General features: G+C 38.0%; 8 protein-coding genes, 1 long non-coding RNA gene and 1 pseudogene across 21 annotated transcripts; 6 read left to right on the forward strand and 4 right to left on the reverse strand.

Annotated features, from left to right (window-relative positions):
• Positions 1–1,246: 1,246 nt before the first annotated feature.
• Positions 1,247–14,584, reverse strand: LOC131299970 (ABC transporter A family member 10-like). The gene is made up of 18 exons (XM_058325571.1): positions 14,321–14,584; positions 13,713–14,055; positions 13,376–13,455; positions 12,735–12,882; positions 11,534–11,653; positions 11,327–11,448; positions 9,397–9,564; positions 8,625–8,787; positions 8,422–8,547; positions 8,239–8,322; positions 7,005–7,321; positions 5,675–5,875; positions 3,294–3,403; positions 3,114–3,198; positions 2,477–2,605; positions 2,241–2,346; positions 2,070–2,158; positions 1,247–1,662 (listed from the first exon to the last, which is right to left on the reverse strand). Exons 1-18 carry the CDS (start codon positions 14,393–14,395, stop codon positions 1,366–1,368), a joined length of 2,763 nt encoding a protein of 920 aa, XP_058181554.1. The 5' UTR covers positions 14,396–14,584; the 3' UTR covers positions 1,247–1,365.
• Positions 14,585–16,377: 1,793 nt separating this feature from the next.
• LOC131299972 (ABC transporter A family member 11-like) lies at positions 16,378–22,226 on the forward strand. Its single transcript, XM_058325573.1, has 16 exons — positions 16,378–17,174; positions 17,348–17,579; positions 17,700–17,884; positions 17,979–18,164; positions 18,354–18,449; positions 18,560–18,772; positions 18,956–19,115; positions 19,207–19,433; positions 19,679–19,796; positions 19,908–19,984; positions 20,115–20,204; positions 20,324–20,467; positions 20,556–20,837; positions 20,965–21,045; positions 21,349–21,525; positions 21,887–22,226. The coding sequence occupies exons 1-16, from the start codon at positions 16,743–16,745 to the stop codon at positions 22,109–22,111; spliced, it is 2,925 nt and encodes a 974-aa protein (XP_058181556.1). The 5' UTR covers positions 16,378–16,742; the 3' UTR covers positions 22,112–22,226.
• A 3,942-nt stretch (positions 22,227–26,168) lies between these two features.
• Positions 26,169–27,382, forward strand: LOC131299973 (tetrapyrrole-binding protein, chloroplastic). Its single transcript, XM_058325574.1, has one exon. The coding sequence runs from the start codon at positions 26,381–26,383 to the stop codon at positions 27,140–27,142; it is 762 nt and encodes a 253-aa protein (XP_058181557.1). The 5' UTR covers positions 26,169–26,380; the 3' UTR covers positions 27,143–27,382.
• A 4,645-nt stretch (positions 27,383–32,027) lies between these two features.
• On the reverse strand, positions 32,028–49,286 carry LOC131299974 (uncharacterized). 3 transcript variants are annotated; one of them, XM_058325575.1, is made up of 12 exons: positions 49,044–49,286; positions 45,791–45,867; positions 44,775–44,850; positions 44,616–44,688; positions 44,458–44,509; positions 43,927–43,988; positions 42,389–42,452; positions 40,123–40,180; positions 39,936–40,022; positions 39,012–39,105; positions 37,181–37,285; positions 32,028–32,995 (listed from the first exon to the last, which is right to left on the reverse strand). In XM_058325575.1, the coding sequence occupies exons 1-11, from the start codon at positions 49,124–49,126 to the stop codon at positions 37,193–37,195; spliced, it is 819 nt and encodes a 272-aa protein (XP_058181558.1). In that variant the 5' UTR covers positions 49,127–49,286; the 3' UTR covers positions 32,028–32,995; positions 37,181–37,192. The 3 variants fall into 3 exon arrangements, with proteins under 3 accessions (XP_058181558.1, XP_058181560.1, XP_058181559.1); XM_058325577.1 differs by having other exon boundaries at positions 32,028–33,179; XM_058325576.1 differs by lacking the exon at positions 32,028–32,995 and having other exon boundaries at positions 36,113–37,285.
• Positions 49,287–56,667: 7,381 nt separating this feature from the next.
• On the forward strand, positions 56,668–60,822 carry LOC131299975 (2-oxoglutarate-dependent dioxygenase DAO-like). Its single transcript, XM_058325578.1, has 4 exons — positions 56,668–57,053; positions 57,573–57,683; positions 58,730–59,051; positions 60,454–60,822. The coding sequence occupies exons 1-4, from the start codon at positions 56,761–56,763 to the stop codon at positions 60,724–60,726; spliced, it is 999 nt and encodes a 332-aa protein (XP_058181561.1). The 5' UTR covers positions 56,668–56,760; the 3' UTR covers positions 60,727–60,822.
• A 2,476-nt stretch (positions 60,823–63,298) lies between these two features.
• LOC131299977 (uncharacterized) lies at positions 63,299–63,965 on the forward strand. The gene has a single exon (XM_058325580.1). The coding sequence runs from the start codon at positions 63,395–63,397 to the stop codon at positions 63,776–63,778; it is 384 nt and encodes a 127-aa protein (XP_058181563.1). The 5' UTR covers positions 63,299–63,394; the 3' UTR covers positions 63,779–63,965.
• Positions 63,966–66,763: 2,798 nt separating this feature from the next.
• Positions 66,764–80,470, reverse strand: LOC131299976 (protein MOS2-like; annotated as a pseudogene).
• A 2,779-nt stretch (positions 80,471–83,249) lies between these two features.
• Positions 83,250–86,464, reverse strand: LOC131299978 (uncharacterized). 4 transcript variants are annotated; one of them, XR_009190834.1, is made up of 5 exons: positions 86,129–86,464; positions 84,721–85,499; positions 84,424–84,481; positions 84,211–84,304; positions 83,250–83,515 (listed from the first exon to the last, which is right to left on the reverse strand). It is a non-coding gene; the product is annotated as an uncharacterized LOC131299978 (long non-coding RNA). The 4 variants fall into 4 exon arrangements; XR_009190833.1 differs by having other exon boundaries at positions 84,211–84,481; XR_009190832.1 differs by having other exon boundaries at positions 84,424–85,499.
• A 9,953-nt stretch (positions 86,465–96,417) lies between these two features.
• On the forward strand, positions 96,418–119,891 carry LOC131299979 (protein SEMI-ROLLED LEAF 2). 6 transcript variants are annotated; one of them, XR_009190835.1, is made up of 21 exons: positions 96,470–96,614; positions 97,143–97,307; positions 97,583–97,657; positions 98,078–98,193; positions 99,033–99,147; positions 100,707–100,838; positions 102,423–102,470; positions 102,659–102,810; positions 102,898–103,094; positions 104,409–104,701; positions 106,728–106,877; positions 106,973–107,335; positions 107,443–107,592; positions 108,347–108,422; positions 108,970–109,097; positions 109,437–109,628; positions 111,146–111,286; positions 111,386–111,514; positions 118,178–118,375; positions 119,152–119,256; positions 119,425–119,566. XR_009190835.1 is itself a non-coding variant. In XM_058325584.1 (20 exons), the coding sequence occupies exons 2-20, from the start codon at positions 97,173–97,175 to the stop codon at positions 119,563–119,565; spliced, it is 2,928 nt and encodes a 975-aa protein (XP_058181567.1). In that variant the 5' UTR covers positions 96,418–96,614; positions 97,143–97,172; the 3' UTR covers positions 119,566–119,891. The 6 variants fall into 6 exon arrangements, 4 of the variants coding, with proteins under 4 accessions (XP_058181567.1, XP_058181565.1, XP_058181566.1 ...); XR_009190836.1 differs by having other exon boundaries at positions 119,152–119,274; positions 119,425–119,554; XM_058325584.1 differs by lacking the exon at positions 119,152–119,256 and having other exon boundaries at positions 96,418–96,614; positions 100,710–100,838; positions 119,425–119,891.
• A 2,978-nt stretch (positions 119,892–122,869) lies between these two features.
• On the forward strand, positions 122,870–139,367 carry LOC131299980 (ATPase family AAA domain-containing protein At1g05910). Of its 3 annotated transcripts, none has more exons than XM_058325587.1 (11): positions 122,870–123,004; positions 125,105–125,378; positions 125,995–126,096; positions 126,244–128,097; positions 128,186–128,374; positions 128,563–128,708; positions 130,995–131,240; positions 134,310–134,496; positions 135,112–135,177; positions 135,299–135,548; positions 138,874–139,367. In XM_058325587.1, exons 2-11 carry the CDS (start codon positions 125,157–125,159, stop codon positions 139,233–139,235), a joined length of 3,624 nt encoding a protein of 1,207 aa, XP_058181570.1. In that variant the 5' UTR covers positions 122,870–123,004; positions 125,105–125,156; the 3' UTR covers positions 139,236–139,367. The 3 variants fall into 3 exon arrangements, with proteins under 3 accessions (XP_058181570.1, XP_058181571.1, XP_058181569.1); XM_058325588.1 differs by having other exon boundaries at positions 122,963–123,004; positions 124,987–125,378; XM_058325586.1 differs by having other exon boundaries at positions 122,965–123,004; positions 125,056–125,378.
• The last annotated feature ends 3,522 nt before the right edge of the window (positions 139,368–142,889 follow it).

Raw genomic sequence — 142,889 nt, forward strand, 5'->3', positions numbered from 1 at the left:
AATAAATTAGGTAAGTACCCTCACACTTTCTACAAGAGAGAGCAACTCTCCAAAATCAAGTGCAAACAACAACAGCAAACAGTAAACCAGAACATCATTTGAAACAAGAAAACAACACAGCAGCAGAAAAGGAGAAGAAACATTTTTAGGCCTTGAGCACTTGAATGGTAATCCCCCATGCTGCCAAGACCTGATGAACCATGTTGGTGGGTAATAGACCGAGGGAAAATGAAAGGATAGTTCCTGGTGATAGTAGTGGTTGGGCAAGGAGAAGGAGGTGGGTAGTGAGAAAAGAGGGACAGACTCAACTTGGGGAGTTACGTACTTTGGATAGCAATTGTGTGTTTCATGCTGGGGTGATTGAATCCCATAACCATCTCTTCTTCGACTGCTCTTATGCGTCACAGGTAGGAGTGAGGTTAAGTCTAGATGTGGATATGAGCAGATTTCTAGATGTCTTCCCTCTGAGATTAACTGGGGTGTCTTGCACTGCCGAAGGTTCTCTTTGAAAAAGTCTATGTATAAGCTGTGTCTTGCGGCGACTGAATGCCATATTTGGAGGGAGAGGAATGGGAGAGTTTTTCAAAACTGTGGTATCGACCCCAAAGGGTTGGCTAGCAGAATTGTGGGAAAAGTTACAGCTTGCCTTTGCTCCAGGAGAAGGATTCCTTTACCTGATGAGAATCAAGTCTTGTGTCTTGCTTGGGGCCTTCTGCCATACGTGCTTCAGCGGTCTTAGTTAGCTAATTGTTTTTGGGTAGTTCTGAGTTTGTCTAGGCCTTGTTGCTGATTGTTTTTGTTTCACGTTGTTAATAAAAATAAGGTGGGGGGGGGGGGGGGCGGGGGGCGGGGGGCGTGGTGCGGTGGGGTGCAAACATTATTCCCGATGAAATGTTACAAGCCACATGCAATTTTCCTTCCCAAACCCTAACAGAATCTAAATGGAAGGTGTACCTTGGCCATTTTTTAGTAGTTCAAGGTGGCTAAGTGAGAAAAACAATTGTTTAAGGTGGACAATGTGTAACCAATGCATAGTTTGAGGCAGTGTAATGTAATGTATCTCAAAAAAGAGCGTAATGTTTCATAAACGTACTTACCATGTAGTATAGATACATAGATATGGAGTTGACTATGTAACCATTAGCACCCGTGAATGAAGGCTATTCGGCATATTGTTAGTACTATAATTTCGAAGCTTCAATGCCTTGTTCAATTGTTCTTCATATTGTTCAGTAAACAGTTCTGCAACCAAATTACAATTTGTATAGTGTCGATTTTTCACCGGTCTATAAAAATTAAATTATGAAGTAGATCAGTTTTTTAGTAGCGTAGTAATGCAGAATCCTCAAACATGATATTCAGCAATCAAATGACGTTGAATGCCTCTGCCCCACGTGCCACCTTGATGAAGACATCCTCTAAGGTGGTATCAGCAATACCCCATGCCTGAACAGTGAATTTGCCCTTTGCAACCTCAACAATTTCTAACATATCTGCAATTTTGACGTCGTTTTTTGGAAGCTCAAACTTTTGAGTTCCTGATAGGTGGTATGTCTTGTTAGCGCTCGGTGAGAGACGACGAACCAACCTCTCCACTTCTTGCTCATGGTCGGGTGATGTAGTAATTGTGAAGACATAAAATCCCCCATATCGGGCCTTTAACTGGAATTCAACAACGAATAGCATTGAATATTACAATGGTGAAAAACATAATTCTGAATATTACCTATCAATGAATGCTTGGCATATGTAACACAAAAGGGGAAATTATATCATAAAGGGTCTACAATTGTCCGAGTCCGTTGGAGTTTGTTTTTATCCTCCACAGGGTTTTCTATCTTTGTATCTAGGAATTTCATCGTTCTGGTAAATTTATTTGCAAATCATAATTTTCTCCATTTTATGTTTCTCTACTCCAAATAGACAGTTCGCTTGGTAATAGTTGGTATATAGAGATAAACATCAACCTCTCGATCTATTAACAAGAACATGAAAATACTCATTATCAATAGCAGAACTTAACCTCCATCTCAAAGAATTAGACAAATTAAATTACCACAAAACATTACCTGTTTTGCATTTCCAATGCACTGCAAACTGCCGTCAACAAATATTCCTAAACGGTCGCAGAGATGTTCTGCTTCCTCCGTTGAATGTGCTGAAATCATTGAGCATGATTAGTAATATTGAACGATAATATGAGAGAGAGAGAGAGAGAGAGAGAGAGAGAGAGAATGTACTGGTTAATATAACCACTCTGTTCCTCTTTGCACGCATCACAACTTTCCATAATTCACTTCTGGAAGCTGGATCCAGCCCAGTACTCGGCTCATCCATGTAGACAACCTTATTATATGACAAATTAGCATGTATTATGTTAGCATGCTGGAAAAAGATATCCAGAAAATCATACAATTTTTTTTGAACGGCAGAAATGATACATCTACCAAGGTGAACATTACAATTCACTACATACTTTGGGATCTCCAATCAGCGAAATGGCAACACTAAGCCTCCTTTTCATGCCTCCACTGTATTTACCAGCTTGCTTGTCAGCAACTCCTCCATTAAGTAGATTGACACTGCTAAGAGATTCTTCCACCGCCTGCGCAGTAACACAATTATAAAGACAACCAAACTTTCAATTTTTTCCCTGTTGCAATGATTAACCATAAAGGAATGGATTGTTTGGTTGGGTTGGGTGGAATGTTTGTGGGAAGGAATAAAATTGTTTGCACTACACCTAAGTTACAAAAATTGATTCTATTTTTAGTTTACATTTTGTCATTTTCCCGCAAATCAAATGTTGGGATGAGCATTCCAAAGGTGATCGTTCCCTTCCAACATCACTTGAGCAAACTAAACATTTGTTTTAGTTCCACATGGCTTTTCTTATGGATCTTTAAATGCTGTAACATCTCATTCCACATCGAAAGTCTACATGAATGATCTTGGATATATAACAAATCATATGGGCTACTACTAAGACCTTGGGCTTAAACATTTTGGGCCATGTGATGTGGCTTATGAATTTATAATCAAGGTATTGGGCCGCTGGTCTGCATGGGGCATTACAAATGCTCTCATATAGAATGAATTTTAACATTACTTACTCGGTGTAAGGCCGGACCTTTGAGATTCTTGAGCCTACCATAAAAAAGCAGGTGCTCCCTTGCGGTAAGTGTTTCCCAAAGTAAGCTGCACGATTGTTCGGGAAAGTGAAAATGCTTTCTAATCTGTGGAACAAAGAAGTATAAGGTAAAAACAACTACAAGTAGACAATCCAAGCATACTCATGCTGCAGACAGACACCCATGCTGGTATATATTCTTTCCATCTCAGTCTGTATGTTCAGACGCTCAACGAATGCTGTCCCAGCACTAGGCTGTGTCAGCCCAATCATCTGTGAACAAGGATGGATGAACTTCTTAGAAAACAACAGCCGCCATAATCTATATTCCCAAAACTTCTAACATTAAGAAAAATGCTATGAGCACGATTGCCTAAAGTGTCAGAACTGAGTTCAATTTTGCACTTTAGCGTCCAGATGGCCCGGCAAGTTTTGTTATGCGGAAAGCTTCTTTTTTTCCCGCTTGGACGGGGCTCAAGTCCGTCCGAACATTCAGTGGACCAGGAGACTACGTGTTTTAAGTCGGTTGTGCTTATTTTTTTGGATTTTCTTATAAATAGGGACTTTGGATAACACTAAGTTTTGTACCTTTTGGGTCTATCATGGTGAGGCTCCTTTGAGGTCCGTAGGGAGAGTTTCTTTTGGTATCATTGAGTAGTTTGGAGTTCATTGGGTTTGATATTAGGGCTTTGAGTTTTTTTAGGTTCAACTACGGTTTTCCCACTAGAGTTTTGTCCCTAATATTGGGTGATTCTTTGACAGTGACATATATAGCCGACTCTTTGTAATTTATCATCGTTCATAGTGAATCATGTATCGCTCTTCACCCATCGAGTATGTTGTAGACATAAATTTTGAACTGTAGAATTTACCCACACTTCGAAATTTATATCTCAAATATCCACTGTTCAAGTGAACAGTGTTGATTGTTTATATGTAGGCTTCTATTTCCGATTTGGATTTCAAATCGTTAATTACATACTAAAAAAAAAGTAAAACCTCCGATTAATGAAGAATAAAGAACAAGAAACAGACTAGAATAATTTATTTTATTGATGATTGGGGTTTAAAACCCTTGTTTACATCAAAACAGAGAATATTCGATACATTTAGAGGGATTGGAACCCTTTACCTATCACTTGGTATGCTTACTCTTACTGATCTTCGAAGTTTGCTGAAGATTGCAGATGGTAGTGAGCGGATAGGTTGCTTGGTGCTTGTAGATTGTAGTGATTTTGCTTGAATGGAATATATCTTCTCTCTCTGTATATTTTCTACGTTGAGAGAGAAGAGGTGTGTATAGTTTGTATAGTTCGGGCGGAGAGTGTGATGGTGAAGAGTTGAGAGATGAGGTATGAGATCTGACGTCTTGAGGTAGATGAGAGAGATGTTAGGTCTAGATGAGAGATATAGATCAGGGGTCCCTTCCTTTGATGATGGATCTCATATTTATAGGGGCTTCCTTCATCAGATGCTTGGCCGCCAAATAATTCCTTTGATTTGAATAGTTGTTGCCAGAGGATAGGATGATATCATATCTTCTCAGTCTCTTTAAATTTTGAATGTTGGTTGCATTAGATGACATTCATCTTGTAACATTCTTCTGCTTCCACAGGAGTATTTCTTGGGCTCTACGTACTAATTTGAGACTACGTGAACCCATATTTGGTTTATAGGCCCTGCGAAATGCGAGCCTACATGGTTCAACTGAATATTTAATTTGTAGGCCTTACGAGATATGGGCTTACATGGTTCAACTAATTTGTAGTCCTGCTACTTTTTTCCGCAGGCTCATATATTCGTTAAGCTTGTCGGGCCAACACGTGTTTGTTGATTCGTGGGCTTGTCGGGCCAACATGTGTTCGTTGATTCGCGGGCTCGTCGGGCCAACATGTGTTCGTTGATTCGCAGGCTCGCTGGGTCAACATGCATTTAGGCTCTTTATATGCCTTTTAGTTCACAAGCCCAACATATGATATATTAATAATATTCATCAATCTTTGGTTGAAATTTATGTGCCAACATATGTATAAGCTTATACTTACACAGAACCACGGAAATCTTTGTTTCTTGGTTGATTGCTTGTTGGTTTGTTTTTTTCTGTACTTCATGATTGTCATAACACAAACTAATAGTATGGGATGTTGGTAAAGAAGGATATCAGTTTTAATAACAATACCAATAATAATAATAATGATGATAGTAATTTCGTATAAAGTTTGGTAAGAATGAAATCCCAAATGATGGTTGAACGTAATAGAGGAACTGACATAACCACCAATTTGGTGTATGACATTTCGCGGAAAGGGACCAGAATTGATGAGAAATAGACTTCTCTCTTGCACTAATTTTCCAAATTTGACGAGATTTGAGATCTTTTATGCCAGTTTCGTTTCTTGCAGAAAAAAATAATAATGAGATTAACTGGAACTATGAACTACCTTGATAACAAACGTAAGTTGATGATATGAAGAATTACAGATACAAGTTAGGGATGAAAACCTGTGTAAACATTAATTCAAGAGGTGGAACAATTATACTGACCATCTTGATAAAAGTGCTTTTCCCTGCACCATTTGGTCCGAGCATACCAAAACATTCTCCACTAGCCAATGCAAGAGACAACCCATGAACTGCCACTTTTTGAGGATTTTCATCCATTCCGGGATACACTTTCCTCAGATTGTCACAAATGACAGAGTAAGTTCTGTCTGGCCGGACACGCAACTCTTCAACCTTTTCCCTCTGCAAAAAACAACAGTGAACAAGAAAACACAAGGTGCGATATATTCTGTTAATGCACAACAGTGAGAAAATCCAATATACACAACAGTAGAATGCAGAGAACAGAAAAGGGTTCCCTAATCTTACCCATTGAGAAAGAACAGGGTTCGATAAGATTTCAGTCAAATCAGTTTCCAATTTTTTGGGGGGGTAAATACTCAGTTTCAAATTTTATGCAGAATCGGAAAATGAACTGGTTCATGTGATTCAGCTTGTGATTTAATGTGATGCAGAGTGATTTAGTTCTGTCTATTTTCTTTCAATACTGCATGAAACATGTCATCTCACCTATCTCTATCCAAAAACCGGAAGAGGAGAGAGAGAGATAGAGATACTAAATGAGACAGCCATCTATGTCAAAAAAGGGCTTCTGTATTCCGGATCCGGCTTCTCTACAAAAGGGCTTCTGTATTCTGGATCTGCAACTGCAGAGAAGGTTGCGCGGTTCAATTTGAACCGTTCATCTTGATAATCAATGGTTCAGATTTGCTGAATCTTTAACCAGTAAAAGTCTTTTATTACCGGTAATAGATTAAAAACAAATCTGGACTATTAAAAATATCATCCGATGGTTGCGATCACTTTGGACTGCACCTCTGCTGGACTGCAGACAAGGCAGATTCATTCCTTTCCGTCATAGGAGAGTTAAGAGAAGTCCAACATGCCCACTATTGATGTCTGGATCATAAATTTTACTAAAAGACACAACTTGAATGTGAAACTTCAAGTTCCGACTAAGGCTTAATATTGAACAAAATTAATGTTAAACTGTAATTGGTTTCCATCGTAACTACTAATAAAGTGGTTTGTATGTACATGTACACATACAATCACCATGTATAATCGCAACTCTGAAACACAATTAGTAAAATCAAATGTCCATGAGGAAAATTTGGTTTCTTTACGAGCTTCAAGTAAGTGATTTTTTTTTTTTTTTTGGAAAGCAAGTAAGTGATAATATTTACATATACATTTGTAAACACACACGCACACACATGGATATATATGCTAAAGGACTTTTCGGGGGTGTCTAGGATGCTGTCTTTAATTTTCTGAAATCAATAACAATAAGGATGATAAGTAGACTTACCTCTTGGGCGATGTCAGCATTCTCCGCAGAACTGAAATCGCTCGAAAAAGTCCTCTGGGAAAAAGGATTAGGCTTCCTTCGGAAGCAAAATATAGAACTCTTGTTGTCAAGATAGTAGGAGACAAAATGAAACCCAAACCATTCTACAACCATGATTATCAACACTTCTTTCATGCCATTGCTTCTATCATTCAGATCTTCCCATGTCATCCCACCAGTGTGTGAAAGCCTTGCCTCACGGGCTTTTACTGAAAACTCATGAAACACACGATAGAGAGCTAAGCCAGGATACAGCTCCAATACTGTAACCAAGTTTCCTACAACAATGAAATATCATTGATATGATGATTAGGGTCCACAAAAGGTATAAGCCTGGAAACGAAGAGTAGCCAAACATGAAAATCAGTTGATGTGTTAGCCAAAGAAGAAGAAAAAACTTGCAGGCACCAAAGTATCCGTACCAAAGAATACAACAATGTAATTGATTCTATGTTGCACGGACCATACTAGCTAGTTTGGAATACACTCAACGGTAAAAGATATGTGTGTGATATGTGTAGATGGATCCCTTGGCTAGCATATCTACTAGCAAGTCAAAGTTATTCTATAACCAACTACGCATAAAACAACAATATTATGCAGGAAAAATGCTCTATGAGTAGTTGTAAACTCCATTTTACCAATTAAAAAATTGTACATAAAAGAATGAAAATTCAATCGTCCTGTATCTTTTGATAAATGATAAGCAATTTAGAGCCATCAGTCAGCCGTACCCAAGTCTATGTAACATAGATGTGATGTACCGACGACTGATAAAGAAATCAGGATGAGTAACTCAGCTCCAACGAAACCAGAAATTCAACCTTAGGATTAAGTATTTCCTGAATCCAAGTTAAACGATGCAAGTACTGCTCCATATGGAAGGGGTATAACACAAAACAATGGCATCCTCTCTTTTTTATCAGCAAAATAGTGGGGGCATCCTTTCGAGCTTGCCACTGTTATTAATGCTTTCCAAACAAAAAAGAAAAGCACTACAGAACAAGTTTTGGCTGCATGATCCAACTGTTAAATTTTGGAAATAGGTACCCAGAAAAAAACTAACTACAACTGAACAACCCAAATTTTCCATCAAAAGTTCCTCTATCTTCAGGGGGAAAAGAAAATTGTAAACCAATACGAAGCATGGAAAAAACAACCAAACAACACATACTAAAGAATTTCTGTAACTTACTTGGGAATGATGGATCATCAACTTTGTCCTGAAAATAACGGACTCCTACCAGCCCAGTTGCAAAGACAATAAGATATGCTACAACTGAAATCATCAAACCATGTACATTAGTCAACTGCTTTTTCAGTCAAAATAGGAATTCTACTCATCACTCTAAACACATCAATTAGTTGAGACACAAACCTGAAGTAGTTTTAACTTTTGAGAGCATTCGAGCGACTAGAAAGGAAAATGCAATTTGCAAGTTGATATAGACATAAAAAAAGACAAATTGCAAACTGTAGTCGTGGGTCTTGAATGACCCTAATCCTGCAAAGGGAGCGACAGGCATAATGAGTCTTCTGCTAAATGAAAATAAGAAATAAGGAAGTTTTGTTTTTCATTACCCAGAAACGAGCAGTATGCAGCAAAACACAACACGTAAGCTGAAGATATGGGAAGGAAATAAATGTAAGAGATCAACCAATACGGTCCATCACCAAGCCCATGCATTTTCATCATAATTCGTATGTTCTCTTGCTTCTCGTAAACCGGATTTTTCAATATAACCTATGTCAAAAGGCAGTTAACAACGTACAATATAAGAAAAAGCAGAGAAAATAGTCAAAGACCACTTAAAAGGATAGCAGTTAATGTTATTATTTAATTCAATGTCTAACACAACTAGATGGTGGGAAATAGTTCAACTGTAACGACCCAACCCAACTAACCTGCTAACCCCTTTGCCTAACCACGGGCTGAAAAGATTAATCTCACGTTATACAGTAGCTGCTTGGATTAACCTTCACGTGATTAGGCGAAGGGTTAGCAGGGTTGGGTCGTTACATCAACGATGATTGATAACTGTTTTATATATAAAGGAGTCACATGCATGATAGTGATGGATCAATTTAAGTATTTGACTCAATAGTCCCACATATCGCCACTCCGCCAGTGTGAAGAAATTGCCATGGGATGCTTTGATTTCTACTTCCAGTACATAAATCAGCATAATCTCACCTACCCAATTTAATCTACTAATATAAGGGTGCTTTAGTCTTCCACTAGAAGATTTGGATCACTATTACTATGGATTAAGCAATCACTATAGAAAGACATGCATGCCATGAGTACTTTTACTGGAAAAAAATTCCTAGTATGGCTGGTTTTTGCACTCACTGGAATTAGCCGTAGAACAATCCATACAAAGAAGGTGGTGGAAAACATAGCAATGAGATCGTCCACCGACGCTGATGACGAATCTGGATGTTTGGGCATTTCTTTGACAAACTCAAAGAGAATCTTGAAATCAGTCCCACGAAGATACTCAAGATAGGCATTGGAGACCTGTATATTTAAGAATTGTGAAAGTCGGAGCCCATAGTTATTAAACACAATTCCCATAGTTTTTTTCCACTTGATACAGTTCAGTATATGCAAACAAAACCTTATACAATAACAAGCACAATAATGCAAAAGATGACATACAAATAATGCAAAAGGTGACATACAAATTACGAAAGTTTACAGTTCAATAAACTCAAAAGGATGTTATAGCTCAATAAACTGGAATTGTCAACATCTGTCATGAGTTTTTTGGTAGCCAAATTGGTAGGAATATTCACAAATATTAGGATGATTACACCCGACTAGATGAGACAAATATTAGGAGGATTACACCCGACTCGATGGGAAAATTAACAATGCAAGAAATTCCAATGAATAATCCACTAAAATCAAAACAAGAATCAAAGCGCCAACCACTTTCGATGGAATGCAACTCAAGAAGGAAACAGCATAGTTACAGTTTCTGAGTAGATCCTTCCAGATGCACAAAATGAAATCAATCTATGATTGAGGGACTTGGAAGGGATTACACAGAAACAAGAAATGAGAATGGCATTTTCTCTATGAGGTCTGCATGGAATACAATTAGGAGAGTCCTTCCCACTCAGGAATGGTGTAAGGTTGTGTGGTTCAAAGGGCATGTACCTAGATGGGCCTTCAATTTGTGGATGGCAATGCAAATTCGTTTAAACACAAAGGACAGATTGTCGTTGTGGGGAATAGTGTCTGGTACTTCTTATGTTTTGTGTGATTGTGATCCTGTGGAGTCCCACAATCATCTATTCTTTGAATGCTGTTACTCTAGTGTTGTTTGGACTGAAGTTTTAAGGCGAAATCATGTGGGCAGGGCTCCAATGAGATGGGATGATGAGGAGTGGTTTAATCTGCATTCTAAGGGGAATAGTATGAGGAAGTGTGTGCTGAAACTTTCCCTTACTGCTGCAATTTACTGTATTTGGCGAGAGCGCAATGCTAGAATCTTTCAACACAAAAGGTTGGACCCTAGATCTCTTGCTGCTACAGTTTGTAATTCCATTCTTGATGCTTTGCTGTCTTGGAGGAAGATGGATTCTTCTCAAAGAAACAAGGACATATGCAGGGACTGGAGTATTCTCTAGTGTTTCCTTTTGTTCGTATGTTTTGCTGTTAGTGCAGTGTTTTTTGTTCGCTCTTGTGCCTTTTTTTTTAGGTTGTTTTACTCTCTGGCTTGGTCTTGCGTGACCTGCTAGGAGTGGGTTGTTTTTTCATTTGTTGTACTATTTGTACATGTGTTTGGGCTTTATAATGCTAAAGATACCTTTACCGAAAAAAAGTTAAGCCCTGGTACACCGAAATGATACAGTCAGACTGCTCCACCAAAATGATAGTCATGGTGGCGTGGTATTTTACAGAAGGTATCTCTAAATTCCATATTCTCAAATCTCTATTCAACTATGTTTTTCTATCTACAACTTTGGTAATATCTTATTCTGCATTATATATATATTAACCCAAGCTCACAAATAGAAGAAGAATTCTAGTAGAAGGAATTCAGCCAAAAAAAACAAATAATCATCTTCCACCATCCCTCAGCACAACCAACCCTGCCCCACAATACAAAAAGCGACAAATCCGCAGGCATATAGGCAGTATACCTGAAAACATAATACGAATGGAATGCGCAACAACAAGAAGATAGAAATATAGGAACGTTTTGAGTTACAGCTCTATATCACAACAGTGCAACCACTCTTAGAAGGAGGGTAAAGGTTAGGAAAAATACCAAATTCACTGAGCGAGCAACCCTCATCATAGAGTTCTTCCCTTGATCGCCCTCATTCAAGGCAGACTTGTACCATACACTGGTGTTAAACTTCTTGTCATTTGAGTTCAAGAGATCGTAGGCTGTGCGAATAATTGAAAGCCAAATAAGGGTTTGGAAAACAGTTTTGAAGACAAAACAACATCAGTGATATCCAGTACACCTTACCTGCTATTATCTCATTGGCTATTCGTTCAGAATTCCCGTCCGGGTCACCCTTGAAAATCTCATCATTGATCTCAGAAGAACTATTGCGCCACAAACGTAAACCCTTGATGCATTTAATATCTAGAGAGAGAGAGAGAAGGATTAGTATAACTGCTCAGCAGTAATATTGTTACCAATGATCTTTAACAACAAAAGACACCCGCTTTTTGGAAAATTGTGAAATACCAAAAGTTCAATGAAACCTCTTATTTTCTAGAGACATGATCAGGACAAGCTGTCCGAATTGCCCTCTTGTGTGGAAGGCGTGAAGGGGCTGCTGATCATGCGAAGCCATTTTGGACACCAAAACTCACGGTTGTCTCCTGTATATCTGGGCATTTAATGGCCTTGAAGTTTTTTTATTACTCCTTTCTTAAACGCTTGTCATCAAAATTGGTCGAAGATAGAGATACAGAGAGAACCAGAGTCACAGAGAGAGAGAGAGAGAGACAGAGAGTTTTCTGTTGTTAACTCCTTTTCCCAGGGAAGTGAACAGTTCGGATTCAATTTGAGAACAGAAACTGGTTTAATCGTTTTAATTTTATTTTCTCTCGTATTCTCTCTCTACTTTTAATCGTTTTAATTTTATTTAGCTTTTAGTTTAGATATTAATTGAAATAACCTGTGTAATTCCCGAGGACTATACTCGGAACATCTGCCGCTATTCGAAAGAGTAGTAGTAATTGTTTCATTTATTTAAATATATATTTGATACAGTAACGACACGACAAGTCGATGACCAACAAAGCAAGTCTCTTTTTATCTTGATTTAATCAGTCACTCACAAGCATAGAAGTGATCTTCGCACGGCACCCTCATTCAAATCATTCGAGTTTCTTCCCTACTCCTCTCTATAAAAATGCTTGTAATTACTAGAATGGTAGGGGTAGAGAATTCAGAGAGAGCACAAAGAGTTTCACCGCGCAGCGAAAAAGTGCGATTGGATTCTCTCTGTGGAGTAGGCTGGAACCGCATATATTTGGCATCTTTGTGTGTGTTACCCTGATCCCGAATGTATAAACTCTTTAACTCGTGAGTTTTCCGAAGTTCAATGAATGTACATGACATAATTTTCCAGAGACATAACAAGAATCAAACAGAAAATCAACAATTACAAAACTAAAGAATTGAGTTAAGACCTCATATGGATGCATGGTGATACCTATTTTATTTCCCTCGGATCCCAAGGATGATGAAGAGTTCCGACGACACCGACGTTGAATGTTATAGATAGTGACTTCCGGCAAAAAAGCTGGATCGAAATACATTTTTGGTCTATAGTTTGCACGATCGACAAAAACCGACGACCCCTGAAACATTTTCAGAAGTGATATTAGGAGGAGAACAAGCATTAAAGATCATGAGATAACAGGAACCCTAAAGCTCAAACAGTTATACCGATGATGAATAGCAAAGAAAACCTGAAGCTCCATTTGGATGAAATCGAATGTGAGGTTGCACTCACGAAATTGAAGGAGGTTAAGTAAAGGAGGTAGCTTGATAACTATAACGTCTAGAGGACAGATTTAGGTGGCAAAGGCAATTTTGCGAAAATTCACTCAAATTTTGGATATAAGAAGTATCAAAGGATTTCAAATGATTACAATCAACAAGTTATTAACAATTAATCAATCGAAAACTATCATTCCATTTGCCCAAGTATACAAACTAAATCGAAGATTGTGTTTTTTCAAAAGGTTACCCCGATCCATTTGTTTGTTTCGGATTCTATATAATAACGTGATTATAAAGACCTAAGGGAAAAAAAATTAAAGGAGCATGAGTAATGGAAAGAAAACTTACAAACACACCATCAGCAAATCCATTCAAGATGTCAGAGGTATTCAAAATGGAAGACCTTGGAAAAAACCGTCCAGCCAAATCTAAAAGTAGTGAAACATCGAGATTAGGACATGTAATGAGGTTGATTATTGGTAACATCTCAGGTAGTTGATGAGAAAATGGCAATGCCGAGGGCATACTACAATGCAAAAACACTTTTATATTAAAATCCTGCAACTCTTTTGCCCTAAGGATTGAAAAACCAGACCAAAGCGCGCACACAAACGCAGGGAAGCGGATTTAGTAGAATAACAAAGAACAGAAGATGGTTTTAGTAGAGATTTTTAAAGAGAGCTACCTAGTACCAGGGACTTATTGCTCCCGGTAACAAGAACAGTTACAGGACATGAGTTGGTCTTCTTGCATGACCCATCAGGTAAATCTCCAAATGGTAGAAAAGCAGTTCTTACTGCACGATCCCTAGAGTCTGGTATTTGCAGTAACGGAGGGAATTCGTGCGGCCAAGGAATCAAACATTTAGTGAAGTTGTGGACCTGCTCAACATCCGAGCACACATACCCCGGAGGAAAGGCGTTGTCTAGTTTTACACCTTGTGACGAGAAGAACTTGGGCAGATAAAGCAACGTGCAAAGCATTACTGGGAATAAGAGGAGCTGACAAGTTTCCTTCTTTCTTCGTTTCTGCAAAAGAAATAGCAACGCGGAGCGAAACTCTCTGAAACTTATGACGAGAATCAGAAAGGGATCGTATTCAAACCCAATTTTTAATAGAGATGCGTCCGTCTAACACTTGTATTTTGTGCCAAACACTTGAGAAAAGGAAAAATGTGAAATTGTGAGAATGAAGAAAAATCGCGCCAGCTAGCTTCAATAAATTGAAGTTCACGTACGCCATTTTTTTTTGACAAATGGTTGATGTACCACAGCCGGTAGATTTTTGACAAACCTGGAGAACCAAATTTTTCCTGAACAGTGCATCTGTTTGCGTCCAGAAGCTAGCAGCACCATGTGGATTCTCCATTGATGTTGCCTTTCTCTCTCTTGAACGCTGGAGAAATGATCCCACAATAACAATGAAAACCTGGTTTGTTTGGGGTTTTTTTTCCCTCTTTTGATGTTTCTCAAAATCACAAGCAGATACTCCCCCTGGTCACCTTCCCCCGAATTTATAGAGGAGGCGCGAAATTTGACAAATGGTCGCCCTTATTCTTCGGTTATTTGACCCCTGTGACTCAGCAGCGTTTCTCTTTTTGCTTAATTTCAAAAACACACCCTCAACTGTCATATTTTTACCATATAACTCCCTTAACTTAAAAACCAGTCAACATGACCTCCTCAACTATTAAAACTAAGCAAAATCACTCCCAATCAACTTCCACTTTTGTTAATTTTGTGGACGAAAAAGAGACAAAATACAAATATACCCTTGTGTAAGTGGACGGAAAAATTAGATCACATCTCATCCTTTCATCTCTCACACACACACCTCCCTCTCTCCATGGCGGCCACAACATATGGCTCTCCAGCATCCTCAAAACCGGCAACTCATAACTTGCCTCCACCACTGCTCCAAACACGGCCCCCCCCACCAAACCCGTCCTCATCAAACCCACATGTTCCTCGTCATCACTGTCATCGTCCTCCTCACCTGCACCGACGACTACCTCTATGCCTACAGCATTGCCAAACTCTTCGTCTCAACCTCAACCCTCATCATCGCCTCTTAACTCGCCTTCACCGCGCTGTTCGCGTACCTGTTGGTGGGGTAGAAGTTCACGTTGTACTCGATCAACACGGTTTTCCTATTGACGGTGGGGGGGGAGGGGGGGGGGAATGTGGTAGATCTGGTGGTGGTGGGGTTGGGTAGAAAGAGAGAGAGAGGGTAAGGGGTAGGGGAGAAAGAGAGAGAGAGAGGGGTAAGGGCATTTTTAGGCCTAAAATATCATTTTCCATCCAACTTTTCCATTTTTCATTCAAAATTTTAACAGATTTGGACAAAAAGGGTGATATTGCTCAGTTTTGATAGTTTAGGAATGTTGGTTGATTTTTAGTTAAATGGGTGATGTTGCAAAAATATGATAATTGAGAGGGTGTTTTTGAAATTAAGCCTTGCTTTTCTCAGCTATTTAAGGACTTGAAATTAGGATTGTCCACGGTCCAGATTGGATCGGATTCCTGTGAATCCAATAATAATTTGTATCTCACGATTTTTAGAAAATGCAATCCATTTTAGAAAATGCAATCCAATCTTAATCTTAAAGTCTCATGGTTCGGTTCCAATCCAAACTGTGAGTTACGGTTCAGTCCCGGTTTTATCCATGAATTTTCTTCCATAAAAACTATAAAATGATGCTATTGCCAACTAAAAATGCAAAAAGCAAACACTTATTAATGTTATAGAATGTAATAACTATAACCTTGTTAGTCTCAAAGTTCATATAATATTACAACAAGTTAGTTCTACTGTTCCAGTCTAGAATCATCCAAAGCAGCAACCAAATAAACGCCAAGTATTGTCCAAATTGCACCAACAAAATATGTAAATTGTGGTCAAGCATTATCTACTCATTACATTTCATAAAACCAAACAAAAAACGCCAAATTGGTTTCTCAAAACAAACAACAAAGAAGATCTTCCATTTGTAGAGCATGGCAACCGGCAAGAGTAGTATTGAAACTTCACTGGATCGAATTGGCAACCACAAACACTTGCATACACAAACTTACACACACACATATATTTTTTAATTTTTTACTATTTTAAATATCTCACGGTCCGGTTCGGTTAATCCACGGTTTTGAAATGAAAATCTAATCCTAATTTGTATCTCACGATTTTTTAATTTTTGAATCCGTGTCCGGACCATTAATCTACAGACAAAATCCAAAAGGCATGGATCAATTCAGTCCAGACCGGTTTTTATTAGACAGCCCTACTTGAAATTAGAACTAGATTCTGTTAATGCATATATAGCCATGTCTGGGTTGGATCACTAGTTTGGCGCAAATTCGTTAGTGCCAGCTTAGGGAAGTCGCTCTTTTCCCGCCCCGTACTTTCTGTCAAATGAGTCGACAGAAATTTGAAATTGAAAGGACGCTTCAAAAAGATAAGCACTGAAAATGGCTAATTTCGTCCTCAACAACAACTGGCCTTTCAAAGCACAAAAACAGAATTACCTGTAACTTCTAAAACCCAATGGCTCATACCCAAGTTAGACACCTATTCTATGTTGTCAACGGTAAAAAGTGCTGGAAAACAACTGTCATCTCAAAGACTTTCCTGTTAATTTCAAACGCAAAGCTAAAACCCCGCGTTTATTTTTAGATAGATTGCATAAACTCTATATAAAAAAAACCCATCAGAACCAATGGCAATCTCCACCATTCCCTACCTTAACCTTGCCAGGCAGATATTCAAATTCATTCAGAGAGAGAGAGAGAGAGAGATGGATTTGCAGGGAGGGTTGCCTCTGTTGTTCCAACAATTCAAAGCTTTGTTCATGAAGAACTTCCTCCTCACATGGAGAAACAAGGGATTCGCGCTCGCACAACTTGTCTCGCCATTGATCTTCACGTTTCTGCTATTCACAACAGAAAAATCGGCTAAACCTTCGACAGGAAAGGCTTTGTATGATCCCGTGGCTCTGATTTCTCCCCCTATTCCCCAATGTGAGGACAAGTTTTACGTCACTTTGCCATGCTATGATTTCATTTGGAGCGGAAACGCTAGCTCCAAAATTGCATCCGTTGTTGGCCAAATCATGGCAAACAACCCCGGCCGTCCAATTCCTGCTAACAAGGTATGATATACGTTAAGTTTCAATTTTAGTGTTCCTGAAAATGAGATGCAAATTTTCTCAAAATCGGTTATTTTGCATGGTTTATATATAGTTACATGAGATTCAAATCTTCTGTTTTCCTTCATTTGTAGTAATGCATATGATTATAAAATACAATCATTTTAACTCTGCAGGTTAAATCATTTGAAACCAAGAAGGAAGTCGACGAATGGTTGCTTAATAATCCCATGCGTTGCCCCGGGGCATTGCACTTCGAGGAAAGAAGCGCGAATGTTATAAGCTACGGTATACAGACCAATTCCACTCAAGTTGACAAGCGAGGCCAATTTGAAGATGCCACGTTTAAATTTCAAATACCCTTGCAAATCGGAGCAGAGCGTGAAATCGCGAGGTGTTTACTTGGAGGTATTCTTCACACATAATCAATTATCATGTTGCATTTTCATGTTTCAATTTTGTGATTTCTCTGACTCACATCACATCCCACTAAATCCACCTATCGTACCATGGTTTATACATGCGCAGATCCAAACTTTATCTGGGTGGTTGGTCTAAAGCGATTCGCGCACCCTGCAAGTGCTATCCTCCCTTCTTTGACAGTGCTCTTGACAGCCATTACAGGACCACTCTTTCTACTAGCAATTGCCATGTTTCCTTTTGTCTTTCAGATTAGTTCGCTTGTCTCCGAAAAAGAACTCAAATTGCGCCAGGTCTAACTTTGTTTTTCAATATGTCCTTAAGAGGACTGCTTTCATTTGTTAATTTCAGTATGATTTCATTTTTGACATCGTATTTTGTTCACAGGCAATGACTACAATGTGTCTTTATGATACTGCCTACTGGTTGTCATGGCTTACGTGGGAGGCAATTTTTGCATTGCTCTTATCGCTCATCACGGTTCTTTGTGGAAGGATGTTTCGGTTTCCTCTGTTCTTGGAGAACAGTTTCCTAATCGTCTTTGCCGTGTTCTTTCTCTTCCAAACCAGTATGGTATATATGCTAGTATTTCATACTATCTACATTCCTTATATATTCAGTCTGAGCCGCGCAGTTAGGCCTAATTACAAGAGGCCAGCTTCGTTCCTTAATTTTTCTAGTCCTTTATATATATATATATATATATATATATATATATATATAGCTAATTAATCTTTTTAACCCTCACTCTTGGAATTACAGATTGGTTTTGCCTTCATGCTGTCAACTCTCATTAGAAAGGCATCTTCATCCGTAACTATGGGTTTCTTTATATATTTAGTGAGCTTTGTCACTAAGGTAACTCTCATTCGAAAGGCATCTTCGATCTACTAAATTGTGAAAAAGAGATACCATCTCAACTCAATGGTCATTCGGCGGTTATAACGTACATCTTTTTGATGTTGCAGTTAGCTTCGGCGGCCTACCAGGGTTTTCCGTACAATAAAGGAGATTCAATAAAATATAGAATTATGTGGTCACTATTTCCACCAAATCTTCTTTCCAAAAGCCTTGATATTCTCAAAGCAGCCGCTACAAGTGGTGGGATCAGCTGGAGTAAGAGATCCATGTGTTTTAATGGATTCACTTTCGACTCCACGGCCTCATGTGTGGTTACAATGGTACGTATGTTAGAAGACTGTGACTGATAATTTGCATGATGGAGCAATTAACGTGCATTCTCTCGAATTAACGTGCATTCTACCCACATATGTTACCATGGGTTTTCATGTCAATCTTTGTGTGCACTCTCTCAAATTAAGCTCACTTCAATGCCAATTAACCCGTTTCATTTTTTTTGACAGAACGATATTTTCAAAATCTACATAGCAGTATTCTTCCTTTGGTTTGTTCTGGCTATCTACTTGGACAACATAATTCCGAACTCATCTGGTGTGCGAAAGCCAATCTTCTACTTTCTGAATCCGGGGTATTGGACAGGAAAAGGCGAAAATAAGATTGAAGGTAACTGGTTTTGAAACAACTATATGGATTTTCCTTTGGTCCTCTTGGTTTAGTACTGGTTTAATTGACACCCTTTATATTGCTTCCTAAGAGGGAGGCATCTTTAGTTTCCTGCATTCAATTCCGCAAGTTCAACCTAAAACACCAGATGATGAGGATGTCTTGGAAGAGGAAAACATTGTCAAACATCAAGTAAGGGAAGATTTGGTTGATCCAAATGTCGTCGTTCAGATACGTGGTCTTACGAAGACATATCCTGGGAAGATTGAGATTGGTTGCTGCAAGTGCACTAGGAAATCACATTTCCATGCTGTTAAGGTAATTATCTTCTTTTTCATTCTTCCTTCAGTACCTAGGTACGTATAGCGTTTTTAAGACCACACAAATTTTTTGTTTAGCATTGTCGGTTATGAGGGTAGAGGAAAATGTATTTAACAGTCTCTTAATTTTTGTACCCTGATGATGAGTCACGACAGTGATCATGTAGTTGATGTATTCTCGTGTTTGATTGTTAGCAGCAAGACTAATTGATAGATTGTCTAACACTTATATTTAATCTTCAGGGATTGTGGATGAACATCCGCAAGGGTCAATTGTTCTGCCTCCTCGGACCCAACGGAGCAGGAAAAACGACTACGATAAGTTGCCTGACCGGTATTTCCCCAGCAACGGGTGGTGATGGTAATACGTGGATCTCGTTTCTTAATTTTATGTTCATGAACTGAAAATTAGCTTTCTATAAGGCGAGCAGGAACCAAATTCCTAACCACCAAGCATCTTAATTGTTAACAGCACTAGTTTATGGGCATTCTATTCGAAGCTCTGTCGGCATGTCAAGTATCCGAAAACTAATCGGAGTCTGTCCTCAGGTAACTCTTCCCCCTTGGCTATTGGGCTGGTGTAGTATTCTAAGTCGGCGTTCGTTATGTTCTGCTCTCTCATGTGTTTGCCGTTCCTTCAAAAAGTAACAAAAAGTCTAATTATGTTCTATTTGCATAGTTTGATGTCTTTTGGGATGTGTTGTCTGCTGAGGAGCACCTCTACCTCTTTGCCAGTATCAAAGGCATAGCGGCTGCCTCGATTAAATTGGTCTGTGCTAAACTAATTCAAATCTGTGTTTGATTTCAACAAGTACTTTCAACCGCCACATTTGGTGAGAGCATTTATTATCAACTGTGATTAACATGAACGCTTTTACACATACACAGGCTGTAGAGAAATCATTAGCAGAAGTTAAGCTTACTTATGCGGCCAAAGGAAGAGCCAGTGGCTACAGTGGGGGGATGAAACGCCGCCTTAGCGTTGCGATAGCCCTAATCGGTGACCCTAAGTTGGTCATCTTAGATGAACCGGTACGGATATTGAAAGCTTCTTTTTTTTTTTTAAATAAATGTTCCTTTACTTGATCTAGTTATTGATAGTTCCAACTTTTATGTGCAGACAACCGGCATGGATCCCATAACTCGAAGGCACGTATGGGATATAATTGACAATGCAAAAAAAGGGAGAGCCATTATACTAACAACTCATTCGATGGAAGAAGCCGATATCTTAAGCGATCGTATAGGAATTGTGGCAAAGGGTACGCTTCGCTGCATTGGGAATTCCATCCGATTAAAGTCGAAGTTTGGGTCCGGTTTAATTGCTAATGTAAGCTTCTCTGAGACCAATACGGATGCTGCTGAATCATGTCGTCTGGCTTTGAGGAAATTCTTTAAGCATGTAAGTAACGTTAGAGCTTGTTTATTTTATTATCTTTTGATCTTTGAAAATTAGCATGAATTCATCCATAGCGTTGATGTTTTTCTTGACCCTTCATCGGCTTTAACTTCTAAAACTACTTCGACAGCATTTGAATGTGATGCCGAAGGAGGAGACCAAGTACTTCATCAGCTATGTAATTCCCCACAAGGAGGAGAGCAACTTGAGGGTAAGCATATGCGTCTCTCAGTACGTAAATTGTGCGAATTACTTACCAACAAAAATTGTGTGAATTATTACAACGTTTTTTTGTTGAAAAGTAGTGCACAAACATAATCATTTTATGAAATTCCATTCAAAACAAATTCTCATTTTTTTTGCCCGTGCAAATATCGAAAGATGTAATCAATTGAACCGTTGGTAGTAGTTCTGATGCCATAAGTTAGATTTTTTGGTTCCCTTGCCTTGAGTTTGAAAGGGGTTTTCTGATTCAATTTGTTTCTTTCCCTTTTTCGCACCGTATTTGCATTAGAAATTCTTCACGGAGCTTCAGGAGAGGGAAACAGAATTCGGCATTTCAGACATGCAGTTGAATTTAACTACTCTAGAAGATGTTTTCCTCAACGTTGCGACGAAAGCAGCACTAGAGAATGCTGCAGATGAGAACAACATGACAACTCTGGTGTTGGAGTCAGGAAAATCATTGATCGTACGTACTTGCCCCAAACTTCTCCAATTTCAAAATTTTTAAATAGTTCTAGTTATTTTGGTAAACCGTAGATTTTAGCTGTTCTTTGAACTAAACCGTAGACCCGTATTATTAAAGGAAAAGAGAAAAATAAATCCAGTGGGATTTATTTTTGTGAATTTACAATGGTAACCTTGAAATAGAGAATCCAAGGATTTGGCAAACCTATTTTTACCATGGCTGACTATTAAGAAACCATCTCTATAAATCTAGCTTGCAAGGTACTCAGCAAAAAAATTCTGGAAGCTAGATCAGATTTTCATTAGCGAGCCTCATTGGCATATGTTCTTTAACTTGTCATTCTGAATGATTGATTATACAGATACCGGTTGGTGTGGAGAAGATAGGCATTCCAGGATCGGTAACGCCACAGAACCTCAGCGGCCTAATGGTTGAGGTGTACTGGGGACAGGACTCCGACGGGAACCTCTGCATCACCGGCCACTCAGCTGAGATGCCGATCCCGGTCTGTGATGACCTCGGCTCGAGTTTGCCTCCATCTCTTCTCAAGGGAAATCCCGATCATGGAATTGTGCTGGATTTTTAACAATTTGGAAATCTTCTTACGAGTAGCCTGTCTCTTTGTACAACATTCAATTTTTTTTTTTTTTTATGACCGGATGTCTGGTACAACATTGAGTATTAAAATTGTATGAAACAATATCTGAATATACAATTGGTGAAACTCTGAGTAAGAGAAGTTTGATGTAAGGTTTGTTTCAGGTTTATGCCATCTTCAACTTGAAGTTATTGTTAGTCCACCTTGTCTTTTGGTCGTTTTAATTCTTGTCCTTGCGATTTTGTTTCTTGTGACTCTAATAGGGTAACTAAATGCTATAGCCAAATATGTCCTATCTGTAGAGTTCCCTCTAACCTAGCTATGGAATCTCCCGAGCTGGGTTCACAGGGAAGCTTCCCTTGATGTTTCATTGTTGCAGTGATCGATAAAACCCATTACTGATTGGGAAAAAAAAAACTTGAACTCTCTTTTTTTGCTCTATTTCCTATTTTGGAGGGAAATCAAACTCCAGCCGATATTTCACCTCCTCCCCTAGATGAGAGGATGGAGTAGTATCTAAAAATAGAGAACTTTTCAACTTCATTTTCTAGAAACCAATAATCAGATTCGGAGTGAAAGTAGTGACAATAATTAGATACAGATTACAGACTCAGAAAGTATTTGAACTGAAGGCTCCGTTTGTTTGGACGTAGAATATTTTTTAGTAAAATATTTGACCCATTTTCCGTTGTTTGGTTCGAAGAGGAGGAAAATATTTTCAAGGTAAAACATTTTGCACCAACGGGGTGAAATTGGTTTCCTCGAAATTTTGGCCATAAGTTGTTTTTGCATTTCATCCCCCAATCTGACATTTCCCAAAACCAAGTATTCCATACCCTTCTTCTCCCAAATAATATTAGATCCAAAACGAGAGAGAGAGAGAGAGAGAGAGAGAGAGAGAGAGAGAGAGAGAATCAAATGCCTTTGTTTTGCTAGTGCCAACCAAATACCGAAAAATAAAAGTTTAAAATTTATTTTTTGAAAAAACGTTTCACATGACATCAAAACAAACAGAGCCGAAGATGAAAATTTTTGGGAAAGTGTGGGGTTGGAATTAACAAAACAAGTGAAATCCTATTTAACTCACTTTTCAATAAGAATTGTTTTGATCTTCTCTCAATAATTAGGTTCAAGTTTTCATATCGCTTACGCTTAGTGGAGCTAACCATATTACTTTACGCTCCTAGAACGCGCTAGGATTTTAACTTCAATCTCGACATAAGTGCGTTAGAGTTTCCTCCCGATGGTGTTATGATTAGAAAAAAATTGGAATAAATCATGTATTAATTGAGCTGCACTTTCTATTTTATAGCTGTAATTCAATGGTTAATTCAATGGTGTCAGTGGTTTGAGAAAACCCATTGTGTGGTTAATTGGGTTTCGTTTAAGCAAGAAATTATCTCTAGGTTTGGGCCTGATGTGTCGTAAGCAGTTCTTCGCGGATAATACGAACCTACAGTGTGATGAAAGATTACATGCCTTCTCCCTCACCGTTATCCCTCTTATAGTCCCTACTAACAAACTAACAAACAAAACAGAAAAGTGTATTGAATTTAATCTCATACAAACCCAACAAATCAAACCAAGCTTTATGTCCGAATAAATTGGGGTCAGCTACATTAATCATTTTTCTTTATTGAGCTCCGTCAAGGACCACTTGTTCACTCAAACTCATTAGACTTATATCTTTGCGCACAATAGAATTTAATGTCAATTTAGGTCTTCCCCCGTAGCGTTACTACCCAAAGCTATCATATTTGCTCTCTTAACTACTGCATCTCCAGGTCTACGATAGACATGCCCAAACCACCTTAGCCTATTTTCCCTCAACTTCTCCTCTATAAGTGCTACACCTACCATCTCACGAACCGTTTCATTTCTACTACTGTCTCGTCTTGTTTTACCACACATTTACCTCAACATTCTCATTTTCGCTACACTCATTTTGCTCGTTTTCTTACCGAACCCATAATTACATAACCAAAAAAACGTTGCTGTTGTACCTCCTTTGATCATTGCGATTTACGCAAGAAATAGTACTTCAACTGAAACCCCGTGAATCAATTACGTGACAGTTTCAGTAATAATTGTTGGATCTTTTCCATTGTCAAAAAACTGGATCTCTGTTATTTTAATGGGAGCTCGTTATAAACGCTGCGAAAACCGACGATGCGTCGGGTAGAGCTGCAGTCATGTTCTCTGCTGATTCTGCTCTGTTTATCTTCACTTGTCTCGCCCAGCCGGGCCTCCATAATGGGTTACGTCCACAGGGCACTCAAGCACGCCCTCAGTTGTTTCAGAATGCATCCCAAGTTTGGTAGCCATTGTGCGAAAGTGCACATATTAAGATGGGGGCACGGCTGCGCAGAGAGTTACGTGGACCGTGAATGCTGCCAAGCACTCGCGGATTTCAACAGAGGTTGCAATGAATTGCCCAATGACGAAGTATGGTCGAGGTGTGCGGAGTTAGGTGTGAAGTACTGAGTTGGCGAGACCGGAAATTTTGACATTCCATAAAACGTCTAACCATATCAGAGGTCTCAAATCTCGTTACGTGACGGATCTGGGGAAGATAAATCCCCGAGTACCATGATAATGTAATTTATACCCATAGAAGACTTGTGATATTCAACAACTGTAGACGGGGAGGATACAAACCATAGTAGTATCCCTCTTCTGTTTTAGAGGAAATAAAGCAATGCCTAGACAAATGCATATATCGTAGTAGGGATAGACTTCTTCAAGGGGGCCGTGAATAAGCTCTTTAGTACAGTAGGTAACTCTTCTTTGAAAATTTTTTATTAAAATCCCGCACCGTGCTGAACACTTTTGCACGGGTACCGTAAAGAAGTTTTTCTCATTATAGTATAGTGAAGATTGGATTTTAATGTCCTTCGGCGTTTCATCCTTATGGGGTCGTGTTTCTCCAATCCTACCGTTTATGGTTATATTCTTAACTTCTTATCATTACAAGAGTTCTTGTCACGCTTCAAGATGATCGAAGTCGTTCAATGGAAAAAAAATCATACTCCCACCGTGGGAGCACCTTTTCTTGTTTTTTTTAGATATTTTTTATTGCTGTTGATTTTGAAAGGAGTGGCAAAATCATTTTCCTTTTTTAACTTGAAATACATAAGTTCCTAACCAGTACATCAATACATATTTTAGTAAAAAGCAGTTCTAAAAACCGCGATCATACGCCAATTAACATAATTATTGGTATGATTAATTTTCTCATGGAGCTCAATCAAAGGAATAATTTCGATCTTTGAAGTGGACCCGAAATACACCTACAAAAATCCTAACTGGAATCTGGTCCGATTTAAAATGTGGCAGTGCTTAAAACTCAAAGTAAAAACATGACAATGGAAAATGAAAAGTCGAGAGAGAAGGTAAATAAAAGCTCAAAATTAAAGAAAAAACTCAACTAGGCATACCGATGGCCGGGGATGGCTTGGGTACCAGGTGGGTGCCGACTCGTGTGGGGAGCACTTTGGATCCCACACAAATAATCCGAACCGTTCCTTAATTTTTTTAGATAATTTTTTTAGAAAAAATCAACTCAACTTAATTGTTTGATCCAATAGTCCACTTATTCATTCAGAAATCAGGATCCTAAATTTTAAATTATCATGAACGAAATCTATACGGTTAGATCAAGTATTTACAATCTAAGTTGATTTTTTTCAAACCAAGTGAAGTTTTATATTTGCTAAATGACTGGAATTATTTGTGTGAAACTTTAAACAAGACCCACATATGAATCGGTACCCAATCCACAAGAAATTTTTGCGTGCCGGGTGATACCTCGTGGTGCCCATTCGGTGCATTTTGGTCGTCCATTTCGGTTTTGGACGGCTTAGATTTGGAGAGAAAAAGAGGAGAGAGAGTGGTGGGATGAGAGAAGAAAGAGGGTTTCAATCTGAACTGTCCAATCACACTTTTAAACATCCCGGATAGACTGCTCAGGCACCACGTGAGCCGAGCCCACCTAGTATCCATCCGCCACCCAAAAATTTCCCACACATTGAGTTTTTCTGCAGAGACAGTGAGTGAGAGAGAGTATCTAGCCTCACCCACATCTAGCCAATCAAATTCCTCCAATCCATTTGTCCATGATTCCCCTCCAATCCTCCCTTCACTCATTCCTTATCTCTTTTATTAATTTCTTACTTCTCCCTCCCTCCCTTTCCTGATGGCCTCCTAATCCACACAACCCCACAACACTCTCTCTCTCTCTCCTCCCCCTCTCTCCTCATGGCCACCAACTCCCTCCAATCCCACCACCACTCTCTCCTCAGGCTCCACCCCATAGACTCCCCTCCCACCACCCTCCCCACCTCCTCCCTCTTCCTCAAACCAACCACCACCACCACTCCTCTCTCCCACTCTCTCTCCTCCACCGCCTTCTCTCTCATCTCCCCCACAACGCCATCCACCACCCAAACCGACCCCCTCTCCTTCGACCTCCTCCACCACCACCTCTCCGCACAGGACTTCCGGCAGGCCGACGAGGAGACCCGGCGCCTCCTCATCGCCCTCGCCGGCGACCAAGCCCGGAAGCGCGGCTACATCTTCTTCTCCGAGGTCCAGTTCATCTCCCCGACCGACCTCCAGTCCATCGACGGCCTCTGGAGAGCCCACAGCGACGACCGGTTCGGGTACAGCGTGCAGCGAAAGATCTGGAAGAGAGTGAACAAAGACTTCACGAGATTCTTCATGAAGGTCGGGTGGATGAAGAAGCTCGATACAGAAATGGAGCAGTACAACTACAGGGCTTTTCCGAACGAGTTCATCTGGGAGCTGAACGAGGAAACTCCCGAGGGGCACTTGCCGTTGACGAATGCCCTGAGAGGGACCCAGCTTCTGAACAGCGTTCTGAGCCACCCCGCTTTTGATGGTGCCAAGGAGGATGAAGAGGGAGAAGAAGAGGTTTTTGAGGAGAAAGGGAGTGGAAATAGTAGTGGAGGGTTGAAAACATTGGGCAAGGGAGTGTTCAAATCAGACTATAGTTTTTGAGCTGATTTTATTTTAATTTTTGGATTTTTGGAAAGTAATGATATATGAGAATAAATTCCTTAGGTCTCAATCAATAAAATATGGCGACATGGCGCAATATAATTGATTTAGAAGAAACAAATATTTACACCGACGATGTAAAGAATTTAATCTCATGATATATATATAAAGTTGGGACTTGTACGTGTTTACATTGTGAGGAGATTGGAAAAGGGTTGAGTGATTTTTCTACTAAAGAAATTGTTGATCACTTAATTGATGGGAACTTTATTGCTTGTTTTTTCCTTTGATGTTGTATTACAAGTGCTTTATTGTTACTTTATCCATCTCTGAATAAATATTCGGACCATAAATCTAAACCTCTAAAAAGATGCATTTTTTTGTTAAAAAATTCACAAGTCAATAAATATCAATAAGTTCTTTAAGTTGTGAAAAAAGTTTGAATTTTCTAACAAAAAAAGTAAATATTTTCAAAGGTCTATATTTGCGGGCCGGACATTTATTTAAGGATAGATTGAGGGAGTACGTTTTTTCTATCAACGGGAGACGTCATGTACTATTAAAAAAGGAAGTAAAGCTACAAAGACAACTTTAAAACACAACTCTGGACACAACTTTGTCCAAAATCGTTTGATGCACATAGATTTATATGTATCGTGCAGTTCCGAACACAATTATGTTTTAAAGGTATGTGAGTAGACTTTTTTATAATAAAAAAGAGTTCTATAGCCACACACAAGATGCACATATACTTACACACTCGTGAGTGTTTTTTCTTGATTCCATATTTTTTGCAGCTATATATATATATAGGTTCCGGTGAGGGATCCCTCATTTTATTAAAATGAGGGACTCCCCTTCCCGATTGAATTTCGATGATCCGAGCCGCTCAAAGTGATCAGAACGTGATTTTAAGGGTCCCTACAAGAAATCAGCAAAAAAAATGACCGGGAAGGGCTTCATCCGAGCAGTTTTCATTGAACGGTTCAAAAAAAACTGCTCGGATGACGCCCTTCCCGGTCATTTTTTTTGCTAATTTCTCGCGGGGACCCTTAAAATTACGTTCTGCACACATTGAACGGTTCGGATTTTCAAATTTTGATCGGGAAATGAAAGTCCCTCATTTTAACAAAATGAGGGATCCCTCACTTGAAAATTCCTCTCTCTCTCTCTCTCTCTCTCTCTCTCTCTCTCTCTCTCTCTCTCTCTATATATATATATATATATATATATATATATATATATATTGTAGTACATATTTTTCTTGGAACATTATTGATTGATTTTTCTACAAAGTCCAGATATATCAGGAGTTTATACTTAAACCTTTCAGTTTACACTTTCAGTACAAGGTGTAACGACACAATTTTAGTACTCCTACGAATAGTGACACTCCAAATCCGCCATTAATTTTTATCATCTTATAAGGAAAAAGACAGATGAAGGTGGTTTTAATTTCGGAATATGTTACATATTGTTTAATTGGTCTTTTTTTACCAATTGAATCGTGACAGAAACATGAATCACCAATGTATTTTCCTTTTCTAAAAGTTACATGTGGGTCACAAATTTCCGTGCATTTTTTTTATGGGTGATGTAGGGTGACTCAGGTCAATTTGTGCGCATCTCGAACTAATTCCTACAATCTCCATCCCACAGCCGTTTCACACGCTTACGTGTGGAGGTGAGATAGCCCAAGAGTTGTTGACAAGGAAAATCAAACCTGAAACTTTAAGATGGAGCAAACATCTAAATTTCAGATCAAGACCACTCGGCCAACCCGTTCGGGTTAAATTTTCGTGCATTGCATGTCCAGTCAATAAGGATTTGACAATTTTCTTGATGTTATCATAAGTTGTTTTGGCCACAATTGGAAGCGAACACTTTTTTCTGTAGTTAGCTTGTCTATTCTCAGCGAACTTATGCACTTTGGCATGTTGGGAATGGATCGTGCTTTTGACTAATTGCATTGTCCATTTTAATAGGGCGAAACTGACGTAAATTGTTATTAAATCCTATTGTCGTTTTCCATGTGGGTGAACAAGTTTTTGTTACCCAACGGGTGTTTGGATCAGTGAGCGGCATGAGAGCTAGGGAGCTAAGAGTCCATCGGTGAGGTCTCAGGTTCGAATAGATAGATCTATGATTAGCCTGCATTGCAACTTATATACCTACTAACCGTTAAAGCTACCTATGGGGAAAAGGAAAAAAAAAATGTTGATGTGCTTGGGTTATCTGGGTTATCCAGGTGACTGCATATAATTTTGTAGCTCTAACATATATTGGGATGGATAAATCTCCAGATGATCTCAAAACAAATTTAAGTGGGAGTCAACTCTACGAGCTCAAAATTTTAACCCATCTTGGATTCCAATAGTAATATCTCATTAGTTGACCCCACTAAAATATTGGAGTAGTAGATATTAGCAGGGGCGGAGCGTAGAAGAGGTGGTGGCACGGGCCGTCCCCGGTCAGGATTAGACATAAAAAAATAAAATTACTTCTAAGTAAAAAGAAATCATATATTTTGGGGTATTACTCTTATTTTGCACTTATTATTGCGGTATTTGTTTTGAATGCATTATGTATTTGATGGATGATTAATCTATCAAAACATGTACATTTTGGGGTATTATGAATACTTAACTAGAACACATTTATTTATTTTAAGATAGTAAGTATTTTGATGAATGATTAACCTATGTATTTTTCCAATTAATCTAGACCACGTATACATTTCTATATCAACTACGTCAAATATCTTTTGAGTGCCCTCTCTGACTTTTAAAAACCTGACTCTTCCGCTGGATATTAGTGTCTTGGAAGCATTATACTCCGTACTTTGGAACCCAATATTTCAACATATTATACTTTGGAACCCAATATTTCACCATTTTCAAGACATGGGGCATGGTGCAAGCACCAAGTGCAACATCTCCCTAAATATGTTTTGACGCACGAATATTCAAGGGTTAAGAATAAACATATTCATTTCGGTTCTATGTACCAATTTCAATTGGGTAGAAATCTAATTTCTGTTCTAGATTTGGCACTAAAAGCATCTCTAGGGGAGGTAGCAAAATCAAAACCAAATTACATTTGATGAGTCACATAAGCAAAGCACTTTCCAAGGGAGAAAGCAAACTTGCTACACTATTTTGGCGGAATGGGAGGGGTTGTAGTGCACCCGCACCGTGTAGTGCAGTCGATCCGGCCGTACATCTTAGCACGGACGGCTCAGATTTAATCCGAGCTCCTACAAATTCTAGCCTTCCATTGTTTAGATAAAAATCCAAACCGTCCACTACCGAGATGGACAAACGGATTAGCCGCACTACACGTGTAGTGTTGGGGGTGCACTACAGCACCCACGGGTATTTTGGCGTGGCTCACTTTCCAAATTGAACTTTTACATGAGAGAAAGCACTATTCAAATTGCCACCTCAGCATATTTAATGCTTATTATTGGAGAATTGTCGATTTCTTTAGCAAAGAAAGTCCTTTAGAGTTTAAAAAGTGATTTAAAAAAAATGAAAAATTGAATAGTCTTTTGAAGTGCATAATTCTCCAACTTGTCACTAAGTCACCAAGTACATATTTAATGTAAAAATATTATTCCCTTGAAGATGCTCTAAATAAACTTAACCTTTCGTTTCCTCTCCGCTCAAATTATTAATTGCCCAAACAAAAATAGCTTATTATGTATAGGTATAGATTCCATAAATCAAATTCTTATTAAAGCCAAAAATAGCATTGCAATTTGCACGGAGAGTTAAGGTTATAAAAACCGCATCAGGACACGCATCGGTAACAGTCGACGTGTAACGATATCAGAAGTATCAATCGAATAATTTGAAACGGGAATCGGTTGTCGTGAATTTTTAAAAATTATTTTTGAGAAAAAAAATTATTAAGTGTCAAAATCACCCATAACGATCGAGAATCGCCACAATGTCAGAGAGAGAGAGAGAGAGAGAGAGAGAGAGAGGGAAATGCCGAGGCTCTGCTGTGCCATGAGGCACAGTACCCTCTACCCACACCCCAAACGGTACCGTTTTGGAGGAAAAAAAATCCTCAGGCTTCCTATTTGCAATTCTATAGAACAGAAAAGTGATTATAATAGCCCTAAAGATAAAATTTAATTATGTCTCTTTAGAATAATATGATCAGAATAATAAGATCTTCACACTTAGTTCAAACAGATTGAAATTTTTTTAACTATATTTTTAATATATAAACAGTCTAAAAAAATTAAGTGTTCTAATTTTTAATCCATTTGAACAAGTGTGAATATCTTATTATTCTGAACATATTATTCTAAAGGATCATAATTAACTTTCGTCTCTAGAACTCTCATAATTAAGTATTTGTTCTTTATTTAGGATCATGTGGAGCAAAAACATGATTATTAGAGCCTTAAGGACAAAAGCTAATTATGTGTTTTTAGAATAATATGTTCAGAATAATAAGATCTTCACACTTATTCAAACGGATTAAAAATTGGAGCACTTAATTTTTTAGACTGTTTATATATTAAAAATACAGTTAAAAAATTAATTGCTCCAATTTTCGATCCGCTTGAACTAGTGTGAAAATCTTATTATTCTGATCAAATTTTTTTAAAGAGACATAATAAAATTTTATCCCTAGAGCTCTTATAATCATGTTTCTGCTCCATATGATTGCAAATAGGAAGCCTTTAGATTTTTTTTCCTTCAAAACAGTACCGTTTGGGGTGTGAATAGGGGATACTATGCCTCATGGCACGGCAAAGCCCCCGTGTCCCACAGAGAGAGAGAGAGAGAGGTGGAGGTTGGTTATTAAAAATTAATTAAAAAAAAAAAAGAAATCTTTCCTTAACGCTCCATTCTTCCTCTAACTTTTTCATTTTTATTTTCAATTTGTATGGATTATTCTTCTTTTTAAAAATTTTATTAAATTCGTTTTAATTTTTTTTAATTAATCATCTGTCTCAATAACTTTTTTTTGGTCTAAAGTGTCATCTTTTCCAAACTTTTTAGTCTTTCAACATTGATCCACATTTTTATACTTTGATGAAATAGATGGTATTCTCTTTTTAGGGAAAACCTCTTAGGGCATTTAGGCTATGTGAATACCAATTAATCATGCGTCCTCTCTGTACGATTTCCAATAAGCATTCCATTTACTACTGTTATCTCTCTGTCTATCTTTTTCCACTTTTATTACCCCCAAAATCTCCCTCAAAATATTTACCAAACAACCCCAACAATTTTCTTCTCTTGAATTCACTGATACTACCGACCTTGACAAATTGAACAAGTATCACCTTGAGATAAGTCTAAACTACTACAGTACTATGTTTTTAAACACAAAAGGGGCGGCTACACAATGCTTAGGGTTGAAAGAACAAAAAAAGTTACTTTTTTGCTCAATTAGAAACTCCCAAGGACAAATTAGCTAAAAACCTAGGTAGAAAAAATGGTAAACAAAGAAAAGATGAGCAAAATACCCAAAGGGAATCACTTATTGAACAACATTTAGCCCCTATACTTGCCTTGCCAACTCCCGTTTTTTAAGATTTTTCTTCCAATACGGAATAGGTCCTCCTCATATATTTACGCAAATTATATAAAAAGCGCCAAAAAGAATACAAATTTCTGCAAGACCAAAAAAATACACAACACACCTTTTCAAATGTGTCTAACTAGTAAAATCTCTTCTCTTGAATCATTTCAAGCATGCTTTTACCAACATTGCAAGACATACGAAACTAAATCGACCAATATCCAAGATGTACACAGTATTCTCCGCAAAAATAAGTCAAAACAGCTTCTAGCACGTATCCCTCAGACCCAGAGGCTTATTCTCCAACTGCAGCTCAAAATAATTTTACTCATCCTTTTTTGCATTCAAAATGAGAGTTCTACAAGCTGTCAATATTTTCTTCTATGCTACATTCCTCTTCTACAGTGATTAAATCCAATTATGTGTTGTCTCAAGCTTGAACCTCATACTCATGCTTAGCAGCCTATTTCCGGTGGTGCAAGCAGTAGAGCTACAAAAGGCACAAGCAGAAGCTAGAAAGACCCTGGTGTTTTACAATTTCTAGGTTCTTTTCTCACTTTTGGGGTGATTCCTTTGTTACAGTGAGAAACAAAAACAAAAAAAACGGGGGATGATTCCACTGATTTTAAATCTTGTATCGAGGCTAATTTCCATGTAATATTAGTTGCTAAAGGAAAAAAATCATATTAGGATCAACCTCATGGAAGAGTTAAGACTCCGACATACTATTATAGTTATGATCATAGATCGACAAACCTACCCCAAAAGAAAAACCAAAAAATTGAAAAAGAAAAACTAAGCCTTGTCATGCATCTTTCATGAAGTAGCTAGAAAGCAGCTTCCAGTGAATTTAGGTTTCATCTTTCTTCTTTTTCGATATAGGGATGGTTATTGATGGAGAATGAAAATATGAAGAATATAAATTAATTACGCAATATTTGATTTTATTGTTTTGTTAGGAATTTTATAATTTAGGATAGGTAGCATAGAATAATTAGTTTCCTGATTTGTGTTGATTTGTTATTTCCTATTTTCATTAGTTTCTTATTCTGCAAGAATTAGATTGCCTTGTAATATTTTTATTTCCTTTTTAGTTCTAGGGTTGTTGCTACTATCCATCTGGCAAAGGAGTTGTTTTATGATTTGATTAATGAAAATTTGAAAAGTTTTTTCATAATTGTGTGTTCATAGAGGGAATACCTCTAATTCATACTTATTCGTGATTGTCCTTGTTGCGCGTTCTTCTTTTTCAACACACCTCCCTGCATTAGTCGGTATCAGAGCCTGCACTCGATTCCGGATCATGGTGCAACAAGACGTTTGTTATGGTCGTTATACTGTTGCCGAAGATGTGTATGAACGAAGAAAAGATGCACAAGAAGCACGAATGGAAGAGAGGTTTCAACAACTTGAGCATTGGATGGAGGAGGCGTTTGGAGCGCTGACTGAACAGATTGCGGCCTTATCTGTTGGGGGAAACCTATCTCGCCGTCATCCAATCCAACTTCGGTTTCCGAAAGAGGAGAAGGTGTCGGATGATATTTCTATCACCAAGCATCTGGCTGGTAACTATCAGTCGAGGAGGAGGACAATTAGGGGTGTTATTCGGTCGGGGTCGGTCGGTTCGGTCCAAAAATGTTGGAGACCGAATCGGTTCGGGGATGAAAATGCCAGGACCGATCCCGACCGTTCTTAAGTTCGGTTCAATTCGGTTCGGGGTGGATTCGGTCCGGTCGGGGAATTCGGGGAATTCGGTCTGACCGAATTGGGCCTAGTTGGGCCAAACATAAAAATTTGAAAGTGGGCCAATTAAAAAAAACTTGATAGTGGGCCAGGAGAGTTTTCGGTCCAATACACTTGTTTTTTTTTTATCAAACACCGATTCAAAATTTTGACAGTGGGCCACCTGTTGAGGATTTTTTATTTTTTTTAGTGAAAACCTGTTGAGGATTTGATTCTCTCCATTTCTCTAACATATACAAAGCTCAATTCAAAAAAAAAAAGATATACATCACTACCAAATTTTCACTATCAATTCTCTACCAAATTTTCACCGATCCAATACATATATACACCTGTTGAGGAATTTTTCACTACCAAATTTTTCACTATCAATTCTCTCCATTTCAATTGAAAACCTGCATTCCAGTAAGTGATAGCATACAAAAAAAAAAAGCAAGTGATAGCATAAAAAAAAAGTAGTTCAAGACTAGCAGTTCAAGCCTCCAACAGCTTCGGTCCGTTTGCGGTTAAGATTTATGCAAATTATATAATTATATAAATTATTTATACTCGGTTCGGTTCGGTCCATTTCGGTTCGGTCCGTTTCGGTTCGGTTCGGTTCGGTTCGGTCTTGTTCGGTTCGGTTCGGTCCAATCGGTCTACAATTTCAGAAAACCGAGACTGAACCGAACTAAGTTCGGTTCGGTTCGGTCCACCCCGAACGGAAAAATCCCGCCAGCACCCCGACCGAAAACCGAACCGAATGATCGGTTTTTTCGGTTTTTTTCGGTCCGGTCGGTTTTGTATCAGCCCTAAGGACAATGTAGGATGAAGTTACTATTGAGTGGTCATTCACATCAAATATTATTCCAGATCCAGTAGTGGATTGGAGTAAGCCACCATTTTTTTACGAAGAGCCGGTAGAGAAAATTACTAAAGGAAAAAATCAAAAAATATTGCAAAAATAAGTTGTGGCCATGCTCGAAGGTGGTGAAATTGGTTGGGATAATCAATGCGTGGATCCTTTTTGGGAATATATTGGAGTTATTATGAAGAAGAATATTTGGGTTGTGTACTTGGAGAAAATTGGGAAGGCAATTGTTACTTTTATTTTTCAAAACTCTTCTTTACAGTTTGGGTTCAAAAAAATTAATTTGAGGTGCAAGACTGATGCGGATAAGTTACGACGAATCCAACTTTATAAACTCGAGGAAGAGTTACTTCAAGCTAGGGAGAATGATGTAGAATGAAAATATGAAGGATATAAATTACGCAATATTTCGATTTTATTGTTTTGTTAGGAATTTTATAATTTAGGATAAGTAGCATAGAATAATTAGTTTTCTGATTTATGTTGATTTGTTCTTTCCTATTTTCATTAGTTTCTTATTCTGCAAGAATTAGATTGCCTGGTAATATTTTTATTTCCTTTATAGTACCAGGGTTGCTGCTACTATAAATTAAGATGTAAGTCTTCTAGCAAAGGAGTTGTTTTATGATTTGATTAATGAAAATTCTCACAATTGTGTGTTTATAGAGGGAGTACCTCTAGTTCATACTTGTTCGTGATTGTCCTTGTTGCACGTTCTTCTTTTTCAACACGCCTCCCTGCATCAGTTATCTATTTGCTTATACTATAATAGAGGTTGAGGCACAAGCGATGTGTGTCCAAGCCGGATTTTGATAGTGGTTCGTGTGGAATTTTTTTTTTTTTTCCTTTTTTATATTTTACTTTTCCATGTCTTCCTGAAACACCATCAAAATTCGTCTCGTCCATACATCTCATGTGCCCGGCCTCCAGAATATTTTTGGGAAAATGTATAGAAACCAAAGTAGAAGCACATGTGTTTTTCATTCCCCTCCCATCCTAAATTCTCAAGAAAAGTTCTAATGGGTATGTGCAATTCTTATCGCCACAAACCTACTCATCTTCATTTGCATGTGATTCAATCACTAACTGACTTGCTGTTTTGTAAATATGCAGTTTTTTTATTTTTCCTAAGTGAGCACACTTAAAGCAAAGGAAACATATGAAGGGTAGAGTACGATACAAATGGGGAAACACATTGCCTAAATATGTTTTCAAAATTGATTACAAGTCACGCCATGAACTCATGATATGGGGAATTTTAATCTTATGTGAAACTACTGTTTCAGTTTAGTATTTTTGGATACATCAAATTTCATTGACCAGTTTTTTTTTCAAATTGTACCCATAAAGCAAGCAATGCAAAACGTAGTTAAAGCAAATAGAGAAAGAGAAAAGAAAAGAAAAGGAACCTCCTAGAAGACTGGGGCACTGTGTATTACGTCTTCTTGTTAAGAGTTCACAATTCGTACAGGTTATCATCAATTAACACAAAGAGGGGAGGTAGTTGTCTGGTTCGACAGTGACTCGTCCAAACAGATTACTTGAAGGAAAACGTGGGTGCGGCAGTTGTAGTGAGAAGGATTTTACATTTGTGTCCCTGGCAGTTAATTCATGAAGGGGTTTAAGAGCAGTTGGATTTTTTTGGTGCGGGTAATTCTGGAAAACACTTTTGTGACGGGACTTCAAAATTGGGAGACACCAAAATGGTGCTCTCACTTTATATATTAGAATAGATGGTGTCTTTATAACTCGAAGGAAAAATGTTTGATGTAAACTCCATGCCTTGCAAAAAAAAATCGGTAATTCAATACATGAAAGCATTATTATGTCCACGGGTGATATATCTGAGGGTTTTATTAGGTGCATAAATGTTGAAAGTATTAGGAGAGAATACTTACCAAACTAAGGAACTATGCACAGGGACAAAGCCTCTTTGTATGTTGATGCAATCCATCACACGCAAGCATTGAGGGTGTTCGTGTATACAAGCATGCTCCTGGATTCTAAATACCAAAACGCAAAATGTTCACAATCAGGTTTTTAATCCAACATGCACGCTTCTTTTTTGTCATGGGCTCATTAAAATCTATTAAACGATTGGGCATCAAAATAGCTAAACATAACATTTCATTAAAAAGTTTCATAAACACAACATCGCCCTAATATAAACACACCACTTATCTCCTAATTACAATAGATCTTATGTGCCTCCATTCTCGAAACAAAAGTCACACTATGATAATACAACCTATCTTCAGTTTAGTGTCAAATATGTTTCCTAGGACCTTTGTTTTCTTAGATTGCTGGATGCTGCAGATACTTCTAAATAGCAAAACTGGACAATTCTGCAAGTGAAATTCTCGTAAAACTAAGAATAATATGTATATAGCATATAACCACCCAATCTCTACCGCTTATCAAGGTTTCCCAATGCTGTTTCTACAAAGTAGGAGAATTTAATACTGATAGGAAATCTACTTTTCTAACTTCATCCATGGATCCTTCCCCAAATACTTAATTCATTGAAAGTACTAGTTCAATACAATAGTTAAGTTTCACAATTTCCAAATCCAATTTATCAAAATCCTAATTGACCTTTTGGTGCAAAATCATGGGACCAAGAGCAAGCTCAGCAATAGCCAAAAAAAAAACCTTGTTTGAAGGTAAGCTGTAACTAAGGTATACAGAATAGTTTCCCAGCAGACTGTTCAGAAAAGGGGGGGGGGGGGGGGTGACAAATAGTTTCCCTGCAGACTGCACAATTGTTCCAGATCCCCGATACCATCAGATTTCGTTATCGTAAACAAGCAACTCAATTGAATGGATTGATTTGTCTAGTCCAGATTTTTTGTTCCAAATACTAACAAAGAAGTCTAAAAGAGGCCTCTCTCTTCATAGGAAGATAGCCATATAGATGGAAGACTACTCAACAAAGGGCTCCCTTCCCTTCTGTGGAATCATGTACTTAAGACTTCCCCAGTTGAGAGTCTCAGAGGGATTCTGCCTAGCCTCTCCCAAGACAACAAATTCCGAGATTACAAACCAAATCCCTAGCGTAAAAGTCTAGGACCATCGTACATGCTAATACAAAGCAAAAGGGGTTCCCAATCCCACACGAGGATGTTCAAGAAAAAAACATCCTGCACAAGAGTAATTTTCCTTTGCAAGGGCTTACAGAGCAAAGCAATTCTCTTCTTTTTGTTCTGAACAGAGCATAAATTATTACACTTGTCGCAGTTCTGCAGAAAAAAATTCCTGACAGTCTTTTAGATGCATCTATTAGCACGCTATGTTCTAGTTTTTACCATTTGATGGATAACTACTTCAAGCATCAATATCAGTAAGAAACCGATAACTTGTGTTGATTAAGACCGTAAAGTCAAACATTCTGATTTTGTATCCAATTGTGATGTATAATGAACTTTTAATCTAAGATTAATAGTACCCTAGCCAAAACCAAAACTATCATCTACAAACCCACTTCCAAAGTAGTGCAAAATTAACACGTCTCACTGATTTTGCTATTTTTCCTAATAAAAACAACATTTTCTTGGATATGGGGGGGTCATCCTAAAAGAGAAAATGAAAAAACCAAAACTCGCGCTTATAGATTATATATATAAAGCAGGTATCAATACATGGAACTTCTCCAATGAATATTAGTACCCGACACAATATAAGAACGGTGTTACGACAATACTTCCCCGTAAAAAGAGCACAAGTATGTACCAGATGTCTAGGGGCATCATCCACAACTTCAGCAGGCTGGTCTGCTCCAATGCTTGCCAAACATGTTCCTTTGCAGCGCATATATTTCTGTATACTGTATGCGACAAGAATGTTATATATAGATAGCATAGCAGCAATAAGAATATGATTACACTGCAAACAAATCATACAAACAACACTGCAGGAAGAAGCAGCAGAAGTTGGAATCACCACAAAATTGCTCAAAGCAAGTCGTATTTCAATACTTCATGATTGTTCAGGATGAATCTTCAACTTTTTTGGTGCTAAAAATGGATATGCTAATAGGATACTTAAATTATCCGCCTATTGCCCTCGGCACCACATAAGCATGAGCAGGGACACCATTGCACCTATGTTGTGGCCGAAGCTAAGTTCCCCCAGCATGCTACGGAGTCTTGAACCCAATCATTGAGCAAGGAACTCCAAATACTTGGTTCACCACTAGGTGGTGAATCTTCTATTGGCTACAGCTCGAGGATCAACCGGTTCTAGGGGATCTCATCATTGCAATTCTAGACTATAATGTGGTATGGAATCATTTCGATACAGACTTCCACATGCCCGTTAAATTTGGCATTTGTACAAAGACAATCAAACACAACAATAAAAGAAATTGCATGCACAAGCCAGTCATATAAAGTCTAGAATTATCTTCCTAATTCAATCACAAAGAAGAAAGGGAAAGCAGGCAAAAAATACAATTCAGATAATATAACCCAACGTGACAGTTCTCACTCAAGTTGCTCAACATTATGCCAACATAGAAGAGCCCCAAGAAGCTAGGGTAATAGCGTAGCCACATAGAACACTTTCCCTGACCAGTCATACCGAAGTATGCATACACATAACAAAATAAAAAGCTAAGGCAAAAAAAATAGAAAACGCATCAAAGATAATGCTTACATTTCACATTGGTTAAGAGCTAAAAGTTTGTTTGGAACGCATGACTGCCCATTTAACTTGCAAACAGAATCGCATGACTCCCCTTGCCTTTTCCCCGTGTAATTCAAAGCACAAACAAAAGAACAACAATAAGAAGAAGAAGATTGGTCAAGTAGTAACCAGAAAACAGAATAACTGCTAGGATCACCTTCCAACGATAACATTAATGCCGGCAAGTCTAGCCTCTACATGATCACCAGTTGTCCCTGTTGTACTGTAAGCATTTAGAATATATGAATAATAAAACTCTTCACAGCAGGATTTTAAATTGTTACACATAGTAAGCCTCAACAAATAAGCTAACAAAGAGCACCAGGCAAGGAGAACATCCTACAGATATATGTTTGGGAACTTTCTCATCACATGCATGATGATGCAACATAATCAGTGGATTCCCTCCTCTCTCTTTTTCTTTTCGTTTGATAGGTTGGGTTTCCTCTAATAATGAGGATAGCTTAATGCAAGATTAAAGGCAACAATGAAATGGCAATATGGCATGGTACTCTCAACTCCCCATACCGGTCATCCAATCCGAGGATAGCATAAAGCAAGGAGTTCCATCCCCTGAAGTCCAAGGTTTATGAAGAAAGAGCTAAGGCAAAGTGTTTCTTTCCCATAGAAGATGCTTTACATTTCCTTTTCCTTTTTCTTATCTTTTCTAATACTGAGAAGTTTGGTAATATGAATAATAAAAAAGCCAAAAGTGTCAAGACAAAAGTGTGAGGTAACTTACTCTCACAAAAAGGTGCAATATAATCCAAAGGAAGATGACATACAATTTTAGACATCCCAAAATAGAAAGAAGGACCAACAATAAGGGATGGAGAGGATAAGTTAAACAAAACTTCGTTTAAAACACCAAAAAAGAGTCCAGTAGACAAGCTTCATCATAATACAGCCAAGGTGGTAGGTAAACATCTAAAAGTTCTAGACAGGATACTACTATAAGCAGCAAACTACTCCCTCTGTCCATGTTTGTTAGTCCCTTTTGGGAGCCTGTGCCATTTTCAATTGTTTATATCTTTCAATATGTACTCCAAAAAAGGTGCAATGTGGATTTTGTTTGATAGATTTCAATTAGTTTTATTATTCTATGTTTTCAAAATTATGAAAAATATTATAAATTGAAAGAAAATGATTTAAAAATGGCACGAATCTTCAAAATGTACCAACAAAGGCGGAAGTAGGGAGTAGTGCTTTAACTGAAAAAAAGTTGTTACTCAGTAAAAACCCTAAAGCTTGCCTACATGAGTAAGGAGTCATCATTAGGGGCATAAACAAGATATGGCTGGTCATAGAAAACCGACAAAATCCAGGACTAAAAGTAAGTACATACCAATTTGATTACTAAAAATACACACCAATCAGGCTTGAAAGTTGTAAAAGTTGCCCAGTGTCTATGCATTGGCCTATGAGTGACAAACTTAAACATAGTATTTTAAACTTCGCATTATAGGAATGCACTCGATTGAGGCGAACCATAAAGAAGCCACATAAAGGTGATTGTAAACTTTGGACCTAAAGGTAGTTGATATTGAAAAGATCAACAAAGAGGCTTTTTGTTCAAGTTTTTTACTGCCAGACAATTAAGGGGTTTCACCATGAAACACGGATTGCGGTAATAATGACTTAAACAAGAAAATGGCAGAGCTAGATGTCGGAAAAGAAATCGTTATGCCTGAGTCTAGTAGGTGGTATCCAAAACTTTTCTGAGTAAACTTTGAGAGTACTACTTCTGTTACAGTACTCGTCCAAGATCAGGTTGGATTTCTTCAACGGATTGCTTCAACTTGCTGCCCCTGTGTCTATTGTCCGCAGTATCGTAGAAGTAATGCAAAACTGGAATTTTGTCCTTCACAGTGAGGGGCATGCCAATTATTTCCGTGGAACTGAATAAAGCAATGGAATAGCATGTTTGTAACTTTCATTTGTGGAGTAAAACTAAAATCTTTCACACACCAGGGACATCCTTTTATCAAAGCCCATTATAACAGGTAACAACTACTGAATCCTACAGATCTCCACAATAGCTTCAATTAGCCAATAAGCCAAATACGAGTTATCCACTATAATCATGACCATATATATTATCTCAAGTAGGGCACTAAATCGTGAAAGCTATACCATGAATTCAAAACCACATAATCAGGATCTAACAACAAAGTAAATCTGAATCGATTAAAAACAAGATTCTAAAGGGGACAAAATTTTCTGTTTCTGGTTTTAAGAGGGGGGGGGGGGGGGATAAGGATTGGGAAAGATATATCGAAAAGTGAACTTTCCAGTAATCGTTGAAATTATGCTAGCCATGTAATACATATCTCTATTACCAAAGGAAAAGCGGGTAAAATGATTATCTTTTATAGCAAATCTTCAAATATATTTCCTCATTACCACAACTTCTGCCCACTCACCTGAAGAATTTGATGGAATAGAAAAGCAGTGATGGAAATCGCTAAGGTAAGCATTTTCATGAACCTGAAATATTCAAAGAGACAACAGTAAATAACAATAATAATTATTATTATGAGGATATTCCATATAGTTGTTGTATTTAATGAGTGTATTTCAAAGAACAAAGGAATGGAGTTTGATGCTAAACAAATTCCTTCCTTAAATGTGTGCTTCACTACAGTAACCAAAGGAGCTTTACCTCAAAATATTCATAGTTAGAAGTGACTTCCCTACATTTTTTCATCGTTGTCTGAGATAATTCATGAATAAGTCAGGGATAGAAGGCAACAGTTATTTAAGGAAATGGGATCTTCTTGTAGCAGATACACACTATGAATTTGGAATCACTAATGATCTCAGATCAGCATGCCGTGGTGAATATGTAACCGGGCCAATATACAAATCGCCCGTCGCACCCTAGGAATTGGTTTCGACCGACGCATTGGACCAGTGTTCACGGTCACCTTGGTACATACACGATGCGGTCTTCGACAAGGGCGAAGTCGTAACAAGGTAGCCATAGGGGAATCAGAGGCTGGATTGAAGCCTTCGAGATGGAAATGACCTCTTACCCAACCAACATACGGGGGCTGCTTCTACTTGGTGACAGGCGGGCAAAATGTCCAAAGGACACATAGCCCCGGCAAGTCACAAAACCAAATAGTATTGTTTTCCTTCTTGTTCATCAAGAAAAACCAGGCTACAGTGAGACGTGAAAAAACCCCGATCCCATTCCGACCTCAATAAGTGGAATCGTCTTGCGCCATATGTATGATTATTCAGGAGACATGGACCCATGAATACAGATCAAGCGGATGCTTCAACAGGAATTAAAGTTTCTTTTTTTGATCGGCGAAAGTAAATTTTTGTTAGAATAGTTAGATTAGCACTTTGGAAAAGGAGTTGAACTTCTAACCTCCTTCCGTTGGGCCAAAGGCCTCATGGCAATAGGAATTAAAGTTGTTGAGGATAAGATGAGTACCCACTTATTTAAATTTTAAAGACACAGCCCACAGGATTCTTAGACTTGAAAACTCAACATGTATCTTGATGGGGCATCTTCACGGGAAAGAAAAAAATCATGTTTAGTGTACAACAGAATGATGACTATACTGGCTTTGTTTGGTTTTCATCTTTGAGTATTTTAGTTTTGGTAGTGGGCGGAGAGAGAAATAGAGTAATGAGTAATGACTGAAAAAAGGGGTAATGAGTAGAGAGAGATAGAGAGAGAAATGAAAGTAATGATTGAAGAGAAAAATAAGGTAATTATTAGAAAACAAAAACAAAACAAAGTTGAAATGGAAAACGAACAAAGGCACTAGAATTAACGTTTAAGTTGCAAGACCGTCCATTACTTCAACATCATTCTCCAACAGCATTCGAAAACACTAAAAATTGGAATTTATTACTTAAATTTCATAATGAACAACTAAAACAAAGTCAATAAGCAACTTGAAGAAGAAACAGGATGAACTGGAACCAAAAGATGATCACTTACCACACTCTCAGAATTATGGCGACACCTCCCAGCACAAAAATCAAAAACACTTGAATAGGTCCCTGCAAATGAGAAAACGAATATATATCACTCAGCGAAATGGTATGCATTTTGAGGATACATAATCACAAATGCCCCCCTCCCTTTCCCATCTCACTTTCAGAAAGCTAGTCACAAAGAAAACAATACAACATTTTTACGTCCAGCTCTCCATATTACTAGAAAAACTCCCATACTTGCTAGGCCACAATTTAATTCGGTCAATATACCTTGCAAAATAATAAAAAATATATAAAAACTTAATAGGATCCACAAAGAGGTAGCCAACCATACTAATCAGTGGAAAAAAATAACCTTTTTAAGAGAGAGAGTGTGTGTGTGCACATATACACACACACACACACACACACACACAGAGAGGGAGAGAGGGAGAGAGAGAGAGAGAGAGTATGCCCCTTTACATATGAATCTATATGCAAATCAAGCTCACATCTTCCTCAAAAATAAAAAGGAAACGTCAGTAGACTTCACCTGCAGTTGATGGCTTAGCTATCTTCACACTCAGTGCTAGTTCCTTGTGTGTCTGAGAAAGTATTTGAATAATTGACATTAGAGAATTTCATCAAAGGAAACGGCGATGCTACAAATTATAAAAGCAAACTAACTAAATTTATATTTTTATACTATACATGTGCAGGGTCTTGGCAGCATGAAACACAAAATTCATACGAGTTGCAGCACTGCGAATCAAGGTTGCATCCACTGCAAGCATGAAAAAAGGGCATTACCTATCTGTATAACATTTTGGATCCAAGTGAAATTGAAATGCCAAATCAAAGATAACTCACTGACAATCGAATTGCGCTCCTTTTCCAGAGCAGCAGCGAGACACAGGATCCACAGATAGTGCATCACATACATGACCTACAATTGTAAAAAGTGATAAAGGAATGTAACCATCCAGTAGATACTCACTTTACTGCTACGATAGAGTTGAGGGCAGTACATGCTCATTGCTGAAAGTTTCTGAGCAGTGGATAAGGCGTACATATTGATGAAGAAGGAAGGAGGACGGGAAAGCCAGACATTTGAAATCAGGGGAAAATTAATTAAAAGCTCTTGTCCTATTTTTTCTTCTCCTTAACCTTGGACCTATCAAAGTTTACACAAAAATGAAAAGGTTGAAAATCCACGCATATAGGTAGTTTCCACACAATTCTGACCGTGATCTTTATTTTTTTCAAGAGTCTATACTTAACTTAAATCTGAAAATTTTGTCCTCAATTGAATTTTTTTTGCATTTGTTAGTTTTGCGCCAAACTTTTGTGGGTTCTCAACGAGACGAATCGGAAAAGTAAAAAAATTTCACTTTTACCCAAGTATTTTGAGAAATAACCACTTTTTAGCGCAAATAGTTATTTCTCAAAATACTTGGATAAAAGTAAAGAAATTTTACTTTTCCGATTCCTCTCGTAGAGACAAATCAATAGCCGTCAAAATTTTGGCGCAAAACTAACAAATACGGAAAAAATTCAAATAAAGACAATTCTCATATTTAAGTTAAGTTTAAGTTAAGTTCATAAGAACGCAACCTTAATTACCACTTGATATATATGATACTTTAAGGGTTAACACTATACAGCATTGCTTTTCCCATACCATCTTCAACAAACTCAATTGATGTCCACCATGTTAAATAGCAACCCACAAAGAGGGAATATATCAACACATTGCTGATATTTAAGCTTGATGAATGCCGTAAATTTGAACATGCCTAAAAATGCACATTTTCTGTTTAGAAAAAACACATGTAAACATGACAGAAGGCAATATAAACCATGGCTTGTAAAAGCAAATAATATACCCCAATCATCAGATAGCAAGTATCTTCCTTGAACTGTTGTTTTACAAATGTGTTTGTCTTTAAGGCCCACATCCTTCCTGTAACACAGAAGACCAATCAAAAACAGAAAACAAAGAGAAGAAAGAAGAAAAGGACTGAGACAAAGCTTTTTGTATCCCCATAGAGGAGTACAATAATGTGCAAAGGAAACAAGCAAAAGCCCAAAGAAAATTACGAAAAAGCATTTATCCAAAGAAAGAGTTAACTTTGGTTATTTCAAAGGACAATTTCACCTGCCAAAAATGGTAAGAGAGTAATCACAAAAGATTTTGACAAACCCAGTAAGTTCTTAGCCACCTGAATATCTCTACCGGTTCTACAACCAACAATCACTAGTATAACTAACCAGCTACGCCAACTCATGCCCCTTAACCTTTCGCTCCTTTCTTTCAATACCAAAGTGTCAAGCAAAGGTTATACAAATAAAAGCAGCTAGTCGCCTATCTCATACATGAGATTCTTTATAATATTCAGTTTGCTCCAAAACCAATTCCCAGGATGGACCCTCTGATTAATTTTCAGAAGTACTTCTTCACTTCTTCTCTCTTGGTATAAAATCAAGTGGCCGTATGACAGAACACGAGAATTCCATTCCTTCCTCTACCAATGTAACATGCAATTTTTTTTGTTTTTTCTTCATCTATTTGAAGACTAACAGAGGAAGTAATTAAAGAAATTATCGACAAAGGTTCCAATAAAGTAGTCATGTGATACTTGCCTTCACAGGAAAATATGCCAGGTACTCATTCAACAATTTGGCTACAGAAAAGGTTTGCAAGCCCAAACTTATCTCGCTATTGAGCTTCACATATTGTTAATATAAACAAGGAGAACTAGCCGTATTTAACATGTTTTTCAGTAAATAAGAGTTCGGTTCGTATTCAATGAGTCATGAATATATAAGCTTCTGAGGAGAGGAAAGCTAGCTAGCGGAGTGGTCAACCAGATGTGAATGTATGCTCTGTGTCTTGAATGAATCTTGATTCTAGGTGCCCTGCTTATATATGAGCTTTGGAGGAGGGGAAAGTTAGTTGGCGGACTTCCTCATTCGTGAGCAGAAATACAGGTTGACAAAGCTTACTCTATGATTTCTTGGACCAGACGTTGAAGTTTGTATAGAGGACTCACAAAGGTCATTTAGGCGATTATGTAGAGGCTGGTTTAGGTCGTAGGTACGATACAGGCTCCGAGGTGCCAGATGGTATGTCTCATATATCTTCCAAAATGTAAAGGTGAGATGCTGGTCAAAGCCTGCTTTCTTTCTTTTTTTTCTTTTTTCTTTTTTTTTTTGATAAGTAATTATATTAGAAACATGGCATTAAGGGAATGCTACCCAAATGCAAAAAAGTCCACCAACACAAGAAGGCCCTATACACCACCCCTATTTGACAAAAAAAGCTCAAACCAATCTAAAAATTGATCAATGGACTCTACATTGATCAATTTTTAGATTGGTTTGAGCTTTTTTTGTCAAATAGGGGTGGTCTATGGGGCCTTCTTTCTCTCTCTCTATCTCTCTGACCAATAAAGGAAGAGCTCATGGAGGGTGGCTTTAACCTTCTTGACAAATCTTTTCTCTAGCCTCCAATCTGCATGCCTACTTTGACCCCAAGTAAGATACCCATGCCTTGCTCTTGACCTAGGGTGTTGTTTATAGTTGCCTTTGATAATCTGTTTTGAACTTGTGGAGCTCTAAGAGCACCGTAGGCATCAATCTCTAGAAGGCCACCTGATTGCACTTAGTTACATAAACCTGTTCGATAGATGAAACCCAACATAGTAGTGTAGGCGCCGCACATTGGCAAATCAACCTGAAAAGCCAATGGTTGACTGAAAACAGCCCACATGCAGTACCCTCATGTCTGCAATGAGGCAAGGCCTCTGACACTTCGTTTATGCATCCGAATAACTTTCATTTTACAACATATTAGTTTGTTAATTCCCTAGTCCATATGATTCCAATCTTGTTTTTATGTTTAGCTAAATTTCATAATTTGTTTATTTTAGTCTTCATCGTCAAACCATTGCCTTCTCTTAGTTACAAGTATGACTATATCTAGAAATATAAACAAGGGTTCAAGCACCTTGGTTAAGGGTTGACTAATAAGAAAAGCAGACTGTTTCTTCACATTGTGTGTTTGTGAGTTTTCTCTCTGTGTTTCCTCTTCTTTTTTTACATGCTTTCTACATCAAGTGGACAAAGCCTATAGGAGCAGTGCTCGCTTGTTCGAAGAAGAAGTACCCGGAGACAAGCTCGCTCGTTGATGAGGCCTCGCTCATTCATTCAGAGATGGACTGCCCCAGGTGCAAGCTCATTAAGAGATAGAAGTCCATGTGGCGAGCCTACCAGATATACCCATATGTAGCTAGACTTAATTACAATCGCATTGTGGCTCTGGATCAATACCGAACCTGCAAGTAATCTTCTCAATTCTACGTGCCACTGGGATACCAGTAATTTATGTTCCTAGGAAAAGGTATGGCTTACGATCGAAGAGGTGGATGCCTATCTCCTTTGTTCTCGAGCTCTATTTTAAAGAATCCGAAGGGAAAGAACTTAGTAGAATTTAGCCAACAATGAGGATACACAAGGAAAATAAAACTTAATTGGGCAATTCCAAGGCGTTCGTAAAAAAATGCTTTGGGCAGCAAAATTACAAAGGAAAAGACATCAGCATCTCCAGCCATTATCCTAAATTCACTCCACTCCTTGACTCAAACTTGCACCAAATTATTGAGTTCTACTAACTTTTACAAAACAAGGGAGACTCAAATTTTTACTCAAACTTTGCAAGGCTATTTCTCACTTCCCGAATTTACAACAATGCCATTAACGAAGCTTCTACTCAAATTTGTGCTGACATTTGAGTTTGCCCATTGAAGTGTTTAATACCAAATGAACCTTTTACTCAAATTTGCGTAAAAGTTTTGAGAAGGGTTGGAGATGCTCTGAGCTAGTCCATTGGATCGCTTCATGCCAAATGAAGCTTTTACTCGGATTAGAGTAAAAATACGAGTAAGTCGTTGTGGGTTCAACAGCGTTTCCAAGAACGGAAAGAAATAATCGCAACTAATTAATTCGTTTCCCGACGAGGTTCTCGATTTGGGTCCTCCAAAAACTCAAGGACCACAAGTTTTTTTCTTCTTCTTTTTCTTTTGTATTTGCAGCAATTTTCTTGGAACCAAAACGGAGTGGGGGGGGGAGAGAAGTTACCTGATTCCTGATATTGTGAATGCCAGCTGAAGGATGAACATATGACATAGGAGAAGGATGAAACTTGTACGAGGCTTAGGCATTTTCCAGATTCGGATTTGGACGATGAAAATTGGAAGCGAAACTAGGGCTACATTGTTCGAACCCCACTGTTCAGATTTTGGTCATTGGGATTTCGACGATTGAAATCTCTCTCCCTCTCTCTCTCTCTCTCTCTCTCTCTCTCTGTGTGTTAAATTACGTGTATTTTTTTCTTTTTTGTTTTGGGTGATTCGTTCGTAATTTTTGAATTTTTTTAGATTTGCTTCACATTTTTTATCCCTTTGTTCCAATATAAGAGCATTTACAGTGAAATAAGCAAAATAAAAAATTTTTAAAGTTAGTAATATTGAATAAAAAAATGCTTATATTGGAATAACCAAATTTAGCAATCTTTTAACAACTCATCAAATTTTGGCTCTTCAATAATCAAAGCTAACAATATTTTGTCAATAACCAAATTTTATCTCTCAATCAAGTACACCAACATTACACAAAAACCTTCTCTCTCTCAAAACAATGTTTTGAAAAAATCATTTAAAAAAACTGTAACTTTCATATTTTTTTTATGTTTTTTTCAGAAACATTTTTTTTACAAAAATTTTAAAAACTATAAGTAAATAAAGTGTGTTTTTCAAAAATCTGTTTTTGAAATTTCCAAACTCTTTTTATAGAAAATTTTTTTTTTACACAAAATCTGTTTTTAAAAAACTGTATTTATAGTTTTTAAAATTTCAAAACTATTTGTGTAAATATAATTCTTTCAAAATTTCTCAAAATTGTATTTACAGTTTTGAAGTGAACAAAGTGTGTTTTTTGAAAAACTGTTTCTAACATAAACTGTTTTTTTTTTTCTCTTCAAAAATTGCTTTTTCAAAAAATATGCGTGAAATGAAGGAAAAAAAGTTTGGAGGGCCTATTGGTTTTGATTATGGGCAAGAAATAACCAATGTAGAATTTGACATTGCTAACTTTAGCAACCTCAAAATGGATAATCAAAATTTGATGTAGCATATATTTGATTATTCACATTTATTTATTCCACTGCTGATGCTCTAAGTGTCTAGTCTATAAAACGATAACTTAAAAATAATATAAACTTTTTTCAACAATTTATTAGATATCATGAGTTCTTGTAATTGATGAAAAATTAGAATTTTTTTGTATAAAACGTATTATTTTTAAATCTTTATTTTACGGACCGAACACTTATTTTGGGACAGAATTAATAACAAATATGACCAAAACCAAAAAAAAAACAATAAACATAAAAAATATAAAACAGCTATCTTTTTTATAAAATGTCATCTTATTATAACTTTTTTTTAACATCAATTCATATTTTTTTATACTTTTTTTATTTTGGTTACTTTCAAAAATTACTACAAAAAAACTCAATAAAAAGTTAAGAAAAATAAAATATACCAAACAAAATTTAAACAAAAAAGTTATAAAAAAAAATGAAGCTAATTATTTCTCTCATTTGTCTTTATTTCTCTACTCATTAGTCATTACCCAAAAAAATCTTTTTCAAAATCCAAACCAAACAAAATAAGTATGTCATTGAGTAAGGTTAAACACAAATCTGAACCACAAACGTTAATCTTAGATACTTGATTGGATCGCGTTAAAAGCAATAACATGTTTTTTTACCTTTTCTCGTCCCAACGAACCATAAGAATCTCCGGTGGGAAGACGGGTGTTTTCTCCCAAAATAATCTTTTAGTATTTTTTGTCTTTTGCCAAAATATCCACCATATTCTCCCTGACTCATCCTTCTAGAATTAGGATTCGCAATCCTTTATTTACTCCATGCAGCCCTTTTAAATTTTGAAGTACTTGAGACAAAATGCCCTAATGTGTAAAAGACTAATTTACCCCTTACTCTTCTTCCTTAACCATCATTTCCATCTTCCGAGGCATCACCACTATTATTGTGACCCCCGCCACCGCCGTTGGCATATTTGTAGGTAACTCTTGACCAACATTTTCCTAGATCGACAATGAACGACAGCAGTGCTTCGATGTGATGGAGGGTCTAATCTTCCTCCACTGTGATCTCCATCTTCCTTCTCGAGCAACACAAACAATCGCAACTTTTGGTAGGTTACTCTAGAGCAACAGCAATTAGTTCAGAAGTTAATTATCAAATACAACCATATAATTCAGAATTTAAATTATAAACAAGATTCAAAAAATCAACTTTCATAATTTTTCGAAATCCAACTTCTGATAAACGTATCTAAAATCGGATTTTAACTTCCGATTTTAGTCCCTCCGTCCCTTATTTATAGTCCGGTATTCTATTTTGGGTTGTCCCTTAATAAGTGTCCATTTTGTAAAGTTAGTGGGTAAAAGTTGGTGAATTGTCTATTTTGTCCCTAAAAGTAAATTCCATTTTAAAAAATAAATGAGTAAAAGTGTAATGATAATGGGTAAGTAGGGAAAGTGGAGGAAAAAATTGATGTGAAAGGTATAATGATGATGTCTTTTTAATAAGTTGAAATTACGAAACAGGACACTTAAAAGGGGACGGAGAGAGTAGTAGTTTTCGGGACTTAAGTTCTGAACAAGATTCATTACTCAACTTTCGAATTCTTTTGATTATTTCGAAAGTTAAGTTCCAATTTGGGTAGCAGGTTTCGTTTCAGAAATTAAGTTTTGAATTGGTTACATATCAAGATTATTGATTTGGCTACAATCAATAATTTTTCCACATAGTAAAATTGTCCCTTCCCTACCAATAGCAATGGCAACAGAATACACAACATTTTGAGACACAATAGAAAATGTCACCAACACAACTACAGTACTATTGGTGATTGTGGTGGAGGAGGTGGTGATGGTGGCAGAGGTCGTGGAGAACGTGGCGGTGGAGGAGGATGTCGTGGTGGTGGTTATGGAGGCCGCCGCTGGTGGTGGGGATTTAGGAGAGGAGGGGTTTGTTGAGAAGTTTTGGAAAATTTATTGGGTTGTGTGGAGTAAATTGTGTTTTTAAAATGGGCATGGATTGTATGAAAAAATTGGATTGTGTAGAGTAAAAATAGTGGGTTGCGAATAGCACCTCCTAAAATTTTGCTTTGCTATTTGTTTCATCTTTTTGTGATTTTTTTTCGATATTCACCTTACTTTTTAATTATTAATTTATGTCAACGAGATAAGTCCAAAAGGTATTAAATTACAACAAAAAACATAAAAAGTTCATTTGATATGAAGCATTTCAACAGGCGAATCAAAATCTTAGCATAAATTTGAATACAAATTTCATTAATGGTTTTGTTATAAACTTGAAAAGGGAGAAAAAGGCTTGCAAAATTTGAATAAGGATTTGAGTAAAACTTAATTATAATTTGATATAGGTTTTGAGTCTAACTTGAATTGAGTGGAGTTAGGTGGTTTTCATTTTCTTTTTTCTTTTTTTTTTTTTGGGGGGGGGGGGGGAGGGGGGGGGAGGGGAGGGGAGGGGAGGGGGAGAGAGAGAGTGGGTGGGGGATTGTGTGTTTCTCCAATTTTGGACATTTATAGTAGAAAAAATATAAAGGAATAGAGATGCTCTTACTGCACTTATGGGCTTAGTCAAATAATCTTACAAACCTTCCTTTGTACACGTATTCTTAATTCTCGCATTCATAAATTTTAATTATTTTAGAGATTTTCGAGAGATGTGTTCACGCTTATATCGCGCTCCTGCACTCGTGTGTCCTTTACGTGACTTAGAGCCCGTTCCAGAAACCTTCTTATTTTATAAGTACTTATTTTGAAGCTTTGTTCTACAAAATTCAAATAAGCAGCTTATTTTCACATTTTTAAACTAAAATATAATGTAAATGAAAAATAATTTTTCAATTTTTTTTTGCACCGTATTAAAGATCTCAATGAGATCTATCAAACAAGATCCATAGTGATAAAAAAATTATTTGCGTAAGCACATGATTTTTGAACTTGAAATTATCTTTTTAAAAAATAAGTACTTATTCACCTTTTTGTGAAACACACCTTATTATTAGACAAAAAATAAGTTTTTATTCCGATTCTGAAACGGGCCCTTAGCTCCACCTAAAGCTAGACTAATCAATTAACCACACATTTTGGTTTTATATCTCGTCATGGGACTCGTGTCTGCCCTTTTGAATCAGGCCGAGATCACCAGTGAGACCCCGGTCGGGCACCTCTAAGCTGGACCAATCAATGAGTATCTAGTTGGGACTTGTGGGATCGCATAGCTTGTGTCAGAGAAGAGAGAGAAGGAAGAAAAAGACAGCGCATTAATTTGGATAGGATCTACACAATATCTACATGTATTAATTTGGGGGTATTTTCCTATATCTTTTTTCATTTTTATTTATTTAATATTATTTAAGTGTTTCAATTTTTAATCCGATTGAATCGATACAAAGATCTTATTTTTTTAATCATTTTGTCTTCAGTGATCATAATGAATTTTTTGCTCGAAGGTCTTTCAACAAGTACCCTAAGACTTATTATTTAGTTTCAGGTCTTTCTTAGGGTGCTCATTGAAAGGCTTTAAAGCCAAAAATTCATTACGACCATTTAGGATGAAATGATAAGAAAAATAAGATCTTCGCACCGGTTCAAACGAATTAAAAATCGGAACACTTATTTTTTTACTCTTTATATGTATTTTTAAATTATTTAATATTATACCCGCCAATAATTCAACCCACGGCATTTTCTTATTTTATTTCTTATTTATTTACTTAATAACTTTTATATCTTTTTTCATTTTTATTTATTTAATATTATTTAAGTGTTTCAATTTTCAATCTGGTTGAATCGGTGCAAAGATCTTATTTTTTTTATCATTTTATCTTCAATAGTCATAATGAATTTTTAGCTCTAAGACCGTTCAACAAGTATCCTAAGGTTCTTTATTTACTTTCAGGCCTTTCTTACGGTGCTCATTGAAAAGGCTTAGAGCCAAAAATTTATTACAACCATTTATGATGAAATGATAAGAAAAATAAGATCCTTGCACCGGTTCAAACGAATTAAAAATCAAAACACTTATTTTTTTACTCTCTATATGTATTTTTAAATTATTTAATATTATATACGTAAGTAATCAACCAATTTTTTATTTCTCATTTATTTACTTAATAACTTTTATATCTTTTTTCATTTTTATTTATTTAATATTATTTAAGTGTTCCAATTTTTAATCCGGTTGAATCGGTGCAAAGATCTTATTTTTTTTATCATTTTATCTTCAATAGTTATAATAAATTTTTAGCTCTAAGACCGTTCAACAAGTATCTTAAGGTTTCTTATTTAGTTACAGGTCTCTCTTAGGGTGCTCATTGAAATGCCTTAGAGTCAAAAATTTATTACGACCATTTAGGATGAAATGATAAGAAAAATACGATTTTCGCACCGGTTCAAATGAATTAAAAATCGGAACACTTATTTTTTTTACTCTTTATATGTATTTTCAAATTATTTAATATTATATACGTGAATAAATTTTTTTATGTTATTGAAATTTTACTCTTATTTTTTTACTCTTATTAAAATTTTATAATTCTTTTATGTTATTGAATTCATTAATTTTGTTTTTATTTATATCTTTTATCTATTTTATTTCAAACCACTTGTTCAGATTTCTTTTTATCTTCAACTATAACCACTCATTTAAATTTTCTTTTTATCTTCAATTACAACCACACATTCAGTAAAACAAAAAACTAGTAAAAGTAAAACAAAAAAAATAGTAAAAGTTAAAAGTTAAAAAAAAACAAAAACAGTAATTAAAGTCTTTGAAAAGAAAAAAAACTAGTAAAATTTAAAAAAAAAACTAAACCGGTAATTAAAGTATTTTAAAAGTATAAAAAAATTAGTAAAAGTAAAAAAAAAATAGTAATTATTTACTTTTAAAAAACAAAAAAAAACTAATCAAAGTAAAAAGAAAAAAAATCAAAAAAGGAGGGGAGGAGGGGCAAAGGGGGGAAAGGTGGTGGGGCCGGGGGGAGGGGGTGTGTCGGGGGGTGCGAGAAGAGGCTCTCTTCCCAACTTGTGTAAGACTCGCCAATACCTCCTACGGAGATATTATTTATGGATGTATTTTGGGTATTATTAGTTAATACCCCGTATAAGGGATATTATTTATGGATGAGTTTTTGAGTGTTATTAGTTAATACCCCGTATAAGGCAGATAAGCGAACACTAGTCATGATTCGGGCATGATAAGCTTTCTTTTGTTGTAATGAGAGGGATACACGCTAGGTACATAACTGAAGTGCAATCCGCGACAACAAAAGAAAGTGAGCTCATGGGACAGGGCATAGCTAGTGGTTGGGGAGGAAAGATCTCGCGGAGAGATCTTAGATTTCACATTAGGTTATGGATAGTAATGAACTGGCTTATGTGGAGAATATTTGTTTGGCTTCTTCGATTCAATATTATCTTGTTACCTGCTAATTGTAAAGTAAGATGGGTGGTTGGGTTGGATTATTCTACTGGGTGATTTATCACTCACGGATACGTCTGTATCCTGGCAAATCGTTTGCTTCGGCGATCAATTTGCCAGTGGGCACAGGATTCAATGGAGATGATTCAAAGATGGTGCAGTTCAACACGGAAAGAATATCAAGAACGAAGATCTAGTATGCTTCGGATTTGTATCAAGCCTAGAATCAGCTCTGAAGTTAATGTATTTTGAATCAGTAAATTTATCTTGTGACTGTAATAGCTAAACTTTATTTTGAAAAATTATATTTATTTATCAAATTTTCTTAAGATTTTATTTTATATTGCTTCCGAAAAGTCGGGGCGTTACACAAACTCCCAAAAAGAACGATTAAATTGGGACGGAGGGAGTATAAAAAAAATCCAGCCAAGGACATTGTCGCCGGAAAATGAAACTATATTAAATATAGTATATAGTATAGATAGATTCTACACTTTTTACAAAATATTAAATATATACTTTATTTTGTTTGAAAATGAAACTAAGTTCCATAAAAAATAACATAATAAATACTACTTGAAATCTAGTACTCCTCTTTTTTATATTTTTTTGTTTTTTTTTTAGAATTTTCTTAAGTATTTTACGAGAAAAATAGAGTAAATACCAAGAGCCGTACGCAGCGATTCACTAATGTACAGAACAACAAAAAAAGTTCTCCTTTATATATATATATACACACACAGTCCGTCTCCCGTAAGGACCACCGCATTTTAATAAAATGCGGACCTTCCTTTTCCGATTGAATTTCGATGATCCGAGCCGCTCAATGTGTTCAGAACGTGATTTTAAGGATACACTTCAGAAATCAGCAAAAAAAAATGACCGGGAAAGGCTTCATCCGAGAAGTTTTTGTTTATTTTTTATCGAACGGTTCAAACAAAAACTGCTCGGATGAAGCCCTTTCCGGTCATTTTTTTTGCTGATTTCTCACGGGTACCCTTAAAATCTCGTTCTGAACACATTGAGAGGCTCGGATCATCGAAATTCAATTGGAAAATGGGAGAAATGAGGAGATCTGCATTTTAACTAAAATAAGGACTCTCTCATTTGAAACTGACTGTGCGTGTGTATATATATATAATGCTCATTGGCATTCTCCATTAAACCATAGCTGTTTTGGGTTTTGCAATATTCAACTGAGTAGTGCAAAAACTAGGAATTGGGTGGTAGGAGACCTCAGAGTCATCAGACTATATGACTAATAGTATCCCAGTAATCGACGTGCAAGATTTTCCAGCGCAATCTGGGAAACTAGTAGCCGCGTGCGAGGAGTGGGGATGCTTCAGGATCATCAACCACGGCATATCAACGGCTTTGATGTCTGATATGCACACGGTGGGTAACGCACTCTTCGACCGTCCCATGGAGATCAAACAACGGACTACCAATCCCGACATTCCAGACCGAGGTTACATAGCTAACGACGGAGGATCCTCCTCCGCCGTTCTGACTTCTTCTGCTCCTCTCCCTATCCCTCGTCAACAAAGGTATCCCTGTCCCCCTACTAAGTATATATCTCCTTCTCTCTATAGAGTTTAAGTTGTGGGCCAGGCCCATGTAATTTGTTGCGTTCTTGTAAACTTGTGAGTTTGAAATTTATTTCATATTTTTTTATTTTTCGTAACTAACAATGGAGAATCCTCCTCCTACTCTTCTGCCGTTCTGACTTCTTTTGCTCCACTCCCTAGCCCTCGTCAACAAAGGTCTCCCTATTTCCCTACGAAGTGGTATCGATCTCCATCTCTCTCTAGAGTTTAATTTTTGCTGCTTATGTGTAGTTACAGCTGACCTAAAACCATCGTGAGCCATCCCGACTCACATGCGCGGACATAAGTAGTGTGTTCTTGTAAATTTATAAGTCTGAAAATTAAGCTATTTCGCTTTAGACATGCCAAACACAACCTTACACCCATTGTCTATGTTTATATAGTTTTTGTGCTTTCTCGGTGGAGTTGTTTTTTTTTTTGTTTTTTTTGTTTTAAATTTGGGTTTGTTTTCGTTTTAAGGGAAACCAAACAGCGGGAGTTCCTTTATGAGAGCTTGGGTCTGTATGATCCTGCCTCTCATGGCGCTATTGATGCTTTCTATGATCAACTTGAGCTCTTTCCTAAACAAAGGTGTGTTTATTCTGCATTCATTTGCACTCCATATCGATACACAACTACAAAAAAATTATTATCGAAGGACAAGTAGAGACAAAAAAATATTAATAATCAATGAACACGTAAGTTGGTCCAGACATTCTATTGTAAAAAAAAAAAAAGGACAAAAGGGAGGGATCGATAGAAGGAGAGAGATCAGTATGCTGTGATTGAGTGTGTACCCGATGCTTCCGTTGAATGACCTTAAATATTTACATTATCCATTCAAAATTGATAACATTTACCTTGGGCTTGAAGTCATAATGTTTTTGGTCATGATTTTTTTTTTAAAGGAAATATATGAACTTTTTAAGGAAATGAGGTGAAACTTTTTGCAAATTTCTGTGGCTTATTTTACATTACAGGGTCACAAAAGTACATCGTTTTTTTTTTTTTAATAAGTTAAAAGTACATCGTTTTTGTTCTTCATATCTTCCTTTATTTTCGAGGGGAATTTTTTTTTAAACCAAACAAAGCTTTCGAGATGTCCGTGTCAGTTTCTACACACCTCAACTGCTTTTGAAGCCCTGAAGTTGATGACTGGGCAAAACCGCCAATAGCTCCGAAGTTCGTGAAATTTGAAATTGAGACCTCTTGGAGGCAAGTTTTTTCATTATTTTCTCACGTCCACTAGGCCAAACTCTGTAGGATTACCATCCAAATAATTAACTCCAATGTCAAAAATTTAAAACTTCTTTTTGAAGAGTTAATCCTTGTATTCCCTTCAAGAGTTAGAATTTGAAAAAAAAAAAAACCAACGAATCGGAACGGAGGGAGTATGTGGGTCCGGGGATCTTGCAGTGCACCCTACAGGGTAGATTCGGACCGTTCATCTCAGCAATCAACAATTCAGATATGTTTGTTATGTTTTGCCTGTAATAATTAACTTTGACCGGTAAAAGATAACACACATTTCTAATGATTTCCCCTGCAAGGTACACCGTAGGATTTCCAATTCCGGGGTTACGTACCCTTCTTTTTCTTGTTTTACTAATTAGGTTTAATGATTTTGAGACTTGCAGGGAGACGATAATGAGGTACATCAATGCCACCCATGGACTTGCAATGAGTATTGGGTGCAAATTGGCAGAGAGCATGGGTTTGGTGGAGAGTGATTTGTTCAAGGGATGGGCGTGCCAATACAGACTGAACAAATACAACTTCAATCCTCATACTCTGGGGCGCACTGGTGTCCCCATCCACACAGACTCTGGTTTTCTCACCATAGTACAAGATGATGGAGGCGTTGGTGGCCTTGAAGTTGTCGATAAGATAACTGGCAATCTTGTGCCCATTGATCCCATGCCCGGAACACTCCTTGTCAACCTTGGAGACATTGCTAAGGTAAGACAAAATCTTTTGTCAGACTGAAAGTTTTCTGTATCGGGCCAGACACGCAACAGTAAGTCACACGCAGACAATGTTCTGAAAGTCGCTAGGCGCTAGTCGGGTGGTCAGACACCTTCGAGCGATTAATCGGCCCATATTGATTAAATAATCAGTGATTAATCGTTAGTTAGACCTAGTCGGATAGACTCCGCCGGGGATCACTTCCTTGTTTGGGGCTAGCCGACTCCATGAAAAATAAATTATTTTGCTTCCTATCCATCGCACTCGCTTGTAAAACTAAAGGCAAAGCGAGTAGAATAAGGCAACCTTCGCGGAATCGCCTTCTTTATCATCCACATATCTGCTCCTTCTCACAACTTGTTTCAAGTCATTGAGATAACTATGTTTGTAACCTGGACCATTTATCCTTTAAATTTCCATTTTCTCATCGTTTGTGTAAAAATTCAAATTATTCGTATACCGTAAAGTACTTAATTGACTTCTCTTAGAGTATAATAATCTCTCTCTTTTTTCAAAACTGGAGGTGGCATGTGCCATGCTCCTCCCTATACCTCCGCCCACAGCCCACTCATAAGTTCATAGAGTCGCCATTGATCACACAATGTCACAATATCAAACGTATCAATCAATGCACATCACGAATTGGCTGGGTGTAGCAGTGTTCCAATCAAGAGTGCATTGATTCGTACGACTTTTTGGTCTCTTTTAACTTATATTTTCTATCCATACGTTTTACCGGCGTGAATCGTGTGGCTCAATCCATTCGAGGTGGACCGCCCACAGCAACGGGTGAAGCCGAAGACTGAGGGAGATCAAAGAGCAGACCCGTACAGCTAGGTTGCGCGCGCTCAATTTCTGATTTTAGCTAAGTAGGCTTAAGTGAGTAAAGAACATATATGACTTCATAGAAAATCTCAAAATCCTTTACTTATAGGATGTCCCCTTAATAGGCAAGCGTTCAACGAAGATTTCTTAAGATTATTTTTAACTTGAAATAACCTTCAGAGTATCCAAATTATTCGCCGATTATAGGTTGTTCGTAGGGCTGTAAATGAACCGAGCAGTTTGCGAGGTCGATTTTGCTTGTTAACGCTCGGCTCGTTTACTGCTAAGTGGAGCTCGACAAGTTCAACGAAAGCTCAACTTATTAAGCGAGACTCAGCTTGATTAAAGAGATTCGTTGAGCCGAGCTTGAACTCAAGTTTTTAGCTCGTTTGGTAAACGAGCCGAGCTTGAGCTCGGCTCAGCTCGTTTATAGCCCTAGCTAGCTATACCGCCTGTACTAGGCAGGACTAGGTGTGATGTGGCAATCGTATTCTTTTCAACTTGTAATTAACGAATCTTTAATAAGCCATTTGTTCACTAATTTTGTCTAACGATCACCTGATCACAACAGGCATGGAGCAACGGGAGATTTTACAACGTGACGCACAGGGTCGTGAACAAAGCTAGCGGGGAAGAGCGCTTGTCGATTGTTTTGTTCGTGTTAGGTCCAAAGGAAGCGGCGGTGGAAGCCCCGGCGGAGATAGTGGATTCAGACGACCCGAACAGCTGCCGCCGCGGCCTCTACGTTCCTTTCACTTTCGAACAATACAGAATGCTCCGCAACTCGACCAGATCTAAAGCTGGTGAAGCTCTTCACCTCCTACGCACCACCAACGAGTACTAGTGAGTGATTATTGGATCGGCTGATCAAGACATATTGGCCAGTTAGTTATGTGTTTGTATTCTTAATTTGGTGTTTTTGTATAAGGATGAGTTCTTGTAAACTTATAAGTATGAAACTTATTTTGGTATTTTTTTTCTTAACTTTTTATTTATCTTTTTATCGTAATTTTTGAGATAATCGTTCGTCTTTGACGAGATGAATCGAAAAAGTATAGTGAATTAATTATTGGATCGGCTGATCAAGACATATTGGCCAATTATCTATGTGTTTGAAGCCCTGAACCACTGTTGCATCTTTGTCATCACCTGTGTTTGTAATCTTAATTTGGTGTTTTTGTTTATTTAAGTTTAAAATTGTCGGTAATTAAGTATCCAATCTAAACTATTTCAAATCAATATTTACAAGTCGATAAAGCTGAAGGGACCGACGAGTGGAAACCGATGGGATACCAACGGGCATGCGGGGTCCACTCTGGATTCAGAACGGATGATCCGAGTCGTTCAATAATTAGTAAAAAGAAAAAAGACGAGCGGGACCGCGTAAAATCATCTCAATGCAGATTGGATATCACAACGTCATACACCTTGGAAAAACTTTGTTGTGGAGTCCGATATCACTTACCAGTTTTATTCGATGCTGCGGAATATTCAATTCTTCGACAACTATACGCTCTAACATAAACACTTTCACACATACACATTCACGTAGAGACATGCAGAATCAGATGGGGTGCCCGCACAGGAATTGAAGTTGGTGTGTAAAGAGCTTCCATAAATGCGTGTAGTGGTAGATTTTTTCCAACAAAAATTATAAGGAGTCTTTATGTCGTGTTACTGAGGACCTCGTTTCAAAAAAATATGCCGTCTAAGAGCTTTACCAGGATTAATTAATCAAAGAGCTAAATCCAGAAATGCTCGTAGAGCCCAATCGCGTTTCGTGAAAAAGAAAAAATCTCAATATTGTATTCGTCTACAAGAAAAACAAAAATTGTGTTTTCATTATAGTCTTATATTATAAAACAGAACGATTTTCTACCAAAATGTCTACACATACAAACATAGATACATCTACAGCCGTCCGAATCCGATCGTATTTAGTGATAAGGTTATAGCCGTTGGATCAAATAAATGAAGGTTTTCTAATGTATAAACCAACACTGCTCTCTCTCTCTCTCTCTCTCTCTCTCTCTCCCCTAATGTATTAATCAACACTGCGCTCTCTCTCTCCATAAATTACTCCCATTAAGACATTGTATTCAAAACCACCCACTAAGGCATTATTCAAATGAAAACCAATGATGTTTATCAATGAATATGTTTTTTTGGAAACGGTATCAATGGACATGTTGCATTATTGTTTATCGCATAATTGAATTTGTTGGACATGGGTTGATATATTGCACCCAAGTTCAGTATTAATTTACGTGTGGTGATTATTTGAGCCGTATATTGCACGCAAGTTAAGTATTTGTTTCTTTGTGTTGATTTTTTGAACCGTACCTTTAAGCAAGAGCATACGCTAGTGGTTATAACCTGAAACATTTAAAACGATAGTCGCTTTGAATATAGTACCTAAATGTATGTGTAGCAAAAAATAAGAAAAATGAGGTTTGAAGTTTGACATAGTTAAGATCTCACTTTCACCAAAAAATTGTGGGGAAAATGACGGTCCAGGATGTGTTTTGATATTTAATACCTGTCAAGAATATGCTTAGAACATTTGTTAATACTGAAAATGTCCTTTGCGGGTATTAATTATCAAAACACGTCATTGACTGTCATTTTCCCGAAATTGTGATTGTTTTGGACTGGACACGATAATCCGAATCTCCACCACGCATCTTAGCAATCAATGGTCAAAACTTTGTTATAGTATCTTACCAATAAGAGATTAATCATATTGGGTAAAACACTATCAAAACATCTTAGCAATCAAATGGCTTTTTTAATTTTTTATCTTTATTCATTTTTTTCATTTGTTAGTTTTGCATCAAATTTTTTTAGATTATTGGTTCATTTCGACAAAAGCAATTTATAAAGTAAAAAATTGTGATCGAAACTCAATTTTTATAAAAATAAGCCGAAAAAAATCCTATTTTTTGAATTTATTCAATAAAATTAGAGTTTTGGTCATAATTTTTTTTCCCGATTCCTTAGGTTGGGACGAACCAATATTCTTTGTTAAGCTTAAGCTCGGCTCGTTTACTAAACAAGTCAAAAACTTAAACTCAAATTGAGCCTTAACGAGTCGAACTTAATTACTCCCTCCGCCCCAATTTACTTGTCTCAGTTCTATTCTAACTGTATTAAAAAACTAGTTATATCTTTAAAGTGGTAATGAATTTTATATCCAATATGGATCTTGTTTGATAGATCTCGATTTGTTCTATAATTTAATATTTTCAAAATTACCTAAAATATTATAAATTACCAGATATAATTAATTAAAAAGAGGCACGAACTTCCAAAAATAACAAGTAAATTGGGACGGAATAAGTATTTACTAAACAAATCTTTCTTAACAAACCGAGCTTTTTTCGAACAAGACGATGTGGGTATTAACGAGACCCTATGATAATGCCTAGTTCCTAGAGGAGGGTTGCTATACCGATCCTCTCCTCCATCCTTTTGGCTTAGTTTCACCACTTCTCTCTCTCTCTCTCTCTCAAATGCCAACCCCAACTCCTCCCCACCTCCTCCGGCTAATCCTATCCTGCCGCAAAATCACGGCTCAAGTAACCCACACCACAACCGAATCCATCGTGGCCATGGCGTCATCTTCCGAGAAAGAATTCTTACCCCAGTACCGATCCAAGCTGAACCGGTTCCCTCGCTCCCACCACCTATGGGACGCCAGGGTCGCGTCCCGAGTCGGCGAGAAGCTAGGGCTTCGGCTAACGGAAATCGGCGTCTCGTTCGTCGAGATCGATTTCAGCGAGGAGATGTCGAGGCCGGTTCACTATCGGAGAATGGTGGGTCCGTTGGTGGATTCCGTTAAGCGCGCCGGGGTTACGGTCTCCGGCGCCGAGAAGTTGCAGTTCGAGGGTTACTGAGTCAACGGCGGGCTGACTCGATAAACTACTTGACGATGGGGATACTGATTGTTTGTTCTATATGAATTCTTTGGGGTTACTGAGATGTACAAGAAAATTGAGACGTGAGAAGTTTTGCTTAAACATTTGTTGAATTGTTGAGTTCTTTTAAGAGGAATGCAGGCAGAAAGAAAACTTACTCCGAAAATATTCTAAAAAAAGCAATTCGTGATTGAAAATCATTTTGATGATTGCGTTATAAATATCAAAGTGAATCTCAACCACTAATTATTCTTTTATGGATACTTTCGGGATAAATTTTATTTGTTCTTAATATTTTCCTTCTTTTAATGTGATTCTGACTGGGATGGCAATTCCGTCATGTCCGAACCCTTGATTACCTAAGGTAACCAACAGGAACTGTACTGAACCAATTTGTGCGGTTTTCAACCGAATTTTTAACCGTGGTTGTGGGTTTTTTTGTTTTGGTTACTTATTTTGGAAAACCGGCCAGTTCAGTTTCTGTTTTAGTTTCATTTGTTTCTTTTTTTTCATGGAAATTTTGGTTTCGTTTGTTAACCGCACCGAAAATCGAATCGAACTCTAACCGTAACTAAACCGTATGATAATTACACAAATACTCTTATCTATATGTATATGTATATGTACATGTACATGCCCTTGACATTGGTGTTGATTATGTAGCTACTGCTGCTATCGGGAATTAGGTATTATTTGTTCTAACTTGTTATTTTATTTGTTTGTGTTAGCTTCTTGACACCGGTTTTAGTGAAAAATCAAATAGAACCAGTAACTCTTGTTTTGGTTAGGGTTTAGATAAAATGAGAACCGCTGATTTTGTTTTAGTTTTTTTTTTTTTTTTGGTTACAAACACTACACTTTATTTATACCAAAACTACAGATGTACAAATATCTACGTATGTCACAATCCTGGCTATTGCCACCCCCAAACTATCAAACAACAAAAAGACAGTCAAAAAGTCAGAAGTCACAAAGTAGTCAATTTTGGTTTTGGTTTTATGTATACGTTTTGATTTTGCTTTTGCTAATAAAGGAACCGAATCGCACCGTTGCCATCCCTGGTGATTCATTCTTTCAAGCATTCTTTAATTAATTGAGGCATTCTTTGATCATCCATTAGTCTTCTCTAGGAGTCCTGTGTAAAGTCGTTCATTCCGGAATTCTTGTTGTGGCAATCTGGCTAGGCTTGTCACATTTCTAACCCACATAAAATGGACGATACTTCGTTGAGGTGACCTCCAAAAGGGGAAAAGGGGGTTGTTTCTTCTTTGGATCTTACAACCCCTTTGGCAACATCGGTAAGAAAAGAAAAGAAAGGAGGTGGTCTTCCTTATTAGTAAGAGAGAGAAATGAAAAGAAAGAAGTGTGATTTTTCACCATCTCATTTGAATGGACAAAATATAGGTGAAAAAAGAAAAAAGAGTTTCATGTGTATTTTTACCAATCTCTCTCTCCCTCTAGTAACACACACAACCTTCCCCTTCCCCACGTCACACCCCCGCCATTTCCCTTCCCCACTCCGGTCAGCGCCTCCATCTCCGGCAAGGCCCATTTTCAGTGACCCATTTTTTGGCGATTCATCTGTTTCGGACCCTAATTGAAGCAACAAGAACCATTTTCAAACCTATTTGAAGCCAAATCAAACCTGTTGAGCCTCGCATCTGTGAATCGAACTCCAAAAACCTTCGAATCATGACTGTAACGTCCCAAACAAACCACTGGCCTGGTACCTTGATTTAAATCAACAGACCACACCATATGGCCCAAAAGCTTAAGCCCAAGATAGTAGTAATAACTCACAAGGTTTGTTATATGCTCAAGATCATTCATGTAAACTTCCGATGTGAAAAGAGGTGTTACAATCTCTCCACCTTTGTAGCCTCGCAAGAGGTTGAGCACTATAATCACCAATACAAATCAAACCAACAACTAAATCCAACCATACTCCAAGGCCCACATGGTCGTGTATGTGGATTGTTATGATACAACCTATAACGCCTCATGCAGACTATTAGCTCAATACCTTGATTTTAATTAACAAGCCACACCACATGGCCCAAGTGGTATCAGAGCAACAAATTTTAAGTGTACACTATAACAAACAAATTTTAACGGTAGCACTAGAGATGCTTTTAGTGTTAATCGGGTCTTGAGTCTATAAATAGGTGACCTGGGCCTTTTCATTTGGTAGATTTTTTATTATTTAACATTTTAAAATCGATTGATTGAGGCATAATTTCTCTCTCTACCCTTTGAGGTTCATCTCTTGAATGGAATTTTGCTTCTTCCTTTTGAATCTTGATTCTTCTTGATTCCCCTTTGATATTTTAATTGCATCACATTTCTCTCTTCAAACAGATCTCTGTCACAACTTCCCCCTTTTTCAAAAGCCCCTACTCAAAACATGTGATTAGCAACAAAACACTTTTCATTAGCTAATCCTGACTCTAAATCATACTTTTCTCCACTCCACATCGTGCCTTTATGCTGGGCTGGTAAAAACGAGAATCCGACCCGAGCCCAGTTTTCCGGGCTCGTGACACTTTTGAGCTCATGTTGGACGGGACATTTTTCAAACCCAGGACTAGGACCAACCAACAACCTGCAGGTATACAGGCTATGGGCCAGATGAGTATTGCCCTGTCATACCACACCACATCTGTAAAGGACCCCAATGCACCTATGTCGGAACCGAACCTAAGTTCCACCACGTGTGGATGATGCAAGGATTTTGTTTAGCTCCAATAGGGGACTATGGGGACTTGAACTTGGACCTTGCCCATCCAAGTCCTGTGAGAGGGTTCAAGGCTTTGGAAGTAACCTCTTTCCAAAAAGAAGAGAGAGATTTGTGTAGCTACTCCCCCAAACTCTAGAATATAGAGTAGAACCATAGCTCAAACACATTTTTGCCGTTTCAGAGCAATTTATGCCTATGAAAACCAGAGATTGCCCAAAATTGCAGCAGAAGAACAAGAGAGGAAGACTTCCATCGATTTATAACCTTTCTGTGATTCACAAATTAGTATTACAGCAAAGGAACCTGTGGGAGACAAATAACAATGAATTATCATAAGTCCCAATTGCAACGCTACAATTGTTCAAAGTTTGAATTATAACAATAGGACGCAATTCAGTCAGTACCATTTATGCTGTAACTTGTTTCCTTACTCATTGCAAACCCCTTCTGTTAACGGTACCTACAAGGAGAATTTTACCCTACGTAAAAAGTTCTCAATTTGTACAAATTATACAAATAAGAAATCTATGAAATTACATTCACTAATCCCATCAATAAATTTTTATGCATTTAGATAAGGTTAATTAAAAATCTATATTATAAAACAGAACAATTTTTGTTGAAAATGTCTAGGCATATAAATGAGAGTAACCTCTACAACCGTGTGATCACTTCATGTTTAATTTATATAGCCATCGGATCATTTCTTTTTTGAAGGATACAGAGAATTTTCTCCTAATAAATCCATCTCTCTTTATCCTCACTTCTTTAGGCAATGCATATCTCTATGTAAAATAATATTGCCTTATATGATTAAATAGGAAAATATCTCAAAATGGTAACCGATGCTTTGTGGAGATTCACAACTATCTCGTCGAGCAGTGTGGTAGTACGAGTAATTTATTTAAGTTGATTCTATAATACATTCTGACATGCCTTTAGGCACGAGCAACCGCTAGTGCTCAAATGAATTTGAACAGTTTGTGTACTTGCAATGCAGGGGCGAGGTGACGCGAAAAGAACCGTCTCTAGGATAAAGAAGTTGGGGATCCCAATGCCTCTGAGACAAAACTTTGATATTTGCTCAAAGTATTTGATATTTTTGTTTCTTCCAACATTCAGTTAAGTTGTAAAATCTCTATTCATGCAGAATTTGCTTGAAAAGTCAAGAAGAAATCTAGGATGTACCAGACCCAGAGCTTCTGCCATACTTCTATGGCTCCCTTTGCCACAAACCCCAACAAGTGTGTCCATCAAAAATTCCCTTTTGTTGTGGCCTCGAGCCACCATCTCCATCTCAGGCTGCACAAAAGGATTTACCCACCAAAGATAAGAGAATTTCATAGCAACGGGAAAACGCCAACTACACTACTATATTAAACTGCCATATAGAATGTGAAGGTGCTGTAACTTCAAGCAGGGGCCATGGCACCACCAAGTTCATCAAAATCCCTACTATCCAGGCAGCATCTAGGTTTAAAATTCTTGCACCCTCCCTCACATGCAAATCCGTCTAGCATAGAGAGATCTATAAAGCCATGCACATAGAGAAGAATACAAAACGACTAATCAACACAGACAGAAAGACTTGAACACAAAACTCCCAAACACAAAAGGTATAATATCATGTTAGATCACTAATAGCTGAAGCTTTTTGAGATGTATTCCACAGGGTATGTCAAGCTATCCACAGAACAAACAGCTGAGCTGAAGAACATTATGGTGCAGTGTAAAGGGCCTAAAAAAAAACAAGTCGAAGGAGGAAGGTAGATTGTACTACAGGATGAAATTCGAGTTAATACAAGAGCAGGGGAACTGTGGAGTCGTCAAATTGGATTAAAAGGAATGGATATAGGCAGGGACATGGATTAAGCCCAATACAGAGAACCAGATGTGAACTCTGAACAGTTTCAGGTTTGGACACTACCAGAACATAACATAGGTGCGAGTAATTTTTTCACTTCCACTTTCCATCAATGCTAAGATCCAAACAAATAGGGAGAATTATTCTAATAAGCCACATTTTTCTAAAATTTTCTATCTTCAAAAAGGGATTCCAGTTCCACCATATCATTTTCTAAAGTTGACTTTTCTGAAAGAATCAAATTAATGACAATGCCTACATAGGATACAATGTCATAATCAGAGATGATTTTGTAGCACTGTTTGCATTAGGAGTAGCTGGTTATATTCTTAATATATTTCTAGTAGTTAATTTTTGCCATACTTTGCAGTTGGGTTAATCAATCTTAATAACAGACAAAATGGGTGATAACTAGATGTCGATCGAACAGCCGTCAAGCTGGGTGACAAAACCTCAGGCTCAAACCCCTTCCCAACACATACCTTGGCACTTGAACAAATTTATTTGGTAATAACGGGCTAGGCCTATGCATAGAATCATTGAGGATAAGACTCCTAGATACCACAAGAAATCATACTATTACTAACCCTTTGGTCCATCTCCTAAACCAACAGACAACACCATTAATTAGCCTTTGGTCCATCATCGATGAACGACAGCCCACGAGGACATTGAATATGCTGATATAATTTGCGTCATCGGTTTATTCCGACAAGGGGACGTTAATTTGAGTGGACTTCTTCAATTTGAGTATTGCGCTGTATGGGTTTGGCAAGAACAAGCCATCAAGAGCCACATCGACCTGTGAGCTTGTAACACTCCAAGATTTAATATCAGGCATCTTAGGCCTAGTGATTAAGGCCTTGAGTGGTTGGAGCTAAGCTTGTAGTGTGCTCTTGTCAGTAAACATGTTACGTACAAATATCCCCATATAGGTGCTAGAGCATGATAAATTAGAGTTGATAGATGATCAATTTAGCCCAATCCAAGGTTAAGCCATAGTAGAGACCTTAACAAATAACCAAAGACTTGAATGCATAAATTGGGTTACATGTAGATGTGGAGACCAAGTCTTCATTTTCCATATCTTGAGAGAGAGAGAGAGAGAGAGAGAGAGAGAGAGAGAGAGATTGCTCTACACAATGAAAACTTATGTGATTTTTGTATCCAAATAAATGCTGTTCCTCTATGTTTCTCATGCAGTAGTGCCTTCATCTCACTTCCATTTAGATCTCATTAACAATCATGTATGAAGATAAACTATAGTGAAGTTTCATAGATCATTCTGCGTATACGGCAGAAACTTATGTCTATATTTATGTGTGAAGACTTTTGGCTTGTCGTGATATCTCTTAAAAGGGAAATCAGCTACTCTGAGTCTCTGACCTTTACTTCAGAATGTTGCATATAACTAAACATGCATTCAAATTTTGTTGTACAACCTCTAGTTGAAAATGTAAAATGATGTTATATGAACCTGAAATGTTATGACTATAACTTCGGCGCTTCCTCTGACAAAACATTACTATTTACGAATTTACCTTAAGCTCCATCATAAATTTTCACCAGCTACGGGCTGGGGTCCAGATCATCTACATGTCAAATACAGCAAGCTAAGAGTAGAATGCTTCCTTGAAACTAGGATGGGCAGGGTTGTTAAATGTGAGTCACGTCGTCAAAAGAAAAAGGGGAGCACTGGTGCATATTCATTTGGCAAACAAGGGTTTTGAAACCATGCATTTGCTTTTGCATTGTGAAAGCCAAAAAATAACTGAAGAAGGATTGAATGTCCAACCAAAATAAGGACCATTTTCTGTAGAAATATTCGAAAGAAAACAGAAGGAAAATAAAGTAAACAGCACATACAGAGCACTCTTCTGGAGGAAATATCCGGTGAATGAGACATATCTTTGACTGTTCCAATGCTGCTTCAGAATGTTTACCTTGCATTTCCAAAGCCTGAAGACCCAATAACATTTCTTTAGCTATTTAAGCATCCCAATTATGAGCATTGAGCTTCACAATTCAAGTTGGTAGAATTGATCATGTCTTTTGATACATAGGGGTTCAAGTCCGTCACATTTTTGTTCTAGATAGACAACAGAAGTAAAAGTCACCCAAGTAGAATGTTGACGTGCTTATCATTCTGGCCGCGCAAAGAAAATGTCTAGTTGGAACCTATGCCTGGGCAAGGCTATTCCGGAGAGTTGTGAGCCAAGCTACCAGGTATGCAGTGCACCTCTAGCAAAGATGCAATTCTCAGAAACCTTGCAGCATGGGCATAAAATGCTTAATGGATCTTGTCTTAACTAGTACTTCTTTACAACTGTTGATTTATCTTCACCAAGTGACCACTACATGCTGTAATAGACCTTTATAACTGAACCAGACTGAATCTCAAAAAAAAAAAACAGACCTTCTCCTGCGGGATGAAATGAGAAACCTTGAGGCCCTATATGTTTGTCCAGACTAACAGTGAAGGGCCCAATGATGAGTGATCTCATTGGACTAGCAGTGAGGGGGAATTAAGTATTAAGCAATACCACACACACTATGGTACTGTATAACCCTTTTTTGTAGGGATATAGTATTTGCCAGATGTGTAAACCTGATGGCATAAGTTCCAACCAAACGCAGGATATGCAGTCCCCTTGCATTGTTAGTCAATAATCCAGACAAACAAACAGGGCCATAGAAAATTGTCCGAACATACCTCTTGAAGGTTTCTTTTTTTTTTGATCGGCAAAAATATATTATTATGGGTAGGGAAAGGGAGTCCAACCAAAAGTTGGAATACAGCCAGAGGGGACGAAGCCCCAAACACCTAAGGGCAAAAAGTCCAACTACAGCAATGAAAGCACAAACACCCAAAGGCACTTTCCGTTTGACCAAAAAAAAAAACAAACACCCAAAGGCCAAACAAGCCCAAATAAGAAAATAAAGCCCAAATCCAAGAATTCCCAAAACCTATAACCCTAATTGGCTCCGTTCACCACCGTCCATCCGCCGCCGCCACCGCCAACAGAAAAACAACCACCACCGATGGAGCATCCAACCAGCATCCATCTTGCCACCATTGGCACCCACCACTGAAGAAGACAACACCGAGAACCCAAGCCAAAACCACTGCCGCGGAAGCTCAACCGAAGCCGTTAGGTGAAACAGGAGACACCCAACAGTGAAAACCCCAGCGGGAGACCAAATGCCGACCGACTCCTCTCACGCTGTTAGGCAAAGAACGTCGGTTAACCCAGGAGAAAACCGACCGGTGGAGCTCACCGCAGAAGGACCTCTTGAAGGTTTCTTTGTATAACAAAACCCAGCTTGGTTATGTAAAGCATCCCCAAATCGCGGTTAAAACGAAAAGCAACTCATATGAAGGGTTAACACCAACCGTGAATCATAAATTTGGGAAGAGTATAAAAAGGGGAATTCCAAGGGCTCAATCGGCCTCAAAGGGCAACAAGCACACTTCAAATTGATGAACCCCAAGTCAGTTAGCAAGAGTCAAAATTTTCTCAGTCCTCTCAACCACTACTATGATTTTGCTTTCCCTAGTGCTTTGGTCCAAGGAAGGGATTGTTGGCTAAAGAATTCATAGTCATCTCCGATGACAAGCCAAGTAACTCAAAATATTCTCCATTGGCAACGAAATTGGTCATTCTATCAACTCTCACTCTGGCTCCTCATCACTTCAAATGGACTTGATGATCACTAGTGGCAAGGTTTTACCTCCTTCGACAAAAGCATAACACTGCACAACTCCTCCTCCATCAGCAAGTTAATCTCCGAACATATATACATATAGTCATATAGATAAGCACATACAGAAATATAGACATATGCCCCATTGTGTGAGTGCCATACTCTACATTTCTCCCTCTAAGTAAAAGTTTGTCTACATGAGGAACTAGTGAGTAGAAATATATATCGGTCCCATGTAGTCGTACATAGTCATTCATACATAGTCATATCTATCTCTCTTAAACTACAATTCTTCTCTCTCCCCCTCTCTCTCATATTCATTACAATACAGGTATGTTTGGTTCGATGGAATCAACGTTGGAGTAGAATGGTCATTCCAATGGCATACTTATTCCTATCTTTGGTTCACCATCAAATGATGGAATGATCATTCTAAATGGAAGTACTTTTCACCTTATTAAAGGAATTATCATTCCACTAAAAAAAATAAAGGAATTGCCATTCCATTTCTTTTGTCACATCAAAATTACTAGTGCCACACCACAATTATGATTGCCAATCCAATATCCACTATTGCCACACCATTCCATTGTGGATGAGAATGACTATTCCTAAGCACAACCAAACTTGGGAATGGGAATGGATATTCCAATTTCATTTCATCCAATTCCATTCCATTTAACATACCCTACAATTCCCCCCCTTCTCTCTCATATTCATTAAACTACAATTCAGTACAAAAAGTGGGACACAAATAGTTGTGTTTATGCAAAAACAATGTTAAGTTAATTTAGTGTGTAAATGAATGTTGCAATAGTGTTGTTAAGGTACTTATTAAGTTGAATAATAGGAGTAATATATATACACAAAGTTGGCCCTACTTTTCCCTCTCTCTTCTATTCTCCCTTTCTATCTCTCTCCTCCTCCTGCCAAATCTGACGCAACTAGAGGGCTTCCCTCTTTTTCTTTTTCTATTTCTTCCATTCTCTCTCCTCCCATGTGTTGTTAAAAGGACTAGTTCATGTTTTGGACTAATTCTGAATCAAATTTTTCTGACTTTAACCTCAAGGTCCTCAACTTAACCTCACTATTGGAGCATAATTAAACACTAAGGTTTGTTAACTAAGCTAATACTGACCTTAGTTTTATCTTTAATTCAGTTTTTGGAGATGGCCTAACATTCTATGATTTTGGATGGGTAAAATTCCCATTTACTTCGATCCTCAATTGTTATGTACTACTCTACTTTTTAATCTTAGTGGTTGTGATACACAATTACATTTGCTAAGCACCAACATCCCCTTTCAAAGTTACATCATAATGTGATATATCTGCTTGTTCTGTACTATAAGTGCCACAACTTTCTCGAACTTCCAAGGTCTTGGTAGCCAATAAGCACCAAGCAATGTCCAAAAAGTCAACAGGCGCTAGTCGGACGGTCGGCCACCTTCGAGCTATTAATCGGATTAATCGAGCAATTAATCAATGCATATTCATTAGTAATCGGCGATTAATGGTTAGTTGGACCTAATCGGATAGGTCCTACCAGCGATTAATCGCCAACTAATCGCCGATTAATTCCTTGTTTTTTAACACTGGCATCAAGTACTCTCATGCATTTGGAAGGGGTTCAAAACTCACTAACTACAACTAACAACGCTAACTTTCGCCGAGATTTTTTTTTTTCCTCGAACTTGAGCCTATGATTCTGCCCCACTTGGGCCTAAAGATGTTGGATAGCCCGATATAGATCGGTGTGCACAATTCCCTCACAACTTAAACTTTTGAGTCAATTGGCATTCTAACATGATATTGGAGTTTTGGTTTCCCAAAAAGTCTTAGGTTCAAGGCTCACCGTCTGCATTTTTCTTGTTTGTACCATCTTCTGCATGGATGATCACATTTCCACATCCAAAACAAAGTTTTAGATGAGGGAGGGTGTTGAACATGTTCACATATTGTTGGGCTTGCATCCAAACAGCTTAAGCTTTGATACAATAGGCATTCTAGCACACTAATATGACATGTCTAAAACTCCAGCAGGGGTAAAACACCTTGCCTTTAGGCCCTTTACTACTTTTGGTTACAGTAAATGCAGTAGAGTAATGATGCTGTTGATAAGCCATTAGCCAGTTCCACCAAAGAGAGGGAGAAGACTTACCCAAGCCGGTAAAAAGCATGACCGTGTGCAAGCAGCAACAGCTGCAGATACTATTCTCGCAACACGAGTGTTCTCAAGACCAATGTTATCAGCAAGCCCAGCAACGAATTGCCGAGCATCCTCTCCATCTATCTGAACAGAACTAGAGTGATTTTGCACTCTGGGAAAAACAGAATCGCATTACAAGTACACAAAAGTACGCTTTCCTGAAGCATAATAAGCAACAACCATATTAAGAAGTACCTGCCATCGAAAACAAAATGAACAGATGCACAGTAAAAAGAATCTTGTCCATTGGTTGTGTCAAACGAAACCCTCGCTCCAGATGTCCTTCATAACCGACGGAACTGCTCACCAACAAGTATACAGAAAACAGTGCATTAGCAAAGAGTGACCTGTTCCGCAAATAAGGTACTCTTGAATAATTGTGATGTCGAGCAATGAACTTGATCTCCAATATATTGTACAATCTCAATGGAGAAATGTAAAATTTAACATTTTCAAATACTACATTTTTGTTTGTTTGATTAGGGCAAAATAGGAATTTTATACCATTGTACTCTATCCACCCCTAATATCCACTACTAAACAAACTAAGTAACTTTCAATTCCCCCTTCGAAAATAATCTCTCCTCATATCATATCATATCCCCCTCTTATTGTATCCCCCTTCTCCCCTCCAAAACTTTAACCTCTACCAAACGAGCCGTTATGTTCTAGCTTCAACTGTACCTCAGCTTCTTGCTATTTTCTCGCATTTCACTGCTGATTTGTTGTGTTATAGTGCAGTTTGACGCTGCTGTAGCAGTCAAGCAACAACTGCAGGTTTTCTTGCTGCATCAATGTGTCTGGCACAAACTTCCAAAGGACACGCAGACAATTTTCAGACTCTTGCGCTCCCGGACATCCAACAAATGACTTTTTTTTATCAGTCCAATCAGTGACTTAGGTCTAGGGAACCATCCATATTACTACCACAGCATACAAAATGAGAAATCAAAATCAAATCACCTTAAACTTACAAACCCCACCATCTCCAGAGAAGAATCTTATTACAGAATAACAAACGAAGACAAAAAAAAAAAAAAAAAAGCTAAATGAACATGTACAGGTTAAGTTAGAGCACCAGTGACTTCATACCTAGGCCTAGGATCAACCCACAACCTGCAGGTATACGGGCTATGGGCCTGAAGTTGGGCTTGGGCTCTAGGCCATTTCTCGAAGAATAAACTTGCTAACGCTTGCAGCATATAACTTCCACCAAAACATAGGGAAAAAATGAAAGAACAGAACTAAACCTTTTACCAAAGCTGCACCTCTAATTCTGAACACTACCAGCAAACCAAATACATGGAATATGCACCAGAAAATGTATTAAGTTTCACAACATAAATGCTGTTCAAAAAAAAAAAAGGTTTCATAACATAAATTAAGTTTCACATGAGTATGAAGCTTAACTAAACTCATGGATCAAATATTCTTAAAATGAAAGAAAGAGCATTTGTTTTTGTTTTTGTTTTTTCGTATCCAGCCTATTACACGAAGGGCGGACCTGGCACAACGGTAAAGTTGCTCTATTGTGACCTGGAGGTCACGGGTTCTTGTCGCGAAAATAGCCTCTCTGCTTGTAGGGGTAAGGCTGCGTACATCAACCCTTTCCCAAACCCCGCAATTGCGGGAGCCTCGTACACTGGGTTTGCCCTTTTATACGGCCTATTACACACAGAATGGCATAAAAACAGACCTTTCCGTGGTTCAACATTGCCTTTGTTTCTTCAGCTCTGAGAAGTTGGCAATCTCCTCAAATGGATAACATTCTGTTTCTGAAGTCAGCTATGCTAAAGCTAAAATAAAAGCGGGTTAATTAACCGGGGGGGGGGGGACATATGCTTCCCCATGAATATAACCATTAGATCTATAACCAAAACCCACCATCAACAGAAAGATAACTATCAATTCATCCAATCTCCTGAAAAGATTTTGCATCTCTATCTAGACACAGTACAGAATGCACTCACAAATCTCAAAAGAACAACGCATTTGGCTTGTCAGTGAGATTATGAAAAATATGACTTACAAGCAAACAAACCGGATGAATGGAGACTCCCCACCCTTGTTATCAATAGAAGCGCTACAAAAAATGTTCCCATGAATTGCCACTGAATAAACAAGTTCATTGGTTTCACAGTCATGTAGGTATCTACGAAATTTGAAGCCTCGAGAAATTGCTAGGGTAATGAATAAAGTCATCAAAGCACTTGAACCTAAGAAGCACTGATACAGACACAACACAAACACACATGGCAAACACGTTGGGTACGATTTAACATCAACATACATACCATAAATTCCTCAAAGCAAAAAGATGATTCCTATCAATTTGGGTTAAAGCAAAGTTGTGAATCCCGTACCAGCTGGTACGTAGCTGGTACGTACCAGATTTGTGTGAAACCGGTATCTTGCGACTCAAATACCATCCTGGCTCTAATACCGGCCCTTACCGGCAAGTGCCGGAAATTCCGGCCAATTTCAGGAGAGATGGCGGTAATGATCATTCCGTCCGGTACCGTTTTGCACGACTATGACCAATTTTACAAATGCATCTCTGTCAGATCGCAACCAGTGGGCATTTACGGACGCATCTCGCACAGATCGCAACCAGAGAGAGAGAGAGAGACTGGTCAGTCTTAACACATGTTAAAATCTAATGGCCATCTCCCTTGACATGAACTCAGATCATATGTGGGCTATAGAAGTCATAGCTTAATTCATGTACTCTAATGTAGCCACCATAGAGATCTCCCGCCACTCAAAAGACTGCCTCATAGGGTAGATGGCTAATCCCGTAAGCTGGGCCCATACCTCCTTTGGATTGCGCTCAGTTCTATAACATCTACCAACTAGGAGCATTGGAGCAACAAGGGTAGGTATGGGTGGGGCTAGAGCAATAGATTGAGGGTGAAGAGAAAGACAAAATCTGGGATGGTGGCACCTCAATGCAGCATGTGGTGGTGCATGTGGAGAAAGGAATATGTGCACAGAGTTATGATTCGCAAACTTAAGCTCAATAGACTGCATGGTTTTGGGTTTGTGTGTAAAAGGTTTATTATGAATCCTCTTTTATGCTGATAGATTTCATAGTCCAGCTCAATTTTAGTTGAGCCCTTCCAAACACACACTCTTTGTATAAACGTTATGGTTGTTCTGGCTTTCTTTTCGTTTTATTACAAACACCACTCATGTGACAGTTGTTTGATGTTTGGATTAACACACAATGTATTGCATTTTCAAGGAAGTTTCCATGGATGTGGTTTCTCCAACAAGGGGCACTTATATCTAACTCTAATGTTCGGATAATATTCCAATTTCACCTCCTTCAATACTGCATGCTTAGTCCGATAGAGCTAAAATTGTCATAGCAGCATGACTAACTACAACTCACATAATAACCAATTTGACCTCTAAAAATGGTAATAACTACAACTCACTTAGAAAGTATCAACTCACATAATAACCTATCCCACAAACAAGAAGATTAAGTTTAATAGCCTTAAACTCAAAAGACATTTCTTTTCTTTTTTTGTGAAAACAGGTCCAAAGTAATACACTACATGAGGGCAAAGATAAGGCAATGGTTGTTTGAATAGTGTTCCAGACATGTCTTACCTGCATGGGTAATTTTTAAAGTTTTTTAGTCAGTAAATCATAAGACTTTCTTGGTCCAATCATATGTTCACTGTCAAATAGGAAATTTTACCAATTAATTTCATCATTATATACATGTTTTATTTACCTCTGTTGTTTTTCGTAACCTATAATGCATGAAACATCAAGTTAAATGTCATTTAAAGCACGTACTCGATGACTGTTTTCACTTACAGGGAACAGAAGAAACAGGTAAATGACATTAAATAGCTGCAGTTGTAGTCATTATATATGTACTTGTTGACCTCAATCTAAAACATCATCTGAGATGCCGGGAAGGGCCCCGAATTTCCAATCTAGCACCCTCTTGGCACGGGGATGGAAAGCTCCCCCCGTACGAACTACGAGATTGCCCTAACGGATCCATGCCTTCGGCTTGATTCAGGAATTCTAACGAATTGCCGAAAGGCTCTCACTATGTACTTCTCCAAACATTGCTTATGACAGCTTCTAGCAGCACCATCCCTTAGATTAGGTCAAAACAAGGGAATTGGTACAATCCTACAAATGTAATGGTAATGTAGTAGTCCCTTGAATTATATGCTATAAGGTCCCATATTGAGCTCCCTTATTATACTAAAAGGTTGACTTCAATTTCCATTCAATTGACAAGCAATCTAGCTAAGACCTCGTCAGTTCAGACTTCATAAGAGTCACACACAGAAAGAATAACGACATGTTCAATTCTTGCAACATTAAATAATTTTGCCGGGTTTCAAGGCATAACAGTAAGTAAGAAAACAGCCCAACTAACAATGTTTACGATGAAAACATTCAATAATTATTGGAAATACACAAACAAGCACACACTAGCATATGAAGGGTAGACCAACTAACAATGGTTACGATGAAAACATTCAATCATTAAAGATATGGGTAATTACACTATGTAGTTTAAAGCACCTCGAACTCAAAGAAAAGTGCCCATCATAGATGCTGGCAGTTGCTGTGTAAAAATTAATACCCTATATAGCTCGGGTCTCCAATATATTCAGCAATTTGTTCCAGACACACATTAAGCAGTTCATGAGTGTCGGCATCCCTGACAATGCCTGTTTCCTTGTCCACGTCCCTCTTCACTAGGCTTCCATAGGCACCTTTGTGCTTGCCATACAAAACAACAACTGCACCCCCCACAATGGGGTATCACAGTCTCAAGAATGTCTTGGTTCACACCTTGGATCAGCTCCCTACTGTCATCCATAGATATGTCACAGCTAGTCGGTCCAACCATATCCACAACCTCACCGTTTTTCAAATACAATCTCCCTCCTTTCAACTCTTTGCTAATGATCCTAACCCGAATATGACTAGTAAGCCAAGGCAAGTGAGTAGTAGTCCCGGTCATTTCTTCTCTTTTTTCACTTCTTCCTCCTCGACCACGTTTCTCATCTTTTCTTCTATCCTCAACTCCCTCACCCTTACTCTCTCTAAGACTGTCTTTGAACTTAGTCCTTCCCCCATCACCACTAACCACCTGACCTTTCGACCCTTGAATCTTCAATTCCTTCAACTTCCTCAAACATGTCTCTTCTTCAACAGAACCCAGCTCCGCCACATCGCCAATTCTCACCTTCACGTCCTCCTCACTCCTCAAAAGCTTCACGACTAGAAAACCACCACCGGGTACTACCTCCACAACCCTACCCTTCAACCCAACATCCCTCCCACCAACTATCCTCACAACATTCCCCACAGAAAACCCTAACCCTAACCCTTCTTCTCCTCCTCTCTTCTTCCTATCACTATTATTATTATTAGTGGGCAGCATGTCACTAGTAAACCCTAACCCTTCCTTAGCAGTCCTCCTCTCATACTCGACAACTTTAACATCCCCCTTGGCGTTCCTGCCAATACCCCTCCCCTCGTACCACCCGTACCCGGCTAGCAATGCCACGCCGAATCCCTCCACTGGCATGTTGGCGTATTCATCGAGCCCATTATCGTCGGGCAACCTGCTCAGATTCTCCTTTAGCTTCTCCAACATCAGCCTCTCAACGGATTCCGGTTTCTTGGCATCATTACCCGCGCTCGAGTCGCGGAGGTTGAGGCCGTAGGACACGTGGGGGCCACCGTCAGCGACGTCGGGAGCGGAGGGGCTTTCGAGCTCGAAGCGGAGGTCGGGGCGGAGGGGGAGTTCGAGATTCTTCATCTTCTTACGGGGACGGTATTCGTTTGGGATGGGGGGGATCACGAGCTTGTTGGGTTTGTGTTGGGCGGAGGATGGGGTTTTGGAGGCGTCGAATTCTGTGAGGTACTCTTTGTTGGTGGGTTTCGATGGGTCTTCATCGGCGGTAGTGAAGGTAGGGGAAGGCTTGGAGTTTGTCTGCTGTTTGGAAGAAGAAGGTTTCAGTGTGAGAGAGAAGGAGAATTTCATGCTTAGAGAGAGAGAGAGAGACCTGAATATGAAAGAGCAGCAGCAGCAGGAGCAGCGACGGGGAGGTGGATCAACGGCAGACGAAGGATAGGTTACTAGGAGAGATCAACAAAGAGACACTGGACCGGGCTCGGGTAAAAAAACCAGGACCAAACTGGACGGATCCTTCCCCGCGGTTTGGACTGGGTCTAGGGTTTATTTTTTCTCCCAGTCCAAACTGAGAAAGCTAAGGAAACCGACCAGGCACACTAACCGTACCGACAGTCACGCGGGATTTATTTCGGGTATGATCAGAGTCGTTGAATAATATTTTTTTTTAAAATTGAGTGGAATTGTAAAAATCAGCTCAATCCGATATGTGTAATTTCTCGATCCAATTATCTAATTTTTTATGGATTTGAGCACCTACACATATCGGATTAAGCTAATTTTTCACAAACCCATTCGGGGTTTTTTTTTTTTAAATATTGAACAGCTCTTTTTGTCCGTGCGATGTTCAGAATGGGACCCACGTGGCCGTCGGTGTGCCCGATCGGTTTTCGTAGCAAGATTGAGTCCAAACTACATCGTTTGGGACTGGGATGGTAATTTCGTATGTTGGCCTGACGGGGAAGAAGGCTGGGATGGAGAAAGCCAGGGGTGGGCATGCCTGACACGAAAAACAAAATAAATTCATATAATTGAGCTGAAAATAAATATTTTTATGGGTAATTCTACACATTGGACATTAGTTTGATGAACTGTCAACTAAAAAAAATATTTAGCGAAAAATAGGACTTTTTGACATGACAACATAACCCGAAAATAACACGACCCGAACATGACACGAAAGATTTGATAAGTTGAAAAATGTTGTGGGATTTTATAAATAAGATTTTGATATATAACACGAAAATGACACGAAATTACCTATTACCCACCCCTCAGAAAGGAGAAAATCATTGAGTTTTTTTTTTTTCCTAAAAAACGTCAGATTTATAGTATTACTAATTTGTTTGCGCTAACGTTGTAACACTCTGACTTTAAAAAAAAAAAACAAATAAGACAATGAAAAGGATAAAAATAAAAATAATAATGGGTTAACATTTTGCAGGTCGTTTACCATTAGGATTAGGGGAGCATATTTGTTAGTGACTTAAGATATATAAAAAAAATTAGAGTATTTTTTTCCATATGTGTCAATTTTTAATAAACTTTACAAATATAGCCTCAATCCTATTAACAGTATCGCCGCATAAGAATGAGACACGAGTCCCCGCAAGGTAGAGAATCGTAGGTTCAAATAAAATAATCCGAAAAGAGTTGGCATCTTATAATCGGATTAGATTCTGTTAGGATATCCCCAGATTTTATGGGATATACTTAGATTTTATATAGATTATTCTAGATAATACACGATATGATTGGATTTGATTTTCTGATTCGTCCTCGTTAAGACGAATCGAAAAAGTAAAAAATTATGATTTTTTCACAAATATTTTAAAAAATAATCACTTTTCAACAGAAAAAAGTCAAAAAAATGGCTTTTTGACTTAAAATATTTTCAAAAATATTTGGGTAAAAGTTAAAAAATTACTTTTCTGATTCCTCTCATCGCGAAGAATCAATAATCTACAAAAATTAGGAGCAAAACTAACAAAAGCAATTTTTTTCCCAAATGAAGACAAATTTTTCAAAAAGTGCTAAAAGTTCTACTCCCTAATATTGCTAAGGAGGACAAGGTGGCGTGGAATTTGAATAAATTTTCTGTTAAATTTGCTTTGGCATTTTGTTAGAATCTCTAATCCTGTGATTCCTGGGGTTAGTTGGCACAAAGCTGTTTGGTTTTAAGACCCAGGTGGTCCAGAATTCTAGTTTAGTTGCTGAGAAGAATGTGGAAAGGAGACCTGATACGGTACATGAATTTGATCCATCAAAGATAAATGGACGGCTAAGATTTAATATTTTTCATGTGGAAAGTTAACGAATTTACATATTTAACTCCAAGGAGTTTGGCTAAGTGATTGTGAAAAAGCAATAAGTTCATTCATGAGGTCACAAGTTTTGTTCCCACAGAGGCCAAACATTCCAAAATTTGGGGCCACTGGGGGTTTACCTTCAAGACTCCGGAATAAGTGGAGGTATACGTAAGCTGGCTCGGATATCCAGTTATAAAAAAGGAAAACGAATTTACATATTTGTGCTATATTCGTGTTACCAACTGACAAACTTGAGTGAATGTTTGGGATAAGTTATTTGCACGAATGCAGATGGAGATAAGTTATTTTGCACGAATGCAGATGGAGATTCTTCCCCCCCTCCCTCGGGAATATTTCCGGAATTGGAGCATCCTATGTATGTAGATGGCGGTATCCATGAATGCGCCACCCCCGTATGCCAATCCTGACTTCGCCGGCCCTGCCACCCACCAACACGAATACCACTTGGGTCTTGGGGCTTGTACTTCTACTAGTGGATGAGCCCATGCCTGAAGGCACGGCGCAACACGTTTTGAAAACAATTAAATTGAATTACCATTATATGCTTCTAACCAACCCAATAGCGAACCTGTCTTTCAAGAAAAGATTTTTTAAATAAGCTTCAAACAGAGTACATCTAATCAATTCCAAATAAGTGAATTTCAAAGATGTCAACAACAAAAAAAGAGCTGTCTAAGTTTCACACAAAAAGCGGCTCAAAAAAAAAAAAAAAAAAGTTTCACACAAAAAAAAATGATCATAACCTAAGCAAATTAAATCACTGCATAACGATCTGTTCTTTCAACCTCCCTAATCTCCGCAAAATATGCATAGAGCAGTTCGAACAATTCATCAATTAAGTTAAATACAAAAAACTTACACATTCATCAAACCCCTCCAGAGAATGCTAACTAAAATATAATTCTAATAGCAAATGGGCCTATGCCTGAAGACACTAATTCAAATGCATTGACCAACAACCCTGGCTCATTCAATTCTCAAAAATTCTACATAGGATCATCAAAATTTAGTGCATTGAATTCCAATTCAATCAAGCAATTTTTTTTAAGTTAGGAAATACAAATCAAAGAAACTATACAATTGCATGTGCTATGGCTCGTACCAATCTAAACCAACTACTCTATTTTACTATTGACCTCATCTTTCTAACAAAGGACCCAATAGCTCCATCTCCAAAATCATTGACATCTGAAAAAATAAAATAAAAATCATATTTATGTCAGTAAGAAGGGTTACCCAATACAAGCTTAAGATGAGAGGCAAAATATGATTTTTTTTTTTTTTATACTTCATAGAAGAATTGCCAGAGTCAAAGAATGCAAATCAATCTTGTGTATTTGATGTGTATTATAGAAAGCCAATGGGGCCATTATACTTTTGAGGCTAATGCTTGTGTTTTTTTACAGAAAAATCATACAATCTGTAGCGGTTCGAATGCACATCAAGTCTTAGCATAGGTACGCTTTCCATGTTAACAAAAAAAATGCTAAACTAACAAATGTCACGTGTTGGACACTCCGGAGACGTGCACCATGTTGACGACACATATGGGCATGCCCATTAAATTTAAAAGAATGTTGAATTTTTTATTAAAAAGGACCACAGTGTTGGATTTCTCGTCGGACCTCCCTGAATGGACTAAAGAGATCATACAACACCCCCTTTTGAATCCACTACAACTAAAGCATAGAATGCTCTACATTTTGTCAGGCACTTCGAACATACAAAAGGTTGAAGTTTTGTGAAGTATTACTTGGTGGAGCTTAGACGTGCTTTAAATGAATAACAATGGATGGTTAACGTACTATTCAGAAATCTTGTTTCAAGAGCGACTACATACATGTCCAAATAAAAAACTTTTGTATTCAAAACCGAAACCATACCTATTTTCGACTTGCATATTCGATCTCTCGCAAGTGCAATGCCTCCTCAACATGCACGGGTAGATATTGCTGAAGACCACGGCAATCGGCAATACTAACCGTAAACAGAAAAAAGGAAAAAATTGAAATAAACAAAGCAAGGAAATGGAAAGACAACAAAAGAGAACGTCTATGGAGACGGCGAGGGGGAGGATGAGAACGTAGATGGCTTACTGCTTCAGATTTGGGGATGAAGCAGACTCTCTTTTGGTAGCCTTTTGTAGCCCTTCGTCTACAGTTTACAGTGAAAAGTGCTTCCGTGTTTTAGTCATGCCAGTGTATAAAGTCTAAAACAAATTAAAAGCCAAGGGCAGAAAGCTCATTAAGCACGATATGCAATAATTGAAGTGCATATTAATATGCCAATCTACTGTACAAAAGCGAGGACACATAAATTGAACAAAGAACATAGCTAGGAATCTTAAAGACGACCGTGTTGGAAAATATAAATTGAAGGATTCAAAAAATTACCTTCTTGAAGGCACCCACAGCTCCTCATGCTCACACTTTCTTTTTTCTTTTCTTCATCCTTCTTCAATCTACCTTCCTCTTTTGATATCTGCAGAATATCCAAAAGACAAAAAGTCATTCATTAAAAATGGTAAAAGCACAGTAGCTAAGACCATAAGGAAAAAATGCAAGGCTGAGCTTCAAGCTTGATTTGTCAAGAACTGAAGATCCACGATACAACACAAAAGAAAATTTTCCATACACCCAATTCATACATCCAATTAATTCCAAATCCCAAAATCTGTAAAACGAACTCAACAGTAAATGTTGCAGTTTGGGCAGTGTAGGTATGGTGGTGTCCGTAAAAGATTAGGAGAAGAAGTAGATATGGAGAAAAAGAGGAGATAGAAGAGTGTTCTGCTAGTCCTTCCTTGACCTCGCTCCCATGCCGATGGGAGACAAAGGAGAAGGGGAAATGGACCAGATGCACTCTGCACTCAAAGTTTAAAAAAAATTGAAGTAATGATTGATTGCATATGAAAGTCAATGTGGCACTCGATTTTCCATCCACAGCTTTGGGAATTATATTCAATGGTGTCAATATGTACTTTTGAGTAATAAGGCCAATGATAAAAGAAACCAAAGCAAACTACCAAAATTAAAAGTAAACTTCACATCTAAAATCTCTCAAACAAATGAACCAACTGACTTACCTATTCAATGGTGTCCACACCATTTCTTTCTCCATTTCCTAAAGCGTGAGGATTCAAATTCCCATTGTCCTTGCTAAGAGAAGAAAACTGTATGCACAAACTGGTTAGAATAACCTAACCAAAATACACAAACGAAGAAACTTGTAGCCAACGAACTAATATTAATACTCAAGGACAATACTCTAGTTTACAGCTTACTAATCATAGTAGATTGTAGAAAGCAAAATAGAATGACTATAGCTTCTCACAGCCAGTCCTACTTAGGCTCCAAGTAACATTCTACCTACCTACATGAGAGTATTGGTACAGTTATGGATTTTCTAAGGAAATTTTTTTTTAATTGGTAGTTTTCTAAGAGTATATGTATGGGTTCAAATTGGCCCTTGACTGAAAGCCACAATCCAGATTGCCTTCGATTTCAAAATTTTCGAGTGAAAGAAAATATAACCACCATGTGCTCATCAACTATCTCTCTGTATCTATCCACCATGTGGTCAATTTCAGGAATTGCTTCCATTGTGGACTTTTACCGAACATGTGGTGAGCAAGTAACAATAAAAATTTTGACCATGCACTTTAGCACAACCACGAACTACACAACTCCGAAGCCAAAAATTTCGACCATGCACTTTAGCACAACCACAAACTACAGAACTCCAAAGCCTGAGTAACAATAAAAATCACAAAACTTGAGAAAATAATTTCGTAGAACTTACCAAGAATGATTTCCGGAGTCTCCGGAGGTGGCGAACGGGATGAGCTTGGAATCGAGCAGCTCGTAGATCGAGGAGAGCTAGAGGCGGCAACATGGACGGCGTTGCCGCAGGACTCCTCCTTCTGGTCGATGGAGGAAATGATGCGCCAGGAGGCGCGGCGGGCGCCCATGATATTCTTGTAGGCGACGGAGAGGAGGTTGCGCTCCACCACGGTGAGCTCCTCGTTCGTTCAGACCGGAGACCTTCTCCATGAACTCTGTTCCTCAGAGGGAGAGAGAGAGAGAGAGAGAGAGAGAGAGAGAGAGAAGGTAGAAAGGGGAAAGTAAAAGCAATTTTACGAACATGCGTGTTTTTCAAATTTTGAAAACAAAATCAGAGTTTTTACCAAAATGCCATTTGCCACTTTTATAGAATTGCCCTAAATCTTATTGATATTTACTGAAATGCCATCTTTGTTCTTAGCCCCAGTATGACACACTATTTACGGAAATGCCATCCAAAAGTTAGTTTGTGAGAGGGATAAAATTAGACCATTGGATTTTTAAGAATGGAGGGTTGAGATTTGTTTGGGAGAAAATATTATATTAAAAAAAATCCCTCCCTTGTTATATGGATATGGATATGGATTACTCTACTCCCTAATATTGCTAATTAAGGAGGGACAAGGTGGTGTGGTATGTAAATAAATTTTCTGTTAAATTTGCTTGGCATTTTGTTAGAAGCTAGCTCTATTAATCCGGTGGTTTGTTGGCATGCACAAAGCTTTTTGGTTTAAGCGGGGCCGGCTCAAGATATTTGGATGCCTTAGACAAAGTGGTAAAATAGTACCCTACATAAATTTTATAATTTAAAAACAATAAACAAAAATACTTATCTATATATCATTTTCATTATACTATTCAACGTGGTAAATATTTCGGCCTTAATGGCTTGTGCGGTTACAATAATATTCAGTGGACTCAAGTATGAATCACAGCAGCCCCAATTTGTGTGATAGGGGAATTTTTTTTTTGGCAAAAAGACACTTCAAAAAAGTACCTTACTAGGATTTGAGGGCATTTTATGTGAAAGATCAAACACTTTACCACTGAACCACCAAAAGAGTTTGCATTATAGTTGCATACAGAAAATATATATAGGTGCCCCATTTTTTACCCAAAATGTGGAGGTCCAAAGCGGTAGCCTCTTGGGCCTTCCCACTGGGCCAGCCCTGGGTTTAAGCACCCTGCACCCGCCACCCAGGTGATCCAGAATTAGTTTGTGGAAAGTTGACGAGTTTACATATTTTTGTATCTACATTCGAGTAACCAACGGACGAACTTGATGAGTGAATTGGGCATGATTTTTTGTAGTAATTGTTTATTTGGGACAAGTTATTTGCACGAATGCAGATGAAGATTCTTTTTTCCCCCCCTTTCAGGAATATTTTCCAGGATCGGAGAATCCTATGTATGTTCTACATTTGACTTATTAGATTGTCTTCTGATATATTCGATTTTCCTTTCATTACAGCTTCGTTCTGTGAACCTAGTAGTATTCTATTTTGAGATTATTATCGTTAGGTACATAAAATGAAAAATATTTTTCATTAAGGTAAGATAAAATATTTAATTATCACTAGGTCCACTTTTTACAAAATACATTTATCATTAATGGAAGTGTCACCCTAGGGTTTTAGGATACCTTAAAACCTTAGGGTATCTTGGGTTTTAGGATACCATAGAATTTTAGGGTACCCTAGAGTTTTAGGGTGCCCTAGGATTTTAGAGTTTAGGGTACCTAAGGGTTTAAGTTTAGGCGCTTTCATATATCCCCAGGATTTAGGTATAAGCACTTTTATAAGGATTTTAGGGTGTACTTTTCTATTATAGGATTTTAATGAATATTAATTTTTGTAATTGTAAACGTACAGATTAAATTGATTAATTTGCACCCCACTTTTACATATTTCTAGGTCTGCCACTGCTCATTTGTAAACTTGTCTTGTAATACCTTATATTTAAGTTAGTGAATGATGCCCCGATCTATCTAAGTTTTGCAGAATGGCCACAAAGCTTACAAAAGGATCAATTGGACCAGCTATCGTTAGTTAAACAAGGAGAGAGAATATAATTACAAATACTTCCTATTAATTGGCTTGGTGGTCTCTGTTTGAGGCTTAAGGGTTTGCTATCTCCTAATTTTTTGGGAGAACGATGGTTCAGGATGTGTTTTGATAATTAATACCTGCCAAGGACAAGCTAAGAATATTTGTTAATATTGAAAATGTTTTTGACGGGTATTAATTATCAAACACGCCGTTGACCGTCATTTTTCCTAATTTTTTAGGTCCGAGTACCCTTGCTAAAAACTCTAAGGATCATCTCATCCCTCCGTATAAGTGTGTGAAATGACTGTGATTGTAGGAATTTATCCGAGGTGCGACTAAGCTGGCCCGAGACACCTTGCATTACCCAGAAAAAAAACTTATTAAAGCCTCACCTAATATTTTCATCTTCATACAATATTAGGTACGATGTTGATATGCGTCCTTTTCAAAATGAATTCAGCACCATGAATATTCAGCACCCTTCATGCTGACCATTTGAAAGGTACTGCTGCTAAATTAATGCACCTCAAATTTTAGATGCCCCTTTGTTTATGTTTTTAATTTGTTCTTCGTAAATGGTCCCAATGTTTAGTTACTGCATTTAATTGGCTAAACTTTTGGTGTACATTATTTGTCCTTAAAAGTTTCATTTTGCACGAAGGCTCAGTTCAATTGTCGGGAATTAATGGTGGGTGAAAAATGATTCTCAAGAAAGTGAAGTGAAGTGAAAATAAATAAATAAATTTATGTTTGTCTTCTCTTGACAAAAAAAGGTTGCATGAAACTGAATCCTTTCTTTGAGCTTTGTTCAGCTTGCGGAAATATTGCGCGGTCCCATGAAAAATGAAGTGAGGTGAAATAAAGACAAATGAAATTTATTTTTTCAAGTGCGTTCTGTAGACAAGAAATTTCTTGGAAAAACTAAAGTTCCTTTCTTGGTTACCGAATACTATGGAAGTTATAGGAAAATTGATATTACCATCATTTTTGTACAATACACCTTTCTATCAATCCATATTTTTGGTTTTTTCTAGGTATATGTGATCATAGGAAACCAAGTTACAATATAGCTTTCTAAACTATGCATGTCTTCATTGACGGGCGCATGATTCAAACTGCGGGGACCAAATCAAAGTACATGTAAATTAACAACCGAAAAAATATATATCATCCTTCTATACTAGTGGAAAATTTTTGACGAGACCTTTTTCATAATTTTTTTTGGGTAATTACCTTTTTTCCACAATTTTTCAAACGAAACCGACAATATAAAATAATGGGATAATTAAGAATAAGAGATCGAAAAGGAAGGTTAGAAAGAAGAAAGCTTTATTCGAGTTTGGGTTAAAGGAGGCTATGATGTTAAAGAAGTTTAAGAAGGTTCCCTCTTCTTCTCTTTCTTCTCAAGACATTCGCAATAGAAATTCCCTCTTAATCAAGCAAGCTCGCAAGTTTATGGAAGTAGGCAATACTTTGGGCATTATATATCATGGTGGGGAAAGAGAAAATATTAAAAATTATATTGAGATGGAAATGGAGAATGGTGAGATTTCGGATAAGGGGAGCTTGAGGCTATTGTTGATGGTTATGATGATTTGGAAGAAGGTGCTTCCATCTCCATAGAGTTTTGATGCCGTTTTCTTTTGTTCCTTTTGGTCTTGCTGCTCTTTCTACTGTTGGTTGGCTGTTTTGTTTTTGGTGTTTTGGGTTCTATGTTGCGGTTGTTGGGATGATTTTTCGGCTATTTTCTCGTTTTCTATGGCTTTCAGGTTTTTCTTGGCTTTGTTGGTCATGGGTCGTTTGGTGTTTGCTATTGTTTCGTTGGCCATGGGTTGCTTGTTGTTTGTTGTTGCTGTTGTCTGGTTTTGTCGGTCTTGTTGGCTGTTTTTTTGTTGGAGTGGCAGTTTTTTTATGGTCTTGTCTTTTCCTTGTTGGTTTTTGCCAACGTTTTGAATCTCGAGTTGCTTTTGTTTGTCCTTACGTAACCTTCAATCTTTGTATTCCTTTCAAAAATTAGTAATAAATTTCTTTTGCCGAGGGGAAAAAAAAAATTGTGCAGAGGCTCGGGCCCTCGTTTGCACCCTATAACCGCCCCCGCATGCCTTCAATGATGTTGTCTAAACGTTTTATCGATCTTCAGTGATTTTCTCGTCTAAAAGGTGGATGCAAGCATGATGCATGGACAGTGTGAGCCTATATGAATCAAACCTTCCCAAGTCACTTTTGATGGCATGACTTCTTTTCTCATTCAATCATCAATGCTATAGACACGCTTACTGGCCACTCTTCAACATCCATTCCTCTTTTACATATGCGTGGAGCCTATCTTACAATTAAATATGTGGGACCAACACATATATGAGAGAGGAGTGATCAGGGGTGGTCGGTAGAGGTGTACATATTATTATTGTTTTTCCATGGCGTGGTATATTGCAATGAAAATCAATGATTGATTGCAATAAAAATCAATGACCAATTCAATCATCACACTCACGGAAGGTGAGTAGCTAGAGAGGAATTTAATTTTCCAATAGTTTTTTTCATTTCAAATTTTCAAGTAATCCAATACATTCATAACTTATCACCGTAATATCGTATTAATATCAACAAAAATTGTAGTTAAAAAATATGCATTATATTTAAACTTGTTAGGCCCCATTCCGTTAAGGAAGATAAGTGCGTACTTATCTGATACTTATTTTTTGAATTAAATGTGATGTATTGTGAAAGAATGACATGTCACGTGAAATGGGTACTTAAAAAATAATAACTTTAGCGAAACAGGACCTTAATGATCCCATACATGCATAGCACAAACTCATTGCTGGTAACAAGTAACAATATTTAAAAGAAGGAAAATTAGCAAATAAGCAATAATAGTTACTAAAAATATGGAGTTAGACCTAGGTGTTCCACTCAATCATGAAAAGTTGGTCAGCTATCAGATTTTGCAGATGAGCATTAATTGTTTGGCTTATAATTAGTATTTTGTGATCTATGAAATCTAAATTAACTTCTATATTACACACTAATAAGTATGTCCAATTCACGCGACACTTCTCTTGCATTCTTCATTTGTCCTTTTAAAAAGAGATGAAAAAATCCAAAAAAATCTAAAGGAAATATATACATGATTCGGGCTCCCCTAAAGAAATGAATAACCATCTATGCCAACCTTAAGGCCTACTCTCTCCATATATGTTTTTGCACAAATCTTTTTTTGATTTACTAAAAAAAAAAAATGCTAGTGATAATACTTAATTAGAAATTGGATAATATATTGCGTTACATATGGTCCTAAAAGAAAGAAAAAGAGATATCCCAATAACTAAAAGAAAGAGGGAAAGCCATTGATCATGACCATTATTTTTTAAATGCATACCTTGAGCTAAAACTAAATGGTCAACTCGTAAGTTAAACTTGAGTTACGGTTGCTTTAGGTCAAAATTTTTACAAATATTAAGGATTTCTCCTATTTTGGTACCTTTTAAAATAGTCCCAAAAAAAGGACTAATCTTTCACATTCATTTTAGATTTTTAGGCAACCGAAAAATGAGGGGCGGCTCTCTGTAGGTTGTCTTTTCCTCTTGGGTCAGTTTTTATGGTTGCGAATCCAGACACTTGGTAATGCATAGTCAACGAAAATCAAAAAAGATCTGTTGACTAATACTACCTAATACTACTAGTCAAATCTATATTGTCATATCGAGCCAAAGTAATGTGGTTTGGTCTTCGAGTTTGAAAAACGCTTTACCATTGATTTTACAGTTTTGACTTTCGAAAATCAGGGCGGTTTCGGAAACAACTAATTAGACACCTAAAAAAATGCCTCATAGTTTTCGATCAAATTTTAATGATCCAAGCCGCTCAATGTGATCAGAACGTAATTTTAAGGGTATCGCGCGAGAAATTACCAAAAAAAAAAAAACGGAAAGGGATTTATCTGAGCAGTTTTTAGCTTAGATTTGATGAACGGTTCAATTCAAAACTGCTCAAAACAAGCACTTCTCGGTCATATTTTTTGTAATTTCTTGCTGCACCCTTAAAATCACATTCTGCATACATTGAACAATTCGGATCATAAAAATTTGATCGGAAACTATGAGATTGAGATTTTGGGTGTTTTTTTAGGTGTTTAATTGATTATTTGCGGAACCATCCCATTCAAAAATAGTAAGAAAATGCGCAATTCGGGGACTTGCAATGTGCAGTTTCAGCAATCCAAAAGTATTTTGAACGGTCTAAATTAAAAAAAAAAAAAAAAACTCTTCCACAAAAGAGAATAACTCTTCCTTAGAAGAATTTTAAAAAATCCAGACCGTTAATTGTTGAGATGGACGGTTGAGATACTCACTGCAACTCTGTAGTCCTCAGGTCTGAAAATGTGTCATACTATCATTTGTGGTTTTTATTAGTTTTGTTGACAGAGGTGGTCGACAAAATGGATAGAGAGAATTGAGATAACACGGAGGTTGCGTTTTTTCGGGTTGAATAAGTCATATATAAAAGAAGCAAATAGGACTCACCCTGCATGTTGCTAGATATTGATGAGTTCTTTCAATTTATGCAAATAATTCAATTTTTTTTTATAAAAATATATTACTATTCTTCAGTTCTTGTTTTGCGGACCCTTTAATCTTTTGGGACGAAGGAGTATATCCCAAGTATATACTATATAATCTAGGCCATCGACTTCCATTGGTGGTTTCTATTACTAATTTTTAATGTTTCGTGACATCTTGTTTAGTTAATTCCGTCTAATCAATTTTAGTCTCCGCCCTGACTCCTGAGTACATGGCTTCATTCAAATTCATTAATCCTGTCAATTTGTCGAAGTTGATAATTTAGTCCATTTTTTGAGGAGTAAGTATGACATAAAAATTGATCGTCTTATAGTGATATACAGTAGGGGTACTTAAATATTAGTCGTCTATCCCGGTGTAGCTTATGTCAATTCAAGATTATGTTTTCATCCTAACATTTAAATAATTTTAGAACTACCCTTTTTATTATTTTCGCGATAAGTCATTCCATATATATGAGATGAATTTTGGGAGGATATCATAGTCGGCGTCCTTACGTTATGAATGAGATGCAGTTTAGGAAACCAAATCCCATCATTTACTCTTTCCTATGTATACCACATACCACTCAAAACAAAACACTAGGCATCCCCGTCACCTTCTGTCCCCCATCCCCGTCGCACATGCATGTTCGGCAACTTCCTCCATCGCCAAGCTATAGCTTGTCTGAAAAAACCCTAACTGGCTACAGACGACGGTCTTTCATGGCTCGAGTTCGTAAGTAGTTTTATAGACACCGAATCATTTTTCTTCATCTTATTCTATTGAGGTTTTGATAAATCTATTGGTGAATGCGAAATATTGGAAGGCAATTCACATTCCTACTCATACTCATACTTGATCAAATACTACAGTGGTCGAATCCAACTAGCATTTATGGTTAATTCGAAAATCATCCAAACAGGTTTCATGGTCAATTTTCTTATTTTCCATGATAAGTTTATATATGATTGGTTTCTTTAGAATTAAATCAAACTAGCACTTATGATAAATTCGAAGATGAATCAAACCATCAAGCATGCTATATTGAGACAAAGCGTATATATTTCATGATAAATATAAAGAAGTCTGCATGATAAATATAACATGATTATTCCTTTCAAATTGAATCAAACCAATGGACCAATGGTCATAGTAACTTGGTTCAACATTCATACTGTAGTAAATTCCAAATTGATTCATGATAAAAATACGTACCCATGACTTTCAAAAAAAAAAATTGATAAAAATACCCATCATTCTTTTGAAATTGAATCAAATCAGCGGTCATGGTAAATTGGTTCAGCATTCAAGGTAAAATTTGGAGAAGGATGAAGAGGAAGAGAAATGAAAACATTTCACGTTTGAAACCTTCTTAGTTGCTATCAACTTTTTTAGGAATAATTCATATGGAGCTTTGCTCCGTTTTCATTCGACTTCCTATAAATGGACGGTGGAATTGGACCTCCAAGATTAATCGAGGTGCGCGTAATCTAGCTCGCTTACTTGAGTAATAAAAAAATATAAGTTAGAAAATTTGAAGTTAGGTTATCTTATTTGACTCATTTCTATTAGTAATAGAGAAAAAGCACATAGCAGGAGATACTAGCAGTGGTCACATCTTTTAAAACTATACCCCATCCTCGGAATCTCACATTTTTAAGATTAAAGAGATATTTGATCCCTAACTTTTTTCTCCATTTTCATTCTTTGCACTTTTTCTGGGTACAAAAAGGGTGAAAAGTGTAAAAATTGTTTAAATAATGTTAAATTTTATTGGAGAACGGACTTCTAATAACATTAGAATATTATCTCTAAAAAGTAAAAAGTAACCTGTTACTTAAAAGTAAGTTATGTAACTAACTAAAATTCAATGACGAGCGTAGCTGGTGATGGATTCTCGCCGCAATGGAATGAAAAGAAAAAGGAATCAACGAAAAATAACAAATTGTAAGGTGGGATTGTGACTGAGTAATTATTTTTAATCAAACAAATTTATTTTTGTTGCTAGTGATTTTTTTTAAGATTTTGATCAAAATATTAACTTTTCGTATTGGTGTCAACGAGAAGAATTAGAAAGGCGAGAGAATATATGGACCGGAATTTTAAAAAATCCAAAGTAATAATTAAATAATCTCAGAGATTATTCATTGGATGATTTTTGTTTGTTTCTACTCTTTTAATATTGGCTCACAATTATTTATCTTTTAGCTTACTCTAGTCAAGAAAATTCCTGATTCGAAAAGTCGAAACAAAAGTAACAAAAATTCTAAAAAACAATATACAGTAAAAAATAATTTTTAAAAAACCTAATTAACCTCAATAACCATTTCCTTTTGCAAATAAAAACGAAGTAATTATTTGATTGGGGATAAAAGTCAAAAGACAGGAAGAGGTTAGGGATGCTTTTGCCAATTGCCATGTAATGAATAAAAAGAGCCCTTAATTCCCGGAGCCGTTTGAGTTTATCATAATTCCCCAAAACACCGTGAATATTAACAACTACTAATATAAAAACCCCCACCACTTTCTCTCTCTCCTTTTTTTTTTTCTCTCTCTCAAATCCGGACTGTCCAAATCACGTTTGGACGGTCTGATAACCGATAAGGTACCATGCACATATGCGGTACTCTACCAGCACCCAAAATTTTCTTCAAAGTTTGAGACTTGGAACATCCGCAATGGTAATAATCAAAACTAATAATTAAAATGTGCCACATCGGCATTTTATTATCCATTTAGTCCATAATCAAACTTAACAACCTCTATCTCCACATTGGTTATTTTTGCATTCATAACCCAAAAAACCCCCCACAATACACAATGCACATTTGTCTAATCACGCCTCCGATCACACTAAATTATTCGTCTCGGTGAGACGATTCCAATGTGGGGGTGTTTTTGAGTTTTGGAGTTTTGAGTTTTGTTATTGGTAAAAGTTGTTAAGTTTGGTTTATGGAATGGGTGAAATTTGGTTATTTGCTAAAAGACTTATAATTTTGCTTATTATAATGTAGGGTATTTTTTGAATATTGTTGTTAAATTTACTTATTCACACTCATTTGCTCATTACAATATAGATGCTCTAAGGAGGTTTGTTCCCTCTAGTGTCTAACTGTCTATATTGGGCATTTGCTCTTGTTTTAATTGGGTCTCTGCTACAGTGAGATTTGTCCAAAAAAAATTATTACTGCTATTAAAGACTTCTTTGGCCTAACTTTAGGACGGTATTTTTTTTTTAATTCTTATTATTTTTGAGTAAATTTTTTACATTACAGTATTTTGCTCGACGAGAGAATCAGAAAAATATAAACAGAGAGAGAGACAGAGCGCTTCAAACAATTATAGGAAAAAAAAAAATTCTTTGCCGTTCAAAAAAACAAAAGAAGAAAAAGCAAGGCAAGGAGGCCTAATATAAAAACAAACAAGCCGTTGCATACATGCAATGTTGCCCATTTTCAATGAAACTTTCGGTGAGCCCCATCTGTAACGATCAATTAAATTAAATGTAGTGGGCTAGACCGAAATACAGAGAGAGAGAGAGAGGAAGGGAACGCCAGTTGGAGATTTCAGGCTTCAAGCCTCTGCTCCCCAATTGGCTATTATTCATTCAACAGGTAATTCCCTTGAATCATTGATCCTCTGAAATTCTTGACAATTAGAATTGGGTTTTTTGGATTTTATTTGGGTTTAGATTTATCCTTTAACTTCGTTTTTTTTTGTTTGATGATGTAGATTTATCACCATTGAGCCCGTTGTTGGCTTGGCCAGATCGCGATCTTTGATAGCTGGATTGTGTAGAAGTTTAATTTTTTCCTATTGCTTAGATTGGTGGGTATTTCATAATCTTGTATTGAGATTTTGCAAAATTGATCTATGCAAAATTGATCTATTCATCGACTTATTCTTGGCGATTTTTATTGGACCCGATTCTTGGGGATTATCGCGAATTATTATTCGTTTCATGAATTGGGTCATGGTGGTTTCGATAAATTCTTGTCTGGAACAAGGTTCTGAATACTGTTTTCGGGGTTTATCTCCATTAGTGTTATTTTCCCTCAATGAAAAGTTTAGCATAAACATATTTTGATTTTAAAAAAAATGGTATTGGCTGGAATCGGCCGGTACCAACTGGTATTTGAGCCGGAACGGAATTACAGCTCTAGGGTAACGGATTCAACCAAAAACAGTACATCCGGCATGAGATTCAAAACCTTGGTCTGGGTGCCATTTGGGTTTTATGGGGAAGGGTTTGAGCTTGAATTTCCTTAAGAGAAGGGGGTCATGAATGCTTATTCTTTTGATCAATTGGATTCTCTTGCCTTCTATCATTTCCGTTTTGACTTGTGATTTGGCACTGCAGGAGAAGAGGTTGAATATCCTTGAATAAATAATGGGGGTTATGTCTAGGCGGGTTTTGCCCGTCTGTGGTACCCTCTGCTGCTTCTGTCCTGCTATGCGAGCCAGTTCAAGACAGCCTGTGAAGCGGTACAAAAAGCTTCTTTCTGAAATCTTCCCTCGGTCTCAGGTGAATATTGTATTTTGACCTCAGTGCTTATCTTTCTTTTCTTTTTTTCTTTTCTCTAGGCTAGATTTTTCAGTGTCTTGATCGTGGTTGTAACGATTGTTGATGATGGCCGTAGTTTTATTAGGAAATATTTTACTCTCTTCCTCTAAAGATTTTATCAGTTAAATTCTTTTTATGCAAAATGAAAGAGGAGATTTGTAGTCTTTGCAACCCCCTATGGTCTTTGGAAAGCCACTTAGAATCTATACGTTCGTGTATCTGATCACTGTTTGCAGAATGCTGAGCCAAATGATCGTAAAATTGGGAAGCTCTGTGAGTATGCTGCCAAAAATCCATTACGAATACCAAAGGTAAGTCATCATCTTCCTGTTCTTGAGAGGCCGGTCCTTTGCAATTCAGTTCTGTATTTTTGTATTTTTACTTTGTTACGTGCTAAATTTTTAGTCAAACAGTTAGGCACTGTGAATTTGCTCTCTTCTATTTTTGTATGTTATTTCATATAGCAAGGGGGAAATAAAAGTTAGCTCGAGAAAGTTCCTTTCACTTTGTTCGATTTAATTAAAATGTTTTACTTTTGAAAAGGTTGCTTTTGTTGCTGTTTCAAATTAGAATCCATCGCCTAAGTGTATTGTTTCGTGCATTAAGGAATAAGGAAGTCAGGTTTCCAAAACTGCCTTTCCATTTTTGTCAATAAACGCTCCTTTTGAATCACAGTTCTTTATATCGGTTTATTCTTCTTGGAATTAACAACTAATAAGTTTCTGCTACAGATCACAACTTACCTCGAACAGAGATTTTACAAGGATTTGCGGAATGGGAACTTTGGCTCTGTAAAGGTTGTGCTGTGCATATATAGGAAATTGTTATCTTCGTGTAAGGAGCAAATGTAAGTTACTCTTAACATTTGTATTTTGCTTTCAAGCCATCTTAAGCGTTTATAACTTTATTTATTTATTTTATTTGGCTTGTCCATTAAATTGGCTAAATCAAATGTATTGTGCGTTCATATACTCTCTTCCTTGTCATTAACAAAAGTATGATGGGCACATCTCTACACTCTAAAATTGTGTCTAGACTATCAACAAGTTCCTTTAAAAAAACCTTGTACTTTCTGTGCTTATCCTTGTAGTTTATACTAGCTAGTTATCGTCATTGTTAATTTAGCCTGATCTAAAAAATCTTAGGGAATTTGTGGACATTCTCTAATGTCTTACCTTTTATGAATGTGCTTATGGATGGCTTTGATTACATAAGAAGTGATTTGGCAACCTCCATGGAGTGTGCATAAAGTGGGGTTGTCTGAAGATACCGAACCACCTTTCTATTACCGTAAAAGTGTTATTAAGTTTGATGGATAAAGTTTAGGAAGATAAACTTGCAAACGGTGGAAGTACCACTCATGGGTTTAAGGTTAGATATGTCTCTTCTGGAAAAGAAGGCATTGAAACGAACTTATTTTTTCCCAGTTTTTTTAAACTCTAGATGATGACATGAACATGACCAAAATTTCTCAGACCTGGACACTATTACTTCTAAAGTTCAAATAAAGATTGGTTTAAGGCCTGGATAAATCTCAATGTTAGGACAAAGAGATAAATCTCTCGTGTTCATTTTTGATTTTGCCATTGGATTGCAACTGTTCAGTTTCCAATTTGTTGCTCAATTTGGAGATGCAATCTACTCCTATTAATCCTATTGATCGTTTGATTCCATGAATTTTTGCAGGCCGCTCTTTGCTAGTAGCTTATTAGGGATCGTCCGCACTCTTTTTGATCAGACAGGACAAGATGAGATGCGAATTCTGGGTTGCACTACTCTTGTTGATTTTATAAATAGCCAGGTAAAGCATTCTAGATGGTAGAACAACTCAATATACCTACAGATGAATAAACACAGAGACAAAAAGAGGGAACAAGTTTGACGTTGTATGTCCGTGATGACTTTTGTTCATGGGAGGAACCTTTTCCTCACAGTTGCGTACAAGGAACTTACCCTCAACCTAAAGCTTATCCTTATTAACGGACCTCGAAAGATGAGATAATATATGTCTTATGTTTGGATCTGCCACTTGGGTGAAGCACCTGTTTGAGACAATACAACACGGCTATGGGTGTGGGAAATGTACTGGATATGCCATTTAAAAGTCGCTCATGTCTTTTTAATGCATGTATCACCTATGGGCTATATGGCTGGTATGGCGCACATTTATTGTTTCTTTTTATTGCTTGGCCACTGGCTTGGGCAGTTATGACTTGCATTACGTGCTATGATTTACTATTTTCTAGTCTGAATCATCAAACAAGAAAAGTTGAATAAGGCTCCTGGGCTGATAATTTATTGAAATGTTGGACTTCTGAGCCTAAATTGGCATATCCATATTTTTACTGTAATAAATTCCATACAAAAAGAGTTCTTGGCCACTTTTCTACCATAGTTTTATGTGGAAGAATATATTGTTAAATAATATTTTAATGTATCTCTGTACCCGTATTCAAATTCGGATGAATACCTACATATGCTAAATTTCTAGGCTTGTCCTGTTTGACTCGTAGACATACACTGGCACCCGATACCCATGCCCATGCCCAAGTCCATGTAACATAGGTCATGCACGTAAAATTCTCCCTTGACATTACCATGGATCATGAGTACTGCTCATCTTTATTCCTCTTCCAATTATTATTATTATTTTTGTGTGTGTAGTGAGCCCTCACTTTCTCTTCTTTTTATTCTTGTATGCTCATCGTATTGAATATTAAAGAACAAACAAGAAGAAATAAAGTGGCAACCAGATCTTGAACTTTTGTTTGCAATCCCAATAGTGGGGATTGTAAATGGTGCCAAATTTGTTGCTCTCTTTGGGTGTGCAACAGAAGAAACTGTGACAGTTCAAGAAGAATACAAACGTTGCCACATCCACGTCGCTCTTGGGCATTCCATGAACAAAGTTCACAAAATGGCATAGAAGCCCACAACGTGCATTATGGCACAAACAAGTAAATGGGCATTGACAAATGGCAATAACTATGGGTTGAGATAGAAGTTGGTAATACGTTTTCAATAGACGGTGAATTTGTTGGCCTGCTAGATGGAGCTAGTAAGTGGTTGCAAACGAATCCACCTGCTCTAATACAAATAGATAAATAAGTGAAATTAGCTAATCCAGATAACAAATTTCTATGATATTGAGGAAAGGAATTTGTTAAGAAACATGGATCCTCACATATCAGATGGTATGATGTTGATTCTTGCTATGTTGGGGATTCCTTGAGCGCTTGGTCTTCAAGGAGGCCAGTATCTTATTTCCATAATTGTTGGAAGTTCATTTTTGTGAAAACTTAAATTACGACTGGTTGTCTTGTTAATGGACAGTAATATACCTTCTGTTTTTCATATTAGCAGACAGATTGTACGTACATGTTCAACTTAGAAGGCCTCATTCCTAAACTTTGTCAACTGGCTCAAGAATTTGGAGATGATGAAAAAGCTTTGCGTTTAAGGTCAGCGGGATTAGAAGCATTGGCTTTCATGGTACAGTCTGTTTCCTGCCTTTAATTTTTCTTCGTTATCTATAACAACCACTTGTGTATATGTGTCAATTAGTATACAATTTTAAGAAGTTATTAGTCTATGTATGGTATTTATGTTGATACCACACAGAAGAAAAAATGGTATTTATGTCTTGAACTTTGGATGCTAATCAGAAAAATACTTCTTACAACCTAGGGTTTTATTAGTTTCTAAATCCTGCATTGAAGTTTCCCATTGTTCCCAGGCTATGGTTTCTAAAAGCCATACTAAAAGGGTTAAGAAGCAAAAAAAGGGCTTATGAATGTATTTGTGCCCATTTTGTGTTTCCAGAACGATGAAGATTGTGTAAGCCCAAGGTGGCCATCGTAACTTTGACTTTAGAAGGCCTGTGAATAGCAGTTTTTTTTTTTTTTTTTGATCACCAATAGCAGTGGTTACTCTCGTTTAACTTTGCCAAGTGGTAAGGATAAACGACTGCCAATTTTCATGGCTATTTGTAGAAAAATGCCAAATTTTGACAAATTCACTAATTCCTCATATCTGCCCCAAGTGCATTATGGTTGATTGTTATTGCAAAATGTTACGAGGGAATGAATGGACTTACTTATATTACAAGGAGATTGTAGATTGTCAGGGAACGAAAGGGCTGCTACCAGTGTACATAGCCAATTATATCTAGACTATGTATGTACCAATCATTGGCCCTCAAATTTTCTCTGTAAAATCCAAAAATTCTTGGGGGTTGATGGTTTAAAAACTTGGGAGCTGTACAAAAGTTCTAAAAACATGATTCACCCTAGGGAAAAGACAATATTTCATGTATAATTCTCATTGTATCTAATTAGATTACATGTAGATGGTCTCGAATAATGCTTGTAACATCGATATTTCAGTTTCAGTATTTGTAACTCTTTCAAATATTCACTTGGTTCTATTAATACAGTAGTGTTCCATATCTTTGAGCTTAGTTCTTCAAATACTAAGTAGGGTTATATTCACTGTTTTGGGTTTCTTTGGTCCAAGCATTTCTGGGGAAAGGACCACAACTTCCTGAATTTTACATATTAGAATACTCCATTCAAGGGAGCTATCATCTCCCTTAGCAAAACAATCAGTTTGATGTAAATGACATGGAATTAGAAGGCCAAAAGGGTGTCCATATCTTTACTCATCTACAGATTATTTGCTAAAATTGGAAGAATACAAGTTGATAGGATTAAAATGCATGGAAGGTGTTTTCCAACCGTGACGGGGAATAGTAGAACTGCTTGGATTCCACTGCAACTCTTCCTTGTTCACTTTGAAGTACTGGCACTATTTTTGGGTTGCTGAATGTTTTCGTTGACCGGTTTCCGGCGAGATCAGATATTTATTGTTGCTTGTATTTTCTCCTCTTGTTGCTTGAGAGTTTCTTGAATGTTGAGATATTTATTTGATACTGTTGTTTAGTTTTCATCCCTTTCTAATGCTTATTTTATTTATATTTGCTCTTTCGAGCTTACCTTTTGTTCTTCTCTTTCCGGATTTTCTCGATTTCTCTTTTGTTACTTAGCTTCCGTCTTCTGTTATATCTGATGTACCTAGGTGTGTTTGATGGGTGAGCACTCCCATATCTCGATGGACTTCGACAATGTAAGTTTGCTTTCTCTGTATTTGTATCCTTTTATCATCTGTAGACAAGCAAACATCATATTAGGAGCTTGCAACAATTGTTGCAAGACTCCTGCCAGTTTGTTGCAAAAATAGATCAAGAAGTTCACAAATAATTTGAATTTATTGGATTTGGTTTACATTTAAGTAATGCTTTGATTCTCAATTAGATTATATTGGTGACTTTGGAGAACTATATGGATCACCCAGTAAACTCAGGAAAGTACGAGCAAGAAGTTCTCAAAGAAGAGGATCTTGGCTCATCATTCAAAGAGAATGGCAAGAACAATATCAATTCGAAACCTGAATTGGATCCGGCAGTGTAAGGCTTCATAATGTATATTGGGTCTCAAATTTATATGCACTTCTGTGTGCTTGACATCCATCAATCCTTTTGTCATTTGAACAGGGATGCATCTAAAAGTCCCTCTTATTGGTCTAGGATTTGCTTGTATAATATGGCCAGATTGGCAAAGGAAGCTACAACAGTGCGGCGTGTACTTGAACCTTTTTTTCATAGTTTTGATGCTGAAAACTATTGGTGTTCTGAGAAAGGACTGGCCCGGTCTGTTTTGACATATATGCAGCTGCTGTTGGAGGAATCAGGTTTAACTTTGAACCATTTCACCCTAAGAAGCATGGATAAGGACTTGGACATGGATATAGACAAGCGACACGGCAATTCTAAAATAATGGGACATGGACATGGCGGGGGAGCATGACAGAAAGTATACAGATTAGTTGTTAGTTATATTTATGTGTTGGGTGTGGGTGTGTAAATATATATATTGGTTCCGGGGACCCCTAAAAAACCTCTAAAGTTCCCAATGAAATTTTGATGATCCGAGCCACTCAATGTGTTCAGAACGTTATTTTTAAGGGTGGTTGTGAGAAATTGGCAAAAAAAAATAACCGGGAAGGGCTTGATTTGAGCAGTTTTTTATTGAACCGTTCAATAAAGTTCAATAAAAAAACTGTTAGGATGAAGCCCTTCCTGGTCATTTTTTTTGTTGATTTCTCGCGGGTACCCTTAAAATCACGTTCTGATTACATTGAGCGGCTCAGATCATCAAAGTTCGATCGGAAACTTTGGGGGGTTTTTTTAGAGGTCCCTGGAACCGCCCCGTGTGTGTGTTTGTATACACTCTCTTTATTATTTCAGGGGGTGTTTTTTCGAAAAGTCCCTTAGTGCGACAAGTGGCCTAAACTAAAATTTCTAAATACATTTGTGTGTTTATTTTAAAATCCAATTGGTCCAAACAATAAGATAACTTAGAATTTGAAAAAACCCTATTAGCCAGGGATGAATCAAATCTATTTTCCTATACATATATTGCAATAAGAAAATACATTCTTGGAATCTTGTTCATTTCATATTTTCCTTTCAAATGTCGTGCATAGCACAGGTTCATTCTAGTATGGATATACTTATACTCACCCATACATCTGAAATAAACAAAGCTACATACATTTGTGTATACGTAAATATGTATGTAGTGTATCAAAAAGAACTAAAGCTAGTATTATAATGACTCTTACCTTTTACGTTTTAAAAGTTATACTTGGTTTATACGATGGTCTTTTCATTTGGAGATTTTACCTTTTATTTAAGTATTGTACTTGATCTCTGCAGTATGTTTTTAAAATTATAATATTGCCCTTTCCGTTTCCCCACCAGTATTAACTTGAGACTCGTGCCCCTGGCGTGTCCATGGTGTGTTCCCTGCTTAAGATTAATAAAATAATTAGAAAGACCACATAGTGTGTCCCATTTGTATCCCACCGTGTTCCCTGTGGGTCCGATATAGAAAGGGCGACTAGTTGGTGCTTCTTGGACCTTTGCCCCCTTTCCCTTACTCCATAAAAGTTCTTCATAATTACTTTTTCCCTTTTTTTTGTTGTTGTTGTTGTTAACCTCAGGGTTGAATTCCCATCTTTTGTTATCTATTTTGGTCAAGCACTTGGATCACAAGAACATTGTCAAACAGCCCGTTAAGCAGATTGATATTGTTAATGTCGCCACACAACTTGCACAAAATGCAAAGCAGGAGGCCTCAGTTGCGATCATTGGTGCGATAAGTGACCTGATGAAACATTTACGCAGATGCATGCAATATTCAGCTGAAGCATCAAGCCCTAGCGATAGTTTGGACAAGTGTAACACAGAGCTTCCGTCAGCCTTGGAAAAATGCATCTTGCAACTCTCAAATAAGGTTTGTAAAGGGAATTTTGGTACCTTACAAAATGATCCTGAAAATGTGGGATGTCAAAATTATCTAATACTTTGATACACATGAGAAAACCTGGTAAATGAAAACCAGATGAAAGGAAAAAAAAAAGAAAAGAAAAGAAAAACCTATGGAGATCATAGATTAGAACTCCATTTAGACAGATTTAATTACTTAATATACCAAGCTGGCCATTAGATGAATGAAGAAATTATTTATGTACTCTATTGAAGTAATGAGAAAAACATAACTGATAAAATATTTGGCAACAAGTAGTCTGGATTTGTCCTGGCATTTGGAGAGAGAATGAATATGACTCCTTGGCCCTATTATTACATGCGGTGATATGCAAGTCCTCATCAGATAGCCTCATTTGTGGTTGTGGTGCGTGTATCAAATTGTTTAAGGTCTATATATTTGCATAAGGGACATAATTCCGAAGGATATTGAATAGCCTCATGTGTAGGTGTGGTGTGTGTATATATATGGTCATGAGGTTTGTATAGAGTTGTTGTTTTGCATAACTGGAATTCTTCCAAGTATTCATTCCAAATCTTACTATCTTCAGCGTGACCTGATTCCTGCAGGGCTTTATTTTTCAAGCCATAAGTATAAAAAAAATTATTAAGAAGATGGGATAGTGTGATTTTTTTTTTCACGTATTTTGTGAATTGTTTCAGAAAATAAGTGGTTATTTCATTTGTGAAGCATTAAACTTTCTAGCAGCCTTTCATTCTTGCTTTTTTTCTGATTCAGATGAGTGCTTACCTTGCTAGTGTTGGATATAGTTAACTCCTTGAAATCATTTAAACATCAGGAGTTGTGGACTTATGCTGCTTGTTGCATTTTTGAAGTCAAACACTGAACAAAATTTCCACTTTCACTTCTCTTTTATGTGTATGATCATAGGGTCAACTTGAAATATACTTGTGATTGCTCTTTCCATTCCAGTCAATCATTCCCATGTTTGTTTTAAGTAGCTCCCCCACCCCCTACTTAACTCTGAACACAGAATATGCTCAGCGAAAAGGATTTAAGTATTGGAACAGTTACTTCTTGAAATGCTCGGGTCTGAAACTTTATCACCTATCTTGGGCTAATGTTCTCTCTCCTCGGTAATCGATCTCAATCGTGGCTTGATGTCTCTTTGAATACGTCTCTCTCTACGTGCATGAAACTAGAGTTCCTCTTGTTGCAATTTGGTTTCAATTTTGTCAGGGATAGAAAGTTCAGGAATTTTTTTTCTCGGGGGATAGTGTTGTAATAGATCTGCTATTTTCATGTCTATGTCCTCCCGTGTGCGTTTTCTGGAGTCCAGAGATCAGGAGATGTGATTAATGCATGGAGGATGGAATTTAGAAGGAATTTGATCGAATGGAAGATGCTTTTGCTCAATAATTGGATTAGAAGGTGGAGAATGTTAGTCCAGTGAATAACGTGGATGACAAGGTGATTTGGAAATTGGAGAGCGATGGCCAATTGAACTAATTTCACTAGTACATTGGTTGTTTTCTGTATGGTGTAATGATTAGGGTTAGCAATTTAGGTATGACACAGTTTCTCATTACATAATTACATAGCTAAACATTTCAATCTTATTAATGCATGGAGGATGGAATTTAGAAGGAATTTGATCGAATGGAAGATGCTTTTGCTCAATAATCGGATTAGAAGGTCCAGTGAATAACATGGATGACAAGGTGATTTGGAAATTGGAGAGCGATGGCCAATTGAACTAATTTCACTAGTACATTGGTTGTTTTCTATATGGTGTAATGATTAGGGTTAGCAATTTAGGTATGACACAGTTTCTCATTACATAGCTAAACATTTCAATCTTGATTTGCGAAGGGCAAAATTGATATTTAGTGCAATTTAGACTTCAACTATTTGTACAGATTAAATGGTTTATTCAATTCAGTACTAAAATTTCAGGACATATCATCAGTTATAGTATTCACTTTTGAGTGCTGTACTTTCAGTTTTATTAAACCCCTTATGTCATTAACAGGTTGGCGATGCGGGGCCCATTCTTGATATGATGGCCGTGGCACTAGAGAACATCTCAAGTAATGCCATCGTTGCTAGAACTACAATACTCTCCGTTTATCGGACAGCACAAATTATTTGTCCCTTACCAAATAAATCGTATCACAAGAAGGCAAGTCTCGAATTTCGTTGTTTTGAGTTAATAGTACTACTTGTTCGCATTTTGTAACAATTAACTTACCCTGGGGATACCATTTCCTGCTTCAGGCATTTCCTGATGCCCTACTTCACCAGCTACTTTTAGCAATGGCCCACCCAGATCACGAAACAAGAGTTGCGGCCCACCATGTTATCTCCATTGTGCTTTTGCCATCTCTTATTTGTCCTTGGTTAGTCCGCAATGGAGGACCTTCACAAGTCCAGCAGGATTATTTGCCGATTACTTCACAGAGGATAAAGAGTGGAAGTTTCACAATTCAAATCGAAAGCAATGGAAAACATGAATCCACAGAGGATGTATTGGTGGAGGAAGTCAATCATGTTTTGCCTAATGGTGTGACACAGTCCATAAGAAGTCCATCGCGTAGTCAATCTTCTAGTTTCAAGCATGCTATGGTCCACGGAAAAGCAGTATGTCATAAATATCTTCTATGAACAACTCATTCTATCATTTGGTTTTGCCTTTTACTTGGGTTATTACCATTTTTCGGATGACATATGTTGAATATTTTATCCAGGAACTGACTTCCCTCCGGTTGAGTAGTCACCAAGTGAGTCTTTTGCTTTCAGCTATCTGGGTGCAGGCAACATCTGCAGGAAACACTCCTGCAAATTTTGAGGCGATGGCACATACTTATAATATCGCTTTATTATTTACCCGATATAAGGTATATGCTCACAGTCTGTTTATTGCTATTGTTTTTTCTATCATTTTCGTACCTATGCTTTAAAATGTTCATCGTATAGCCCTTGCAATCTACACTTGTTTTCTCTTGGTTAGAGGGTGGGTATCCCGTTTTTGCGTGCAAAAGTAGCTCTGAGGAACTGCATCTGCTATATATTGTGTTCCTGCTTGCTTGCAAATCCCCATCTTCCTAACCGTAGAAGTCACATGACAGCCTGCTCTCTGGTATTATAGATAGGTCGGGAAATGATACTCTGAACACTCTGTATCTAGATTTCTAATGATCTTCTTCGCCGTGGGAACCTTTTTATGTACACCATAGTTCTGAACGTTATCTGGCTATCAGCATTGAGAGTACCTCTTTTTTTTTCCAAGAGGTACCTCTCCCTCTTGGATTCCTAAGTAGGCTAATGTGGAAGCTGACCCGCATTTGAGGGAGATTTCGGTGGGTACCATAATTTGGTTTTTCATTTTTGTAAGAAACTTTCTGGTGTGTAATTGTCATCTCTATTCTACTTCCTTTTTCCATTAGTTATAGTTCCGCTTCTATTGTTTTGATTTAAGTCTCCTTCTGTCTAGCAATTCTTGAATATGTTACAGAGTTCCTTTTTATCAGTATTTATCTGGTCTTCACTTACATTGCTGTGATCCGAGAGTTTTTTGTTTTTTGTTCTTTTATGTTTGTGTTATTTGATGACTGTTTTCTCATATTTCATGGCGATTCTTGCTCCTCACAGAACTCTAGTCATGTTGCTTTAGTTCGATGTTTCCAGTTGGCATTCTCTCTTAGGAGCATCTCCCTGGATCAAGAAGGTGAGTTAAATTTCTATAATACGGTCTGGTCTTATTAGACAAGTTTAAACAAAGAAATGTAAATTTTGACTGGAAAGATTGGCTAGTACTGGGACGATGTGGAAACCACACTTGCAGAGGTGACTATCGCGAAATATGATTGTCTGTGTCCATATAAACTGAAAATTGAGAGACAATCTAACTAGAAGATGTTAATTTTCTTTATGACATTCCAATGAATCAATTCAACTGAAGGAGTTGGGTGCTGATTGCCTTGACTGCAAGGCATAGGGTGTAATTGTCTCAAATAATAACATCTTGAGAGAGAGAGAGAGGCTTACAAAGGATTTCTCTAACATGTTTTTGGAGGAATTCCTTCCACTTGAAGTTTGGTACTAGAGATGAAGAAATCATAGGTAGGTATTTCCACTTTTCGTCTCCTGCAAAATTTGTTTTTGGATATCTTGAGCTGGGGTTTTTTACCTTTGGAAGTTTTTTCCTTTCAACCATACCTCATTACATTGGCGAAGAATCTCTCTCATGTAAATTTCTTGTGTGCATATTGAAGGGGGTTTGCAACCATCTCGCAGAAGGTCTCTCTTCACTATGGCATCTTGCATGCTTATATTTTCAGCCAGGGCAGGCACTCTTCCAGAGCTAGTTCCTTTAATCAAATCATCTTTGACGAATGAAACAGTAACTTCAACTCCTTATAATCTTTTTTCTTTATTTTTTTTAGTACTCCCTCCATCCCTTGTGTAGTCCTCCTTAAAAGTTAAAGAAAAAGTGTCTAATTTAGAATACTAACCCTCATAACTGATTAAAAGTAGTTTCAAAGTAAGGATTAAGGGACAATACTGGATATCAAATCCCTCTTTCTAAGGAGACATGCATTAAATGCATGTCCCTTAAGAAGTTGGAAGTAACAAAATGGACTAAATATGGGACGGAGGCAGTAATAACTTCTTCGCTGGCTTTTAATGTTTTTGCAATAGCTTTGATGTTTGATGTATCCAATATTACTTCCTTTGACAGGTTGATCCTTATCTTATGTTGGTTGAAGATATAAGGCTGCAAGCTGTTTTGAGTGGCGAGGAGAAAAGTTATGGATCCGACGAAGATGAACTTGCTGCATTGAAGTCCCTTTCAGCAATAGAATTGGGTGACAAAGAGTTGAGAGAAACTGTTATATCGCACCTCATGACAAAGTTTGGGAAACTATCCGAGGTAATTTTCCAACGACTGGTTCCTGGATATTCCATTTTTCATGCCTTTTGCACTTACCTGTTAAAAATACATGCATATATTGCATTATGTACAAATGCAAGTATCACAAGCCTTGCAAGGCAATCACGATTCTGTTTACGTGAGTTTGTTTTCAAAACGAGTGTAAAACGTAGGCTTAAGAGTTAAGTTCAGTCACTTACTAGTTTAGTGAACAACGAACTTGAATGAGCTCATAACCAAACGGAGCCCTAATTATGGGAAGAGAAAAATAGCACAGAATCAGCATGCACAATTTTGTTGTTCTGCACTTGTTTTTTTTTGGAGGGGTTGAAGAGATTTTTGTTTAGCTCCAAATTGGTATTCGTTGATCAAATGAAGTTATGAAATGTCAAGTTGATTGGATTTAAGACGTCAATATGAGTTTTCTTGCACAAGGTGATGGTGTTGTCAGATGCCTAATGTGCTCAAGAATAATCACCAAATGCTGGTTTAAGGCCCTGTTGTTAGTCCTGCAGTTAGGTGAATTATATCAGTCTTTGAAAATTCCATCTCAAATGAACCAGGCCAACAGAATTTGCCAGTACAACGTAAGATAGGTATGAAAATTGCAACTACTTTGGTTATTTAATGACTATCCAATTTCACAAAAAGGCTGACTGATAGTCTTAAAAAATGAAGGAAATAATGCTCTGGTTAAAGGTACCCCATTCCAACACACTCCACCATCCCACTGAAGTAATGGCGTCATTGATGGAAACAGCCTAGGGCAGAGATACAGCAGGCACTGCCAGTGGCTTCATAATAGTATCTTTCCTATCCTTTGGTGTCCTCTGCAGATGCTTGATTCTAGAGAACAACTCTTCTGTACATCCATTAGTACATAGAATGCCAATTCCTCAGTTTTATTTGGAAAAAAAAAATGAGAATTTTATTTCTTGGTCTTCTAGAATCTAGATATGCAAGGCACTGAGTTTGACATGCTGACCATTTTTGCATGTAATTATCAATGGAGCAATGGATTCAACTGCACAATCGTTTGGCACTATCATCCACTCTTCTGGCCTGCTCTTCTGTTCTGATTTTTTTTTCTTGACCTTTTGAGATTCGCTGTAATGTAAGACATATGATGTTCTTTGAGATGTCCCCAATCGACTTTGGTGCGAACTGCCAAAACTTCATAGTCTATGGAGATTCTTTTTTTTTTTTTGCAAAAAAGACGGCCCTTTGTTGTGTTTTGATAGCCATAAATAAGTTTATTAATTCCCAACACAAAAGTATAAGAAGGTAAACGGATGTAACTCATATAAGCCAAAAGAGCACATTGTGTGGTCATATCACAGTACAACAAGGTAAAAGGATATATGCAAAAAGAGCACATTTTGTGTTCATATCACATGTGGTGTTCAGTTAGCATGTTGCTTCAACTTCAAAAAGCTTCAGTGAATTATCCTTTTTGAAGTTCTAGAGTTGTAGCCTATTTGGAAAGGGATTGCTCATTGTATTAATTTCGTATACAGGAAGAATTATCAAGCATAAGGAAGCAACTTCTAGAGGGATTTTCACCTGATGATGCATATCCATTGGGAGGTCCATTGTTCATGGAGACACCCCGACCGTGTTCTCCACAGGCCCAGATGGAGTCTCAAGCGTTTGATGAGGTAATATAATTTTTGGCCAAGGTATATCCCAAGTTTTCTGAGTCTAGCACTCATTATGCACGTGACAGACTTTGCATTGCATGATTTGGTTTCATTTAGGTCATGAATTTGGATGCCTTGTCAGATGAAGAAGCCTTCCCTGAACCAAATGGAAGTCAATCAGGTCGCAAAACATCTCTCTCCGTCAATTCACTTGACATTCTAAGTGTTAACCAGCTTCTGGACTCTGTAAGTCTATTTCATTTCTGTTTTTTTCCTTTAGATTTTAATTAGTGATTCTGTTCAGTTTTAGGGTAATCATAATAGGGAGAAAACCCATTAGAGTTAATTTCATTCAACGTAGAAAATATATATACAAGCTGTAAAATAATTGCACTACGGTCCTAGATACTTAAACTAATTACATGATAAGACATATAATTACACTAGATACAAATAGATCCATCATCTAACACTCCCCCTCAAGTTGGTGCGAAGATATCAATCAAGCCCAACTTGAACACAATAGGATGAAAACTCTTGCTACCCAGCCCTTTTGTGAATATATCAGCTAACTGATCTTCAGATCTCACAAACGGCATACATATCAAACCCTCGTTCAATTTTTCCTTGATGAAGTGTCGATCAATCTCTATGTGCTTCGTTCTGTCATGCTGAACGGGATTATGAGCAATGTTAATGGCAGCTTTATTGTCGCAGTAAAGTTTCATCGGAACACTATCAGCAAACCCCAAATCAAGTAACAAAGTTTGGAGCCACAAGAGCTCACAAACACCATTAGCCATAGCTCTATATTCAGCTTCTGCGCTAGACCTAGCGACTACTGATTGCTTCTTACTTCGCCAGGTAATCAGATTACCCCCAAGGAAAGTGCAATAGCCAGAAGTAGAGCGCCTATCATCCACAGAACCAGCCCAGTCAGCATCAGTGAATGCCTCCAATCGCAAATGGCCATGATTAGAGAACAAAATTCCTTTTCCTGGAGCTGATTTTAGATACCTCAAAATACGATAAACTGCATCTAGATGTGAAGTACGAGGATCATGCATAAACTGACTAACAACACCTACTGCATAAGTAATATCTGGTCGAGTGTGGGCCAAGTATATTAGTCGACCCACAAGTCGCTGATACCTCTCTTTATCAGTACGCTCCCCCACATCTCCACTAAGATGATGATTCGCCTCAATAGGAGAATCTGCAGGTCTACAGCCCAACATGCTTGTCTCTTCCAAAAAATCAAGTATATACTTGCGTTGGGAAATAAAGATACCTCTATCAGACCTCGCTACTTCCATTCCAAGGAAGTATCTCAATGATCCCAAGTCCTTAATCTCGAACTCTTGAGCTAGACGAGACTTAAGGTTATGAATCTCACTCACATCGTTGCCTGTCATTATTATGTCATCAACATAAACAATAAGGACAGCAATCTTACCATTACTTCGCCGGATAAACATCGTATGATCTGCATGGCTCTGCTTGTAACCAAAACTCAGCATAGCCTTAGAAAACCTGCCAAACCAGGCTCTAGGTGACTGCTTCAGCCCATAAAGTGCCTTCTTTAATCTACACACCTTTCCTTCACTTGCAAGAGAAGAGAAACCTGGTGGAATATCCATATAAACTTCCTCCTCTAAATCACCATGGAGAAATGCATTTTTCACATCAAACTGTTGAAGAGGCCAATTCAAGTGGGCAGCACACGAGAGAAGAGCTCGCACAGAATTCATCTTCGCTACCGGAGCAAACGTCTCCTCATAGTCAATACCATAAGTTTGAGTAAAACCTCTGGCAACAAGCCTTGCCTTGTATCTCTCAACTGTACCATCAGCCTTTTGCTTAATAGTGAACACCCACTTGCAGCCCACTGGTTTCTTCCCTCCTGGAAGTGACACTAGATCCCAGGTGCCATTCTTTTTCAAAGCCGTCATCTCTTCTACCATAGCTCCTTTCCACTTAGGTATCTTGAATGCATCCTGCCAATTCTGTAGAATAGATATAGAAGAAAGAGAAGAGACAAATGCATGGTACGAAGGAGACAAACGGTCATAAGAAACAAACTGTGAAATAGGATGTTGAGTACAAGATCTAACACCTTTTCGAATAGCAATAGGAAGATTGTCAGGATCCATAGGAGGAGGTTCAATAAGAGAAGAATCATTACCAGAAGAGTCAGCTGAGGAATTTGGAACTGGATTGGGTGATTGTGATTGACAAAGTGGTAACGTACATGAAGACTTTCCATTTTTCCGTCTAGCATACCTCTGTAAGCCAGCTCCCTGCAGTCGTTGTCGTGCAGGTAGTTGTTCCTCAATGTCACCACCAATATCATGTGTTTCCCTTTCAACAAATACTGGTTCCTCTCCAGTGTTTTCCTTCTCCCCTTCACTATGATCATAGAAAAATTTCTCCCCCTCACTATGATTATAAAAGGTAAACATCTCTTCCTCCTGTTGATGCTCCCCCTGAAGAGATGGTTTAGAGGGAGAATAAAAAACCTCTGTTTCCCAAAAGGTAACATCCATAGAGACAAACATCTTCCTTGAATAAGGATCGTAATACTTATAGCCTTTTTGAGTAGGAGAGTACCCAACAAAAATACACTTATGGGCTTTATGTCCTAGCTTGCCCCCAGAAGGTTTTGGGGCATGAACAAAACACACACAACCAAACACCCTAGGTGGAAGAGTCGTAACTCGACAACTGCTTGGCAGGCACTCAATAGGTGTTTTAAAATTAAGGACACTTGATGGCATACGGTTGATAAGATATGTAGCAGTTAAAATAGCTTCTCCCCATAAATATTTGGGAACATTCATAGTGAACAAAAGAGATCGAGCGACCTCAGCAAGATGGCGATTTTTACGCTCAGCGACTCCATTTTGTTGCGGAGTGTCAACGCAAGTCGTCTGAAAAATAATACCATTATCATCTAGATATGTCCGAAAAATCTTATCAATATACTCAGTCCCATTATCACTCCGAAGAATTTTAATATGTGTATCAAATTGAGTGCACACCATCTTATGAAAAGATTTGAAGCAGGAAAATACTTCATTTTTTGACTGGAGTAAGTACACCCATGTGGCACGAGAATAACAATCAATAAAAGTAACAAACCATCGATAGCCCTTTAAAGAAGTAACAGGAGAAGGATCCCAAACATCAGAATGGATAACCATAAATGGAGAATCACTTCGTTTATTAATAGGTGCATAAAAAGAGCGTTTATGTTTTCCAAACTCACAGGCTTCACAAAAAAACTGATCCCTAGGACAATGTTTAACTAAAGCAGGAAAAAGTTTCTCTAATATCCCAAAAGAGGGATGACCCAATCTACGGTGCCACCGATGTAACAAAGAAAGAGTGGAACTCATATCTGCCCGTAGAGCTTGTCCACATGATAAAGATGGCTGAGATGGATGAGGTGCATGCTCCAGATAATAGATACCACCATGTGCTTTACCACTGCCAATCACCTTCCCCGTTTCCAGTTCCTGAAAGATACCTCACAGAACAGTTTGCAGAATGTGTAAAACTACTAACTGAAAGAAGGTTAGTGGCAAAGTTTGGAATATGGAGGACTGAAGAGAGAGAGATAGAGGGAGAATAGCGAACGGAACCTTTCCCTGAAATAGCAGAGAACGATCCATCGGCAATTCGAACCTTATCCTTACCAGAACAAGTGGAATAAGAATAAAAAACAGAGGAACAACCTGTCATATGATCTGAAGCACCAGAATCGATAATCCAAGGAATACCAGAGGAGGCAGTAAATGCACTAGCTGGAATACCTGAATGAGCAAAATAGGATGCAGTAGGAGCTGCTGTGGAAGTAGGAGCTATAGTAGAGGAAGAATCAGCCTGAGCCATAAGACGCCTGAGAGCTTGCATCTTCCTCTGAGAGAAACCGCCAACAGAATCAGAAGGTGACTGAACTACTGTATTGAACCCAGAATCAGACAAGGTAGCAAACTCTGAAACATGTGCCTGAGCCTGAGAACGCCCGGGACCACGACCTCGACCTCCACGTCCACTGCCTCGCCCACGAGAAGGACGACCATGTAACTTCCAACAGAAATCCTTGGTATGTCCAGTGTTGTGGCAATAATCACACTGGAGTGACATACGGTCTATGATCCCACTGGTAGTACCAGACTGAGACTTTCCACTGCCAGACCCAAACTGTCCCTGCGGAATAGCAACCAATGCAGAACGATCAGAAGTAGGAGCTTGTAACATAGCACCCCTTCTGCTCTCCTTCTGTTGAACAATGGCATAGGCCCCGCCCAAAGATGGAAACGGAACACGACCCAACACCTGCACTCTAATTGGATCATACTCCACATCAAGACCAGCAAGAAAGTCATACACACGCTCTTTCTCTATTCTTTTTAACCAAGCACCAGCATCAACGGAACAGACTGTTTGAAACCCCTGATAATAATCAAATTCTTGCCAGGCCCCACTAAGATCAGCAAAGTAAACAGCAACAGATCGATTGTGTTGATCCATAGTACGAAGTCGCTTTCGCAACTCAAAACACTGAGCATCATTGCCCTGCTGAGAATAAGTCTGTGTGGCAATAGTCCAAATCTGATATGGAGTGTTAAGAAGCAAGAAAGGACTACGAATATCAGCCTTCATAGAATTAAACAACCAAGTCATGGCTAAAGATCGACGAGACTTAAACGTCTTGAGTTCAACATCAGTAGTAGGCTCAGTAACAGGGCCTTCAATGAACTCAGACATCCCTTTAGCTTCAATGGCTAATGTAAAAGTACGAGACCAAAGTAAATAATTTGTGCCATCCAGTTTGATGGGACAAATATCTAGTGGAGAGTTATCCAGAGTCCCTACACGACTCAACTCATCCTTGCCACTAGCGGAAGCCTGTTTTTTCTCTTCTGACATCTTGAAAGCAGAACAATAATGCCAAATAAACAATAAACAATGTTCCCAGCAACTTTAGAACTCCAAAAAATAATAAATAAAGGTTCCAAAAACCCTAAAACCTCAAAAAAAATCAACTGAATACCTTCGGATCTGACTGAAACAGTGTTGAAAAAGAAAAAAAATAGATTTGATCGGCGAGAACAGATCTGATCAACGGTGACGGCAAACCCCGACTGATCGAAGAACTGTTCACAAAGCACTGTTCACGCGATCATTGTTCACGCAATCACTGTTTCACGATCACTGTTCACGCGACCACTGTTCACGATCACTATTCACGCACTGTTCTCGATCACTGTTCACCCGAAAGTACTGTTCACGCAGCGACGAGAAGAACGTCGTAGGTCGCCAGGTTCTATCGCTTTGATACCATGTTAAAGCATCCAATTCCAAACCAATTGGCAAAAAGTGGGGAGGCCACCCAGGCTCATATACTAGTATTGGAGGAAATATTTAACCGATGTGGGACAAATCCCAACACTCCCCTGCACGTGCAACCCCTGACTCGCACGTGGAGAGGTAAACAAAGGATCCGGAACACACGGATCACAATGAAAGAAAGTGCAACTATGGCACAGACAAAGGGGAAAAGCCTCCAAAATTCTAGCTTTGATACCATGTTCAGTTTTAGGGTAATCATAATAGGGAGAAAACCCATTAGAGTTAATTTCATTCAACGTAGAAAATATATATACAAGCTGTAAAATAATTGCACTACGGTCCTAGATACTTAAACTAATTACATGATAAGACATATAATTACACTAGATACAAATAGATCCATCATCTAACAGATTCCTTTGTTGGAATGTCTCTTATTATGGTGAATGTAAGATTCATACTGAGTATAATGAAATCAGTGTGGTGCACTTCTAGTGTCCGATTGTGCTAGTTACTGCAGTTTTTTTCATCATTCAGCTTTTGGTGTCTACAACCTGATCTGAACCATGCAAGTCAAGAAAGGCGAAATTAGAAGATTTTTCCAATCGCCGTAAACCTAACATGGAAAAGGCATATTTATCAGCTCCTAAAGTCTTGGCAGAGAAACTGAAAACCTCCAGTTTTTTCTCAATAGTTTACATTGCATGAACAAAATATAATCTTGATTTGGATACTGGGTAGAGAGATCAGTATGGTTATATGTTTGTGAACCTGGTATAAAGAGAAGCTTATGGAGAGGACCAATAATCAATTTAAGGAGTTTATTCGCCATATAATTTACCTACCTTCAACCTTTCTGGTAATTGCCGTTGGATCTTTGTCCACGTGTACATACTTCTCCATTGCATTCACCTTGTAGCTCACCAGTAGTAATGTATAAATTCTCCTGCCACATGTAGAACACATCACTTGGGTTTTGCCTATAAGTAGATGTACGATTCTGCAATTTTCATTAAGCAGCCTGGTTTTGTTGCGGATAAGATTGTGGGGACTAATTTGAAATCTGGACAAGCGATTCCAACCCCATAGGTTTGGAAGATCCATATTTTGTTTTCAGTTTCCTCTTGGCATCTAAACATAGATGAGGACAAAAAGGCACTTACGTAGTTGTACCTGTGCAATAAATTTCTCTGGGAGTTGTGATAATTCATTGGAGGCCTCAGACTAGTTTAGATGGTGCGGGACCTGATAATTCCTTTGTCATGTTCACGTAACGTTGACACACATTGTTAGCCCCCTACTTATCAAGAAATAAAAGTTTCTTTCGTAATTTACAGAGCAGAGCGGAGGGAAGAAGGGTCCAGTGGTGGTCGCTGCCTGAACTGAATTGTTTCAAAATTGCACTTTTACATATTGTCTGCTGTTCTACTTTCATTGTTTTTGTTACAAATGGGTGTATTCTTTCTATCCCTCACTTCTCGAAAGAAAGATAAAAAATATATATGTAGTTTCCTACCCCTTAACAATCATGCGCTCTTAAACTACAAACAGGTTTTGGAAACAGCCCGGCAAGTTGCGAGCCTACCTGTTTCCTCTACACCCATTCCATATGACCAAGTGACAAATCAGTGCGAGGCTCTTGTAACTGGTAAACAACAGAAGATGTCAGTTCTCCATAGTTTCAAGTTGCGACAGGAAGGCAAAGCCATAGTTCTCTCCCATGAAGACGAGAAGACTCTTCCCAATCTGGTGAGAATATCCTCTTTTTATTTTCTTTGGCCACTTTTTTCGTGTTTTCGTCCTTATGAGGATAAGGACATTGGATCTTCATTACAGCCCCTTTCGATTGAGGGATTTGCTGAGAAAAGAGAAGAAAGGATTATAGTTCCTCCCCAACCCATTTGGATAGAGTGTTTTGGTGTGAAATGTACAAAGAAGTATCGAAATGATAATTTTTTGATTAGCTCATTCCCCTTTCTCACCAAAATGGCAAGATTTGGTGAGAAGGAGTTCTCATTTCTTATCACACTCTTTCTCACAATCCAAAGGGGGTTAGCTGGTAAATGGTTCCATAGTTCAGTAAAGGTCTGGACAGTTCCGTTGGTTTTCCTCATAGTCTTTGTGTTCCAAATCATTTGTACAAATTTTTTTTTTCGGGATATCCCAAAATGCTTGTCCTTTTTCAGAAGTCAATGCACCAAAAGCAGTAAATTTCCGTATCTGGCCTTTCCTTTGTGAATGTGAATTGGTGCTTAACTTAAATTGGAGATGGGTAGATTTGAAAATTTGAAACTTTTAAGTGACCCTTCTGATATTTACTTGACGTGAGGTGTACATATTGCCCATAGACGTTAGAAACGAAGGGTTCGCTATCATTGACTGTATTCCAACCTTTTTAGCATCCTCAGAGCTTATTATGGAGTAGTTTCGCACTTCAAACATACCTACAAATCTAGTTATACCCAAGTTTACTAGCCGCTACAATTCTCAAAAGGAAACCCTGAAAATGTGCCCTAAATTCTCAGATTGTAGGAACCTGATTGGAAACCCTGATGTGCAAGGACGAAGGGCGAGAAGGGCCAAGGGCAGCCATGGCCCCCTCAACTTTCGGTAATTGCGGGTACTATGATGTAATTTTCACATTGCTTGTACGTATGAAAATATAATCTTTTTAGAAGCGTCTTTTTTTTTCTTTTGTACACTTGGCATGGTCCCCCGTAACGTCCATTTCCTAGCTTGTCCATTTTGATATAAAAGCATGATAATTACTTCTGGATTTCTGTGCACTCCTCTCTCAGACAATTGAGGTTTCAAATGGGGAACCGATACCGAAGAACATGGAGCTCCTTGTTTGTTCACTGGACTATGCACAGGAGCAGTCTTTCAGGTTACCACCTTCGAGCCCCTACGACAAATTCCTGAAAGCTGCTGGATGCTGAGGAGATGTAATGGGTTTCTTTTACTTGTAAATTAATTAGATTCGATTGTTTTCTCCCACCTTTTCGTCCCCATGCGGTTTGCCTTCTGTTTTCTTCTCATTCTTTATATCACCCTTAGCATTGTAGAGCATTGTTTGTCGACGAGTTTTCCATTTGTTTAGATTCTTCTCCTTCCATCCCAAAGGTGTAGCAAAATATGAGAGAGAGAGAGAGAGAGAGAGAGAGAGAGAGAGAGAGAGATCAACAAGTTTGTCAAACACTGTTCATATCTTACTCTGATTATTCATATTATTTACCAACGTTACACACAAGACTTTTTAGTTTCATTTCTCTTGTTTCATGTGTGTTTTACTGAGAATCTCTGGTTGTGGGAAGGCATCTTTCATCTTTTTTCTTTCTTTGGCATGCCAATTTCGAAATGTGGTACTGGGCAAACAGTAAAGCCCCCCGCCCCTCTCTCATTTGGTATAAAGTTCTAGTATTGTGTCATCGATTTTATTTTGAAGGGAGGGAACAGTAGCGGCTATATAATTCTTCACGCGTGCAGTCATTTAACTTGTACAAGTTGCATAGGAAAATTCTCATTTATCTGTCTCTACCATCTCTATCTATCAACTAGTGCTATTTAAGAAATGATACATTAACTATTTTTGAGCTATATCTATTTAGACTACCTGTTAAAATTAAGTTTTGGAATTCATATATGTCCGAATTAAGTTACGCATCTAAATTACGAGTGAGGTGGGTGTTCGAAATTTCATATCTATAAAACTACGATTCGAGGAATGTTTATTGTTTAGCACATTTCAAATATGATCCATTTTCATTGATTTTGGAGAATTTATGGAGGAAATCGGGTTTTAAATTCCAACTAGGTCGCAGATGCCTTAAGTAGGAAGGCAAAGCTGGCGGCATTTAAGTGTAAGGAAGTGGGTTCTGAGCTGCTTTCATGCGCTAGGGTTGCTGGCGGAGCTCCTTCTTGGCGAAGATATTTAATACTTGAATGGGAATCGTCTTAGCAACCGAATCTGTCCACTTTTTGACTCCTCTTTCCCCCTTGGTCTAGTTCATCCACCTTCTCCCACCAAATTCGGGTTCACTTCTTTCTCCTTTGGAATCAGAATGATCGAAATCATTTATCCTACTAAGATGAGTCGTACATCAACAAGAATTGTACTAGTAATATTGTTTGTGCTACGCTATATGCCCATTGACAAGTTGTAGTAATTTTCTTGGTAATTATTGTTGGAAATTGCAAACCGTAGCAATAATCATAGTCGATTTGAATAACGAATCGGGTCCATATATAACGTGTTATGTGGTTAGTTACGTCTTTCACCACATATTTTCTTTTTCTATTAGTATTTTATTTATTCTCTTTCTCTCTCTCTCCAAGCGTTTTCATCATCTTCATTGCATTTTCTTCATACATGGCAAATTTCACCAATTTCTTCAACTCATCGTTAGAGCCTGAGATATCCCAATCGTTCATAAACATATCACGTACGTGTTTACATCCCAAAATATACAACCCAATAAGAAAATTACATGTGGCACTAAACAGTGCGTGATCCAATCAAAATACGTTATAATTAGGCCTAAGATATAGAGAATCGAAGGGTTTAATTATGATGTTATTTTAGTACTATACGGTATTGTTTAGATTGGAAACGACCACGTTTGGTCATTCGAATGATAGGTATTAAGATAATAATTAAGCATAACCGTTGATTAATTCTTAAAACCATCGAACGGTGTCATTAGAAGCCCGTTTCATAAGGAAAATCGGTTATGTTTATTGTATATTTCAAAGCACTAATTAATGTTGCACAAAAGCAGGAGCCGACTATCCAAAAGTTAGCCATGATCTACATCAACAAACGTGAAAGGAGAAGAGTTTTTTGAGAAGACCAAGTCAAGTAGCAGTTCGAAGGCCTTTGCAACCATTTTTTGAGGGAATTGCGGGCAGTCCAAATCAAATTTGAATGAAGACTTGGGCGCTAAAAGAAAACGTGGAGAATACAAGTTGAAGACAGACCTGTCATCTATAAATAGAAGAAGCAATCGAAGAGGAAGACCCTCGAAAAAATTCATCATCTGACATTCCATACAAAATGGTTGCTCAGAGATCTATAGTAGTTTAGGACTTAGAATAGTATAGTTATAGCTTAATATTTTGCAAGTCTGAAGATTTATTTGAATGTAAGCCTACTTTCGATTAAATTCAAGATATCTTATACTAGTATTTTTCTTTCTTTTTCTTGCCAAAGAGTAGTCGCATATAGGCTCGCTTTCGATTCAATTCAAGTGTGCCTATATTTTTGTCTTATTCTTGTCGAAATCTTAAGAGTAATAATATATAAACTTGCTTTTGATTAAATTCAAGCTTGTTTATATTCTGTTATCTTTTCTGATTGAAGAGCGTCAATCTATTATTGATTGATACCTTTAGGTAATCGAACGGATAATCGCAATTGCTTGATTAAATTAGTTATTTTGAGTTAATCTGAAAGGGAAAAAATCTATTCTTTTTTGGCATGTCCGCACATAATTATTTTACCAAAGATTGAGCTAATTTAGCCCAAACAGTAGACCATTGGGCGCCATGGAGATATAAATTGAAGGATTGAAGAAATGAACGAATTATGAAGAACATATTTTTTTTTCCCCTTAAACATGTAAAAACACTAGAGATCTTTTAAATGAACCAAGAGGATAGACAATATTTCATTCTATAGTTCAAAATAGAATATGACCGTTGATGAAAATTGTAAAACATTACCGATGAAAAGACGGATTAGAGCAGATTATCGTTGTCGAGATTGTGGTGCCTTCAGTAGTAGGAAACTGACCTCAACAAAATAATAATGAAGGGCATTTTTAAAGTTTGGAAAGGACATTTGCCTGGCTAAACTATAAATGGGTACTGTTCTTGCTCTTGGCAGGATACACGTAGGTAGGGCTGTAAATGAATTGAGCAGCTCATTAGTTTGGCTCGTTAAGGCTCGGCTCGTTTAGCAAACGAGCTGAGCTCGAGCTCGAGTATTCGGCTCGTTAAACAAAAGCTTGGCTCGTTAAGAAAGACTCGACTCGATTAAAAAGGCTCATTTAGTAAATAGCTAAGCTCAGCTGGTTAAGGCTCGAGCCGAGCTCGAGCTCGAGTTTTTGGCTCGTTAAGTAAATGAGCCAAGCTCGAGCTCGCCGAAGCTCGGTTCGGCTCGGCTCGTTTACATCCCTGCATGTAGGGTTACAAATTATAGGTAAATTAGAAGTACGGGGAGTAAACGGAAAAACAAACAAGTACGGGGAGTAATTTGTTACACAAAACATACTCTAGGGCTTTCTATGTAGTTGTCGCATTATATATGCTCCTGCAACTTTGTCCCCCTAAATCGACCACAATCAGACAACCAGGCCAAAATCTCCCGGACACGAACAGGTTCTCTCTCTCTCTCTCTCTCTCTCTCTCTCTCTCTCTCTCTCTCTCTGTATGTGTGTGCGCGCGCGCGTTTATTGGAGACATACATACAGGGTCGTTCTTTGTAGGTTTTTGCTTAGGCAGGGCCGGCCCTGGTTGCTACTAATTAGTCAGTAGTAGTACCACTGAGAGTATGTCTTTTGTCGAAGACTGTTTGGTTGCTTGGATCGAATTTGCATGCGCACTCCATTGTTTCAGTTATCTTTCATTATCTGCTTTTGTGAGGTAGCTTCTAAATAATGGGTCGTATAGGGCGGGGGATCATAGTCGAGCTTTAGAACCGTTTTCTTATCACTAACACGTGAATAGGGGTGCGGACGAGCCGAGCCAAGATTCGTAGTATTCGAGGTTGGCTAATTTACCGAACGAGCCTAAAACTTGAGCTTGAACGAAACGAGCCCGGTTCATTTATTAAACGAGCATCAATTAACAAGCCGAGGCCATACAAACGAGCTGAACTTTTTGAGCTGAGCATTAGAGTGTTGAGCTTGGCTCGTTTGCTACACGAGCCTGCAACTTGAGCTCGAGCTCGGCTCGATTTAAACGAGTGGGGTTGAGCCAAGCCCTTAACAAACCGTGCTGCGAGCAGCTTGGTTCTTTGCAGCCCTACATGTGAATGCCCATATTCGAGTGCTATGTTTGGTCTCATTGACGTGCTGCTAATGTATTAGTGGAGTTTAAAAAAATGAAGCCTATCCAAACTATGAGTTTAGGCGATATCAGATGGTATCCAAATGTAGTGCATAAATGTGGTTGGGTGGGCCCATAGGATGAGTATTGCCAGCGGGCTTACAGTGAGGGGATTATTGACATTTATTGTCTATATTGTTCTTTGTGTGGGGTTAGTAGCCGAACCTATATGCATTAGCAGTCCAACATATTTGTAATCCCCCCTCTTATTTTCTTTTGCATTCAGAAACAGGACATACAGTCCACAAAGGAGATAAGCACTTACATATTCCGTTCTTTTGTTCTTGTAGGAACCACTTGAGTCTGACATAGCCTTTTTTTTTTTGTTCTTGTTTTCCTGACTCTTGTTTACTTCTTTTTCTGATCTTCTTTGTGTATAAATGAGCATTGTAGAGGTGATCTCTTCGTTAATGCTACCCTCCCCACTGCACACCCCGGACAAAAGGCAAAAGGAAAAATGCACAAGTCCAAATAAGGAAATTTGGTCAAAGTGTGAGTTTCCATTTGTCAAATGTGGATGCTTTTCAGATTCGTTTGACACTTTGGTTGGGTTCAATGGCTGGAATGGGAATCTCATCCCAGTTATCATTGTATTGTATGGGTATGTTCAAGTGGAATATGGTTTTGGGTTACCCTTGTGGGTTGAGATTGAGGCGTTATGTGGGAATCTCATTTCCATAGCCGCACTAAAAGTACGACGTTCTCCAGCTTTCAATGATAGAAACGTAACATGGCCCCCCGTAATTTGAAAGTTGCCATGAAAGTAGTGATTGGTGTGTCCCTTTTTGCCTTGATCTTGTTTATATGTCGTTTGTGTTGGAGTAAAGTTTAGGTTGTATTCCTTTAGATAGCTGGTAAGTGGTGTAGTTGTTTGAGCTATGGGTTTCTGAGCTGGTCTGGTTGTAAGCCTTGGATGAGCCCCTTTGCTCTTGCTTCTTTGAGTTGTGCTTCATTGAGAAATGTACTTAACCGAAAGAAAAATAAGTAGTTGTTGTGTTCCCGTGTAGTAGTGTTGCCTTATCTAAACTTTTGAATTGCATTATCACAAAAATCTAATTAGTAGTTACGAGATGCATGGAAGCAGGATTCCTAGTAGTTCTCTTTGGTTCTGCTGTCTGCAACATGCTTAGATTTGTCTGGCTATTTCAGAAACTATGGGTAGGTAGGTACTTAGACCATTGCCTAGGTTCACGTAGCTGTTTCAATGAAATATTTTATTCTTGTTTCTTGATCAAAATTTTTCTTTGCTGTAGTTATTGCAATGTTTGCTAGACTTCCAATGATGGTTCTGTTTTGCTCTTATTGTCTTGGTTTGGCTGAAGATGATGAATATTGAGTTCGCTCCTTGTTGATGTTTGTATGTGCACTAAGGCTGGTCATTTGAAGTTTTTGGGAAGTTATAAGCAGCAAAGTTGAATTGCCAATGCATTCTAAGGGATCTGGGCCGGGGGATGGACCTGTTTCTGGGCCAGTGCGGACAAGCGATAGGCTCAGGAGAAGGCCAAAGATGTATGGTCGCCACTTGTATTATTCTCCAAACATTTTGCGCCCTAAGAGAAGCAAGACTAAGACGAGAACAGCAGCTTCTCAGATTGCCAAGATGTTGCGCCCTGGTAATCAGTCGATGCGGACCACAAAAAATAATGTAAGTGGTTATAGTACGTAGTAGTTTTTTACTCCACTGTTGTAATGGTTGGAGCAGTTGAAGATAAAGGAAGTCCTTGTTGTGTGACAGGTTTGGAAGTGTTCTCGTAGCTAGGTGAAATTTTACCACTTATTTGCATCCTTGTTCTGAAGTAATAATATCCCATTTACTTGTTGATGAGAATTGACAAATGTTTGCACTTTTGTGGAAATGGCGGTTATGCTAACTTTAAAAGCACAAAAAATCCACGGTACACTGGTATGTTTTTATCATTTTTAAAGTTTCTTCCCTATGAATTCACTCAGTCGCTATATTTACTTTGTGTGGAGTTGGACACCACACTCACACTCAGAAGCCAGAACATATTTGCTTGGCTTGATGTTTCTGCATTTATGGAATGAGGGGGTATTTTGTTGCAGTTGTGGGCTTACTTTGCAGCTTTGGAACAAGGACATTTGGTGGCATTTGTATTATGTTGTTGCTGTGGACATACAAACTTCCGTGGGCTTTGATATTTCTTCCTTAAACTCTTAGTTGCATTTCTCTGCTGTGGACTTAATCATATCTTGCTTGATTGTAATGTGTTATTCATGGTTCTATGTTCATTTTTTGCCAGTCAGTGGCAACCAACCTTCGTCGTTCTACAAGGAAGAGGAGGATTTCTGTTAATCTGGAAGACTACACAGATAGTTCTGGAACGGAGGACAATGACCTAATGGTAATGCTTTATCGTCTCCTAAGTGTGCATCATTTCTAGATGTCAGTTCTTAGCTTTCCTTGATGTGTTTCAGAGCTTCATTTTCGTAGTCCATCCTATGGCGTTTTTGTTACGTTGGGACTCAAGTTTTGTTTGATCGTGTTTCAGAGACCTACATATCGAAGTTCCAGGAACCCGATCAGTAGTAGAGCAAGTCAAGATGGTTTCTCATTCCGTAAGCGGAAAAAGTCCTTCGAAACTAGATCATTGCCTCGGCGGGAAGGATTAAGACCTCGTCGTTCAAAAGCGCTTTCAAGAGGCCAGTTAATTATAGAATCTAACGATGAACAAGGCACTTCTGAGGAGAAGGTTGCTGAAGATGAAACTGAAAATGGGCATGATGGTGAAGATGATGATGATGATGATGATGATGATGCAGATGATAGGGAGGATCAAGATGAGGGCGATGGAGAAGATGAGGGAGAGGGAGAGGGAGATGGAGAAGACGAGGGAGAAGAAGATGGTGATGATGAAGAGGGTGAAGAACTGGAAGGTAGGAGGCGATACGATCTTCGTAATCGTACAGATGTTCGTAGGTTTTCTAATGAGGAGGGTAAGCAAAGACCTAGATCTCCTCGAAGAGTCCTACAACAAGGAATGGGGACGACCAAGGTTGGAAGGGAGGTGAGGAGGGGTGGATCTCGAGTTCATAAACGTCATCGCTTGGCTAGAGCTGAAGATTCTGATGACTCCCTACTTGTGGATGAGCTGGACCAAGGACCCCCTATACCTTGGGGGAGAGGAGGGAGCAGATCTGGCCCACCTTGGCTTTTCGGGGGACTAGATATGCAAGGGACAACTTCATGGGGTTTGAATGCGGCTGCATCCGGTTGGGGTCATCAGAGTGATTCTTTGATTAATTTGACTTCTGGGGTCCAAACTGCGGGGCCAAGTTCCAAAGGAGGCGCCGATATTCAACCTTTACAGGTTGACGAGAGTGTGAGTTTTGATGAGATAGGTGGGCTTTCCGAATATATTGATGCGTTGAAAGAAATGGTTTTCTTTCCTCTATTGTACCCGGATTTTTTTGCGAGTTACCATATTAGCCCTCCAAGAGGCGTCTTGTTATGTGGTCCACCTGGTACCGGAAAAACACTAATTGCAAGAGCATTAGCTTGTGCTGCTTCTAAGGCTGGGCAGAAGGTCAGCTTTTACATGCGAAAGGGTGCGGATGTGCTTAGCAAATGGGTTGGTGAGGCTGAAAGACAATTGAAACTGCTGTTTGAAGAAGCGCAGAGGAATCAACCATCAATTATCTTCTTCGATGAAATTGATGGACTCGCTCCCGTGAGGTCCAGCAAACAAGAGCAAATTCACAACTCCATTGTTTCAACTCTGCTTGCCTTGATGGACGGTCTTGATTCGCGTGGTCAAGTTGTTTTGATTGGGGCAACCAACAGGGTTGATGCCATTGATGGAGCCTTACGGCGCCCTGGTAGATTCGATCGCGAATTCAATTTTCCCTTGCCTGGTTGTGAGGCACGTGCTGAAATATTAGACATTCATACTAGGAAGTGGAAGCAGCCTCCTTCAAAGGAGCTGAAATCGGAGCTTGCAGCTAGTTGTGTGGGATATTGTGGTGCTGATTTAAAGGCTCTATGCACTGAAGCTGCCATTCGTGCGTTTCGTGAAAAATATCCTCAAGTTTACACTAGTGATGACAAATTTCTCATTGATGTTGATTCTGTGAAGGTGGAAAAATATCATTTTGTTGAAGCCATGTCTACAATCACTCCTGCTGCTCATAGAGGCTCAATTGTGCATTCTAGGCCATTGTCATCAGTTGTTGCACCATGTTTACAGCGACATCTCAAGAAATCCATGGGGATTATATCGGACATTTTCCCTGTTCTGGAGCTTTCATCAGAATTGACAAAGCTTTCTATGCTCTCGTATGGTTCTTCTGTTCCACTTGTGTATAGGCCTCGACTTTTGCTATGTGGCTGTGAAGGTGGTGGCTTGGTAATTATTTCAGAACCTTTTGTTTCATACAAGATGGTGATAAAATGGGAATGAAAAATTAAGAATACTAAGTCGTTTAGTTGTACAGGATCATCTGGGGCCAGCAATTTTGCATGAACTTGAGAAATTTCCCGTTCACTCTCTTGGACTTCCATCTCTTCTTTCTGATCCTAGTGCAAAGACACCTGAGGAGGCACTAGTTCATATATTTGGGGAAGCAAGGAGAACCACACCATCAATACTTTATTTACCTCAATTCAGCCTTTGGTGGGAAAATGTGAGTGAATGTTTAGATTTGGTGCTTTTTGTTTTGCTGATGTCCAGCTAATTAGAGCGTATCATCTGCTTTGCTTTTTAGTTGTTCGTTTCATCTTTCGACTTTGTCTCTCCTGTTAATCCATCTGAGTGGACCCGGTGATCTATTGTTCTTGTCCTAATCTGATCTAGATAAGTTTTTACTTTCAGGCACATGAGCAGCTTAAGGCTGTTCTGATGACTCTGTTGGAAGAACTTCCGTCTGACTTCCCCATATTATTACTGGGGACATCCTCAGTTCCACTTTCTGAAATAGAAGCTGGGGAGCCTTCTTCGATATTTCTTCTTCGTAATGTGTATGCTCACCCTTCGAAAATGCCGTCTTTTAATTGCTTACAACGGTGATAGTGAATGTGATCTTTGTGAGAAATTGACTATTGCTATTGTATGCTTGCCTAGCTGTTTTTCCACACCATTTTTGTTTCCATGACTGCCAATTTATGCAGTCCTTAAAATTTCACTTTTGTTTCTGCTGGTTATCTTATATTTTCCTTGCAAGTATGGAATGTGTTGATCTCCATCGGCCACTGCCTATCAGCATGGGATGAGTCGGATGACCCAAGTATTTCTGAAATTTGTGAAGATGTAGTGTTTGAAATATGAATTTTTACATGAATCCTTAAACTAGTAAATATAAGATTGCATTTGGCGTTCAACTATCTGCCTATCAAGTTTTCAATCTTCAAGTACAGTAATAACTTCTATAGCTCTTTTAATTTGTAGAAATTTTAACTATAAAAATATAGAGTTGACGAGATAAGACTTATCATGTTTGATTACTTCAGAAAACCCAGCTATATCCCAACGGTCAGTGTATATATCGATAAAGACGAGCAAGCACGGACATGGACACGTCATAGAAGGATACGTGTCTTTGTCCGGCATGTGTAGATAAAGACGAGCAAGCACGGACACATCATAGAAGGATACGTGTCTGTGTCCGGCATGTGTCGTACACCGACACTTCTTGGATAGTTGGACATGTGTTGCATATATATATATATATATATATATATATTGCATAAATAAGAGATTGACTTGTCTCCGGTCCTCTTTTTGCAACATGTTTTTTTTAGGTCCTTATAACTATAATATCGGCATGCAATTGGCAATTCTTAAAAAACTTGCTAATGTGTAAGTTGTAACTATCAAAATTTTGAAATTCGACATCAGTATCTATACTCCTTCTGTCCGTTTATAAGTGTCCACCTTTGACAGTCAAACTTTTTAAGTAGACACATTAATTGCAGTCCAAAATTGTTAACTTTTCTGAAATACTCTCTCTATTTAATTGATGCATTTAATTTGATTCTTTGAATTTGGAAGGTTGAATATAAAAGAAAGGGGTAAATAAGAAATTTACCTAGTTTTACCCATTGACTTTTCAAAATGGACACTTTTTTTAGGCACAAACAAAAGTAGAATAGTGGACAATTGTAAAGGGACGGAGGGAGTACCAGGTAGGCATTTTTAAAGTTCACTTGCAGAGAAATGAAAAGTTACATTTTATATTAAATATAAAGGAGAGGGTTTTGTGTTTCCTATCCATGTCCATGCCCTTCTTTTAGCCGATTACTTCAGTCACGTGTCCATCATGATTCTTCATAGCTTCTTGTATCTTAGCTATTGTTTAATGCAGGACTGAACTTATGATGATACATACAGAGATATATATTTGAATACATATGAGATGGCATAACCCCAATGTATATGTGTTCTACTTTTCGAGAAAATAGCCTATTTGTGTCCTTGTTGTGTCATATACGTGTCCCATTTCTGTATCCGTGCTTCTTAGGATGAAGAAAATGGATTTGTATCTTAACTGGCTTCAATTAGTTTCAAACCATAATCTGTAGAGGGTGTCTGGATTTGAAGTATATGTATTGGGTTGGAACATATTCTGTAACATCTTATTTATTGCTGCAGACTCTCTAAAGAATTGCTCCTTTGCCCAGTAGTTGATGCAACATCTTATTTATTCCACATGCTTACTAAGAGTAGTTGCTATTAATATCTATGATGCAGTTGCAGCCTATGAGCTGCTACGTGTTGCTTCACTTCTTGGCTCTTGCTTTCATGTTATGTAACCTACTACAGGTTGATTGTTGGCATCTTTGCCTTGCAATCGCATTGGGCTTCTAGCTCTTATCAGCAACTGGCCAACTGCAAACTTTGAATCTTTGTATGTACTAGCTTCAAAAATAAGTGATTGCTCAATAACTACTTTTGACTAAAAGTGAATAATAAATCCTAACTTGCCAAAAAAAAAAAGAAGAAAGTAAAATAAGTGATTGTTTAGACTGAAAATGAATTGCTCAATAACACTTCCACCACAACCATGATTTGTAATCTCCAGTAAAATATTATTCCTTAAGCACCTAGTAACTAGTAAGCGTAATAGACGACGGACCTGAAATCTGTTTTGCTATGGACATTGAGTGTCATTAAAAACCTTCCACTGAAACTTGCAGTTTTTCCTGAAATTTTCCTACATGTAACAAGCTTCATCTTGTTTCTGCAAAGACTTTACTCAGGTTCTAATGCTGAGGAATTTATTTATCCTGTTCATATTATCTTGACAGCTATCAATTAGACAAGCCATCAGCTGAAGATAGGTCTATGTTTTTTGATCGTCTGATTGAAGTTGCTTTGTCGATACAATCAGAGGAGATGAGAAGAAAGTTGGAGAAATTGGATACGCCTGTTGAACTCCCAAAAGCTCCAAAAGTGGATATTCGGCCGAAGGCTTCCGAGTTGAAAGCCAAGGCAGAGGCTGAGCAGCACGCCTTGCGTCGACTGCGAATGTGCCTTCGTGACATTTGCAACCGGTAAGTTATCCTGGTTGTCTGTTCTATTAACTTCATCCTTTTATCTATTGGTGTTTTTCTACTTTTTGCTAGTGTACTTTTTGTAATTAGTTGCTGATTGTGGTGATTGTTTTCAGTACCAATTAGGGTTATGAGTCTACAACACTTATGCCTGTAGAAGTATTAATGACTTTGGAGATAATGAAAAGGAACTAACTAAGTTTCTGGGCCAGTTAAGGGGATACCAAATCTGAAGTGAAACATCAAAAGGGAACTAAATAAGTTTCTAGGCCAGTTAAGGGGATACCGACTCTGAAGTGAAACATAATTTGACAAAATCTCATGCGTATAATGTAATGGTTTAATGTCATATTTTCACTGAAACAACACATATTGATGGGATGTTGCATCAATATGTGTTAATCTTTATTGAATTCCTTCCCAATATTGCTTTTAAGTTCTCAAGGGTAACATAATTAATTTTTTCTTGCATAGGTTTTTTTAGTTTAGTAATCTCTCCAGTCTTTTTTCTAGGTGGCGAGATCTAATGAAAATTGTTAGCTTGTACCTGTGATGAGCTTTTTTGCACGTTTATGGCTTATTATTTGTGAAACGAGAAACAGTTATATGTTTTGTTATTGGCATTGGGAGTGGGCATTCACATCATAAGACTAATTAAAAATTAGGGGGGAATATGATCCATGTATAGTATAGAGAATGCCTAGAAACACATGGGATGAAGCGATACAATAGGACTTTCTTTCTTCAAATGTAACGATATAAGTACGAATATAATCAATTGTAGAGAATGGATCCCTGTAGCTGATACCATCTTTGTGCCAAAGGCTTGTTGAGATGAATTACGTTAGCAGCCTTTAATCTTCTATGTTTTATCTGGTGAATGTACATTTCATTTAAAGGCCCTACCGGTTGAATACACCAGCAATGGTGCAAATCCCTGCCAAAACAACAAAAAGCCTCAACAGGCTCCTAAGAGAACAAGGCCACACCCAAACAGAAAGGTCTTGCAACAACAGTTACACCCAAAAGAAGAGGAAAGCAAAATACATGAAACAGAAAACAACTGAAATTGATTGTATTCCAAAATCCTATGAGACACAGTCCACTCCTTGCAAATATCTTTTGTTAGCTGGCTAGGCATGACTCTCCTCCAAGCACTAACGGCATCTCTAATGTCATTAAGGGCCTGAGGGATGAAAATTGAAATATGGTGGTTCCTCACTTTTCATTTGAAGCATCCTCATGTGTTTCTTTATCTCCATATGTGGTACACCATTGCAGCCAAAGAGACATCTGATACAGAAGTCCTAAAATTCTTCCCCCTAGTATTCTGCACAAACCATTTGACTTCATCAGAGGCAAAGGGAGTCTAGATAACTTGCTGTTCCTCGTAATGGCTCTCTAAACGTCAGCTGTAGTGGCACTCAAAAAACATATGATCATGAAATTCCGACACTGCTCCCTCACAACTAGTGTCATTTACCACTCTCGAAACAGCCAATCTGTCCCTGTTGTTTAAACTGTTTTGCACAACAAGCCACAAAAAAATACCACCTGCAAACATTTTTGTCAAAACATTAACAAACTACCTTCTGCCAATTCTAACCCAGTAAACCTCATAAGTTTTCCTCAAAGCTTTCCAGGCAGACTTCATGGTGTGAAGTTGTAAACCCCATGTTGGGAAGGGTTCTAAATAAGCTGATCCTCGTTGGAAAGATGACGGACTGGCTCATCATTGAATGAAGAGTGATTTCCTGGATAATACTGCTTCTGTGTCTTGGCCACTTCCATTCCCCATTTTGAGTTACAGTTGAAACTTTGGCTTAAAGAGACCTTCCAAGGTTGAAGCTAACCGTATCCCCATAGTTATTTTTCAAAGCACCCGAGGGTGCCAGTCATCCAACCATAGTAATGTTGACTGCCCAGTATCATGAACCAGAGGCTGACCAATTCTCTATGTTTGAGAACCTTCCTAACCAAGTATCATCATCTGGAATGTTCATATGCCATAAGCTCCAATTCTTGATAATGTAGGTGTGCACCCACTTCAGCCACAAGTTATCAGTTTTCTTAATAAGGACCCATAGATGCCTCAACTGGAAGCTTTGTTCCGTTCCCTAAGGTCCGTAATGGCCAAACCTCCTCCTTTGGACTGCAAATAGGATCCCATTTTAACTTTACAAATATGTGATTAAGATCAGATCTTGAACTAAGGCAGCCATTAAGTTTCCCTCAATCTCCTTAGTCACCTTTTGACGGATAGCAAACAACTGACCGCAACGCAATACACCTGCATGCTGCACAGAACTGAAGAGATAAGCTGTGCTCTACCATCAATACTTCCTCTGTTCCTTTTTGTTTGCTTACTATTCCAATTTGGCATGACCCAAAATGTTTGCTCTCTTTGGAAAGTCAAAGGATTTTTTTTTTCATATTTCGATAAACTAACCCTCATTGGAAAATAGTAGTTTCAAAAGCAAAGAATGAGGGGCAATCTTGGAAATCTAATAAATTTATCTAGAGAGATGCAATAATTTCATGTTCCCTTAAAAAGTTGAGTTCCCGAGCACACAAAATGGGGTGGAGGGAGTATGAGATTAGTTCAGTGCTCCAGCTTTAGAATTCTGTTTAAGATGTTGTCATTCAGCTCACCGGCTGAGTCTGGTCACTGGTGGATATAAGAGGCACTCCAATATATTCCACAGGCAGCTCGCCCACTAGTGTAGGGAGAATGACGTTTAAGCTCTGGATCAACTCATCCTTTACCCCAGCAAAAAAGATGAAACTTTTGGTTAGATTTGGCTGAAGACCAGAGAAATGGTAGAAGTTGTCAAACACTAATATAATAATGTGAAATGCAGACTGTCTGCCCCACTCATGATGAATAAGTCATCTGCAAAAGCTAATGAAGACTCTAAGAGAGGTTCAGGATTTGGCATTTGGGTGAAACCTGAGAGCCCCCGGACTGACCCTACTCTAAACAACCCTCTGATAGTGTTGTCATTATTTTCATTTCTAGGTGTCATCTGCCATCTAAGTTAGATATATTGTTTGTCTCTTGTGCTGCAGGATTCTGTACGACAAAAGGTTTAGTGCCTTCCATTATCCAGTCTCCGAGGAGGATGCACCAAACTATCGGTCAATCATCCAGAACCCTATGGACATTGCAACTCTGTTGCAGCGTGTTGACAGTGGAAAGTATGTTACATGCCAAGCATTCTTGGAAGATTTTGATCTCATTTTGGTTAATGCAAAGGTATATGGTTACTGTACTCTTTGATACCCTACTATTTTAATTTTCCTTTTTTGAAAAATACTTTTTATGGTTTCTGTTAGACAAATACTTCAAGAAATGCACTAAGAGATATTTTGGATAGTTTTAGCTTCATGGCTATAGGAACCATCCTCTTTCTTCAAAACTACGAAATGAATAAAACATAACACCTGCAGGTTGACTGAGAATCTGTTTTGAAAAAGTTATTCAAACCAGCCTTCTTCACTCCACGACTCAAGGACATCGTAATTGGATCTAGTGGCCAAAAAGTACAATATTCTTAGTGTGGCAATACTTGTGCATTTCGCATGGCGTCATGAATGCACGTGTCACTAGAATGCTATTGGGTTGAGTAGAAGAACCATTCATCTTGGGAAAAGCATTTTTGGGAAAAATTAACGAGAATGCTGACTCTGACAAAAATCAAGATAAATGACTTATTGTTCATTTCGTTTCATATTATGTTACCAGCTGATTCTATGCAACAACTTTGGTTTTCTCAAGATTTACCGAAATGAAATAAAGGTCTACCGTGAGCCACATGCTTTTACCGTTAATTTTGCAATATTTTCACCTTTGTTGCTTTTTCTTGTACAGATATATAATGGAGATGACTACAATGGATCTAGGATCGTGAGTAGAGCTCACGAACTTCGAGATGCAGTATGTTCACTTATTTTTTCTTTCTTCTTTATGGTTTGTGGAGATTGGGGCTTTGGTTTCTTGCCTTTTTTTGGTGTAAAGCAATCTTGGCAACAATTGAGAAAACTTTCTTTCTTTTCAGGTGCATGGAATGCTGTCACAGATGGACCCTGCACTGGTGGCATTCTGTGAAAAGATAGCTGCTGAAGGGGGTCCCATGCCCGTGCCTGATGAATTGGCAGGATCTTCATTTCCAACAACTACAGTTGTTCAGCTGGCATCAGTTACTAGAGCGAGTGCCCGACTTCGAAATGTCCAACCTGATGTTAATTTAGACCAAAGCTATGAAGCACTAAAACGACCAAAGAAGAATGTCGATGCCGCACACGCAGGTATAGTAGCCTTTAGATTCCTGTCCCAATACCTTCATGTTGTTTACCTTGTATTTGAGAATACTCTCTGTAGTTGGCCAGTAATTTTCCTTTGTCCGCATAGCCGAATCATTCACTCTTTGTTTTGATAGTGTCTATTAAGTTCATTTATGTGTTTGGGATATCTCAAAATTTCAGTTTTATTTTTTCATTTTTCCAAAGATATTTTTGTTGCTTATTTGTATGGATGGTCCCCAAAGTATTAGTAAAATGTCAATTTGGTCCCAACATACAAATTGCATCTATTGCATCCCAACGTTTACAATGTGCGTTTAAAAGGTCCCCAGACCACACTCTGTTTCCTTTTGCCATCTAAAACGAGGGCATTATCGTCAAACCCCTCCATTCCCTACTTTCCCCTTCTCTTCGCTATCTTGAGATTTTCTTCCATGGTATCGTTGTTGCAAACAAAGATATACCCCCCAACCATCTCATTCCTAGGCAGAGACTCCGACGGTGGAAGTGTCTTGAACCGCTTGTCCACACTGTGATTCTTCTCATTGTTATCCTTATCCTTATTCCTGTTCTTGTTCTTCCCCAATTTAGTCCCATTACTGTGATGATCCTCCACACCCTTCCCGGTTCCACTCTTATTGTACTTCGAACCCACAATAAACCCTAACCCGAGCTGTTAAGTTCGCCGCCAACCCTAACGTCGAAATTCCACTGCTCCTCAGCCGGCTTCTTCGGCGCGTATGAATTGCTGCTGCTGTTGCCGCTCCACAACAAATTGAAGTCGGATTCGTTGATTGATCGACTTCAGATTGGTGGACGGATTGGCCGAGTTGAGGTCACCGCCGATGCAGTCACGGGGATATCAAAGTTGCGCTCCTCAGGCCTCTTGGACACGTGGGTGTTGCTCCATAAGGAATCATTGAGGGAAAGATTGTCAAGTTGTTGGTTGAACCCTAAGTTGGTAACTGAATTTCCAGAACGACTGCTGCTGGTAGTTTCATATTGCATTGGGGTGGGGGGGGGGGGGGGGGGGGGGGGGCCGTGAACGTTTGGGATACAATAGACGCGATTTGTATATTGGGGACCAAATTGATATTTTGCTAATACTTTGGGGGCCATTTCGTACAAATAAGCCATCTTTTCGTCTTTCATGAACTTTTTTTGTGCGGTCTAACTTTTTTGATGTTCAGATTCATCTTGACAAGGAGTATAGTAAAAATAAAAAACATATGAAAAACGTCCACTAAAGACGAATGTTAGCGAAAGATAGCTGGCGTATTGGCTTCTTGTGACTTATTTTGTCATTAGTGGTCCTTATTTAAAATTTGTTCTATGTGTTTTACTTTTCCAAATCATCTCGCCAAGGCAAAACGAAAAAATGTTTTTTTGACGAATAGCTATCAAAATCAGTAAAGATGATTGCAAAAATAAAATCTAGCTCAGTCAAGTCAGCCAATGCTACTCAAAAAGTCAAAACGATCATAGAATGCAAATAGGGATCCATTGGTTCAATCAAAAAAATTTCGAATTTGAAGTTGTGGGTTCAAGTTTGAGGGCAACCACTGCACAAATAACATCTATGGTTAGTTCCATAGTTCATACCCATTTTACCCTTTCCAGACCTTATTAATGGGTGTTAAACTAGGTGCACTTTACGTTATCGCGCATGTATTGCCAAATATTTCAATTAAGTGAGGGCCGTGACATTGAGTTGAAAAGCAGCTGAAAATCAAACTTTATTCAGACTGATGCAACAAACCAAAAGAAAGATTGGTTAAGATGCAGCGTTGTCAAAATCTTGTCATTAATGATACGTACCTTACTATTGGATACGTTTAGAGGTAAAATAGATACATACTCTAACTGTATCTTGTGTTTAAAAAAAATTGTAGGATAGAGATACGATGCGATACGTACGATTAGAGGGAAGACTGATACGTATCACTAACCCTATCTTATGCTTTTGTGTAAATACTTTTGTATACCCATACTACCCTGATGCGATAGCGATTTGAGATCATGACCCCTTAAATTTTTTTTACTAGACCATGTTATGTGGTTGAAGATGTAAAATTTTGTGTCATTGAAGTTTTTTAAATATATGCATAGATTTTGCATTTTACATCCAGTCTGGGTAGGTATTATTTTTTTTTAACTTGTATTTAGTCTGGTTAACGTATGTTACGATGCGCTATACTTGTCCCGTACGATGCAAGAAATGGGAACATATACACAACATGTTCCCATTTTGATGACCTTCATTAAGAGAGAAACTTTCAAAACGGGTACAAAGGTCTAAATTTTCAATATTTCTATACCCTGGATGGTAAAACTACTTAATGAAAGGCCTGTGGCCAAGATAGAGGTTCGTGGACAGTTCCAAGTTGGACATCACTTGGCTAGGTACAAACAAGCAGAGCAAATCATGACTAAAGCAGAATAAAAATGGCTACATTGTAGACCTTTCCTAGTGTTGGCAGAGATGCAAACCTGATACCCTTCGTTTGGTCTGTAACATGGTAGTTTGGTGCTATGATGTTTTTCCCTACTGATTTGACGCTTTTGAAACCATAAGGCCACGTTTGGTTGCCAAATAGGAAAGGTAGTGTGGAAACTATTGGGGGCATAAGTTGGAGGCTTGGGTAGCCCAAGGGATAAGGAATAATGATATAGGATAATGTGTTCTATCTTGTATCAAGTTTGTCCTGTCCCATCATGCTTGTGCGAGTGAATTGTATGACATTCATAGGATAGATTATCCTATCCGGTAGTCAAATTGTGTGACCAAATGTTAGATAAATGGGTAAGTTGGCCAAATTATGTAACATTCATTGCATAACTGATCAGTTTCCACATTTTTATCCTGCAAATAATCATGACTTGACAAAATTCTTGATGATTTCCTTGGCAAGAAGGGCTTAAACGGGCACGGCAACGGGAACATAAACTTTTATGGATAGCTTTAATTCTGGTCAGTGGTCATGAAGTTGTGAGCTCTGTTGAAATAGTTTTGCTCGTAAGGATCTTTGCTCCTCACTGGACTTTTTATAATGTACCCGTTGATAGTAGTGATCTGTCTGCATATGCATTTGATTTATGATAGCTGATTGCTCCATTGGATGGAGTAATTCAAACTAAAAAAATTTGAAAAACCTTTCTTACTCGCTTGAGTTTGCCTTATCGTTACACTCGGGACCAATTTCAGTTTCAAAGTGCCATCCTATACGACACCTGATTGAGTAACAAGAGTTTGTCAGAACTTTTCGTTTGTTTTAGCATTTTCTTTTTCTTTCTTTCTGGAAGAAATTAAAATTATTGTTTCATTTTCCAGGAACAGCAGTTGAAGAAGGACCATCAGAACCACCAAACTCATCTCAAGAACCAGAAGTAGATGATACAGTTCCACATAGGTCAGGAATATCTTTTACAGATGACCTGCAGCTTGAAACTTGTGAAAAGGACACGAGTGAAGATGTTGTGATGTCTGATAGTGAGATTTCTGAGAAAATTGTTTCGGTCAAAAGTATTTTGATGGAGCACACTGATGGCTATGGCGTTCCACAGCTTGAAAGGCTTTACACTCGGGTAATGAAGGGCGTTTTTGAAACCAAAGCCAGTGAACCGGGGTATGATCTTAGACCTGCAATTTTTACCTATTTATTGAAGTTTGCAGATTACGTGACAAATTTTTGACGTAATATTTTTTTTAACTGTGATAACTGTTTTTGCTTCTTAATAAAATTTTAAGTAGTTTCTTGTTCCTGTTCAATTCATGTACAGAATCAGATTTTCTTCCTCATCTCTAGAGAATAAGATTCTTGACTACTCTCTCTCTGTTAACCATTGTGAAATTCTTCAATTCGAACTGGTGGGGTTTATGTCAAACTCAAAGCAACACTGGTTGGGTGTCCTTGTTAGGCATCTAGGCAAAGCTGAGTTGAATACACAGAGGCAATCTCTGTGGCAGTGTTCGGTTAATTGGATTGAAGCTGGTAGGAAATGCTCCTTTGTTCGATGCAGAAACTACGAGGAACGAGCAAAATCATCGTTCCGCAATTTAGGTGAATGGTTCTTCCGTTGGGAGGCCGACATGGCGAAATTTCACTCATTTCTTGATTTATTTCAGGGGACCAAAACATTGCGTGTATGTTTGGATGTATATTAGGTCATATCTGGACGTTTTTACCCTAATGTTAGAAGAATCTACGCCACAATAACTCGTCTCTGTGCTTTAATATGGTGGAGTGAAGGAGTACCTACCCTTCCTTTTCAAAGAAAAGAACCTACCTTTGATGATGGCAGGTATAAATAGGGGTAAATTTCACTGACACCCCTTGACGTTTTCTTTAATAACAGATGCCCTCTTAAAGTATGAGAAATGACAATAAATCTCTTGTGATTTCAATGTTCATTTCATGGATATATCAGTCAACAAGTCAAGTGTTCGACCAAACACATGATGGAATCAACAAAATAAACGGTCCAGTTTATTTCGGAGGAGGATACTTTTCCAAATTTGTTAATGTAAGTCACTTTTGACTGATTTCATCCCTCGATAGTTTGAATTGTTCTTCGTTGGGGGTGTCGATGAAATAGACATTGAAATGATAGGGTGTTCATTTCTCATACTTGAAGGGGTTACTTGTCATTAAAGATAACCTCAGGTGGTGTCAGTGAAATTTAACCCCTTTTTTGTACGAATTTTCTTTGAGTAAATAACAATGAACACCCTTAAGCTGTAATACATTTCCTTGTAGCCCCTATTGCATGTAAACTCACACACTTAGGTCTATTTGGATACATAAATTTCAAATCGTGGGGATTTGTTACCCTTAGATTTCAAATGGAGTTCTTAATTAAGAGCATCTTCATTTGGCTCTTTGAGAACATTTTACATATCAGGTAATGATTTTTTGTTGGTATTTTATTGCTCCATTTGAACACTTTGGGGACGTTGGTTCTTTCTTTCTTCTTTTTTTTTTTTTTTTCCGTAAAGCATTACACCATCTCGTTTGGAGATAAATTTATTCACATAGGGGCCGTTATTCATGGCTTCGCACAATCACAGCCGTTCGTTTTGGCAATCAATGGTTGAGGGGAGAGAGAGTGGTCGGTTGAGGGGAGAGAGAGAGGGAATAAACTTGGGCAGTCCAAAACACGCACATTTGGACGGTTGGGATCGCCGACGAGTGCCGCCCCGTGGTACCTGCTCAGCACTCAAAAATTTCTCATCCAAATGACCACTGAGAATTCCACTTCCAAACCCATCTAATGCATAATATGCAATTTTTTTTTATGATCGAACAATGTTTGAAATGTTTAACTTCGTAAAATTCCAACATAATCCATCTAGTGTACATCTCGCGAGAGTATGAAACAAAAAAGATCTATTTTAAGGAAACAATAATTATCCATTCTTGGGAACATGAAATCTTAGGAACATGAAAACGTGGCTTACTGTTGCACTATTTTTTCTTCTTCTTTTGCCATCGATTATTGCATCTATTTCCCGGCACATTAGTGAGAAAGGTGACAAAAAAATAAAAAAATTTCAGTTATGAAACGAAGTACCAAAACTTATGTTACCACCGACGAAGGTCAATCCACATACTAGACTCCAAATTGGGTTGTGGGGGGCCTCGTGCCCACTTGCATTTTGGTGAAACTTTGGTGACGGCTCCCGTGACCTGATGGTTTTTCTTCCCGGTCAGATCTAGCTAGGGCTGCAAACGATCCGAGCCGTTCGCGAGCGGCTCGGAGCTCGGCTCGATAACGGCTCGGCTCGGCTTGGTTCAAGACAAAAATGAGCCGAGCTCGAGCTCGAGTCCTGGGCTCGTTTCATAAACGAGCCGAGCTCGAGCTAGTCGAAACTCGGCTCGAATTGGCTCGCGAGCTCGATTATATAATATATTTATATATATTTGTTTCATAAACGAGCCGAACGAGCCGAACTCGAGCTCGAGTCCTGCAGCTCGTCACGAGCTCGAGCCGAGCTCGAGCCAACTAAATTTTTGCCGAGCCGAGCTCGAACACTCTAAAACTCGGCTCGGCTCGGCTCGTTTGCAGCCCTAGATCTAGCTCAAATTCAGACATTCCATGGCAAGTGGGTTCTCTTATATATATAGTCACGCCCAAAATAGATCAGTACGTTGGTCGTCATAACCCATCTTTTCTTTAGAAAAAAAGAAGACGACTATGGTACACAAATTACGTTTTAATGTATGATACCTAAAAAGTTACTTTAGAAGTAAGTATACCACATTGAGTAGTAAGTATTTCATAAGGAGTGATAAGTATTCCACATTGAGTGGTATGTATTCCAGATGTATGATATTTATCACTCAATGTGGAATACTTACTACTAGGGGTGCAATCGAGCCGAGCCGAGCCGAGTTTCGGCATGTTCGGGCTCGGCTCGCCTCAAAAACAATGAGCTCGAGCTCGGCTCGAGCTCGTGACGAGCTGCAGAACTCGAGCTCGAGCTCGGCTCGATAGGTATTTTCGGAGCTCGAGCTCGGCTCGTTCGGCTCGTTTATGAAACAAATATATATATAAATAAATATAAATATGTAAAAATATATATATATATATATATAAATATATATATAAATATATTATATAATCGAGCTCGCGAGCCAATTCGAGCCGAGTTTCGACTAGCTCGAGCTCGGCTCGTTTATGAAACGAGCTCAGGACTCGAGCTCGAGCTCGGCTCGTTTTTGTCTTGAACCAAGCCGAGCCGAGCCGTTATCGAGCCGAGCTCCGAGCCGCTCGCGAGCGGCTCGGATCGTTTGCAGCCCTACTTACTACTACTTCATAGAAATACTTCCACATTGAGTTGTAAGTATTCTATACTTGTGTATGAAAATTAAAAATAAATCTTGTAGTTTCAATATTCATTTCATCGACACCCCAATCAAAAAATGTTCGAACAAACATGTGATGAAATCAATAAAAATGACCTACATTGATAAAATTGGAGGAGGAATCTCCGAAGTCCATTCATGGACTGAATTGTTCACGCGCGGGTTTGCACCCCGTCGTTTGACCACTCTGAAAGAAAGAGGGACAATTTATTTTCTTCCCTAGGTTTTTCCATTTGTGGGTCCGAGGTGGTCCCACTATGATAATCCAAATTGTTTATATTTTAGAGCTCGTCGAGAACATTTGTCACGTCAAAAATTAAGTTGATCGCATACCAGTTGATAAAATTTCAAAATGTATTTTGTCTAGGAAAATGATGGCCCAGGACGTGTTTTGATAATTAATACCCGCCATGGACATGCTGAAAACATTTGTTAATACTGAAAATGTCCTACGTCCTTGGCCATCATTTTCCCATTTTGT

Source organism: Rhododendron vialii, chromosome 9a (genome assembly GCF_030253575.1).
Source record: "Rhododendron vialii isolate Sample 1 chromosome 9a, ASM3025357v1".
Lineage (NCBI taxonomy): Eukaryota > Viridiplantae > Streptophyta > Magnoliopsida > Ericales > Ericaceae > Rhododendron > Rhododendron vialii.

What these genes read in the sequence shown, in the direction of transcription:
- LOC131299970 (XM_058325571.1), bottom strand. Translation starts at nt 14,395, where the DNA reads ATGGAGAATCCACATGGTGCTGCTAGCTTCTGGACGCAAACAGATGCA. An exon ending in AAAGCACTTTTATCAAGATG is followed by an intron (nt 3,404 to 5,674) that starts GTCAGTATAATT and finishes CCTTGTTCACAG; the next exon opens with ATGATTGGGCTGACACAGCC. An exon ending in AAGGTCCGGCCTTACACCGA is followed by an intron (nt 2,606 to 3,113) that starts GTAAGTAATGTT and finishes GTTACTGCGCAG; the next exon opens with GCGGTGGAAGAATCTCTTAG.
- LOC131299972 (XM_058325573.1), top strand. Translation starts at nt 16,743, where the DNA reads ATGGCAATCTCCACCATTCCCTACCTTAACCTTGCCAGGCAGATATTC. An exon ending in CGCGAGGTGTTTACTTGGAG is followed by an intron (nt 17,580 to 17,699) that starts GTATTCTTCACA and finishes ATACATGCGCAG; the next exon opens with ATCCAAACTTTATCTGGGTG. An exon ending in TTCTCTTCCAAACCAGTATG is followed by an intron (nt 18,165 to 18,353) that starts GTATATATGCTA and finishes TTGGAATTACAG; the next exon opens with ATTGGTTTTGCCTTCATGCT.
- LOC131299973 (XM_058325574.1), top strand. Translation starts at nt 26,381, where the DNA reads ATGGCCACCAACTCCCTCCAATCCCACCACCACTCTCTCCTCAGGCTC.
- LOC131299974 (XM_058325575.1), bottom strand. Translation starts at nt 49,126, where the DNA reads ATGCCTAAGCCTCGTACAAGTTTCATCCTTCTCCTATGTCATATGTTC. An exon ending in GGAGCGCAATTCGATTGTCA is followed by an intron (nt 44,689 to 44,774) that starts GTGAGTTATCTT and finishes TCATGCTTGCAG; the next exon opens with TGGATGCAACCTTGATTCGC. An exon ending in GCCATAATTCTGAGAGTGTG is followed by an intron (nt 42,453 to 43,926) that starts GTAAGTGATCAT and finishes TGAATATTTCAG; the next exon opens with GTTCATGAAAATGCTTACCT.
- LOC131299975 (XM_058325578.1), top strand. Translation starts at nt 56,761, where the DNA reads ATGACTAATAGTATCCCAGTAATCGACGTGCAAGATTTTCCAGCGCAA. An exon ending in CCTATCCCTCGTCAACAAAG is followed by an intron (nt 57,054 to 57,572) that starts GTATCCCTGTCC and finishes TTTCGTTTTAAG; the next exon opens with GGAAACCAAACAGCGGGAGT. An exon ending in ACCTTGGAGACATTGCTAAG is followed by an intron (nt 59,052 to 60,453) that starts GTAAGACAAAAT and finishes TGATCACAACAG; the next exon opens with GCATGGAGCAACGGGAGATT.
- LOC131299977 (XM_058325580.1), top strand. Translation starts at nt 63,395, where the DNA reads ATGCCAACCCCAACTCCTCCCCACCTCCTCCGGCTAATCCTATCCTGC.
- LOC131299979 (XM_058325582.1), top strand. Translation starts at nt 97,173, where the DNA reads ATGGGGGTTATGTCTAGGCGGGTTTTGCCCGTCTGTGGTACCCTCTGC. An exon ending in CTATGGTCCACGGAAAAGCA is followed by an intron (nt 107,336 to 107,442) that starts GTATGTCATAAA and finishes TATTTTATCCAG; the next exon opens with GAACTGACTTCCCTCCGGTT. An exon ending in CATCTCCCTGGATCAAGAAG is followed by an intron (nt 108,423 to 108,969) that starts GTGAGTTAAATT and finishes TGCATATTGAAG; the next exon opens with GGGGTTTGCAACCATCTCGC.
- LOC131299980 (XM_058325587.1), top strand. Translation starts at nt 125,157, where the DNA reads ATGCATTCTAAGGGATCTGGGCCGGGGGATGGACCTGTTTCTGGGCCA. An exon ending in GCTGTGAAGGTGGTGGCTTG is followed by an intron (nt 128,098 to 128,185) that starts GTAATTATTTCA and finishes TTAGTTGTACAG; the next exon opens with GATCATCTGGGGCCAGCAAT. An exon ending in CTTCGTGACATTTGCAACCG is followed by an intron (nt 131,241 to 134,309) that starts GTAAGTTATCCT and finishes CTTGTGCTGCAG; the next exon opens with GATTCTGTACGACAAAAGGT.